We start from the raw sequence: 121896 nt of genomic DNA on the forward strand, positions 1-121896 counted from the left end.
TTGAAGAGAAGTGTTTGATGTCGTCGTTTGCTGCTGGCTCTAAGCTAGGGAGTGGCGAGAGTCATAGAGAGACATCCGGCTAGAGGCAGCGGGCTTATATAGATGTGCCTAGGGCTAACGAGAAACAGCCAACCGGTCATAAGAGCCCCAGCAACATTCTGAATACGTATGTGTGCACGGGTTCGTTTGCCTGGTCCACACTTCTACCCGCTGTGTGACTCCTTGCCTCACACATTTGGCGCATCATTTTTCTTCATTGCAATGGCCGAAAAAAAAGTTAGCTGACCCAGAAGTTAACAGCCCACTGGAGAGGTCGAGAGGTTCATATGAATCTCACGTGCCTCGCGCGTAAATTACAAACAAAATGTGTGTAGCTCTAACTTGACTCTTTGGCTACTCAGTTGATGATGATTTGTATAGCTCCCTCGATGCCATTTCGTTGAGATCTACATAAATTGTGAACAAAGGGCTAACAAATCTCTGTGCAGTTTGGGTATGACTGACGCATTGACTGGTTGTTTGGCAGACTGACTGATTGGTTGATTGACTGACTGAGTGATTAATTCACTAATTGACCAATAGACTTACCGACTGATTAATTGGCTGCTTGACTGACTGACTGACAGACTGACCGCTTAACATCCTGACTGGTTGACTCATTGATTGACTGACTGACGGGTTAATTGACTAATTGACCAATAGACTTTCAGATCGATTGATTGATTGACTGACTGACTGACCGCATAAATGCATGACTGATTGACAGATTAACTGACTGATTGATTGATGGACTGACTGATTGATGGACTGGCTGATTGATTGACTGATCGACCAATAGACTTACAGATGGATTGATTGACTGATTGTCTAAATGATCAAAAGACTTACAGACTGATTGATTGACTCATTGACTAACAGATTGGCATACTGACAGAATGAATGATTGACAGATTGATTGACTGATTGACCAATAGACTTACAGACTGATTGATTGACTGATTGACTGACTGGCAGATTGACAGACTGATAAATAATTGTTGTAACTATATAGATAATGGCCGTCCTTATGAACACCAACCAAATTTGACTTCCACGATACTCCTACTAAGCATGTGCCAAATCGTGTGGGCAGTTCAAGACTTAAAATATTTGATAGCTATATTTAGGTCCGTGAAAGGCATGGCATATCAGGTGAACGCGTTTCTTCCACAGTTTAAGAGCCACAAACTTCAAGCTTAAGTCACTGTTGTTCTGTTTTGATGCGCCAAATATAATTTTATATCTTCTTTTTACTGTGAGCAAGTATAAAATATACTTCAGATTTGAGTGGTTTATTTGCAATGTAAAGATGTTTGTGGGCGTGTAGTGTTATGTGGTCTTGCGTATACACTGACCGCTGGGGACTTCCGAAGCATTAGTGCGAAGCCAATTATTAGCAAATGTATGCCGAATCGAAGGTAGCCAATGAAAGTATGAGATAGACAGCGGAAGAGAGAAAGAGAAAAAGATAGAGTGAGACAGGGAAAGCGAGCGAGCAAGCTTAAACGCCAAAAAAAGCAGAAAAAACCACAGAAACCCAACAAAAAGAAAATGGAACAAGATTAAGGGGCCACAAACGACATTTTGACTGTCAGCTGCGTGCGTGCTGCGATTTGTGGCAGACACGTACGGGGCATGGCCATTAAGTGAAAGTTGGTATCCAAGTAGATTAAAATTGAATTAGGCGACCAGCAGCAGCAGCAGCAGCAATAGAGGCAGAAACTTTAATGTCCCCAGCATATGGAGGCCTCAAATGCTGACGTCCAACAGACACCGAGATCGGCTCGAATAACAATGGACTTCAACGGCCAGCGAAAAAAAGTTGACTGAACAAGGACAAAAGTTTGTCACTGAATAAGCTGGCTTTATGTGTGAGCGGGTGTGCGTGCGATAGTGTGTGTGTGTGTGTATGTGTTAATTGCAATTCTCTTCATCATGGCGAAATGAAGCGGTTTGTGGGTGGAGAAACTTGCTACCCGAAGTGGAGCCAAAAAAAAAGAAAAAAACGTGGCCTGATGTGATGAATGCAGCGCTATTTAAATACAAATCGCCCCGGCCACGCCCATGCGCACGCCCACTTTGGTTGTGGATGGTATTTCAAATTAAATTATAACGCACAAATTGATAAGTTTGAAAAGCGTAAAATTGGTAGTGGGAGCGGAGACTGAGGAAGGGCGGCTGGTACGCAGCAGCAGTAATAATCATGATTATTATAACTACGACGATAATGATGGTTAAATTCAATTATTTGCTATTGGGCGGGCGAAAAGTTGAAACAATGCAGTCAAAACTAGACACCCAGACAGAAATGGAAACAGGAGCAGCGGCAGCGGCACCACCCAGTTCCGCTTGCCCACAATTGCCTGAGGTTTAGCTGCAAATTAATTTTTAAGTGACCAAAAACAAAACAAGCCAAAAAGGAAAGGAAGAAAGTCAGAGCCAAAGTTGTCCACATAATGGAGAGAAATTGTGAGCTTGCTTCAAACTCTGACAATTCAATTTGGCCAAGAACTTTTATAGCTTGCGAGACGGGCGAGACTCAACAGACTCCAGGCCAGAGACACAACGCACAAGAGTCTTTAAGTGCTTTCACTGCAGTGCAATGACCGGCTAAATTAATCAATAGTCTTGCCGGAGAGTTGGAGGAGGCGCTTTACGACTCCAACAGATGATTGACGACAGCTGAAGTGTCAGCTTTAATAGTTTGTACTGCTTAGATTTTCAAGTTTAATATAAATTCAGCAAACTGGGTACTGAACACCCACAACGATAACAATCAAAGGATCACTTTTAATCTTAATCTATATAGAGCCAACCAGTACGAGCTTTGGAACGGGCTGCGCACACATTGTGCATGGATTGGTCTGATTAGAACTGGCCCATTTTATTCTCAGTGAGTGTTGGACAACTGACACAAAACGCAAATTGTGCCGCGAGGGCATAGTGGCCATTCCACGTCACAGAATGCAGATAAATCAGTTGGCAAACGACAGAAGACAGAGGACAGGAAGGCACATAAAGGACTCCATGCCCGTGGGTCGCTCAATAAATGCGACACGAACACCCAGCTCTGCTGACAGCATCAGCCTGGACAGCAAATTATCCGGTTTCCCTTTGATACAGGCAGCACACTGTGGCTTCAACATATTGGATGCTGGATGCCTGCTACCTGTCGCCACCCACTCCACCTGTTATCGCTGCGCTGCTATTCACGCTGCCATCACAGACGCGAACGAAGCTGTCGCCATTGTTGTCCGCGTGCTTGTTGTTGTCAATGCTGCTCCCCTTTGTTGGAGCCCATTGACTGTTGACTAACGACTAAGCTGCAATTACCAATACCAATACCAATATCAATTGCCGCACGGGTCCCTTCCATTAGACGTCGCACTTCTGCCAGCTGCCTTGCGTTGACACCTTAACGCGGGACGCTCAAATTAATGAAGCAAATTAAGCCACGAAGATGCCGACGAACCCAGATCAACATGAATATAAATATGAACATTAGTATTAATAGAAATATATAAATAAATATTTGAATGAAAATAAGAGTTCTAATAATATGTGTGCTGAATAGGAATAACTAAATTAATATTAGCAATAACTTGAGCATCTGCATAGAGATGAATGAGTAAATGAGTTAGTAAATATGAGTATGAATAGGTGAATGATTATGAATATGAAGATGAATATCAGTAACAAGATGAATATATGTACCAATATCAACTGAAGAGTGATTTTCTAAAGAAAAATATGGGAATGTGATTATGATCATGAATATAAATTTGAATATGGATATGAGTATGAATATATGAATATGAATATAAATTTGAATATGAATATGAATATGAATATGAATATGAATATGAATATGAATATGAATATGAATATGAATATGTATATGAATATGAATATGAATATGAATATGAATATGAATATGAATATGAATATGAATATGAATATGAATATGAATATGAATATGAATATGAATATGAATATGAATATGAATATGAATATGAATATGAATATGAATATGAATATGAATATGAATATGAATATGAATATGAATATGAATATGAATATGAATGTGAATATGAATATAAATATGAATATGAATATGAATATGAATATGAATATGAATATGAATATGAATACGAATATGAATATGAATGTGAATGTGAATGTGAATATGAATATGAAAATGAATGTGAATGTGAATATGAATATGAATATGAATATGTATATGAATATGAATATGTATATGAATATGAATATGAATATGTGGATATGAACATGAATATGAGTATGAATATGAATATGAATATGAATATGAATATGAATATGAATATGAATATGAATATGAATATAAATATGAATATGAATATGAATATGAATTTGTAAATATATGAATATGCATATGTATAAGATAACTAATTTTAATATAAGAAATATCTAAATATATATTGGATGGGTTTACAATTCGTATCAAAAATAGACTAAGATATATTGAAAATAAGTTAACATGACAAATGTAGCTAAATGGAGAAAGAAGCTTATCTAATATAAGCTGAATACTGTTGGTCCTTATTCCGCTTTGCTTACTTACTTTCTTTACTTACTTTCGGAACACTCACGAATTCCGTGTTGTTTATGGCCTGCATATAGAATCAGGCCAAACACATCTAAAATTGATTCTATTGGATAATCAAAGCTGGTGAATTTATTAAGCCACAATTTGCTGCTGGATGGACGACTGAGTGAGTGGGCTGCATATGCGGTCTGTGGGCGCATCTGGGTGACTTAACATACGACATTGCGATGGAAGTCACGAACTCATCATGAGCTTTCCTGGAATAAATTGTTTACAGTACTGGCTACAAAGTGCTTCAAATTTCACGCCCAATTTAATTGATATCAAAATGCGTCGCGGCTTTTCCAGCCATTGCGTGCTTGTGCTCGCCCCCAGTCGCAGCTTGTGGCATTTTGTGTAAAGAGTTCAAGTGCCCAAAGGTTTATTAGAGGGCGAACGCCAGCAGCTTGTGATGCCTTGATTTATATTAATTCATCCATTGCCGCTGGGCTGACTGGCTAGCTGACCTACGACAGGTCAGAGTTGGTGAACATATAAGCCAATTAAAGCTCTCTGTCCGAGGCACATTGAGCAAGTGCAAAAAGTCATACATAGGCCTGTATAAGAGAGCATATCTATAATGAACTAAACACATCAATAAACTCTATTAGGCAAGGATAATAATATTTTAATCTGAAGCAAAATCTGAGGTTCTGCTTAGGACAAACGCTTCATTCAGTCAAGCTTCACTTTATCTCAGTTAAGGTCCAGTCACCCTATGGCTGCTTGCGCTTACACTGAAAGAAAAAGCTCTTAACATTTATTATATTAAATATTGCAAATATTTATATCACTCCATGCGCTGAGGCCATAGCTGTGTGATAATCCTCAACCATTCAATCACATTAGGGAACTACCTCAATATTTTTCGCAGTGTACCTCTTTGCTGGCCCATAAAATGCTATCAGACGCTTGCTGTGATGTCTGTCTGTGTGTATGCGTTCAAAGGAAAATGCACACAAACAATTTAGACAACATGATTTCTTCTTTTTTTTTGATTAAGGCAAGCGACACAAGTCGCCGAGTGTTGGCAAAAAGTTTTGAACTTGTTCAAACGGTCGATGGCAGAAAGAACTTCTGTTACAACTAATTTAAACACTTAACTAGCCTTCGACTAATAGCTGCATCAATTAATTAAAAGCGCGCTTCAAAGCAGCGTAGAGAGAACTAGTTCACGCCAGTTCAATATGGTTATCATTGCCAGCTGGAGGCACTCAATCATTTGCTTGGCGGCACTGCCACCGAGTCTTTTGATGGAGCGTTCATTTTAATTGCTCATCATAAGTGAAGCAAAGTGGTTGCGGCGGTGCAAAGTGGTTGAAGGACTCACCCGCAGTGCCTCTACTTTTTCACTTCTTTTTTTCTGGTCAATGAACTTTGACGTGTCACCCAACGGCCCCAACTGTTTGAGTATTTCTTTTTTTTTGGATTTTTTTCTAATATGGAGGGCATACCAAGGTGATTATGCCGAGCCGTTCCATTACACACGCCCACACGCGCATACACACATGCAAATACACACACGCACGCACGCACACTCTATCATTGACATTTGTAATCTGCCATCATCGGACACGGAACACGATTATTGTGCGTTCATTTGTGGTTATGGTGTTGGTAACGTGCTTATGGGTTTTATTTCCTTACAACATGTACACACACAACTAATGACCAAATAGGGGCATCCTCAAGCAGAGAATGTGTATGCAACAGATAAACGAATGCAGATTGATGAAAGTAAATAAGTCAAGCTAGAGACTTAATGAGGCTTACCTAACCATAATTAGTTATTTAATTGACCTACCGATTCTAGAACTAGAAACTTTCAAGCGTAGCAAGCATCCAAATGAAATTACCAAATATCGTTTTAAGAACTGCAAAAGTCCATTACGAACGTTCTGGAAACTCTTTTTGAACATGTCCTTACACAATTCATAGATCTGTCAATCGGAAGTGAGTTTACAGAGTATTACCAATTCAACCAACTGTTTTGTGAAGGCTTCTTCGGTAGCTTTTGTTATGCTGGTGAGCCGTTAGCTAGCTAATATTATATCTGAATATATTAATTAATCGAGCATTCTGTCGAATCATTCGTCCGACGCATCCCATCGGGCAGCACAGTTGATGTGCTGGTAATTTGGCAATGGACAGAAAATCAATCTGGGTTACAACGAAATATATTGTGTTAGTAGCAATTAAAACGCATTTGGCATATCTTAATTGTATGACAGATATATGTATGTATATTGACTCTTACTGGTTCAGTTGGTCCCAAAATGGATAATAGGAATGGATCAAAACATGCTTCAAGAGCTTTGCATCAAATCAAACATTATTTTACTTATCTGTTTAATAACCTAAGTCTAATAATGGCGTAAAGCAATCGCAACTGACAAGCCCATGTATTATTTTTCAGGATTTTGCCTTTTTCATCTTTCGAACTTAAAACCTAGTTAAAGACTTAAGGCTTAAGGCTTAAGTTATCTGAGTTAAGTTATTGCACGTTAAGAGCTACAGTATATTGTGGAATGCATTAAACTGTTGGGTATCTGACAGTCAGGCACTCCCAGCTAAAGCCCATACTTACTTGTTTTTGCACGCAATGACGACTTTTACTCTGGGCCTGTTTCTGTGACAGAATACGTATTTTGCGTGCTCTTAACTATTTCAATTAATTTCTTGGCCAACAACCAGAAGTTCCGCAGTCGGCACTTGGCACAAATTGTGTTTACATACCTCAACATTTTCTTAGCGCTTTTTAGAACAAATCGGAGTAAACAAATGAAAGAACAAATTAATTATTTTCAGCCAAGAGCAAACCAAATAGTAGCAAACGAAAGAGAGTCAATTTCCAAGAACACATTTCAGCTCGATAGGTTTTCATTACTTAATTTTGAACAGAGTATTGCATATATAAACAACCCAAAGAGATCGGCTGTGTCCTGCCTACATTATATGAATGAATTCATTAGAAACGCATTTTAGGACAGCATATGAAAATAAATTTCCCTTAACTTAGCCGGAACGTTGTTAGAACAGCGATTGCTATATGTAAATTCATGCATTCATACATTCATGCATTCATACATTCATACATTCATACATTCATACATTCATACATTCATACATTCACACATTCATACATTCATACATTCATACATTCATACATTCATACATTCATACATTCATACATTCATACATTCATACATTCATACATTCATACATTCATACATTCATACATTCATACATTCATACATTCATACATTCATACATTCATACATTCATACATTCATACATTCATACATTCATACATTCATACATTCATACATTCATACATTCATACATTCATACATTCATACATTCATACATTCATACATTCATACATTCATTCATACATTCATACATTCATACATTCATACATTCATACATTCATACATTCATACATTCATACATTCATACATTCATACATTCATACATTCATACATTCATACATTCATACATTCATACATTCATACATTCATACATTCATACATTCATACATTCATACATTCATACATTCATACATTCATACATTCATACATTCATACATTCATACATTCATACATTCATACATTCATACATTCATACATTCATACATTCATACATTCGTACATTCATACATTCATACATTCATACATTCATGCATTCATACATTCATACATTCATACATTCATACATTCATACATTCATACATTCATACATTCATACATTCATACATTCATACATTCATACATTCATACATTCATACATTCATACATTCATACATTCATACATTCATACATTCATACATTCATACATTCATACATTCATACATTCATACATTCATACATTCATACATTCATACATTCATACATTCATACATTCATACATTCATACATTCATACATTCATACATTAAAACATTCATTACTACATTCATACGCTCATACAAACAGTTATACATTCATGCAGAAGGCCTTCTCACCACACTGATGTACAGACTGGTTGTTTCCGGGCGCGACCAGCTACATAGTACTTATTCTAAAGTCAAAATTGTTCATTGCTTCTATATAAACATTTATATAGTTTTTGAAGAAAATATAAAAAGTAAAAGAAAATACCCAAAATGCTAACAAAATAAATATAATAGAAAAATTGTAATGATATTAAATTATTCTTCCGCAAAATGAAGTGTGACTTATTGAAAAAAAGGATAGATATGTTCCATAGTGTATTTATAAACAGTCAATAACATGTAATTATGTAAAAAAATATTCATATTTTCAGGCAAATTTAATAGTATACAGAGCAGACACGCTGTCAAAAAATTACATTACAATGATATTGGCATTATTTAAATTCAATTTTACTGGAAGCAGACAGTTTTGATGATGTCGGTGATAGAATCTGACGAGCAGGGTACAACACATCTCATCCATGAACGCTTTTCAGTAATCTCACCTAAAATATATTGAAAGGTGGTAATGATTCTGTTGTGCTTGGAGAAGTAAATTGATTAGTTGTTGTGCTTCGAACAGTTGGCTTCGAGGTGCCTGGCTTCTTAGTGCTCGATCTGGTTGTTGTAGACCTTCGGACAGTCGGTTTTACAGTGGAAAACTCTTGTGTACTTGTCTTAGCTGTTGAAGTGCTTGCCCTAGTCGGCTTTGTCCTTGGTGTGCTTGGTTCAGAAGGCTTCACTGTGGTTGATGTTCTAATGCTTGGCTTGCTTGGTTTAAACGTCGATGGGATCTGAGTACTGGGTTTAGCAGTGGAGGTACTAGACATAGATGGCTTTCTAGTCGACGTCTTTCGAGTGCTTGGCTTAGCTGTTGAGGTGCTTCTGATAGTTGGCTTAGTAGTCGAAGGATTTTGGCTACTTGGCTTAGCTGTTGTGGTGCTCGACGAGCTTGGCTTTTCGGAGGATGGCTTTTGGGTGCTTGTCTTAGTTGTTGAAGTCCTTCCGGTAGTTGACTTCGGAGTCGAAGGCTTTTGAGTGCTTGGCTTGGCTGTTGAAGTCCTTCCGGTGGTTGGCTTAGTAGTTGAAGGTTTTTGGCTACTTGGCTTAGCTGTTGTGGAGCTCGGTCCGCTCGGCTTTACGGAGGATGGCTTTTGGGTGCTTGTCTTAGTTGTTGAAGTCCTTCCGGTAGTTGACTTCGGAGTCGAAGGCTTTTGAGTGCTTGGCTTGGCTGTTGAAGTCCTTCCGGTGGTTGGCTTAGTAGTTGAAGGTTTTTGGCTACTTGGCTTAGCTGTTGTGGAGCTCGGTCCACTCGGCTTTACGGAGGATGGCCTTTGGGTGCTTGTCTTAGTTGTTGAGATGTTTTCGGTAGTTGGTTTAGCCGTCGAAGGCCTTTGAGTGCTTGGCTTAGCTGTTGAAGTCCTTCCGGTGGTTGGTTTAGTAGTTGAAGGTTTTTGGCTACTTGGCTTAGCTGTTGTGGAGCTCGGTCCGCTCGGCTTTACGGAGGATGGCTTTTGAGTGCTTGTCTTAGTTGTTGAGGTGTTTTCGGTAGTTGGCTTAGCCGTCGAAGGTTTTTGGGTGCTTGGCCTGGCTGTTGAGGTCCTTCCGGTGGTTGGCTTAGTAGTTGAAGGTTTTTGGCTACTTGGCTTAGCTGTTGTGGAGCTCGGTCCACTCGGCTTTACGGAGGATGGCTTTTGGGTGCTTGTCTTAGTTGTTGAGGTGTTTTCAGTAGTTGGCTTAGCCGTCGAAGGTTTTTGGGTGCTTGGCCTGGCTGTTGAAGTCCTTTCGGTGGTTGGCTTAGTAGTTGACGGCTTTTGGCTACTTGGCTTAGCTGTTGTGGAGCTCGGTCCACTCGGCTTTACGGAGGATGGCTTTTGGGTGCTTGTCTTAGTTGTTGAGGTGTTTTCGGTAGTTGGCTTAGCCGTCGAAGGTTTTTGGGTGCTTGGCCTGGCTGTTGAAGTCCTTTCGGTGGTTGGCTTAGTAGTTGAAGGTTTTTGGCTACTTGGCTTAGCTGTTGTGGAGCTCGGTCCGCTCGGCTTTACGGAGGATGGCCTTTGGGTGCTTGTCTTAGTTGTTGAGGTCCTTCCGGTAGTTGACTTCGAAGTCGAAGGCTTTTGCGAGCTTGGCTTAGCTGTTGAAGTCCTTCCGGTCGTTGGCTTAGTAGTTGAAGGTTTTTGGCTACTTGGCTTAGCTGTTGTGGAGCTCGGTCTGCTCGGCTTTACGGAGGATGGCTTTTGGGTGCTTGTCTTCGTTGTTGAGGTCCTTCCGGTGGTTGGCTTAGTAGTTGAAGGTTTTTGGCTACTTGGCTTAGCTGTTGTGGAGCTCGGTCCGCTCGGCTTTACGGAGGATGGCCTTTGGGTGCTTGTCTTAGTTGTTGAGATGTTTTCGGTCGTTGGCTTAGCCGTCGAAGGTTTTTGGGTGCTTGGCCTGGCTGTTGAAGTCCTTTCGGTGGTTGGCTTAGTAGTTGAAGGTTTTTGGCTACTTGGCTTAGCTGTTGTGGAGCTCGGTCCGCTCGGCTTTACGGAGGATGGCCTTTGGGTGCTTGTCTTAGTTGTTGAGATGTTTTCGGTCGTTGGCTTAGCCGTCGAAGGTTTTTGGGTGCTTGGCCTGGCTGTTGAAGTCCTTTCGGTGGTTGGCTTAGTAGTTGAAGGTTTTTGGCTACTTGGCTTAGCTGTTGTGGAGCTCGGTCCGCTCGGCTTTACGGAGGATGGCCTTTGGGTGCTTGTCTTAGTTGTTGAGGTCCTTCCGGTAGTTGACTTCGGAGTCGAAGGCTTTTGCGAGCTTGGCTTAGCTGTTGAAGTCCTTCCGGTGGTTGGCTTAGTAGTTGAAGGTTTTTGGCTACTTGGCTTAGCTGTTGTGGAGCTCGGTCCGCTCGGCTTTACGGAGGATGGCTTTTGTGTGCTTGTCTTAGTTGTTGAGGTGTTTTCGGTGGTTGGCTTAGTAGTTGACGGCTTTTGGCTACTTGGCTTAGCTGTTGTGGAGCTCGGTCCGCTCGGCTTTACGGAGGATGGCTTTTGGGTGCATGTCTTCGTTGTTGAGGTCCTTCCGGTAGTTGACTTAGGAGTCGAAGGCTTTTGCGAGCTTGGCTTAGATGTTGAAGTCCTTCCGGTGGTTGGCTTAGTAGTTGAAGGCTTTTGGCTACTTGGTTTAGCTGTTGTGGAGCTCGGTCCGCTCGGCTTTACGGAGGATGGCCTTTGGGTGCTTGTCTTAGTTGTTGAGATGTTTTCGGTCGTTGGCTTAGCCGTCGAAGGTTTTTGGGTGCTTGGCCTGGCTGTTGAAGTCCTTTCGGTGGTTGGCTTAGTAGTTGAAGGTTTTTGGGTACTTGGCTTAGCTGTTGTGAACCTCGGTCCACTCGGCTTTACGGAGGATGGCCTTTGTGTGCTTGTCTTAGTTGTTGAGGTCCTTCCGGTGGTTGGCTTAGTAGTTGAAGGTTTTTGGGTACTTGGCTTAGCTGTTGTGGAGCTCGGTCCGCTCGGCTTTACGGAGGATGGCCTTTGGGTGCTTGTCTTAGTTGTTGAGATGTTTTCGGTCGTTGGCTTCGCCGTCGAAGGTTTTTGGGTGCTTGGCCTGGCTGTTGAAGTCCTTTCGGTGGTTGGCTTAGTAGTTGAAGGTTTTTGGCTACTTGGCTCAGCTGTTGTGGAACTCGGTCCGCTCGGCTTTACGGAGGATGGCCTTTGGGTGCTTGTCTTAGTTGTTGAGGTCCTTCCGGTGGTTGGCTTAGTAGTTGAAGGTTTTTGGCTACTTGGCTTAGCTGTTGTGGAGCTCGGTCCACTCGGCTTTACGGAGGATGGCTTTTGGGTGCTTGTCGCAGTTGTTGAGGTCCTTCCGGTAGTTGACTTCGGAGTCGAAGGCTTTTGCGAGCTTGGCTTAGCTGTTGAAGTCCTTCCGGTGGTTGGCTTAGAAGTTGAAGGTTTTTGGCTACTTGGCTTAGCTGTTGTGGAGCTCGGTCCACTCGGCTTTACGGAGGATGGCTTTTGGGTGCTTGTCGCAGTTGGTGAGGTCCTTCCGGTAGTTGACTTCGGAGTCGAAGGCTTTTGCGAGCTTGGCTTAGCTGTTGAAGTCCTTCCGGTGGTTGGCTTAGTAGTTGAAGGTTTTTGGCTACTTGGCTTAGCTGTTGTGGAGCTCGGTCCACTCGGCTTTACGGAGGATGGCCTTTGGGTGCTTGTCTTAGTTGTTGAGGTGTTTTCGGTAGTTGGTTTAGAAGTCGAAGGCCTTTGAGTGCTTGGCTTAGCTGTTGAATTCCTTCCGGTGGTTGGTTTAGTAGTTGAAGGTTTTTGGCTACTTGGCTTAGCTGTTGTGGAGCTCGGTAAACTCGGCTTTACGGAGGATGGCTTTTGGGTGCTTGTCGCAGTTGTTGAAGTCCTTCCGGTGGTTGGCTTAGTAGTTGAAGGTTTTTGGCTACTTGGCTTAGCTGTTGTGGAGCTCGGTCCACTCGGCTTTACGGAGGATGGCTTTTGGGTGCTTGTCGCAGTTGGTGAGGTCCTTCCGGTAGTTGACTTCGGAGTCGAAGGCTTTTGCGAGCTTGGCTTAGCTGTTGAAGTCCTTCCGGTGGTTGGCTTAGTAGTTGAAGGTTTTTGGCTACTTGGCTTAGCTGTTGTGGAGCTCGGTCCGCTCGGCTTTACGGAGGATGGCTTTTGAGTGCTTGTCGCAGTTGTTGAGGTCCTTCCGGTAGTTGACTTAGGAGTCGAAGGCTTTTGCGAGCTTGGCTTAGCTGTTGAAGTCCTTCCGGTGGTTGGCTTAGTAGTTGAAGGTTTTTGGCTACTTGGCTTAGCTGTTGTGGAGCTCGGTCCGCTCGGCTTTACGGAGGATGGCTTTTGAGTGCTTGTCTTAGTTGTTGAGGTCCTTCCGGTAGTTGACTTCGTAGTCGAAGGCTTTTGCGAGCTTGGTTTAGCTGTTGAAGTCCTTCCGGTGGTTGGCTTAGTAGTTGAAGGTTTTTGGCTACTTGGCTTAGCTGTTGTGGAGCTCGGTCCGCTCGGCTTTACGGAGGATGGCTTTTGGGTGCTTGTCCAAGTTGTTGAGGTCCTTCCGGTGGTTGGCTTAGTAGTTGAAGGTTTTTGGCTACTTGGCTTAGCTGTTGTGGAGCTCGGTCCGCTCGGCTTTACGGAGGATGGCTTTTGGGTGCTTGTCGCAGTTGTTGAGGTCCTTCCGGTAGTTGACTTCGAAGTCGAAGGCTTTTGCGAGCTTGGCTTAGCTGTTGAAGTCCTTCGGGTGGTTGGCTTAGTAGTTGAAGGTTTTTGGCTACTTGGCTTAGCTGTTGTGGAGCTCGGTCCACTCGGCTTTACGGAGGATGGCTTTTGGGTGCTTGTCGCAGTTGTTGAGGTTCTTCCGGTAGTTGACTTCGGAGTCGAAGGCTTTTGCGAGCTTGGCTTAGCTGTTGAAGTCCTTCCGGTGGTTGGCTTAGTAGTTGACGGCTTTTGGCTACTTGGCTTAGCTGTTGTGGAGCTCGGCCCACTCGGCTTTACGGAGGATGGCTTTTGGGTGCTTGTCGCAGTTGTTGAGGTTCTTCCGGTAGTTGACTTCGGAGTCGAAGGCTTTTGCGAGCTTGGCTTAGCTGTTGAAGTCCTTCCGGTGGTTGGCTTAGTAGTTGACGGCTTTTGGCTACTTGGCTTAGCTGTTGTGGAGCTCGGTCCACTCGGCTTTACGGAGGATGGCTTTTGGGTGCTTGTCGCAGTTGTTGAGGTCCTTCCGGTGGTTGGCTTAGTAGTTGAAGTTTTTTGGCTACTTGGCTTAGCTGTTGTGGAGCTCGGTCCGCTCGGCTTTACGGAGGATGGCTTTTGAGTGCTTGTCTTAGTTGTTGAGGTGTTTTCGGTAGTTGGCTTAGGAGTTGAAGGCTTTTGCGAGCTTGGCTTAGCTGTTGAAGTCCTTCCGGTGGTTGGCTTAGTAGTTGAAGGTTTTTGGCTACTTGGCTTAGCTGTTGTGGAGCTCGGTCCGCTCGGCTTTACGGAGGATGGCTTTTGGGTGCTTGTCGCAGTTGTTGAGGTCCTTCCGGTGGTTGGCTTAGTAGTTGAAGGTTTTTGGCTACTTGGCTTAGCTGTTGTGGAGCTCGGTCCACTCGGCTTTACGGAGGATGGCTTTTGGGTGCTTGTCGCAGTTGTTGAGGTTCTTCCGGTAGTTGACTTCGGAGTCGAAGGCTTTTGCGAGCTTGGCTTAGCTGTTGAAGTCCTTCCGGTGGTTGGCTTAGTAGTTGACGGCTTTTGGCTACTTGGCTTAGCTGTTGTGGAGCTCGGCCCACTCGGCTTTACGGAGGATGGCTTTTGGGTGCTTGTCGCAGTTGTTGAGGTCCTTCCGGTGGTTGGCTTAGTAGTTGAAGGCTTTTGGCTACTTGGCTTAGCTGTTGAGGTGCTCGGTCCGCTCGGCTTTACGGAGGATGGCCTTTGGGTGCTTGTCTTAGTTGTTGAGGTGTTTTCGGTAGTTGGCTTAGGAGTCGAAGGCTTTTGCGAGCTTGGCTTAGCTGTTGAAGTCCTTCCGGTGGTTGGCTTAGTAGTTGAAGGTTTTTGGCTACTTGGCTTAGCTGTTGTGGAGCTCGGTCCACTCGGCTTTACGGAGGATGGCCTTTGGGTGCTTGTCGCAGTTGTTGAGGTCCTTCCGGTAGTTGACTTAGGAGTCGAAGGCTTTTGCGAGCTTGGCTTGGCTGTTGAAGTCCTTCCGGTGGTTGGCTTAGTAGTTGAAGGTTTTTGGCTACTTGGCTTAGCTGTTGTGGAGCTCGGTCCGCTCGGCTTTACGGAGGATGGCTTTTGGGTGCTTGTCGCAGTTGTTGAGGTCCTTCCGGTAGTTGACTTCGAAGTCGAAGGCTTTTGCGAGCTTGGCTTAGCTGTTGAAGTCCTTCGGGTGGTTGGCTTAGTAGTTGAAGGTTTTTGGCTACTTGGCTTAGCTGTTGTGGAGCTCGGTCCACTCGGCTTTACGGAGGATGGCTTTTGGGTGCTTGTCGCAGTTGTTGAGGTTCTTCCGGTAGTTGACTTCGGAGTCGAAGGCTTTTGCGAGCTTGGCTTAGCTGTTGAAGTCCTTCCGGTGGTTGGCTTAGTAGTTGACGGCTTTTGGCTACTTGGCTTAGCTGTTGTGGAGCTCGGCCCACTCGGCTTTACGGAGGATGGCTTTTGGGTGCTTGTCGCAGTTGTTGAGGTTCTTCCGGTAGTTGACTTCGGAGTCGAAGGCTTTTGCGAGCTTGGCTTAGCTGTTGAAGTCCTTCCGGTGGTTGGCTTAGTAGTTGACGGCTTTTGGCTACTTGGCTTAGCTGTTGTGGAGCTCGGCCCACTCGGCTTTACGGAGGATGGCTTTTGGGTGCTTGTCGCAGTTGTTGAGGTCCTTCCGGTGGTTGGCTTAGTAGTTGAAGTTTTTTGGCTACTTGGCTTAGCTGTTGTGGAGCTCGGTCCGCTCGGCTTTACGGAGGATGGCTTTTGAGTGCTTGTCTTAGTTGTTGAGGTGTTTTCGGTAGTTGGCTTAGGAGTTGAAGGCTTTTGCGAGCTTGGCTTAGCTGTTGAAGTCCTTCCGGTGGTTGGCTTAGTAGTTGAAGGTTTTTGGCTACTTGGCTTAGCTGTTGTGGAGCTCGGTCCGCTCGGCTTTACGGAGGATGGCTTTTGGGTGCTTGTCGCAGTTGTTGAGGTCCTTCCGGTGGTTGGCTTAGTAGTTGAAGGTTTTTGGCTACTTGGCTTAGCTGTTGTGGAGCTCGGTCCACTCGGCTTTACGGAGGATGGCTTTTGAGTGCTTGTCTTAGTTGTTGAGGTGTTTTCGGTAGTTGGCTTAGGAGTTGAAGGCTTTTGCGAGCTTGGCTTAGCTGTTGAAGTCCTTCCGGTGGTTGGCTTAGTAGTTGAAGGTTTTTGGCTACTTGGCTTAGCTGTTGTGGAGCTCGGTCCACTCGGCTTTACGGAGGATGGCTTTTGGGTGCTTGTCGCAGTTGTTGAGGTTCTTCCGGTAGTTGACTTCGGAGTCGAAGGCTTTTGCGAGCTTGGCTTAGCTGTTGAAGTCCTTCCGGTGGTTGGCTTAGTAGTTGACGGCTTTTGGCTACTTGGCTTAGCTGTTGTGGAGCTCGGCCCACTCGGCTTTACGGAGGATGGCTTTTGGGTGCTTGTCGCAGTTGTTGAGGTCCTTCCGGTGGTTGGCTTAGTAGTTGAAGGTTTTTGGGTACTTGGCTTAGCTGTTGTGGAGCTCGGTCCACTCGGCTTTACGGAGGATGGCTTTTGGGTGCTTGTCGCAGTTGTTGAGGTTCTTCCGGTAGTTGACTTCGGAGTCGAAGGCTTTTGCGAGCTTGGCTTAGCTGTTGAAGTCCTTCCGGTGGTTGGCTTAGTAGTTGACGGCTTTTGGCTACTTGGCTTAGCTGTTGTGGAGCTCGGCCCACTCGGCTTTACGGAGGATGGCCTTTGGGTGCTTGTCTTAGTTGTTGAGGTGTTTTCGGTAGTTGGCTTAGGAGTCGAAGGCTTTTGCGAGCTTGGCTTGGCTGTTGAAGACCTTCCGGTTGTTGGCTTAGTAGTTGAAGGCTTTTGGCTACTTGGCTTAGCTGTTGAGGTGCTCGGTCCGCTCGGCTTTACGGAGGATGGCCTTTGGGTGCTTGTCTTAGTTGTTGAGGTGTTTTCGGTAGTTGGCTTAGGAGTCGAAGGCTTTTGCGAGCTTGGCTTGGCTGTTGAAGTCCTTCCGGTGGTTGGCTTAGTAGTTGACGGCCTTTGGCTACTTGGCTTAGCTGTTGAGCTGCTTCCGGTAGTTGGCTTGGCCGTCGAAGGCTTTTGGCTACTTGGCTTAGCTGTTGAGCTGCTTCCGGTAGTTGGCTTGGCCGTCGAAGGCTTTTGGCTACTTGGCTTAGCTGTTGTGGTGCTCGGTCCGCTCGGCTTTACGGAGGATGGCTTTTGGGTACTTGTCTTAATTGTTGAGGTGCTTCCGGTTGTTGGCTTGGCCGTCGAAGGCTTTTGGCTACTTGGCTTAGCTGTTGAGCTGCTTCCGGTAGTTGGCTTGGCCGTCGAAGGCTTTTGGCTACTTGGCTTAGCTGTTGAGCTGCTTCCGGTAGTTGGCTTAGCCGTCGAAGGCTTTTGGCTACTTGGCTTAGCTGTTGTGGTGCTCGGTCCGCTCGGCTTTACGGAGGATGGCTTTTGGGTGCTTGTCTTAGTTGTTGAGGTGTTTTCGGTGGTTGGCTTAATAGTTGACGGCTGTTGGGTACTTGGCTGAGCTGTTGAGGTCCTTCCGGTAGTTGGCTTGGCCGTCGAAGGCTTTTGGCTACTTGGCTTAGCTGTTGAGCTGCTTCCGGTAGTTGGCTTGGCCGTCGAAGGCTTTTGGCTACTTGGCTTAGCTGTTGAGCTGCTTCCGGTAGTTGGCTTGGCCGTCGAAGGCTTTTGGCTACTTGGCTTAGCTGTTGAGCTGCTTCCGGTAGTTGGCTTAGCCGTCGAAGGCTTTTGGCTACTTGGCTTAGCTGTTGTGGTGCTCGGTCCGCTCGGCTTTACGGAGGATGGCTTTTGGGTACTTGTCTTAATTGTTGAGGTGCTTCCGGTAGTTGGCTTATTAGTTGAAGGCTTTTGGCTACTTGGCTTAGCTGTTGAGCTGCTTCCGGTAGTTGGCTTGGCCGTCGAAGGCTTTTGGCTACTTGGCTTAGCTGTTGAGCTGCTTCCGGTAGTTGGCTTGGCCGTCGAAGGCTTTTGGCTACTTGGCTTAGCTGTTGTGGTGCTCGGTCCGCTCGGCTTTACGGAGGATGGCTTTTGGGTGCTTGTCTTAGTTGTTGAGGTGTTTTCGGTGGTTGGCTTAATAGTTGACGGCTGTTGGGTACTTGGCTGAGCTGTTGAGGTCCTTCCGGTAGTTGGCTTGGCCGTCGAAGGCTTTTGGCTACTTGGCTTAGCTGTTGAGCTGCTTCCGGTAGTTGGCTTGGCCGTCGAAGGCTTTTGGCTACTTGGCTTAGCTGTTGAGCTGCTTCCGGTAGTTGGCTTGGCCGTCGAAGGCTTTTGGCTACTTGGCTTAGCTGTTGAGCTGCTTCCGGTAGTTGGCTTAGCCGTCGAAGGCTTTTGGCTACTTGGCTTAGCTGTTGTGGTGCTCGGTCCGCTCGGCTTTACGGAGGATGGCTTTTGGGTACTTGTCTTAATTGTTGAGGTGCTTCCGGTAGTTGGCTTATTAGTTGAAGGCTTTTGGCTACTTGGCTTAGCTGTTGAGCTGCTTCCGGTAGTTGGCTTGGCCGTCGAAGGCTTTTGGCTACTTGGCTTAGCTGTTGAGCTGCTTCCGGTAGTTGGCTTGGCCGTCGAAGGCTTTTGGCTACTTGGCTTAGCTGTTGTGGTGCTCGGTCCGCTCGGCTTTACGGAGGATGGCTTTTGGGTACTTGTCTTAATTGTTGAGGTGCTTCTGGTAGTTGGCTTAGTAGTTGAAGGCTTTTGGCTACTTGGCTTAGCTGTTGAGCTGCTTCCGGTAGTTGGCTTGGCCGTCGAAGGCTTTTGGCTACTTGGCTTAGCTGTTGTGGTGCTCGGTCCGCTCGGCTTTACGGAGGATGGCTTTTGGGTACTTGGCTTAATTGTTGAGGTGCTTCCGGTAGTTGGCTTAGTAGTTGAAGGCTTTTGGCTACTTGGCTTAGCTGTTGAGCTGCTTCCGGTAGTTGGCTTGGCCGTCGAAGGCTTTTGGCTACTTGGCTTAGCTGTTGAGCTGCTTCCGGTAGTTGGCTTAGAAGTCGAAGGCTTTTGGCTACTTGGCTTAGAGGTGCTTCCGGTAGTTGGTTTAGCCGTCGAAGGCTTTTGGCTACTTGGCTTAGCTGTTGAGCTGCTTCCGGTAGTTGGCTTGGCCGTCGAAGGCTTTTGGCTACTTGGCTTAGCTGTTGAGGTCCTTCCGGTTGTTGGCTTGGCCGTCGAAGGCTTTTGGCTACTTGGCTTAGCTGTTGAGGTACTAGGTCCACTCGGCTTTACGGAGGATGGCTGCTGGCTACTTGGCCGAGCTGTTGTTGTGGTACCCTTGGTTGGCGTATGTGTTGAAGAAGCTTGTGTAGTTCTCCCTGTTGTTGTTGTACTTAAATCAACGGTTTCGGTTGTGTCTGTTAAAGTGCTGAGAGTCGTTCTATAGGTAGGTTTTAATGTGGTGGCTTTCGAAGAATATGAAGTTGGACTAGTTCCGTGATGTTCGCAATTCGGTGTGGTAGGATGGTACTTGCATTTCGTTGGTGGCGGCCTTAAAGTAGTGTAGCTCGTTTTGTTGTTACATGGATTGCGAAAATGCAATATTATTTCGTTCGGCTTGTACCCGGGAGCAATGCGAATATTTGGTCCAAAGAGTGTAAACGCTGCGCCTGTGGCGACTAACATGCAAAGTATAAGGAGTCTCATCGTATCAATGCTGAATGTCCGTCTTCTCCTCTAAGTAAGTCCTGTCGGGTCAAACAGCGTGCGAGCAGCTTGATGACACCCTGGATACTAACTAAAGCGGGCCTTAATGCTTAGTATTTAAGTTATCTCAAAAATTGCTTTAGCTTACTGGTATTGCAAAAATTGACATTTTAGTGTCTAAATTTATATTCCCATAAAAAATACGTATTACGGATGCATATGCTATTTTAAAGCACGCGCTTGTTCTATTGAACTCTGATCTGGCTTACGCAACGCGCAATGTATTGTAAGCGCAGGTCAGTGACGAGCTTTCGTTATTCCGATTATTAAAGGGCTAGCACGTAGCCATGGGAGCTCGTGTGAATAAACTGTTACTGGCACGAACCTAACTAACTGTTCTTTAAAATACGAGAATATATACATACATTGCTCTGCCTTTTTGTGGATTTGTATACCTCAAGTCCATTGAAAAGTCGAATTCAGGGTATAATGTTCTTTGTATGTAACAGGCAAAAGAAGGCGTGAATTACTCAAATGACTTGATATATTCTTGTTCAGGAACCCTAGCCATCTGGTATCTGTGTGCATGTATATATACGTCCAAATCGCAGCCTATCAGAGAAGGGGATATCAGAATGTATGTACATATGTGTATCCTTCTTGAACAGGCGCAGATATAGCTTTGGTTCAGGGTATATTTTAGTCGGGCCCTGCGACAATATGACTTGTTTTAAGATATCATATTGTTATGTTAGCTCAACAATGGTTTCTATTAAGGTGTTGGAACTTGGATTCTTGAAAGCGTCTGATGAGCTGACACAAGACTTGCGTTCGCGCGTGCCTATTGCTCCATAATCTTTATCGGCTGAAACAGAAACATTGCTCTTCGATTGAAGCACTTGTGTTAAATGAATCTGTACGCCCAAGACCTCGAGCTGTTGTTGAGCTAGAATATGTAATTTCTTGTATCTATATACATCTTGTATCTATCTATCTAGCCCGAAATCTCGGTTAAGCTAATTATCGCTGTAGTTTGACTGCGCTGTAGTCTGATTGCGATACTAGCCATTTCGTTCAGTACATATTGTTCCGGCAAGCCTGGCTTATTAGAGTTTTATCCAGCCTGCGTCTTAGTCGACATTGCAGATTTCTGACGGATTAGTGTAAGACACATCCCATATATTCTTTGCGTTGATGTTATTGTTTCAGCCACTAGCCTTGCCAACATATATATATATAGTATATCCCAATATGCCAAGCCCTTCATAGGCGTTCTCTAAGGCCAGATAGACATGACACACAGCCAATATACTCTTTCCACTTACATAAAGTATTTTACGTATTTTAAACGCTGATGACATTGAAAATAGGATAGGTTATGATAGCTTTGTGCAAATTTATGTAACTGGCAGAAGAAGACGTGGCAGATCCCATAAAGTAAATATGTTCTTGATCAGGACGACAAGCCGAGTCGATTGAGCCATGTCCGTCTGTCCATCACTCAACATCTATAAGAGCTAGAGACGTGCAATTTTTTCTTGTAGGTCCGATAACTGCTCCCATTTTATTGTTATCGATTAAAACCATGTTTGAAATGCAGTTATTAAATTATAACTCGTACAGCTTAAGAGCTAGAACCTCCTTTAGTTTCATGTATATTTTCAGCAATTTTGATGTTTGTTATATTTTGGATACCGGCCCCGAATTTCCGTAAATTCTTTAAATTTGAGTTCAGTTGGAAAGTTGTAAGAGAGTTTGCATTATTACTAAGCTGCAATAGAATATGTAGGTCATATGCTGATAATTGCATTCAAATCCGTTAAGTAAAATATAACGTTTTGTTTAATAGCACGTTTGGCCGATTTGCAAAAGCACGTGGCAAGCAGCACTAGCCCTGCTTGCCCTGCTGGGTGTATTCTTTACTATTTGAAGTATCGAAATTGCGATTAAATTGAGCTTGAATTGTCAGCTGCTACCTAAGTTAAGAATTGCAACTGCTTGCGCAAGCAGTGCCATGGCGAGGTTGGAAGAGGCGGCTCTCGGTTCGATCCCAGGCGACGAAATGTCTTTTCGTTTATTTTTTTATTGTTTTTTTTTTGTTTTTTTTTTTGTTTTATTTATTTTTTTTTTTTTTTGAGGTGTTGCTAGAGTTGATGCAGTCTTGGTGTTGTAATGTCAGTTTTTATTTGTTTTTTTTTTTTAATACTCGATACAAACTATTAAAAATATTAAAGAAACGCAGATAGGACTGGGATCAGGGTATCTCCTAGTCGAGCACCCCAAATAAAGCTATCTTGTTTTTGGATTCGGAAAATGTAATATTTTAGTATTCTATTAAATACTTTTTTTTATTTTATTATTAAGTGTAGAACCTGTATAATCAAATTTAGTACCTTAACAACACATGTATTTATATGGAATTAGAGCGAAACCACAGTCACATTGCGAGGAATTAAAAGTCTATTAAATACTGAAATACTTTATGCAAACAGCCGTAAAGTATGCAATATTTTATGGGACTAAAACAAGAAGCCAATATAAATGTGTAGCATAATTATATCTGTAATAGATATATATCTTAGGCTTTAGACCCGAGATGCATATCTGTAAAGGGTTCAGGATATCTCCAACAAAGCAATGAAAAAAGTATATGTATAAAACATCTAATCTGTGGCAGATCTGTGGGGATATTCTAAATGGCGAGGTCACCAAAGAGTATATATATATATATATATATATTATAATTAATGTATATATATTTCCTAGTCCATAGATGGACGGACAGCACAGCGGGTAGGTATCCAAAAATTGAGCAGGAAATGAGCTGGAAATAAAATAGTAAATATCAGACTGTGAAAGTGTGCGATATGTTGAAATAATATAAACATATATATATATTTATTCTCTTGTGGTAGATAACAGATATACAGCATATCCTGAGGCAGGCTCGACTAGACCGTTCTCGTTTCATTGTTTATTAATATAATATGTATCTGTATATATACTTAAACATTTAATTAAAGAAATATTACTAAAAGAGTATCTACTTACAGAAGTACATAAGCAACAACAAAGCCTAATGCCTACACACAAATATGGAATGCATTGTGCGTACGTCCGATTCGCAAAAGAGCGCGGCAATATTTACATTGGTTAGAATAAATATATAATTTTCTCTAGGCCACTAGTTGTAATTTGAACAGGCGACAAATCATTCGTTTCAGTAAGGCTCTAATGCATGGCATTGGCTAACTCCATGGCTATTGCCGAAATCAAACATAATTGGCTGAGGCATTCGCTCCCGCCTACACCTCCTCGTCACTGGCCTGCGAGCAGAGGACCTGCTCCTGCCACCAGTCGTGCACCTCGTAGACGGCGTTCGCCTGATTGTTGAACGAAAGCAGCTTGCCGCTGCCTCCAATCAACTGGCTGATCATGGCCGATGGACTGCTGAGAGGTCCGTGATGATGCTGATGGTGATCTCCATAGCTGTGCAGCGCGGCCGCCGTGGCAGCAGACGCGTTAATTGCCGGATAGTGAAACTGTCCAATCTCACTATTAAGTTGCGAAAAAAAACTTGACGTCTTGTTGGTGTCACGCTGCTTGCCCAACTGGCCCAGCTGGGCAGCATGTGGCAACGTGGTCATCGAGTTCTTCTTACGCTGCTGACTGCTAATGTGCAGTCGCTCCTTATCACTTAGTGTGGACCGCTGCTGTGGATCGCTCGAAGTGGGTGCCAAAAACTTTCGCCCCGCCGAGCTGCCCGTCGAATCGCTGCGATTGAGTGCGTACGCCCGCTTGCCGACTGCCATCACATAGCGGGCACTTGACACATGGGGCTCAGTGTGAGGCAAAACCACTGCGCTGCTGCTGGCATCCTTCTCATCGTTCTCCGTCGAGCTTAAGGTTGGCGAGAAAGCGTCGCTAGTGGGCGGGCAAGTGCCAGCTACCGCACCGCTTATTGTGCTTATAGCTGACTTGTCTATTATCCCGCCGGGTGCTTTGTCCTCCTGCACATTGGCACGCATCACTATCTGCTCGTTGGTGGCACGTAGTCCGGCAATTAGTGAGTTTTGCTGCTTCTGTTAGTGGGAAAATGCGATAGTTCAACAAATTGTCAGGATGCACATAAATCGATTGAAGCTTACACTGGCGTTTTGTGCTCGAATTTTCTTCAGACAGCCTTCGAGCCAGGTACGTATTGTCATCTTGGCCACTTCCTCTTCGACCAGGTATTCAAACTCCTCGCGTGCCAGCAGCTCTTCCAGCTGCAGCGCCTTTCGTATGTCAACCGAGCGATAGGACAACATGCTGAAGCACATCAATTTGTTAATTATAGCACAGAAATGGCCCTTGACTATTTGTTGGCTTACTTAATGACATCGTGGAACGTAACGTCCTCGCCATTGTGCAGCTTGTCCAGTTCGTAGCACATATACTTGAAAAGCAAGCGATCCTTTTGCGGATCACACTCGAGTCGGCCCTTCAGAAGCCTCAAAATGAATTTGACCCGTCGCACAGGTATGACGCCGCGCTGGTGTATGTCCACAATGTTCCAGGTGTTCTGGAAATTGCGGATATCTGCATAGGAGAGCAAAGCGTCCTCCTCGTTCGAGTAGAACAGCGAAAAGTTCTCCATGATAATAGCTGAAAGACACGTTTCATAAGCAACTAAATAAGGTACGGCAGTTCGCTGTGCACCCACCCACAAGCAGGTTGAGCACAATGTATGTAATGATGACGTAAAATGTGCAGAAGTAAATCAGGCTGGCCGTAAAGTTGCCGCAGTCCGTTTCCCAGTAGTTTTCACCTCGCGTGCAGTACGGAGGCTGCACCATGCAGTCGTGCATGATCTTATTCCAATCTTCGCCTGTGACAATACGGAACAGCATCGCAACGCCCGTCACTGGCGATCCGAAGTTTGCTCGGCGCCCAATGCCTTCGCCATACTTCACGGTGCCTAAAACCAAAAGTTCAGCAATCAACAAGAATATATATGCGTAAGAAGGTTAACAACTTGCCAAATAGAATGGTGCCGGCTAATGCATAAAAGAAGACGAGAAGAAACATTCCAAAGATGATAAAAAACGACTTGCAGACGGACACACCGACCGTTAACATCAACATCTTTAGTGTGGTATGCTTGCCAGTGATGGTAAAAAATCGCAGGATAACTACCATGAATCCAAAGAAGTACGATAAGTCGTTCTGCAAAACATGTCAAAAAGGTGAAAAGGTCATAAAATATATTTATAAAAAATAAAGAAATAATAATACATCTAAAAGTGACTTTGATTTTTATTATGCATTGCATTTAATATTTTATTTGAATTTAGCAATTCTAGCTAGATAACAGACGTTACTTATCGATGTTTATCGATGAACGATGGCAGTTAGACACGCATAGCTGAAGCTAGACTTCCTAGGGGCTTGACTAGGCTTTCTGCAGCCTGTTACATTAATTTCAGCAAAGTTGAATTCAAATGCCTTACCCTGAGAATAGTTTGCAGTATAATCCAGATAACACCTGCGACGGTTACCAGCAGGTCGTAGCGGTTACGCCTGGATTGCCAGTATCCACGAGGCGTAAATGCAATGTTCTTCATGACCACTTCGATGACAAAGACAAAGGTCAGGACAGCACTGACAATGACTAGGCGCTCCGTGTGCACTTCGCCTTTGATCCACTGGGAAGGGAGACGTTTAGTAGCTGCTATGCAAACCCATTATCCACTTCATATTACCGTTATGGACAGCAGCATGCTGTTGATGAGCACCACCACGGCAATGACCCTCTTGAAGATAATGTGCTGAGTGATATCGTAGGTAAAGGCACGAATCTTGCGTCCATCCGGCCGTGGAGGCAAGTGCAGCGGCTGAGCGATCTTGAGACGCTTCTTTAGGTCACACCAACGGCGCTGATCAACGGTGAGCAGAGCGGTGCCTTTATTCTCTGAATAGTTGGCAATGACCACGCCCACAAACAGAGTCAATCCGATCATGCAGCCCAAGAATATGTAGATATGGATGTAAATGGCATGAATCTGAAATGGAATGGGCCAGCATTAGATTAAGATAGCTATTGGCCATTGGCCATTGGTCTTGGCGTTACCGGTCCGACGGCCTTGATGAGTACATCGCGCACATCTAGCCAGCCTTTGAACGATAGCACCTCGAAGAGCGTGAGCATAGCATCGCCAATATTATCGAAGTTGAAGCGACGGGGATTGGCCCAGACTCGCGGCACCAGCATGGCGGGATAGGACTCGTCCGGGCCGGGCGTCAGCTTCATTTTGGTGACAAAGACGCGTCGCATGAAGACGCCAACACAATCCTCACGCCGCAGTATGGTCGGATCATTGCAGCGCGCTAATCGACCCCCGTAGAGCTGTACGCCGTAGCTGGCAAAGATGAACATGAGCAGAATCAGCAGCGTGGATACCAATAAGATTTCCTTAAAGCCTCGGCACAGCTCATAGACCACTTTGCGCATGTGCGGCACTAGCGTAAAGATTCTCAACGGACGCACGCAGCGCAGAATCATCAGCAGCTGGGCTGCCGAGTTGGTGGGAATGTTGTGCGGCATCCAGCACAGGAACGACGTTGAGACAACGTATATGAAGACGTCAAGCGCTGCAGCCACGTCCTTGATGTACGCTTTGGGCGTGAAGAACAAGCCATCAGCCAGAATTTTCATAGCTAGCTCCAGGCTCATGAATATAACGAAGCCATATTCAGCGATCTGCAGCGTGGGGTGATCCATTAGCCGATAGCTCGGCGTCTCGAACATCATGGAGATGCACGAGAGCGTGGTGGCAAAAATCATGACCCAGTCCAGATAGGTGACCAGGCCTAGGAAGTTACTATAAATGGCATGCAAATCGCATGCATTAGGAATGTGACTGGAGCACCGTGAAGGACTACTTACTGCAGACTCTTGTACTGCACCTTGCGCTCTTTGCCAGTTAGGGGATCCTTGAGACGCGCATCGTAGCGTGCGTGAACGATCTTTTGGCAAATCTTGCGGAAGCGACTCTCGCGCGGCACCAGAAAGAGCGGCGTGTCGAAGAACGGATGATTTTCACGCAGATCTTCCTCGCGCTGATTGCGTCGCATTTCAGCTTGTTGACGCTTCGCTTGCAGCAGTTTAATGTCGAGATCATGTGGTCTGGCCCGGCCGGAATTGGCTCGAGGTGCGGCCGCAATGTCGCCGTTCTCCATGAGGTGCTCATAGGTCTGCTTCAGCTTGATCGAGCCGGAACGGACGCTGCGACGTATCGAACGGGATCCGAATCTGCGAATTGGTAGCGTACACACATCAAACGAATCATGCCGCCTAGGGGCAAAGTTCACTTACTTTTTCTGGTCAACGCGCCACGGCTTCGAGTGCGTAATGGTCCCCTGGGACTTCAGCCCGCCTTTCGTACCCACCACTGGCAGCATGGCCGAGTCACCCAGCATTAGACGTTGATTGTTGCTGTCGCTGTGGTGGAGCAACGTTCAATATTATCAGCTTCCCTCATGCTTAGATCCCTGATACCTACTTGATAATATGTGTGATGGCCAGTTTCCGGAGGCTGCTGCCGGCAGCTCGCACTTTGGCCGTCTTGTTCATGATGCGCACGGGCTTTTGCTTGCGGAACACTACGTTGGACTCCCAGCACTCGGACATGGGACGCCTGCAGTTCTCCACAAGCGACGGATCATCCGTTTCCATTTCAATGACGAAATGTTTCATGAAACTCTCACGCACTTTGGGCAGTATGAAGTCATTGGGAATCCGATGCAGAATGGTCATTTGTGGTGAGTCCGGAAACTTTTCAAAGATGCGCAAGCGAAATGGTAGGGTTTCCTTGATTTCCGCGCTCTGCTCGCGAAACTTGAGCTGCTTTAGCTTCTTTATGTCCTCGTCCAGCTCCAAATTGTCCAAAATGACCGCCACGAAAAGACTGAGCACGATGAGCGTCACAAATAGATGGTAGAGTATGAAGTAAACTGCGACTAGCGGTGTCAGCGTCTTGCTAGTACGTATCATGGTCTCATCCATGACCTCCACCCACGCCTCCTGGGTCAGAATCTGAAACATGCTCATGAACGCCTCCGGGAACGACTCAAACTTGTTGAAGTCGCATAAGAAACAAAACAGTTGCATTGAAATGCTCGAGCTAATTATCAGCAAGCACATGGTGAAGATGATAAGTGAGCCCAGCTTCTTGCCGGGTCCGAAGATCTTGTACACAAAGCCCTCCAGCATGGGAGACGCTTTGATGAGTCGCACCACCCTCAGCACTTGAAAATACGTCAAGCCAGATAGATAAAATATGGGAACTATATGCAGTGTGGTGCCAGCTGCCAGCAGCAGCTCAAACTTGTGTATGGAGTGCTTGTAGTAGCCGCGCCAGCCCAGGCAGTAGATCTTAAACAGTGTCTCCAGGTCCAGCAGACACGTGAATATCACCTCGATGTAGTAATATCGCTCATAGAACACATGCCGAGGCCTGCCATCATGCTTGAAGGCCATCGTCGCTGTCACAATGCCATTGGCCAGGATCACGGTCATAACCAGCATGCGAAAGTATGGAGAGCGGAGAATGGCATGGCAGGTCTCTGGGGCTAGGCCGCCGTGCTTGTTGTCGTCGATCGTGACCAGGCGCCAGCCCGAGTCATTGCCGCTGAGTATCTGGGAGGCAGCCGTCTTCTGTATGTGGCCTCGGGCACCCCACATCTGCTGAAACTGGACGCGTATCTCGTTAAAGGTTTCCGTAATGACAGCGATGAACACGTTCTTGACCAGCCAGGCTAAGAAGAATATCATGGTGCTGAAGTAGAATGCGGCACGCCATGCCGGGAGCGAGTCAATGGCCCGGTACATAATGAAGACCCATCCCTCCTGCGAGGCGGCCTGATAAACCGTAAAAATACTTGTCGCAATATCCTCGAAGCCATTGAAGCCAATCACGTAGCTGCTTAGGAAGTCCATCTTCATGCAACGCATCCCAGGCGAGCATTGATAGCCGGAGTCCGGATCCATTGAGCAGAATGTATCAGGTATGGCCAGCGAATTGATTGTGAGCACCCTAATGAGATATGCGACGGCTTAGAGGAGCCCAATCAGAGTGAACTGTGTATACTTACGGCCTGCCCAGGAGATCATAGTTTGTATTATTCATAACGCAATGATTCTTCAGCTCTCCAAAGAACTGCACCCCGAGCAGTCCATATAGCGACATGAAGAACAAGAAGAAGAGCGTCACATTGTAGATTTGCTGACTCGAGCGCCTGAAAATAGAAGATCTCGCTGCCATCCACTGACTCCAAATTGAAAGCGTGTCACTTACTTGAAAATTTGATTGATGCGACTCTTGGGCATGCTGAATTTGAGAAACACTCGAAGGAAACGTATCATAATAAGCGGACGCGGCGCCCGCATAATTGATAGATACGAGAACCTGAAAGGAAACGCCAGCGAGATATGGAATTCGATTCAGCGAGCTGCAGGTTGGACAACTTACTTTGGCACGATCTCGAGCACCTCGAAGATCTGTAGTATGATCGAGACCCAGAGAAAGCTTACCATGGAGGCGTCGAACTGGCACCAGTGATCCTTCAGGTACGGCACCTCGCCCTGGAGTCGGAAGGAGGAAACATTGAATGTTCGTGTAGACCTCAACGGGAACGTGAAGGTAACTTACATTGAGGACCCCACGGATGTGCATTTTGGCAATCATTTCGGCTGTGAAGAGCACTGTCACCGCCGTGTCGGAGACAAAGGTGATGTACTGCAATGAGGGATGGCGCTCAAAGGTCTTGGGCGTATTTAGCGAAACGGACGCCAGCGAGACCAAGGCGCACAGGCGCATCAGGCGTCGCACCCACAGCTTGTTGACCCACTCAATGTCCGCGCTCTCGTTCAGCGATTCCTCCGGGCCGTAGTCAGCCAGAAATGGCTCGCCACCCTTGAGGCTTTGCTTTCTGCCGAGCATAATCTTATTTCCAATTCCCGTTGCGATGCCCAGTCCAATCGGAGGCACGCCCGTAATGGCGGCGCTGCCCACAGTGCTGCTGATGCCTCCGCAAATGCCCATGCCCGCGGCAGCGGCTCCGCCGCCCAGGCCGCCAATGCCGCCCAGCAGATTGAGGCCGCCGCCAACGCCGCCCACAGGACACACTGTGGCTCCAGCGCCATTGTTGTGCGCATTGCTCGTGGACTGGCCGCCAATGACCGTTGTCGCACCCGCGACTGCAGCTGTTGACAAGCCCCCAGCCTGCGGCTGCATCCCGCAGGCAGTGCTGCTGCCGCTGCCCGAGTTCACAATTGTGGTCGGACTGTTGAGCACGCTAGATGCATCTTGACGTGTGCCCAATCCGTTGCAAGGACTGCTACCCGGCGATGGATTCAAATTCAGATGACCGATTTGCTGCTGGGAGCTGCGCAGATGCGTGTGCTGATGCTGGTGCTGATGCTGGTGCTGGTGCTGATGCTGATGCTGGTGCTGATGCTGTTGCTGATGAGGATGCGGGTGCTGATGTTGCTGAGGTGTTAAGCTGTTGCCGCTGGAGGAGCTGGTGCTGGCCGTCGCTGGCGTTGTGATGCCGCTGGCGGAGTGAAAGCTGCCGCTGCCTCCCGTGCGTTTATTTCTAGCAGCTGCACCCAAGCGACGAATTTGTAAGCGGTCAATCATTCAAGCAGCGCATCTTGCTCCCGCCTGGGCCGTTATTTATTAAGATACCGTGCCGCCACTACAATGGCGCAAATGTCTTCAACTTGTCAGCGTTGCTGTGTGCGAAGACATCAGTTAGACACAATTGCCACTGTCAATAGAGCCATGTGTGTGTGTATGTGCTGCCCCCACCCCTGAGCCATTTGCAACCCCCAAAAGCAAGGCAAGGGAGCGTCCTACACAGGCATACACAATCGCTTGCCTCACTCAGCTATATATATGTACAGTGTGTGTGTGTGTGTGTGTGTGTGTGTACGTCTCCTACTTATGTAGTTGCCTTTGACATTACATTTTTCTTACCAAGAGTCTTTGCTTACATACCTTTGGTCTCAGTCGGAGTTTGCGCTTTTTTATCAGAAGCCTCCATCTCAAAGGCGCTCCATGGGCAGCCTGGAGTTTAAGTCTTTGGCAAGCGTAAATAGCAGTAAATAGTCTTCGACTGCTTTTCGCCAGTATAAAAAGAAAAGCAAAGGAATTATGAAAATTCAACTTCGAACTGCAGTTCAAGACTGACGGCAGCTCGCGCTGAACAGCAAACGGTTATGGCAAAGACAGATGCAGACTGGTCGGTCGGTCGGTCGGTCGGGCAGAGCCTTGGTCAACCGACTGGCTGCCTTCAAGCTGACATCCTGCCAAATAGAGATTGTGCGCTCTGGTCCGGCGCCTGCGCACTGCCAGCGGCAGAAACGGGTCGATGACAACAATGCGAGTCACAGTCGCATTGCCAAAGTGGAGAGCGACAGTTTGTGGGATAAACTGCATAAGCTGCATTAACTGAACATGGGCGCAACATCGTCGCGTAATAAATCACCTACTGTGGGCTATCCGGAGCACGATGATCCGGCGTATCGCAAATGCCAGGAGTTGAAGGCAAGTTCAATTATCTAATCGCGTGGGCTAGTTAACTAATGAAGTCAATGCAGATGGAGCGCTGGATCCAAATGCACTACCAAATCAAGCAGCGGGAACAGGCGCTGGCCATTGCCCAGCATCGGGAGCTTTTTTACTGGCTGAGCGGTTTCTATCTAAGCGCCCTATGCGGCTGTGCGAACTATTACCAGCGGGTCAAGCGCGCCTCGGCACTGGCGCCGCTGCTGCCTCTGACTTTTGTCATGGGATACTACACGGATTGGGCCTATGGCAGCAAGCTGCATCGCATTCAGGGTAAGTACTCGCCACTCGCCTTAACAGCTCCACATCATTCTGAACGCCTTTTACAGCCGAGGCGAATATAATCATGGAGCATGAGCAGGACCTGCTCCACTGGCCGGGAGGACTGCCAACGGTCGCCGGCATCGACGAGGCTCGCGTCGAGGTTCACATGGAAAAGAAAATGCATCCGCATCACATGTAGACAAGTGCCCACTGTCCACTGTCCACTGTCCACTGTCCACATCCAATTCCATTGGCTCATCTATTTTGCTCAAAGTCTAACGTCTTCTATACATCGACAGCGCAGAGTACATATGTGTATGTATGTACTATGTGTACATCACAAACTCTTGACCACAAACTCTTTTCTTCTCTACACCTAATATATATATATATATATATATATATATATAATATGTGTATATGTATGTGCACATCTCTCAAGGCTAAACCAGTGCATATTCAATTGACACTGTTGGGCAGCAGACGGAGTTCTGATGCATGTGCATCATACATATACATAGCGCTGTTTTTATGTATATTTATTCATTCACGTACATTTACATATGCTAAGAACAAAAAGGAGGCACACATTCATGCATTCACATCGTCATGTATGTCGATTTTCTTACAAGTTACCATTGGACTTAGGGACATACTTCCTTATGAGCAGACTAATGGAGTATGCGCGTCTGTGCGCTAAGTTCTGATGTTTTACGACAATACTTCTTATATTATACGTTTAGGTAATTATTGTTACACTAATGTATACCAAGCTAGAAACCTTAGCCTAGAGAGCATCTAATAAAGTGTGTGTATAGCAACGGTACCAACCCAAGAAAACTACTTCCATGTCGCGCATTCAGATTAGTAATGTATCTGACCATCCTCGAGCAGGCCGTCCTCTATCAGCGCCCGGTTGTCCTTCTTGTAGTGCGTGTCACAAAACTCGGCGATGCGAACGCACGCCTCCTCAAGCATCGTGTTCGGCACGGTCAGAACAATTCGTATATATCCCGGATAGGAGAAACAGCTGCCGGGCAGACAGAAGACGCTCTGCTCGTTGACCAGCTCCTGCACAAAGTGTGTGTCGTCTTTGAAGGCCAGAAAGCGCTCGATGCAGACACCAATCATCATGTACATGGCTCCGTTGGGCATGACCGGGTTCAGTCCGGGGACCGGCTTCAGCATTTTGTAAGCCAGCTGGGCATTGGCCTATGTTCAATATTAATACACATCAATGAAATTGAGTTATGTAACAGAATCTTTTCACTCACGTGGAGCACTTTGATGACGCCATCGAAGTAGCACTGCGGCGTCTTCGTCAGTATGTCGGGCAGTGCGCCCTGGATGATCGTGTTCGTGCCGAGAATGCGACCGCACATGTTCCTGAGACCCGTGACCGCGGTGCCCAGACGTTTGTAATGATCGTGCACGATTATCCAGCCCATGCGCCAGCCGGGCACAAGGAAGCGCTTGGTTAGCCCACCACAAGACAGCACTGGCACCTCGCGTGTGAGGCTGCTTATGGCCACGTGACGCGAGCCTGGGAACACAAAGTGCTCATAGATCTGAACAAAGGTGAAACGATGTGATGAACAATGAAAAATATCATGCAACGATCCAAGTCGCACTCACCTCATCGGCGATTATGGGCAGATAGTGGCGTTCGCAAATGGCAATCAGTTCGAGCAAGTGCGCCTCGTCGTAGACGCTGCCACAGGGATTGCTTGGATTGTTGATCAGCAGTGCGACTGTGTTCGCATCGATGAGGCTCTCCAGCTGCCGGAGATCGGCACGCCACTGTTGCTCCGGTAAGAGCTCATAGTAGCGCACCTCAATGTCCAGGCCTTCGGCAAGTGTGTGGTACAAGCAGAAGCCTGGCCGCGGCACCAGTATGTTCTGGCCACGTTCGGCCAACGCCAATATGCAATACTCCAGAGCTGACGAGCAGCCGCTGCAAAGGATTACATCGCTAGGATCGATTAGCCCGTCGGGGCGCTGATGTGCACTATACTTGGCCACCGCCTGGCGCGACGCCTCATGGCCCTGCGTGTGGGCATAGCCATTGAACTTGCCGCTCTCCAGGGATCGGAGCACAGCCTTCATAGTTTCATCGGCAGCCTTCAGGTTGCCGAACGTTGTGGGATCGCCTACAAATAAAATGAGCCAAATGCTTTAACCGCAACATCTCTCGAGAGTCTTTCTATTGAATCAACTAAGATCAGCCTCCTATTGAGTGCACAGATCCTCACATATTTTCCCTGGCCCGGCCTAAAACACGTTTGGCGTATTTTTGCATGTTTCCGCCTTGCCATGAGTCCCATGTGGGACAGCGAATAATATTCCACCTTCATCAAGCTTGACTCTAAGCAAATTCGATTCTTGATCTTGCTTCTTGATTCTCCAAACAGGTGAAACTACATTTTATGCAAATGCATCGAAAACGCGCGCGATGAAAAATATATATAAAAAAATAATAATAATAATAATGTGTAACAACAAACGTCCGTCCAGAGCTCGGGTTGTGAGGTATAGATAGAACAGCCCTATCTAGTAATTTCGAATAAATTAAGAAGCAACACGCAGTAAGCGGGCAGCATCCAAATGCATGTGAGCTTGAAGAAAGTTCTAAGAGGTTTTTCTCTGCTAATTACCTATGGCCAGAGCTTGGTATCAATATATATATATATGTATATATATATATATATCTATATATATATATGTATTGGAAATAATTATACACATATTTGATAAAAAGAAATGAATTCAGCTCGAGCGTTTCAAGAAACAAGTTTCAGTATAGCTGAAAATAATACGATTTGAGCTCGAAAGGTTGGAGCTGTGTCTCGAAAGGGCCACGAAAGCCAGCGACGGAGCCGCCCAGAGACAAGCGAGATTTGGCACAACTACATATATATATATACACATATATATATAATCGATTCAAATGTATGTATGTCTCCAATTTTATAGCATATAAAATGGATTTTTAAAATATTCTAAGCCGGTTGGGTATGGACTGTGCGAGCAAATATTAGACTAACTCACCTATGGACAGGGGTATCATGGGCTTCTGTGGATTGGGCTTAATCTGCAGAGCCTCGACAATGTTACGAATGCGATTGTGTGTGTTCAGGGACAGGGCAGAGCCTTTAATCTGCCAGGCAGTGCGATGCTGGACGGACTTAATCGCAGCATCGTCAATTTTTTGCGACTGCAGCTCCTGGGCGAGAGTCTCGCCGCCGCTGTTGGGAGTTGTTGCCGGGGAGTTGCTTTCAAACTTGTAGTCTTTGCTGGCAGCACTGCTAGGCATTATCACCAGGCAGAGTAGAAACAAATTTAGGCACGGAAAAGAAAAAAAAAAAACCTAAAAGAAAGTCCAAAAAAAAATCCAAATCCAATGAGGCAGTTGCCAATGCGCTCGGGACTTCTCGGAGTTCAGTATTCAAATGAAGGTAAAGTTGGAATCCTGATTTTCATTCCACACAAGCATTAGTGATACAATCTCGGCGAGGCTGTGGCTATAGCTGTGGATTGCGTTGGCGTGTTTATTAATGTATTAGGTCGGTGCGAATTCTGGGTTAAATCAAAACTGATTTACTCGGCTGATCTCTTGGTGCTTTTATCGGCTCTGGCTGCGCCGCTTGGCCGCTTTAATATATACGCGATATATATACGATTTTCTAAGACATACATAACTATACCGCACAACACGCGCTTCGGCAGGCGCCGAACCAAAGAACAACAACTACAGCAACTTCGGATCAAGCTCGGGCCTATCTCTGATTTGAATACTGTTGTCGCTCGAGACAAAAATAAGTAAATAAATATACATACGAACATACTTTTGCATATAAACAATATGTAGATTTCTTATAAAGCCTGATTCGACTTGGGACAAGATTTTTTAGTTAAAAAACAAAACAACAACAACAACAACAACAACAACAACAACAATGCTTCATTTGCAAAATTATCTTTGATAACCAGCAACAATTTGATTACAATATCGTTTAGAGGGCTCAAACGACAACTTAGCAATAGATTCATGAACTGTTCTTCGCTAACAAACATCATACATCATAGATCATACATCATACATCGAGGAATCATAAATCGGTCTATAGCAAAATAAAACGCAGTTCGCTAATCAGGCTACGGATATTCGCATAAATGCATATGCATGTAGTCTATTAGGCGTTATGACGCCTGCTGCCAATGGAAAATGGAAATCACGAAGACGACGCAATACCCGTGAGCTACACAAACAAACAGTTTACGGCTGGCCATTACGGCAAAACACAGACATACAAAATAAGAGAGAAACACTGCTATGGACCACTATTCCGGTATTGCCAGCGACTTACATATTTACATGTTATTTGTTGTTGCGCGCAGTTGGCTTAGTCACAGTTAACATGCTGCTACAATATTTAACCGTATGCTAAATTATGTCAGCAGGCCGTGGCATGTGAGAAAACGAATGGAATACTGGTTCGAGTCCGCTGCGAGCGAGCCTCCTGTTTGTCTTCTTCTTCTGCGAAACTCGTTTTGCTTTCGGTATCCTAAAAAGCAGTTGTTTTGGCCACAATTTCAATTAATAAATTTCAAATCAATTTCGTTTCTTTATTGATTTGATCGAATCATACACTTGACTACAGTTAACCCAGTCATTAACTTGCTAAAGATTAGAAACACAAGACTTTGAGTAGTTTTAATTTTTTATATAATAGTCGATCGATTTAGAATTAGAGGTGTTAAGTGTCTAGTTAAGTAAAGATATTGTTCTTACATAGAAATACATATCATAATATTTATAAATATATATATAGATATAAACTGGTATTTAAATGTATATTAATATGCGTTATTGATATTTGTTTGATGTATCTGGTGATCTCAAACCATTTATTGTTGCGTAAAAAGATCAATTGAAATCATTCATTCGTTTCGGCAAACACACATACACACACCCACACACACACATGCACACAAACATGATTATTAACATTAATATGCACGGCAAATATATTGTTTATCAGAGTTCATTAACATATTTTTATATAATACAACATAGTTAGTACTGAGTTGAGATTGACATAGAAAAGACCCAAAAAAAAAATATATATGTATTGACATTGAAGTAATTGGACTTATTTTACAAATAATTGACTTAAGCGAGAGGAAAAAAAATAGTTTTGCAGTAGTTTTCAATCTGCTGGCAATTTACATTTAACTGTACAAAAAAGGCCATGGTAGGATCAGCTCATCTGATATATATTGCAGTTAAACACATCTACTTGCGTTTGAACATGTTGCTGAGCCGTCGCTTGGGAGGCGAGTTCTGTAAAGGAACAACGGAAGTTTCTCATAAAATAAAAGAAATTAGATTGGAGTCTGTAATATTGATATAAATTCGCCTGCTGCCTGCTGTCGTAAATTTCCTCATCCTCATCCTCACTTTGAGCTACTTATTGCTAGATAAGCCAGCGCGAACAAGCCCACGGCTGCTGTGGCGATGAGAAAGCTAGAGAACGGCGTTAATACAATAAACAAGAGAATGCCGAGACCCAGTGACTTCTTAACGCCCATGCGACGCCACTGGCGATGCCACAGACGCATCAATATATTGCCTTGCTTGTGATTCGGTAAATGTTTCAAGTCGCTCAGGCGGTCCATGGTGGTCACGTTTATCTGGGGCAAGCGATGCGTGCGAATGTGACTCAACGAGTAGGTGGTCCACGATTGCAGCGACGAGCAGTTGGTAGTGCAGCTGACGGTTGAGGTGTTATCAGTTATGTTAGACGCGCTAAGCGGTTTCTTATGTTGCACAATTTCTACCAAACCAGGACTGTACTTCAGTGGCTGCAGTTCAAATGGCGCTGTAGACGCTGTCTGGCGGCAAAGTTCTTCGAAGTGAATGTCATGACTGAGATGGTTAACGGCGCCGACGCTGATGTTGGCACCGTCACTCAGCCATGCGCAAACGTGGTCCTCCTCAAATTGCTGTAGCGCAGTCAAGTTAGAGTCAAGGTCGTAATCGTATTTGGCGGCCAGCGCCTTCAGCAAAGCTGGGTGCTCCTCCTCTTCCCATTTGGTAAATGAACTATTAACAGTTGCCCGGTCCACATTGAACGTAGCTGCTTCTTCAGTACTTTGCTCAAGCTCCGATTCCATCTTGATGTTCATGCAATTCCAAGTTTGCTTATCCAACAGCATCGTGGCACCCATTACCATCATCGAATCATTGCGATTATGCACACAGTAATTGTTGTTTTCGTTGGGCTCGTCTAGCGCATACGTTCCATTACCAACCTGTAAAGTTTGTTTTGCATCTTCTTCTGTGACATCGATCTCAGCATCGCACAGATGCCTGCCTCGATCAAAGCATCCTATGCGTTGGTCTTTGATTTTGTTTCGCTGCTGCATGCGCTTTAGACTCATCTGCGACGTTGAGGACAGTCTGGCGCGTGACCTGCCCCTGTTGCCAAGCCGATGATAAGGTAAGCGTGCACTGGATTTACGCTGACGACCGCTCGAGCCACTTTGACAAGTTGATGCAAGACTGCCGCTTGAGCTGGTAGTTATTAGACGACGGCGACAGATACTTGGCCTGCCGCCCTGCCCATTAGCCACATCTAATGGCAAGGGCATAGCAGCATCAGCCAAATGCGGGGTCACGTCCTGCACTTGCTTTTGCAGCTCTTGGGCGTCTGGTGGCCCATCATAGAAAGAGCGGCTGCTGCGTGGTGTCGATGTACAAAATGCTGCTTGCAAATTGCGGCGATGCATAATACCCTTTAACAGATTCTGTTTACGTTGACGCCGCCTCTGTGAAGGAGCATATTAGGTTTTTAATGGGCCGTTGCGGTATCAACCACACAAAATCACGAGGACGACAACAGGCAGTAAACACAGGCTATATGCTATAAACAAAACACAAAAGAGACGAAACGAAACACAAATCTTCTTCGCATGCTTCTTACCTCGTCGCGTGGCAGACAATGTCCTCCACCACCTATGCCGCTGCTCCCAATGCTGAAGCGAGATGTGAAGATCTTAAAGCGGGCCGGCGTCTTGGCAGTACCGTTATTGTCGCAAGTCTCACGTAGTATTTCCCGGGGCGGCTCCGAGCCGCCAAATGACAGACGACCACCATTTTTACTGGGCGTCGGTGGACCCGGACGTTTATAGTGAGTGCCCATGGACTTCTTGCGTGTACCCAAACCGTTGTTATCTGTAGTGCTTAACAGCGCGCTCATGCTGTCATCCAGGCTGTGCGGACCATCCTATCGGAGATGCATTGCATTAAAACACATTAGCAATTAATCATTAGCAATTCAACCAACCAAGCGAAAAGCCTCAGCCCTCAACTCCTCCCTTCATCTTGGTAGTTATGCTTTTTGAATGCTTACTTTGATATCGTCCTCCTGGGTGCCCAGGTCATACTGCGCTGCATAAGCGCTCTTCAAATGCGGAGGTTGCAACGAATTTCGATATTGAAGTTCTTCGGCGCTTGAGGTAGAAGGAAATGATATAATAATAAAACGTTTGTTTGCATCGAAAGGAATCAACGTACGTCATGTTTGGCACAGTGCCCAGCTTTAGATCGGTCAGGTAGGTGTTATTGAACACCTCACCCTCTTCATCCTCCATTGCAAGATTACTGCCAAGATTGGCAGATGGCGCACATGGCCGCTTGAACGGCTGCCAGTCCTCTCCAGTCGCCAGAGCCGTCGATGGCTGCTCGGCTTCCTGCAGGTGCCGCAACTTGGTACTAAGAATGGCATATTTCTTCTGCTGCTCCAAAAGCTTTTCATTGAGCCGCACAATTTGATTAGCTAGCTTTCGCGTATGTTCCTCATACTTAGTGATCTAGAAAAAAGAGAATGAAGACATGATCAGTCAAGCACTTATGGATATAAGGAATGCCAGCTTACCTGCCCATTGAGCTTCTCCAGTTCAACTTTGTTGCTGGCCGCATCGCGCTCTTGCTTCTCCTTGATTCGGGTCACCTCCGCCGTGTACAACGTGCGCTATTGTTGTCAGATTGTGTGGTTTGGGTGTTAGTGGTGAGTGGTGTAGAGTAAGTGGAATGTGTGAGTGGCAAGTTAAAGCAAAGGGGGAAACAATATCGAAAGCGAAAAAAGAGACAAATATTTATAATACATTTATGATTAGCTTTTCACTTTGCAGAGAGAGAAAGAGAGAGAGAGAGAATCGATATTGTAATCGATCGATACTTTAGATATTTAGTTAACTCTAAATTAGCTTTGCTCGTAGCCAGTAATAAAACATTTATTAATGCTAAGTACATAATCAAAAACTCGAGACATTTACAGACATACATATATTACTTAAAATTCAGACGGATTTTTAAATTTTAAACTAACAACAACGTTGTTGGTTAAAAATATTACATATGTTGCACCTATGACCAAAACCAACGCAATTAAAATTTTAAGCGAGTGATTAGTTCTTAACTCTTTGCTTGTGTGTGCTTGCTTGACTTTCTTCGATTTGCCCAGCTGTTGAAAATCAAACGATACAAGACTCTTGAACTAGTTGTTTCATGAATTTCAGTGTGCGAAGTAAGGTAAGTGGTAAGTGGTGATAGTGAGTATTGTAGTCGGTGTCGGATTAGAAAGAGAAGAGGAAACAAAGAAAATTTATTTTAAATACCATGTGATTGATAATCGAATTAATCTACTTATTGGGTTTGTTTCTATGCGTATGATAAATGCCAAAATTAAGCAACAGCTGGTTGAATCGTCTCTCCTTCGATGATTGCTAGAAATTTTTAGTTAGTCCCAACCAACACACACACACTACGAGACTAAACAAGAACATTGATGCCTTAAGGCATTCATATTACATTAACATTTACATACTGAGTGGACTCGACTGACGCTGCAAACAATTGCAATTATTTCAAACTAGAGTGTCAAGTCGGCAGTGCCCGACTTGGAGATACCTAAACCCTGCGCACAGTTGCTATTCCAATCATTCTACGCTTCTTTTATACACAAACAAGACATACGCACACACATATATATGGGCTTTTCGGCTAAATTAATTAGTAAATGTTGAATGAGTTTTGTTCTAGATGAATATAGAAATACATAGGAATATAAATGGATTGAACTGTCCTCTAGTATTTTTTAGCATATGAGACATAACTAAATCAACTTGGTTCGTGCCGCGCCTGATTCTGCCAGGTCTCTTGTCTCTGGCATTTTCAAAAGACCGTTATAGCCTGAATCCTAATTTTTAACAGATTCAATGGCTGATTCTATGTCTATCTGTCGATCTATAAATTCCATGTTTTTAGTCATGACGTTGCATTTTTATGATCTCAAATCGGTTAAAAATGTCTATGAGATGATAGTAAAGAATGCCATATTTAAGTCATTCGCACATCGTAAGCTGTTAGTTCTTTCGGTCTGTAGACAAGTTCCAAGAGCTGACGTCTTTCAATAGAATGATATGAGACATAACTAAATCGACTTGGTAACTTTGATATAAGAGTAACTAACTTCCAGTGTCAATTGTTGATTTGCCCCAAAATATATAAGTTAACCATATGTTTTTGTGCAGCGTCAATTGAGCTAATGTTTTAGTGTGCGTACAAGGAAGAAGGATTTAGTGTGTGAAAGAGAATTTGTTTCAAGCGAAAATACTTTAGGGATAGCACATCAAACATAAAGGAAACACGAGTACATTTGGGCACAGCACGTTCACTTACCATTTTTGATTTCATCTTTTCTAGCTTGCCCTCCATCTCAAGGCGCTGATCCTTCAGCTTTTGCTCACAGCGAGCCATCTCCTCTTTCGTTTCCCGGTACTTTGCCTGCAATATCTGACAATCGAGCTCGCGCTGGTGTAGCTGGGCTCGCTGCTGTTGTAGTTGCTGCTGCGCTTCCAGCAATTCGGTGGAGGTACGAGACTCCTTCTCTAAGGTGTCCAAAAGCTTTTCATGGTTATTGCGTGCATCAGCAATTTCCTCATTGCACTTCTTTAGCTCATCGTTCAGGTTATTCAGCTTGCGCTGATAATGAGATTCGCGATCTTTTGACTTGCTGCGCTCCAGTTCCAGTTCCTTCATCTTGTCGCCTAGTTCACACTGCATGGATTCGTGCATGTGCTTCATTCCTTCTAGCTCCTGTCGAGCTTCCGCCAGCTGCGACTGCAGCTGCAGCACATTTGAACGTTCTTTGACTACCTGTTCAGCGGTGGCAGCATTGTTTTCATTTGCCAGAATAAGGCTGCTCATTGTCCCATTCGCCTGTTGCAGTTGGCCGCTCAAGTCTGCTATGCGTTTCTGCTGCTGCACAATCTCTGAATTGAGGCCGCCGACTTCCAGAACCAGGCTCACTTTTTCATTCTCAATATTTTTCATCTGCTGCTGCAGATCGCGAATGGAGCTGTTCGCTTTTTTGGAGTCTCGCTCGAGCTTCATTAACTGCTCGTGAGTTGCATCGCGATCTGCCTCTGCCGCAATGCGTTGCTGCTCCAAGCTGGCCTGCTTCTCCTCGGAACGATTCGCACGCTCCTTGTTCTTCCGCAACTCCAACTGCAAGCCGTCCTTCTCGTGTTGCAATACCGCAATAAGCTCTGCCTGTTCGCTCTGCTTCAGTTTGGCTTGAGCCATTTCCCGTTGTGTCTTAGATAAAATCGCTTGCTGTTCGCCAAGTTTAATGGCTATTTTCTCCAAGCGCTTGGTACTCGAGTCCAGCTGTGCTTTGCTCTTCTCCAGCTCGTCCTCCCTCTTTGCGAACAAGTATTGCATATCCGTTAGTTGCTTTTCGATAACGCGCTTCTGCTCCATCTGATGTATTTGCGCTTGTTCTAAGCTCAAGTTTTTGCTCTGTTCTACCTTTATCAAATCTTCCAATTCATTGACTTGTACCACAAGAGATTCTTCCTTTTGCAACTGTTGCAGCGCCGTCTCCAGCTGCTGTTGAGCCTCCTCCAGTTTTTGTTGTGTATTTTTAAGCTCGGCTTTGGACATGTCGGACTGCTGCGTTTGCACTACAATCTCTTCTTGCAACGCTTGGATCGTAGACTCGCTCTTTTGAACGAGCTCCGCTTTCTCCTTGAGCTCCTGTTCCAACTGTTTTTGCTTTTCATTGGATTCATTCAGCTCTTCTTTAATTTTAGCTTGCTCTAGTTGGCATTGGACTTCGATTTGGTTTCCATTCTGAACCGTTGCTTCTTCGGTTGTTGTTTCAGGTTCTCGCACAAGCTGAGATTGATTCATATTCGCATCAATCAGCTCTGTCTTCAACTCTTCCTCATGAAGCATCTGCTCGGCACTGTCTTTACCATTTACGTTTCCTAAATCCCCGTTAACCCTGGTAACGTCATTGCTATCAACTTTGTTTCTTAACTCTTTTTCGACTTGCAACTTTTCGCTCATTTCTTCGCATTCAGCATTTTTCTGTTGCAGTTCTTTCATTACTTTATCGCATTGCGATTGTAATTGGTTTAACTTATCTGTCAGCTTCAAAATAGTTTCCTTGTGTTCTTTCTGCAATGCGTCGTGTTCTTGTCTTTTTACTTCTACGGACTGTATTAAGCTCTGATTCAAAGCCTTGCATTTCTTGGTCAATTGGTCATATTCGGTGACAAACTGTGAGAGCTGGTTCTGTACAAAGACTAGTTTCTTGAGCAAAGGATCGTTGGAAATATTATTGTTCTCAATTGATGACTTCGTATGTGCATTTAGTGCGCTTAGTATATCAATAACGATGCGATCTACTGCAGTTAGGTATCTACTTTGGTTCAATATCTCTGATTCCGAATGTTTCAGCTTGATTTGCATTTGATCTTGCCAAGATATTAACATCTTTTCGACTTGTTTCAGGCTTTTATCGCTGATCCCTGCCGAACTTGAATGTAGGTCAAATCGAGAGCCTATCGTGTCGATGAAGCACTGCAATTGCTGTTGATTCTCGTTTATCTGCTGCTGCTGCTTATCAATTAGTTTTTCTTGAGAGTGAAGACGTATTTGCTGTGCTTTAAGCTCTTGGCCACGACTCAGTGCGCATTTCTCCTCTGTGCTGACACGCTCCTCTAAAATATGGTTTCTACTGCTAAGTTGAATTATTTCGCAGCCCAATTGTTCTAGTTCCTCATCCTTTTTTTCTATATCTGCAGAGATCTTAGCGAGGTATCTAATTTCATTGTCGCGTACCCGACACTTCTTAATGCCTTCCAGCAAAATTAGCTGACTCTGTTCTAGTGCCTGATCCAGCTTCTTTGCTCTACTCTCTTGTTGCCTTTGAATAATCTCTTCATTCTGTATATTTCGCTGATGTAGTGTGTCGTACTGAGCCTGCAGTTCCTTCACACGTAGCTGCTCTTTCTCAAAGCGGACGTTCAACTGGTCCATGCTACGCCCTACTAGGTCCAATATTTGTGAATCATCTGGGGCTGGCGGCATTTCCAGTTGGTAGTGTTGCACGATCGTTAACAGATTTTCCAAAATGCTCTTTTTTTCCTTCCAAATAGCTTCCAGCTGATCACGCAGCTCCACGTTTTCCAGCTCTTTTTCACGCAACTGCTTATCGATGACGGAACAAGCCAAAGTTTCGGGTGTGGTATTCATGCTAGCCGTCGACTGTGAAGTTTCAAGCAAATCCGAGGAAGCGTTGAGGACCTCGCGGCCATTATGCAGCTCGGCGCGAGCCTCCTGCAGACACTGCTGCAGCTCCAATTTATCACGCTGCAGACAAGCGATATCATCGTCCTTTTCTGTCAACAACAGCGTGGCGTTCTCCAAGCGCAGTTCCAGATCGTTTATTTTATCCATACACACGAGCATCTGCTTTTCGGACAGTTTCAGCTGTGGATAAAGTTAATCATTAGAGAAGAAATTCTAAGCAATCTTTCAACCAGTTCAAAAAATAAACAAAGTCAACGATCAGCAACGCAAACATAAGTTTGTATAATTTAAATTAATATTAATTAATTTGCTAAGTTAAATGTCAACATACTCATATTATAATATCTAGTATTTTCATTTTCAATGGGCTTGAAAGAACATTTAATTTTTTTGGTTTGTTTTGTTAGTCAGGAAATCGTTGATTTTACAACTAATTACTATGTACTAATTACAACTCAAAAACAGTGGGTAGGATATGTTGATATTGCTGGTCAGCTCAGTTTATCTGACTTAGTTTGCCTAAAAAATTTAGCAAAAATTACAGCTAATTTGGTACTTGAGACTTTTCATAATAAAATTCTATAATTAAATGTTCTATCATTACGGAATATTAAAAATATTAATATTTGCCAATATATATATATATATATATATATTGGCAATGATTAGGTTGCAAACAGTAAACCAATACATGTATATATGTATTCCTGACTTAGCTCTTAGTGTGTGAGCGTAAGATAACGTATATGATTTATTCGTACCTTATCCGCTAATTTATCATATTTGTTCTTCAACTCCTGCATTTCTTCTTTGCTTTCGGCGAGCATAGCATCCTTGTTGTTAATCTCTTTAAGCAGCTGTCTTTTCAACTGTTATTGCGGTAGAAAGGAATAGATATTAATAAAAGGTCTACGCAAGCACGGTCTACCTGCGCCCAGGTCAAGATTTAACATACATTCTCAAATTCGTTGGGCATAGAGTTCTGCATGTAATTGCACTCATCGTTTTCATATTCCAGGGAGGCCGTCAGCTTGGCCAGTTGCTTCTTTTTTACTTTGTTTTCTTTGAACGAGAGATTTAAAGTTGAATTAAATGTGTGCTTACAAGTCTAACAAATTTTTATGGTCCTTACCTTTACTTAGCGAATTGATTAGTTGCTCATTCTCCAAAATTTGGTCCTCTAAAACAGCCTTTTCATAACGTTCGGTTTCCAGCTGAGCCTGCAGAAGTTATTACATAGTTAGAGTATTGTAGTTGTATGATTGTTCATCGTTTCTTACACGTAATCCTAACAGCTCACGTGTACGCTGTTCGAGCAGCACTGTTTTTGGTGTCGACGGAGCTTGATTTTGGCTGACCTCTAGTAAGCTAGTCAGCTCCCGTTGCACTGGGATTGGCGTTGCAAAATTCGTACTCGCAGTCGCATCATTGTCGATTGTAGCCGAATCCTTGTTGTTGCTCTCTAACTCCGAGGATTTTACTTCGCAGCCATTGCGCTCGGACGAGAAGGAGGTACAGCCTCGCGACTTAGTCTGGATCGGAGTCAAGTCCGCAACATTGCTCTCAGCAATATCACTGATACTAGCAATGGTCTCGCGCAAGCAATTGCGAGTCAATTCTGGGTTTTTTATTGTCTGCTGGAAAAAATCCGCTATGCACTGCTGTGTGATGTCAGGTAAGTTTCTGCAAATATTATGAAAATATTCGTTCGGACTCTGAACGCAAGTGTAGTGCATCAGAAGTGTGTAGACGTAAATGTAATCAGTTGTCATTATACGGCCATTGCTCTCTAAAAGCGGCTTGAAATTTGGATATATATCTACAAAGCAAAAGTTTTAATTATTCACTTTTACAAATTGTATACTGTTATTATCGTCTAAATGCACCTCTTAGAAAAGTCAGTAGTTGTCCCGATGAAAATGTGAGGCTTAAGGGCGACAACGCCGGCTGCTCAGCTGTTAGCTCAACCTGAGAAAATTGTGCATAGTGTGTAAAAAATTCCTCAATATCGGAATCTTCAAGACATGTAACGTCTGCTATGAAATTGCATTTCCGCACCTAGTGGTAATAGACGTAAACAAATTAAGAGTCGTACGGCTTATACATCTCCGTTCAGTTAGATCTTTGAAACACTTACCCACTGCAAGAGTATCGCTTTCCAAACACGTAATTCCATATTTAACTCGAAACAAAAAAAAAAAAATAACAAAGTGAACTAGATACAATTTAACACTGCACGCTTGCGTCGGTTGTCTGCGAAAAACACATTTGAAAACTATATTACATATCTTGGCACATTTAATGAGTAATTGTTATGATTATTACAATCGTTATTAATATAAATCACACTGTTTTTACAACTCACACGTGTTTTGATTTCAATCCTGTTTAAATCGACGCTTGTTTGAAAGTGTGTAAAACCGACTCCAGACGCTAACAAAATGGGCGCGCTTGCTGCGAATTGCGATACTTTTTCTGATCGAATAGTTTGTATATTGTCTCGATTATTCATTTTGGCAACAGGGTTGCTGTTGCCTACTAAAAAATATTATTTTGTAGTTGCTCAGTGAAGCTCACGTAGGTAAACTGATTATAAATAAATGCGAGTTAAGGCTAAATTTAAATCGATGAAGTTTTTTATGTCAAACTCGTGTTCGTTGGCGAGAATTCATTTTACTGCCTACAATACCACATTAAAAAATAAGACATTTTAATGAATGTACAACATTAACGGGAATCGAAGATGATTCTTTTAACTCGACAGAATAAGAGAACAACCGTCAGTAAAAATATTTTTGATTAGTCTCTTTTATATTTCAATTCCCACTTTTAGTCGCATTTTTAACTTAGCGGACCAAATGAAACAATTAATAACCAAGACATTGTATACTAACAGTGCCAAAACGAGTAGAATATCGATATGAAAAATATACATATAGCATAGCTTGATAGATCGATAGATAAATTGATAAATTCAACGGAAATTTAATTCACATCCTCATATTTGTATTACAATAATTTAAATAGATTGGCCATTAAACTTGTTTTCGGCCAAAAATTTCAGAAATAAATACCAACCACATACATATACATAAAAAAATGTCAAGGATCTATATCAAGTTGATTTTCTTGAGTTATATTAAAATCAACATTTAAAATTGAGCTTTTGAGACATGTCGAGGTGACTATAGGACCTACAGACATGCAATTTTCAGAACTTGAATATTTCAAGTACATTGCACACCAAATTCAACAGAAACGCATTTAAAATAATATTGTCTGGGACTCAGGTACATAAAAATAAACAAATATATATCATCTACATGAAAAGTAAAAGACTCGAACATGAAAGCAGCATTTATTTTATAAATTTAGCGTGTGTGCATTTGTTTGTGTGTAAACGAATAGGTATGTTTGGACTCAACGTGTGCAAGAGCTCTTTGGCACGGGATTCTGGGCATCTCCTGTCAGGCCACTTCCGACTACAGCAGCTTTACGTATTCAACAAGTAAAGGTGCTATGGTCGGGAGTGCCTGACGAACAGATACCCAGATGCTTGCGCTCAGCTACTACGCTTCCTACTTCCAAACACACGCACACGCTCTGCTTACTGCGCAGTTCGCGCAGCGTCGACGTTTGGACTGGGCTTTATTATAGGGACCTAATTATTGAATAGCTTTTACTCGACATGCACATTCTGGAGAAGCGAAAAGTATACAAGATCTGAAATATTTCAAATCTGTTTAGCCCAGAAACTTATAGGGTAAAATTTGAAAAATATACCATTTGTAAGATTGAAATGATGGTTCGATTATTATCGATAAGCAGATGATGAGATGAGATACTGAAAAATAAAATTATAAGCACTCACTGCTCATAGTTAAAGGGAATATACATTCAGAATTGCAGGAACGATCAACTCAGCTCGTCGTTCCGATCTTGCATATATACTTTATACTCGCCCACTACACTGGTTTCACGATATAGAACATAGCTGCGGGGTATCCCATAGTCGTTCATACACTCGACTACAGCCACTATTCGCTTCGCTTTATCGCATACCTCACGTATGTGTGTTTATTTTGAAATGCAATAGCTAAACGACTTGCCCTATACTTCAGCCATATAGCCAGCATTATGTTTTAGATTTTTATCAACGTAAGCGCCTAGGAATCTATGCCGAATGCCTCGCACGAGCTAAGACCCATAAACTATAAGCCGCAAATGGGCGAAAGTGTATTAAAACTTCGGTTCTCTGAGTGCTCGTGCACATGCCTATAGATACAGATACGGATATATATATATATATATATATATATATATATATATATATATATATGTAAGTACGTATGTATGTATGGACATGTACACTTGCCATGTGCTCACCAGTTTTGATGTATGTAGGTATGTATGCATGTATTCGCACATATTCAGAATCATTTACTGTAATGTAAATAAACAAACGGTAAATATTGTGTGTGCCGTTGCTGGATTGGATACATACTTAAAAACAAATGCTCGGCCACAAAAATGTTCGTGCGGATGGAAAGATGGAGAGATGAAACTAAAGGCAACAATAACATTAAACGATGTCTGGATCGCTTTGATTTGCATCCGATCGGTTCGGTAGGCATTGTCGATTGTTCAACGCTCCGGGCCGTATGTAATTCTTCTGGTTCTGGTTCTGGTTCTGGTTTTGACGCGCGTTCTTTAGTCCAGTTAGCTGGCATCCATCTGCCCCTATATCCTGTCCCAAAGATAATACACAGTGAATCGACGAACTCAATGGCCACCGTCCATCATCCAGCGCATTCAGTGCGCTCCGCAGCAGCAGCCGCTGCGCTGGCCGTGCACATACCAAGCGTCACGGACTCGCTGGAGCGTGGCAAGAGCAGGACAAGTCTGGCGTCCATGTCGGACGAGGAAATTATACAACAGAATCTCAAGGAAATACTAGATATCAAATCGCGCGTAAGTCCCGTTATCACTAATACCAACCAGAAATTGCAACTGATTCATCGAAAGTTTAAGGGGCAGCCATATGTACGTGCCAGTGTGTGTGTGTGTGTGTGTGCCTGATGCCTGGTGCAAAAACCATATGAACGGCGCCATCAAATTTTTCATTCACATACAAATATACATACATACACATATATATATAAATATATATATATATGTATAATATATATGTCGATCGATGTGCATATCTGTATGCATATACACACATTTGCAGATGGTGAGGTCTTGTGCGATCGTAAGATTATAAACATTGTTAACATTGTTATGTGTGTGTGTGTGTGTGTATTTCGATCCATTCGCAGCGCTGACTTTTACAACTTTGCATATGAAACTCTTTTATTACAGCTTCAAAACGAGTTGCCATCAAATACAGCAAAACACATTTTTACTTAGAAAGGGTGATCTGGGTGGGAGTGCCCGACTACCAATTACTCAGAGCAGCTTTTGTAATCATTCTACGCTTCTTTAATACACACACAAACACACACACAAACACACACACACACACGCACACACACTCTATGATGAGAACTTAATTATGGATCGCAGTTAATTTGGGACCTACAGCTCTTAGAGTATTCAGGCTCTGGCGAAATGACATTCATATAGCTTGACGACGTTTTAAATCTCCTTTAAAGAAACCTACATTTATTCACATATTATTAAATTATATTTTTCCCCTGCAGGAAGAACGTAAAGCCAATGGACGTCTTGTGGCCGTGATTGTTGCCTTTCTAGGTAAGAAGAAACCAATAAAGTAATACCTTGTCTCAGATTCATTATATACTTGCCTGCACTTGTATCTAGATTAAGTAATAGTCAGAAGGAAGCGTGGTAGTTTTCCATAGTAAACCCTAAGCAGAGAGTGCTTATGTGTGCGTGAGAGCGTTGTTTGCATGCATAAAAGACGCGTAGAATGAGCCCCAAGCTGAATTCAGGGTATTTGCTAGTCACGCACTCCCAACCAAAAACTTCTTTCTAGTTCTTTTTCAAGCAGGACTTATATTTGCAGCTTCAGGTCTGTAGTTGAGTAAAGTTATAGTAGAAGCTATAGGAATTCTAATATGGCATATCCTTAAGACGACGAGCTTACGCACGACTACGTCCATTTTATTCTACAGACGGGAAGTCATACGGACGGACAGCACGACATTTGCAATGAAATCAATATACTCATACATTAGTATTACTGCTAAGTGAACTATTGGCCATAACGACGAACGACTCCTAAGTCTGAGCAATAAGTGCAACTATATCGGAGGCTCTGTCCTCTATGACACGGCATAGGACTGAGAGCCACGTTCCTTATACAATTGAAACAGTTTAAGCACTTAATTGTACCACTTGTCCCTTGCAGTGATCTTTATGGCTGTGTACCATGCCTGGATACGCAAGACAGCGGCATTGGCTGGGATGCTGGTACCGGCGGGCATTATGCTGTCCTATGGCGCTTGGGTGGTTGTCCTGGCTAAGCGCGATAAGCACAAGCGCGCCATGTTTGTAGGTGCCACAACTTGTACATTCTAAGCTCTTGTTCTTAAATGGCCCTTCCTCCGCTTTGTAGGAGCGGCATATTGAGGAGGTGGCTCTGAAAAACAAAAGCGAGCTGGAGGAGAAGCATTCCCGGATGAAGCATGCCAAGGCCGGCAATCAGAGCGGTGGCAGCAGTAGCGCCTCTAGCAGTCTGCAGTATACCAACGAGCTAGCAACGGGAGCCAAGCATCGAAATAGGCAGCGGCGACATAGACAGCGTCAACGGGAGTGCGAAGTGAACCTCACGGAACTGGGCCTGTCGGCCGACGTCAAGGTGCACCGAATAGAGGCCAAAAGGCCAAGTCTTAGACACAAGCTCTTCGGCCAAACAATTGCGCATGTCAAATTATTGGAGCTGCAGTGTGACAACGCTGATAAGACGAAGCCAGCGAATTCGAAATTGTCCACAGTCCCTAAGTTGGTTGAAAAAAAGGACAATGAACCAACATCCTGACACGTGCCACACATAGGCTCAACGCCGCGAGTGCAAGGACAAGGACAAGCCTAAAACGTCGTCCCAGATTTTTAATTTATTAGGTTTATTATCATCACGTCGTAAAGTAAATAAATGTACCGTTAAAATAAAAAAAACACATTGGATGCAGAAATTCTTTAACTGCAAGTGCAAAATATTTCTTTAAGTGTGAGCAAATATTGACAAACATATTGCATCAAGTTTATGTTGCATTGATTAAATTAATTGTTTAGCTCAGTTGCCACAGATAAAGAAGATTCAGTTAAATGTATGTAGTTTTAAAATAAATTGTGTTGCCTTATTTCTAACATGAGAAGAATATCGATAAGTATCTGAGATGACTATCATAAGTTAAACATTAATTCAAATATTTGAAAGACAATAATTGCTTAGCTTACTCGAAATAAAGCAAGGCTTCAGCAAACATTTTAAAGTTTTGCCCGCGGATTTATTTATGTTGGCGGGAATAGTTTTTATTGCATATAATTTATAAAATATTTTTAGTTCACAGTGCCAAAATGAGTAATGCATTGATTCAAATTAGAGATGATTCTTATAACATGATAAATTGATTTTAAGAAAACCACTAACGTAAATTTAATTCAAGCGCTTGCAGCTGAAACATAGAAGACAATTGTGGCTTTACCGTTAAGTATAGTTTGACTCATACTATTTGATAACATATGTGTTTATTTTTTCTAATACGTTTATGTTATAAATTATATTATTTGTATCCTAATATAATAATTACATGTCTAAAACTAAGAGTCAGAAGTAAGCTTCCAAGTTATTATCGACATCTCTGCCTCCAATCTTTTACCAATGGTTCAATTCGGATTATTATATATCTATGTATTTGAATTTCATGATCGTGGCGGTATTGGTAATATTTTAGACATAGAAAGAAAGGCCGCATGATACATAGAATGTTGAAAAAGAAAAAAAAACTTAAAGTTTACAAGCTTCAGAAATTTGCTTCAATCCGCAAGCATTTCAGTCAAACTAGCATGATTTTGCTATACTATATATATGATGATGCGATATCGATAGTCAGAATGGTGATGAGCTCATCTCAACTACTCACAATACTTGCCGTTTATTACTAAGAAATTACTCATTTGGTACCATTTGTCATGGAATACCACTTAGCTAAAAGAATTTCAAGATCTTAAGGCTTCTTATGGCAACGAAGTAAAATAATTACCGGAAAAACTTTAGCTTAGTTGCATGATTGCGGCAACTTTTACAGTATTTCTGTCCTCATGTGCTTACTTGAGTTCATGTCGCATTTGATTGAACTTAATTATTATTTGAATCAAGTAAATGTCGGCCTATCGATGTTTAAGAAAAAGTCCATGCTATCGATGTTTCTCCTGTTGTATCGTCTACAGCTCTATAAGATGCTCATTTCTAAGAAATTACTCATTTGGGAGTGTTAGCCAATATTTATAAAATATTTAAATAAATAAACTATAAAACTTGCTTTTGACAATGCAATTCGAATATTCCGACAAAAATAAATAGATTTATTCCAAAGCCTGTCTCATTTGGACTTTTTGTTTATCGACCGGAACTAAACTATACAATTGAAGCTCTGAATCGTTGTCGGCTCTTACTTTTACCAAATAAACGAGTTGATAATTGTAGTTGTATATATATATTTGCTTGTGTTTTTTAATTAAGTCACTAATAAACAAAATATTGTGCTAAAAGTTATTGACGACAGCTCAGGGTAAGCGTAATGTATAATTAAATAAACAATGTGCGCTGCGTTCTACAGGTAAGTCAAGAGCGGCTCTTGAGTGCACGTCATCAAGTCCGATTCCAGTTGCCAGTGAAAAGAAAGAAAGCAAGCAAACCAGCACAAGTTAAAGCAGTGCAAAATTACGCAGCAAGTGCCGTCTGTCGTGGCTTAATTACAATCAGTTGTGCATGTTTAATAAAAGAAAAATAGAAAATTATCGCGTAGTGCAACAAGTGAGTGCAATCTCGATCCCACTCACGGCCTGCATATAATTGCAAACAGTAAGAGGCGCGCGCGCCTGCGCCTACGTTTTTTTTTTGTATTGTTAGTGCTCTTATTTACGTTGCTTACGTGTCGCGTCGCAAAATGTACGCCTGCGCTTACGTAGTCGTGCTCGCATTTACGTGTCTTGCCGCTGCCAGTCCCGTTAACCCAACCATCGCGCATGTCGAAGTGATTGAGGAAACCGACAGCTTTCTCGATAATGCGCATTATCTGAACAACGAGCAGATCGCCGAACTCTTTGCCCGCCTCAGCCGCGACTATCCAGCGCTGGCCCAGGCCTACACGATAGGTCGCACCACACAGGGCCGTGAGCTGCATGCCCTGGCCCTGAATGCGCCCGCACCGAATGGCAATGGCGACGATCTGCTTCGTCCCATGGTCAAGCTGGTGGCCAACATCCAGGGCGACGAGGCACTGGGCCGCCAAATAGTGCTCTACATGGCCGAATATCTAGCCAGCAGCTATCAGCTGGACAGCCAAGTGCAGCGTCTCCTCAACACAACCGAAATACATTTTCTGCCCAGCTGTAATCCGGATGGCTTCGCTGCCGCAAAGGTGAGTCAGATGTTATTATTAACACGAACAATGACTAATATGGCATAGGTCGAAATTTCCATATAGCGTGGTGCTCTGAAACATATGCGAGATATTTTTGTCAGAAATGCATAACAGAAATGAATAAATCTATGTTCTTACCTTAACTTTCTGATGGTGAAGGTGTGGGTATGGTGCCGGGGGAAATGAAGAAATGAACCTGCAGGGAGGCGTGGCAAAACCCCCGTCCTCTGTCCGTTTCGTAAAGCTTGAGACTTGCAGTAATAAATGTTTCTTCTCGTTTATTATTAATTTAATTAATTTCCTCACTATCGATAAGAATCGATTTTTTGATTTGGGTTTTTAAGCGTAGCTTGCATGCTATGTAAGCTGGATATTTCAAATTTAATGTGTAGCTGATAAATACACCGAATTTAGATTTTTGCTCTTTCCTACACGTTGAAAGAAATAATTTCAAATAGTAGAGACTTGTACTTTAGCAAATAGATATATCTGGATGTTATTATTAAGCTCTCAATTTGATTAAGAAAGTCTAACTAGAACAAAAGTTATTCAATTACTAATTTTCATTAGCCTCATAAGTCTCGCAGCAAACAGAGATTGCGTGTGTGTGTGTGTGTGTATGCATGTATTGATTCTGAATTTGTGCGTATGAATGAAGCGTAGAACGATTAATAGAGCAGCTCTGCGCGCGATTCAGGGTAACTGCTAGTCGGGCACTTCCGACTAGAGCACCTTTACTTGTTTGATACAAAATAAATGGAATATAAAAAGTAATCTATATGAATCATATCATATACAGTAGATTATGGTTCGAGAAACAGACGCTTAACAGAAGACAAGCGCATCAAAAGAAAGAAAAGTTGTGTATGTATGTATGTATGTATGTATGTATGTATGTATGTATGTATGTATGTATGTATGCATGCATGTATTTGTGATTGTATGTAGCTTACATCGCCTGCTGTGACGCTCTGACGGACGATTAGAATTTGTTGTGCTGCGAACAAAAACCAGTGCTGAATAGAGTTGCTCCAGCTTTCGTTGGCCTCAATGCATATTGTGTCTGCATTCCTTTCGGGCACTGATCGCCCGCTCTCCTAATGGGAAAGCTATGCTCCCTTTCACAACTCAATCAACACTGAAACACTTCAAATTGGATCGGAGTGGAGCAGTATTTGGCCTAGTTTCGGTTTGTTGGTTTGAACTTGTGTGCGAGCTGGATTCAGCATGATTCGTTAATTAGCATCTGAGCTAAGTTTTTGGGTCTACAACACAGGTAATCCACTTTTATTCACTCTGTTGGATAGTTCAAATGAAGAGTTGAGCGATAATATATCGGTAACTATTAGAGCTAAGCTATGTGAACCTTGATCTTTTGAGCTGTGTGTGCCACAATGAATATTCGAATGCAATTTAATCGCATTGTGGTAACTTATCGATAACATCGATAACTATTAAGGTGCCTTGACATTTTTAGCTGTGGCTCGCCACAATGAATATTAGAATGAAATTTATATATGTCTAACAATCGAACGATACTGATCGATTTTATTTTTATAAAAATTGTTATCGATAATATGATAATAGTATGAACCTAAGCTCAACGCCTGCTGTGCTGCATAATAAACAGTTCGAATAAAAGTTTTTGAAAGCCCGGAATGAAATATCGATACTTATCGATTTTATATTGACCTGCCAAATTATATATTTGCTACAGATGTTATCGCTATTGCAAAAAAGTTAGTAATATATTTACAAACATTTTCATTGCCTATCCAGATAATAGCGACAATTCAATGGGTATGCAGTGCTCTGAAAATCGATACTAATCTGATTAATATAGATTGCATTTACATAATTATGAATATACCGTCGCATGTCAATGAAATTGATACCAGATATGTGCATTTATTCCTTCCGCATTTGAAACACTGGACAACAAAGTTCAAGTTGTTGGAAATATGTAAAAGAAAAGTAGCGATAAAGAGGCAAAAATTGAAATGTAAGGCGAAAATAATACGAAAATACGCCTCTAGATTATTACAAAAGTTTAATCGAATAATGCGATAAGCCCAGCGGCACGCGATAAGTCTGTGAGTGAAGCGGAATTTGCGGGACTCTGTGATAGATAACCGAAAGATTATATACATAAAAAATATATATATACGTATATATATGTAGGATATTTGAACCATGCATCCAAAGCACATTTCAACCTCGATGGCTCAACAAGTTTCTAGTCTATATACATCTGTATACGCATCTCTTCGTATAGTAGCTTATCGCTCGCTCGACGGGCCGCTCTTAATGGGGCCATTAACGCTTTGGGGGTGACTTTGAAATATTATCGCAATATCGACAGTGTAATTGAATGAAGCTTAACGGGAATTGTATCTGTCATGTGTGCCTTATGCGTGTGCCACAATCTGACACCTGTTGCAGGTAGAGACTTTCACCATGCAGTCAGTTTGATTCGGGCTGCGTCAGTGCTGATCTGCAGTATGACAGTCAGATCTATAAATAAAGCCATTACGGATTAACATTTCCAAGCAGATGACGTCACAAGTTGCAACTGCAACTGCAACTGCAACTGGAACAGCGTCAGCGACAGGAAACCCGTTTAGAAGGGGGACGTCAAAGATGACGATGTCGACTCTAGCCGAATCCGGCGACAAACTCTTAAACTTTAACCGGTTTGTTGTTCGCATGGTTGCTAAAGTTGTTGTTCATTTACCCAGTCGTGGTGGTAAAAGTCAATTCATCACATAGACTACTAAATACCCTACATCCACGTCGAATTCAGGTGGATAACTTCCTATGTAGACAAATTCGCAATGGAATCAAAAAGTTGCAACTACTCTACATGAAGTGGGTTTACTTGAGAGCGTAGTTGCCAACTAATACTTGATTCATGTGAAAAACTAAGGGACTGCTCGACTAGCACATACCCTGACCCCTCGCACAGAGCTGCTCTTTCAATGGTTCGACGCTTTGTTCATACGCACAAATGCAGAAAAAATACATGCATACACACACACCCACACACATACACATACACATACACACACACAAAGCATGAGGTCTGCGAGGCCTATGGGATTTACTAAGAGAAGTGAAATATTGAATAACTTTTATTTTGGTTAGAGTTTCTTAATCAAATTTGGAGAGCTTAATAATGAGATCCAGATATGTATATTTGCTAAAGTGCAAGTCTCTACTAATTGACTATTTCTACTATTTAATTTAAAGAGCAAATATCTAAATTCGGTATATTTATCAGCTACACACTAAATTTGAAATATTCAGCTTGAATTCAGACTACGCTTATAACTTCAAATAAAATAATCGATTTTTATCGATAGTAGGGAAATTAAATGAGTTATCTTACTAAACGATAAGCGCCAACTGCGTGGGGTATACAGGAGGATACTTTTAGAATTGGGAGTCTGCAGCTTTTCTGGCTTACGAGACAGACAGACGGACATGGCTTGACATGGATCAGAATTGCATATATATACTGTATGGGATCAGTCATTTGGACAAGACGAGTATACCCTGAGCTCAGAGTATAAAAAGTAATAAATGATTTGCACAGAGCAGCATTATAAAAGGCTCCGTATATGTATAACTAATTAGAAGCTATGAATAATAGGGGTATACCTAGTATACATGCTTTTTCGCGAATGGCTAAGCCTGCACTGGTCTTCAGGTTCATAATCTAGGCACTTTATCGGCTGAGTGTATGTTCGAAGCACATTTATGGTGTTGAGCAACATCAGCACAGAGTTACTTTGAAGGAAATATGCTCTTTTCACTTCCGAGAGCGTGCATAAAAAAACTCAAAGATCTTCAAGCATTTCTGACAGAACAGTTATAAAAGCAAGTTACTTTACGAGCCAATTGCATAAAAAAAAAACAAAAGAAAACGAAAAAGTAGGGTATTTTCTAGTTGGCTTTTTGCACTTAGCCACAAGAACCTGTAGACATTCTCCACTGTAAACTAAGTTTTTCTTTTGCTGTCATCTAAGTCATAACTACTTGGATATAAAGGTCATAAGTTTTTCTTCTTACTCTTCTGTAATCAACTTTGATATTTGTAAACAAAACTGTAAAAGTCAACAAATTGAAAGGAAAAAAAGCTTGTGTGAAAAAGTAATGGTTGCTCCGGCATAACGAAGGAGATAAATCTTTTGTTTATTATTGACTGAAGACAAGCTTTTTGGTTTCCTCTCGCCTGTCGTACAATTGTGAGCTTTGATTTATTGCAAGCTCCTTATTAATTTTTGGTTTTGGCCGAGCAATTGCTACGTGTCGACCGGCGTCAGCAGCGGCAGTGACAGCGTACTGATAAGAACCCAACACCCGATCACACTCTCAACTCGCGGCGTACGTGCGGTTTTCGCCCACGCAAAACCCTTAAAATGTATGTTTTTGTAAGCTGTGGCGTCACTGGGTAAAGTTATCGATTTTTTGTGTGTGTTTAAGCAAGTAGATATATTTATATCCTTTCAATTACGGTCCCCATGCGTTGGCGTTGGTGTTGCTGACGCCGAACATGACGTTCACAACGCTGCTAGCGTCAATGTGCTACCTCTCTCCTGCACACACACTCTCACAATCTTTCTCTCTATCGCTCGCTCTCTCTCTCTGTTGTTGCCGCCGCCGCTCTCCTTGACTAACTTGCGCAGGCGCCTGACTTGCATCTGGCAACGCCGCCCGCACTCCGCACACACCAAACAGCTGTGCAAAAAAACAATTCACACAATCAATATGGAAACCAAATGAAGTACAAAATAAGAAAAAAGAGAAACAAGACAAATGTAATGTTATATAAACTGAAAACTATTAATTTGTGTTTAAACGCAACGTTGTCTCAATAATGCGGCAATAACAACAAATTCGAGTACGAGTCGAGTCGAGTCGCTGCGACAGCAACAACACTCGTGACCGACTAGCGCAAAGCTTCGACGCGCTCTCTGCCGTGTAATTTCCCTACAATTATCGCACGTCGTCGCTCTCAACTGTGTCGGCAGCAGTGGCGACGTCGACAGCGGCTGCGGCAGCGGTGGGACAGCGGGCAGGCAGCACGGGCTTAAGGCCAATCAACGCAGCAAATTTTCAAACAGTACATTTTTGAAGCTGAGGCGAACCGAGTGGAACTGCTGCACAATAACAACAGCCACAACTTTGACCCAAACGAACGCCGAAGCACGCGGGCTTCGAGCTGTATCTAAAGCGGGCCGCTTCAATTTACAAGCCAGTGATAACTAGCAGCGAGCAGAGGCAGCTGAAACAGCAGCAGCAGTATCAGCAGCAGCAACAGCAGCAGCAACAGTTAAAGTAACGGTTAACAGCGCAACATATTGGCCAAAATGCAGTGGATATTGCTGATTGCATTAATACCGTTAGCCGCCCACGGCTACATTATCAAAGAGGACGAGAGCTTCCTACAGCCGCCGCAGTACACCAGCCAGGAGCAGCTGGAGGATATGTTCGCCCGCCTCGAAAAGGCCTATCCGGAGCAGGCGCGCGTCCACAGTCTCGGCCGTTCGCTGGAGGGCCGCAATCTATTAGCCCTGCAAATCTCGCGCAGCGCCCGCTCGCGTCCACTGCTGACGCCGCCCGTCAAATATGTCGCCAATATGCATGGAGATGAAACAGTGGGCAGACAGCTGCTTGTCTATTTGGCCCAATATCTGTTGGGCAACTACGAGCGTAGTCTGGAGATTGGCCAACTGGTAAACTCGACAGATATTTATCTGATGCCCACCATGAATCCCGATGGCTATGCCCTGTCCCAGGTATGTGTCAACGGTGAAGCTAGCCAAAAACTCAAAGCACAAAGCAGCCATTTCATTCGCATAGTGGAAAAATCAATATTTGTAAAATTTTATACATGGTTCGCTTTAGCGGCGTTTGCAGATTTTTTTTTGCCTCCCGGTGCCTGCGTTGCCATCGCGACGCGACGCCACGCAACGCGTCGCTGCTGTTGCGCACTTACGTTTCGATTGCGTTAGGGCACAATTCTCTCGCACACTCAATGGTTGTTGACATATTGCGAAAGCTTGTTGCTTTGTTGTTGTTTGTTTATAATAAAACGTTGGGCGGTTAGGCTCTAGTAAACACACGTACACCAATACAAATTGAAAAAGACAGCATTTGTATGTGTATAAACATATTGCGGTAGCTTTTCTATCGATATTCATGCTCAAATATTCCCTTATGCTCAAAGTAATTGATAATGGTATCGACGTCATGCCATGGCATTTGGCATCGCAATCTCTGCTAACGTCCACACCCACACATGTGTGTATATTGATTGCTTTTCTGCAATCGATATTCATTTCAATTTAATATTTGCCTTAGATAACCCTTCCACTCATATTTTGTTCTGTACCTGCAAAAATTTCCCCCTACTCCGACTATGTAGATTGCCAGTTACGTAGCATTGTGAATGCAAACGAGAAATTCCCCGACCATCACAGCAGGGATTTTTTGCGGTGTTTTGTTTTTTGTTTCCATCTTTTTCTTTCTTTGCTTTTTTTTGGTGGGGACAGAGTTAATTGCTAGTTGAGTACGGTACTTGGCGTGATCGAGTGACTAACCTACATATGGAAATGTATATACATTTATATAATATATGAATGTTTAAGCCTATATATATGCATAAGTACGTATACATATGTTTGCTTGCTTTATATTCTATATGTACACTTGTTATTTGCAATCGGGCTGTGCCAATTATCTCTGCCCGTCTCGCTCGCACACTCGGTCGCTCGTTCATTTGCTCATAGGTTAACTGTGCTTTTGCGATTAACTGACACTAGCTCCAATTAAAAGCTGCGCTAATGTGCTTCTGATTGGAGGATACAGCTGTTATCTTTATATTTTTGTTTTGCGTTATCGTAACCTGATTTCTCTCTCTACCTCTCGTTCGCTCTCACTGTCACCGATGGAGCATTTATTATGGAATATGTTGCAAGATCATTTGCGATCACCTGACTGTCATATTAAAGACTAGTTTGGTCAACTCTTTGCGTGGCGCGCGCGCGCGGCTTGAATTCCAAATTAGGCGCATGCTTCCATTAGTATAGTAGAGGCAGGTGCAAGGCGGTGAGGCGAGCGTTCAGACTTATAATAATTCACATAATCAACAAATTAATGAAGCAATATGCTGAATATTATTGTCTCACTCGCTCACACTAAGACTTTCTCTCTCCCTCTATCTCGCAGGAGGGCAACTGCGAATCACTGCCAAATTATGTGGGACGCGGCAATGCTGCCGGCGTCGATTTGAACCGCGACTTTCCCGATCGCTTGGACCAACATCATATCAATCTGCTGCGCACCCAGTCCCGGCAGCCGGAAACCGCCGCCTTGGCCGAGTGGATTTTGAAAAATCCATTTGTGCTCAGCGCCAATTTCCATGGAGGCGCCGTCGTAGCCAGCTATCCCTACGATAACTCAATGTAAGTGTTTTGTCGTTGCCCCGCATCTGCTTTTCAGTTTAAACCAACTAACTCACAACTAGCGCTCACAACGATTGCTGCGAGGAGAGCCTCACGCCGGACGATCGAGTGTTCAAGCAACTGGCGCACAGCTACTCGGACAATCATCCGATTATGCAGCGTGGCAACAATTGCAACGACAGCTTCGCCGGCGGCATCACCAACGGGGCCAACTGGTACGAGCTGTCGGGTGGCATGCAGGACTTTAACTATGCCTTCACCAACTGCTTTGAGCTGACCATTGAGCTCTCCTGTTGCAAATATCCACCAGCGAGCAGCCTGCCCGAGGAGTGGCAGCGCAACAAGCGTGCGCTGCTGCAACTGCTGAAGCAGGCACACATCGGCGTCAAGGGCCTGGTGCAGGACACCAGCGGCTATCCCATACCGGACGCCACCATCATTGTCTCCGGGCTGGAGGACAAGCCCATACGCACCTCGAAGCGTGGCGAATACTGGCGCCTGCTAACGCCTGGCATCTACAGCATCTATGCGGCAGCATTTGGGTAAATGTGCACACAGACCATGCCTCTTTCGATTCAGCTAAACACTAACTCGTGTCTCTCTTGTGTACCCCAATCCTCTCTATGCAGCTATCAATCGAGTGTGCCGCAGCAGGTGCAAATCACGAACGAGAACGCTGAGGCGCTGCGACTGGACTTCAAGCTGACGCCCGTTGAGAACAATTTTGATGGTATTAGCAGTTATTACAATCCATACTTTTTTAGGCATTAAACTGGGTGCCCAACTGTAACGGCGGCAACCAACGCAACAAACAACAACCTACAACAACAACCAAGAGCAACCAACAGCAACCTAATGATACCACCAAAAACGCACTGCACCAATCTGCATCGGGGTCTATTGCCTAATACTTAATAGAAGCATTGTTAATACTAACATTTGTAAAATTGCCAAGCAAGTGCACGCTTGCTATGCTCACCCACACCCACACCCACACACACGAGACGCACACATATATATACGCACAAACATTTTCCTTTTGTATATTTTTGCTGCATTCTCATAAAGTATTCGTTGTTGCTTTTCCGTTCTTTCAAACGCATAATCTCATTTCATAGGCACGCTCTCTCACTCACTGACTCACTCTCTCTATCCCGCTCTCTCTTTAAGTAAATATCAATTTGAACAACGCACCACATTTGATTGGCACATACATAATTATATATACGATTGTACACAGATCAGCATCGCCTGCTCAAACAGTGCGTGATAAAGTTACAAAATCAAACCCAGCCCAATCGAGCCTTACAATGGCCTAGAGCAATTTTAAATACCCAACTTCCCGCTCTTCTAACTTTATATCTCTTCTTCTTCTCTCTCTATATATAAATATATATTATACAAATATATATATACATATTCCTTAGCCGCTTTCTAGATGCAAGTAAAATGAATACGAACCCAATTATGTAACCGAATTAACCTTATATATACATATAGAAACTGACGATATATGATAGATATATATATAACCATATATAAACCTCAAATATCTCCTTATATATACAGACATATACACGTATATATATATATAGACAAGGCATATGTTAACGCAAGATTGTTAAATGTTTTTTTATTATTCAAGCAACAAAACGTCTGAAATATTGTTAACATACATATATATATTATATAAATATACATATATATATAGCAAACAAAGCACATGAAATCGAACAAACTAACTAAACAACAGTACTCAAGTATAGATCAAGAAAAACCAATCAAAAATCGAAGAGAAAATAAAATTTTTGATTTTTGCGTAGTGCGTGTTTTATTTTACCACTAACAGAAAAGAAAAGAGATATATATATATATATTTTATTATATTTAAACAATTTTAATCAAGAATTTATTATAAAGAATTGCATTAACTTTATATATAAATAATATAAATAGCGAGTAATTCCTTTTATTGCGTAACTAAGATCAATTTTAATAAAGTCCCATACACTATATAGACCCAGACCCGGACCTAGACCCAGTCCCAGACCCAGTCCCAGTCCCAGTCCCATACATGGTTCATAGCGGCCACTGTACTGTACTTTCGGAACGGAACCAGTTCAATGTACGCCAACAATTGTTCGCATATTATTTCAAAGTTTCACTACCTTTCGGTTTGTTCAAATAGAGCTAGATATAGTCAGATATATATCAAAGTGAACTCAGGGTTTTTGGTATTTGTGGCTGTTCGTGAACATTCAACTTAAGTACGATTTCGATTATCTCAAACAATTTAATGAAAATAAATAACAATTGCAAATCAAACTCGAAAACGAAATGTTTGCTGGCTTTATTTCAGTTTCAGTTTGATTTAATTTTAATTTTCATTTCAATTTCGATTCCATTTTAATTTGTTAAGTTTTTGCTTGGGCTGTGGACTAGAGTTAAGTTCTGTGGGCTGTGTTGGCTTTAATCCTCTGACCTCTCCCATTGTTTCTCCAGGCAACTTTCGCAGGCAAATTGTGGAGCGCGCCGAGCCGGCGGCGCAGCTGAAGCAGGAATACGATGGCTTCCTCACGCCCACAGAGTACAAGCATCACAATTTCGTGGCCATGGAGAGGTGAGTGCACTGGCCAGCCGAAGGAGTCTACTATATGTATGCCCATCTTATTGCAGCTATCTGCGCAACCTGAGCGCCAGCTATCCCTCGCTGACGCGCCTCTACAGCATTGGCAAGAGCGTGGAGAACAGAGATCTGTGGGTGCTGGAGATCTCCACAGCGCCGGGCAAGCATGTGCCAGGCGTGCCGGAGTTCAAGTACGTGGCCAACATGCACGGCAACGAGGTGGTCGGCAAAGAGATGCTGCTGCTGCTCACCAAGTACCTGTTGGAGCGCTACGAGAACGATGAGCGCGTCACTCGACTCGTGAATGGCACACGGATGCACTTCCTCTACAGCATGAACCCGGACGGCTATGAGGTGTCGCACGAAGGCGATCGTACCGGCGGACTGGGCCGGCCCAATGCCCACAATGTGGATCTAAATCGCAATTTCCCGGATCAGTATGGCACGGATAAATATAATAAGATCACAGAGCCGGAGGTGGCAGCCGTCATGAACTGGACGCTTTCGATACCGTTCGTTCTCTCCGCGAATCTGCATGGCGGCTCCCTGGTGGCCAACTATCCGTTCGATGACAATGAGAACGACTTCTATGATCCCTATGCGCGCCTGCGCGACGCCAGGATCAGCGGCCGCAAGCTTAACCCCACCGAGGACAACGAACTGTTCCGGCATCTGGCGCTTGTCTACTCGAAGGCGCACTCCACCATGCACCTGGGCCAGCCGTGCGCTCTGTTCCAGAACGAACTGTTCACCGATGGCATCACCAATGGCGCCCAATGGTACAGCGTGACGGGTGGCATGCAGGACTGGAACTATGTGCGCGCCGGCTGCATGGAGCTGACCATCGAGATGGGCTGCGACAAATATCCGCTGGCCAAGGAGCTGCCCCAGTATTGGCGCGACAATCGCGAGCCCATGCTGCAGCTGATCGAGCAGGTGCATCATGGCATCCATGGCTTCGTACGCAGCAGCATTGGCACCCCCATCGTCGGGGCAGCCATCGCCCTGGACGGCGCCAACCACAACACCTACAGCGGCACCTACGGCGACTACTGGAAGCTCACACTGCCTGGCCGTCACAATGTGACCGTCCTCTCCGATGGCTTTGCGCCGCTGCGCGTCGAGGTCGAGGTGCCCGACGCGGAGCCGTTTGGCATGCGCTTGGATGTCACCCTCATGCGCGACGATCCACAGCACTGGGCATCCGCCAACGATTTCCGCATCATCGAGAACGTCGTCAACACCAGATACCACACAAATGCCGAGCTGCGCAATCGCTTGGCCGAGTTCGAGAACCAGAACCCGCAGATCGCCAGCTTTGGCTATGCGGACAACGAGTTCAGTCGACACTTCAACTACCTCAAGTTGACTTCCAATGTGAGTAAGCCGTCTCCAATGACTGCGCCCTTTTCACACTTTCCCTCTCTCTATCTCGCTCTCTGAATCTGCAGATCGGCGAGCCGGAGGAGCACAAATACAAGCTGCTGGTGATTAGCTCGCTGTTTGATACCGCCGCACCTCTGGGCCGGGAGATAATGCTGAATCTGGTGCGACATCTGATCGAGGGACACAAGCTGCAGGAGGCATCTGTGGTGCAGCTGCTGCAGCGTAGCGTCATCTACTTTTTGCCCCAGATGGAGCATTTCGATCCGATCTTCGCCATGTACAATGCCAAGTGAGTGAATCGCTAACTGTTGCTGAAGCCAAATCCTTAATGCAAATCTTTGCAGCAACTCCGTGTGTGATCCTGTGCTGGCCGATGAGCTGGCCGAGCGCATACTCAGCCCGGAAACGGAGCAGGCTAGGGACGTGCTACTGCAGTTCCTGCGCAGCGAACGGTTCGACATGATGCTGACATTCAGTGCGGGCAACTCGGAGCTAATCTTTCCGCATGCCGACTCCATATTGGAGAAGTTCGCGAACAGCATCCGGCGCACAGAGTTCAACTATTCGCCACTTCAGTGCAGCAGCTCGGCCACGCGTCAGCTGCATCACGAGACCAGCGAACGGCTGACCAATCTGCTCTACAATATGTACAATATACCGATGTTTACCTTGGGTCTGTCCTGCTGTCGCATGCCCGCGCACAGTCACATTGCCTCGGTGTGGCGCACCAGCATCGAGAAGATTCGTAACTTCCTTGCACTGGTGCAGACCGGCATCACGGGTCTGGTGCAGAATGATAAGGGCCAGCCGCTGCGCGAGGCATTCGTCCGGCTATTGGAGCATCCTTCCATCCACAACGTGACACGCAATGCCGCACGGTTCCAGCTGATGCTGCCCAAGGGCCTCTACGGCCTCGAGGTGAGCGCGCCCAACTACGAGTCACAGATCGTGAAGACGGAGGTGCAGCAGGGCGTGTTCAGCGACTTGGGTATCATCAAGCTCAATGGCTTCAGCCTGATCAAGGGCGAGGTGACCGAACTAAGCTCGCCGAGCAAGACAACCACCAGTCTAACGGGCATTGTGCTCGACGACAACAATCATCCCATACGCAATGCCAAAGTCTCGCTCATCCAGCCAGCCGGCTGGAGCCACGTGCGCAATTTCACCAACAGCCTGGGCGAGTATCGTTTGTCGGCCGTGCCGATCGGCGGTATAACGATCAAGGTGGAGGCTCCTCGTCACTTCGAGGCCACGCGCGATCTTCGCGTGTCGCAGCCGGGCCAGGCCATCGAGAATGTGATCTTTCATCTGAAGTTCAATGCTCATGTCTTTGGCCTGCCCCGGTTTCTGTTCATCATTGTGGCTAGCGTGCTCATCATAGTGAGCGTGGTCATATGTGTGCTATGCGCCCAGTTCTGGTTCTATAGAAGGCATCGCGGCAAGATGCCATACTACAATTTTTCTCTACTCCCGCAAAAGGGCAAGGAACAGTTCGAGCTGGACGACGATGCTGGCGACGATGGCGAAACGGAGCTCTTCCGTTCGCCCATCAAACGTGAGTGCAACCAAATTTCATATCACTCGCAATTGCCACTGCTAATGCCAATGCTTTCCCCGTCTAGGTGGCATGACCATACAACCCTACTTCGATGAAGAGCAGCTGGAGCATATACTGCACACGGACGATGAGGATGAGGATGGCGACGAGCATGAGCTGGACGATGAGCGGGAGCTGCAGCTGGATGTGGCCGATGAAAGCGGCGATGAAATTGTCATGTTGCATCAGCACAATCGACGCAGGCAGTAGAAAGAGACAGCAACAACAGCACACAACATAACTGTGATTCCAAAGTTTTCAAAAACCAAGCGCTCTGCTTAAAGTACGCTTAACTAAAAATATTAATATTATTTTTTTTATATGCATAAATTATATATACGAATATATATCTCAAGACAAAACACACACTTTCCAAAATATGGACTATATATATATATATATCTATATATATGACGTCCAAGAACCTAACTATAACTGTACTTTTAAGACTGAGCCCAAGCGAAACACACAAGATATATATATATATATACATATATATATATATATATATATCTGAAGTTAAAGACACATATCAGATATAGCGAGTGCTATCTAAACAACATTCCACGACCAAGACAACTAACAGATCTGATAAGTAGCAGGCTATATATAAAGATATATGTGCTAAGTTGTACTAAACTTAATTATATAGAGTACAGCAGTAAATTGATGTATTTAGATATAGTTTTGCACGATTTTAAGAAAACTTTCCAGTTGACATGCATTGAAACTGTGTATGCATAAATATACCCAGCATATATATATATATATATCCAGATCTAAACATATATATATACATATATAATAAGTTCAGATTGCACTTTTTTCAAAATAAACAAAATAAAAAAGAAATTGAAATTGTTTTCCGTGAAAATGATTTTTGTGGCTTAACCTTGAACGCAGCTGTCAAAACAAGCGTAAATCTGGAGGGCCCCCAACCGAAAACCCACAACAAATAAAATAAGTAATGGACCGATATGCTAGGCTCAGATTAAAGCACTTTTTATGGAGCCGACGCTTAAATGCGCTAGCTCAAGTTGATGTCCGATTTTTCAGTTTTAGACTCTTCTATCTAATAAAGATTTCGAAACTTTCGACTGTATCTATCAGTTTAACGAGATAAGCCTATCAATTTCCATTTTAAGCTTAAGCTATGAATGAGTTGAGGTTCGATTCCGATTTGCAGCAGACATTGTTATACCCTATAAATACTTGGTAAAGCTCTCTCTCTCTCTCTCTCTCGCTCTCTCTCTCTCTCTCTCTCTCGCTCTCTCTCTCTCTCTCTCTAAATGTTTCGATACCAGGTTGCTCCTCCCAGGCAGTATCTATTTGAGCCTGTCCAGTAATACTTCTTTATGCTATGCTTCAGTTACATATAGTATGGCATATACCCTGTAAAAGTTATCTGTGCATTAAAATCAAGTTTGCCAATGAAACAAGCTTCGTACATAAACATACATACATACATATATATACATATATATATATATATATATATATATACGTGGGCAGGATCAAGGTTATCGCGCGCTATCAGTTACATGCGTGACGCTGGGGCGGCAGAGCGCGGCGCCGCGGAACTGCCATTAAGATGGAAGGTTTATCAGCTGTCATGTCGAAGCTATGTAGCTGCTGCTGCTGCTGCTTGTTGACAGCTGGCGAAAGTGAGCTTAGTTGTCAGTTGACAATTGTCACCGAGCGGACACTATTAACACATCGAGATCATGTGGTGCACGCGGCAACTAGCATCGGCCAGATTCCTGGGACGTTGTTTCAGCGCAGCGAGCGAACAAACGCGTCTGGGCATCATCGGCGTGCCCTTTGCCAAGGGACAGTCGAAGCAGGGCGTGGAGCTGGCGCCCGATCTGCTGCGCCAGAGCAACCTGCGCCAGGTGCTGCAGAGCAGCGACGGTGAGAGCGAGCAGCTAAAAAAAACCCAGGAAAAAGATAACCAAACCCAACAAAATGAAAAACAAATGAATTTTCATTTTCAACTGTCATTTATTGAATATCGACTGTTGTCGCTTATCGATTACAGAGCGCCTGCTCATCACTGACTATGGGAACCTGCATTACGCCGTCGACGAGACGTTGCTGCAGCAGCAGCGCCAGCATTACTACCACATACGCAACTATGCGGACTTTATGGCCTGCAATTTGGCCTTGATCGGCCAGGTGCAAGTGATGCTGCAGCAGAACGCGCAGTTTTTGACAATTGGCGGCGATCATGCCATCGGCTTTGGTGAGCCAACAGGCAGGCTGCAGGCTGCAGGCTGCAAGCTGGCGGCTGCCGGCGTTGCCAGACTATGCAATTGTTTATTGATTTACACATTTTTGGCCGGCAGGGTCCGTGGCGGGTCATTTGCAGCACACACCGAATCTGTCGCTGGTCTGGATCGATGCGCATGCGGATATCAATTTGCATAGCACCTCGCAGTCGGGCAATATACATGGCATGCCCGTTTCATTCCTGCTGCAGCAGCTGCGCGCCACCTGGCAGCACGCGGCTCTCGACCAGGTAGCGCCCAATTGGTGAGTGCTCACTTCCGCTTCTTCATCATCATTATCCTCTTAACATATCTTGTTCATAGTTTTCTGTGTTTACTTTTCTTTATTACGCTTATCAGCTGTCATTGTTATCGTTTTGGTTATCGATAGCACATGGCTTACAACTAAACACAACACATATGTATGTATGTATGTCTGCTTTGCTACTTCTTCTTCATCATCATCATCTACTTCGTCTCGATAGCTTAAATGTTAGTTTTTATTCTATCTTTAATTGCAACTGGAAGCCAGCTTTCGTATCACAGTTTTGTTCTTAACGTACTAGGTTTTTGATTTTTGTTTTCGATTTTTCGATTTTGCGATTTTGATTTGTTTGTTGTTTACGTTTTTAATTTTCTATCGTAAATGTATTTTCTAATTTCTATATTCATTTTTTTCTTTTTTATTGCATTCGCATTTGCGTTGAGCTGCGTTTGGGTCTCAGTCTTTGTTTTTATATACTTTAGTTTTCTAGTCTTTTCTTTTTGTGTTTCTCTTTCTCATGGTTTTGTCTTAAAACATTTCTTATAAAAAAAACGTTTGGCAGTTTTTGTTTCATTGACTTAGGAACCTAGCCATAGAAATATCTTAGATATTTACAAAAAAAAAAAAGAAAAAATCTGAGAATAAACGTAATTTCCAAGTGATAACGAATTTGTTTAACCAAGAGTTAAAAATAAATAATTAAAAATAATATAATCAGTAATTACATATATAAATATATATGTATTTATATAGATTTATATGACGTGTGTGTTAGAACTTAACGTTAATTTAAAAAAAAAAAAAACAAATGAAAACATAAACAAATTTACGTCAATCAAAATGGAATACGTAAAGTAATTCAGAACGCCAATATATATATATATATATATATATATATATATATATATATATATATATATATATATATATTTCTATATATATGGCAAATCAATCTACAAATCAACTCAAATCACAGCTCATCGTACCCACAAACCTGGCCTTAAACGAAAAGTGTTTTGAATGTTAACGGAAAAGCGTAAATCTTGATCTATTTTGGTGCAGAATTGCTGGGAGAGCGCATTGGATGGGTGACCTAGGCCCGATCTAAGAACCACAATAGAAAACGCAAAAGTTGAACAAAAAACTAGAAAAACTAAAGGATTCGAGTCCATGGATCACGCGGTTCGGATCGGTGCTGGTTCAACAGAAACAAATCAAATCAAATCCAAACCGAAAACCGTTAATTCAAAAATCTCTAGCTTAAAGTTAAAGTTAAGGTTGTGCTCTAACCACGTTCGTCGTCTCATTAGTCTCTCTTCTTTTCACATACATATATAGAGATAATAGATAATAGATAAGTCGTATGATTCGCTTGAAACTTAAAATTATTAGATCACAATAATCAATAATCGATAATCGAAATCGATAACCGATGAAAATATCAAAAACATAAAGATTTACCGTTAGACAGAGAAAGGGGGCGGGGTGGGGTGGGTGATAGCAGGTGTATGGTGTGTGGAAGAGAAACAAATAGAGAGCTTTACACTGAAAAAAATCAAGTGGTGTGTTTGGCCTTTTATACAATACTGAATACACAGAATACAACAATAGAGATCGAGATCATACTGGAATGTTAAACTTAAGTAAAGCTAAATTATATTATTATTTTTGTTAAGAGGATTTACGCAAATAAATATCGGTGGTTCGGTGGTTCAGTGGTTTTGGTGGTTTTGGTGGTGCTCAGCGAGACATCCTACACTTTGTTTATGATGTTTACTTTTTTGTTTTGTTTTGTTTTTGTTTTTGTTTTTCTTAAGATTTCTTCTAAATGAAAAAAAATTAAAATTTTGAAATAAATCTAAAATATCCTGAATATGCAAATGATATTAAGTGCCTCGACTTTTGTGGATTGTTTAAAACAAGAAGATTTTCTCTTTTTCTAGCAACAATAATTTAACATAAATAATATTTCTACTTTGTAATATAGGATATGTTTCGTTTTTGTTTACTTCTTAAAGTTCTTAAGATGGTGAGGTTTATTTTTGTTCTCTTCTTTTTTTTGAGAGGGGAATTGCCCTCGAAACTTATAAGATTTATTTGCTGCGTTTAACTGTAATGAAATGAAGGAAATTACAATAGATAAGTGTGGGAGTGTGTGTGGGTGGGTGTGCGTGTGTACAGATATATGTATGTGTGTGTGTGTGTGTGTGTGTGTGTAATGCATACATATGTATATAGCTGAGAGCGTATGTGTGGCTGATGGTGAATATAGGGATGCATATGCATATGTATAGAATGTATGTATGTGTGCATGTATTTATGTATGCATGGATAGATGACTGTGTGTGTTTTATGTATGTGTCGTATACATATGTATGCATTTGCGATCCGTGTGTATGTGTACTGTGCATGTGTATGTGTGTGTTATACATAGATGTATGTATGTGTGTGTTCTTCTATGTATGCACACAGGTTGTACGCTTGCATACATACAATATAAAAACACACACACACACATGTATATATATATATATAATGTATATGTTTTGATGAGTAAATAAGTATGTAATTACAATCAATATCGAATGAATCATATAATCATATACAATCAGTAATTATTGTGTTTTTTTTTTTCGTTTTCTGTTTTTTTTTTGTTTTTGTCTGTTTTTTTTGCAATTAATTAACTCATTGAAAGTTAAATGTGTAATTAATGTAAATGTTAAATGTCAAATTCAATTGAAAAATCGAACAACAACACACGCCTGAAAATAAATCAAGAGAAAGAAACAAATTAGAAATATGCATTCGGCTCGGTTAAAATATTATTTTCATTTGAATTTTTTTTGTTTGTTTTTTTTTTTTTTTTTTTTTTTTTGTATTTAGTTTTTAGGTTTTTAGTTCTTTTCGTGGTTAGCTACAATAGAAAAAAATAGAGAGTACAAAAAAACCATTGTTGAAGTCAAAACTCATCATGGGCGATGTTTATTATTGAGGAAAATCAAATATTCAAATATTCAAATATTCAACGCTGTACAGAGGAAAGCAAATCAAATTATATTATATTTAGCCTGGATAATGTAATTGTTTTTTTTTTTTTTTTTTGGTTTTTATATATTTTTGTTTTCGGTTTCGGGTTTTATAAATAAGTAAGTTTTAGCCGTGTTTTCAGTGTTTCTCTCAGTTTGCTGCTGCGGCTGCTGCATCAACTTAATTCTCGTTTTACTTACCGGGCAACAGAAAAGCACATAAAATGCATCTACAACAACAACAACAAACTGAAAAAATGGGCGTGATACCAACCAAGCAAAAGGAAACAGAAGGCAAAGTAAAAAACCAACAACAAAAAATTTAACTTTTTTTAAACTATTTTTTAATGATTTTGGGGCATCGAAGGAGGGGTCCACTGCGACAAACTGCGCTTGCCTTTGACTTACTTATGCACTAAAACATAAGGAAATCATATGAAACAGGCACGCTTCTTACATAACACGGAACACTTTGTGGTATATATATATTTTTTTTTGTTATTTTTGCTTGGAGTTTGTAGCACAACAACTGAAACAATTTGGAGAAAACGTGTGTGTGTGAGAGAGTGGAGTGTGTGTGTGTGTGTTGTGTGTGTGCGTGAGTATTAACACAAAGTACACTGCTAGAAAAACAAACCCAAAAACTAAGCAAAGTAAAACTGAGCGAAGTAGAAGAAAGACATGTAAAGTCAGAAAGAAAGAGCGAGAGTGAGAGAGAGAGAGAGAGAGAGAGGGGGTTAGCAGCTGACAGACAGCTACCAAAAGTACACTGCGCGAACTGAAATAAAAACCAAGTGAAACTGAAACGGAAACGGAAACTGAACTCAACTGAAGCAAGTTTTGTGTATTTGATATGCAAAGCAAGAAAAACTCATAATTATATATTTTGCAAATACATTTATAATATTAATTATTATTTTTGTTTGTTTTTTCCATTTGTTTAGTTTGAAATATCATTTGAAATGTTTGGATAAATATTATTTAGTAATTGATATAAATACGTTAATAAAAAACTAAATAGTTCATCATCATCGTCATTGTAATCATAATCATTTTGTATGTATAATATACATAATATATATATATATGTATATATGTATATACATATTTATATATATATATATATATATAAATGTATATATATATACATATATATATATATATCTGGCGTATTTGTATGTTATGCGATTCTAGTTTGGTTTTGGTATTTCCTTACACATATATATATATATATATATATATATACATATATATGTTTGTATAAATAAATAAATTATAAATATATATATATATATGTATATATATCTGTGTGTATGTGTATTCATATATATATATGTAAATAATAAGCGCATATTACTATAGATTATATGATAATTAAGCGTAAGACTAATTCTAACTAATCATAATTTATAATCAATTCAATTAAAATCAAATTATTCTCGTTTGCACACAAAACAAAAGTTTGTAATATCGCATTTGGTAAAAACAATTGCAACTCCTATTCGTAGAATGACAGAGAGAGAGAGAGAGAGAAAGAGAGGGAGGTGAGAGAGATCGAGTATTAGTTGCCCAATTTGAGCGGGAGTTGGACGCACTTGAAAATACTTTAAGAAAGTCTGCTCGCTTTTTGACTAGACACGCCCCCCTTTATGCTATGGAAAAGGGCGGCGAATGCAATTGGCAGCGGCAGGAAAGTTGTGTGCGGGAATGTTCCAAGCATTTGAGATCAATAAATTCTTGTCTTGACTAGGCTTTATGTGGACTGGAATGCAGTCTATAGAAATACAATATACATATATATATATATATATATATATATATATATATATATATATATATGTTATGATATATATAAATATGAGCAGCAGAGAGAGCGAGCGAGCGAGGGAAACAGAGACAGAAAAAGAGAGAAAAACATTAAACAAGTTAAAACTAAAATAAAAAAAACACTAAAAACAAACAAAAACTAAATAAGTTTATAAAAAGAAATCAAAAACCAAAAAAAAATGTTTTTTTATTGAAAAATAATTATTATTATTTTGCGTTGTTGTTGTTTGCTTTGCTTTGTGCTAAAGAAAAAACTAAAAATAAAATCATAAAATTAAACATAAATTTAATGAGTAATAAACATAAACAAATCAAATGGAAATTCTCGCAAGGGCCACAAAGGAAAAATAATATTTAAAAAAAAAAACACAATATGTATATTAGATACGCATACATATATATAGTGTGTGTGTGTTGAAAAAAATATATAAATTTAAATCAAAATAAAGAAATACAAAATAAAATATGAAAATTATTACATCGAAATTCAATTCAATTCAATTTCTTTCAATATATATATATATATATATATATATATATATATATATATTCATCTAAGTGTGTGAGAGTGAGAAAAAGAAATAAAGATAGAGAGAGAGAGAGAAATAGAGAGAGGTTCAACGCGCTCTCTGCTTTGTGTTACTTTGTTTCTCTTTTGTATGCTTTTTCGTGCGAATTGAAAAGAATTTTTTTTGTTTTGCTTTAGAATTTAAATGAATTATAAAATACAATAAATAATATTCATGTTTTTTCTTCGGTTTTCTTGTTGGTTTCACTTAAGTTTAAGAAAAAAATTATATATATATATATATATATATATATATATAGATAAAAGTTATATATAAATAGATATATGAAATTTACTTAAATACGAAAAATTACACGAAAAAATAATTGTTATATTGTTGAATAATATTAATATATATATATATATATATATATATATATATATATATATATATATATATATTTAAGTTACATAAACATAAATAATTCTTGCTCGCTTTCACTTCTTTTTCTTTTTTTTAAGTTTTTCTCTTCGTATTTCATAGTTTTTCACTTAAGGAAATTATAATTGTAATTTAGCTGAGATGCATGTTTTGTTGTTGTTGTTGCAGCTGCGGCTGCATTTTTAAAACTATTGCACAATATTAGAATTACATAATATTACAATGAGAAAAAAGAGAGAAGAAAGGAAAAATTAAATTATATTAAATTAATTTAAACAGAAATATATATAAATAAAGTTTTTAAGCTTTTGACAAATAAGTTAAACAAAATCAAGTACATCATTTCACTTAATAATTAATGTTTGTCTGTGTGTGTGTGAATCGCTTTCCTTTAACTGTGCACACACATTTATATATACACATACATATGCACGTGTGTCTGTGTAATTACAGTTGCATGCAAAAGGCAAAGAGCAAAAGCCCAAGTAACAGCAGCTCTCTCGCTCTCTCTCTTCGCTTGGATCTTTTGCCAACTTCGCTCTCTTTAGCGTCGTCAAAGCATTGCATTGGGTACAGTTGTGTCGTGGGGGACTGGGGTGGCGGGCGCCGGTTCAGTTTTTGTTTACATAATAAACATAAAGAGAAATAAATCTTTGGACATTTCGATATTACAAAAAAAAAAACCCAAAATCTATAATATATGAAAATAGAAAAAAACTATAATTTCGTTCAGTGTTCATAGGTATGTAAAAAAAAGTATTGAACATTTTCCAGAAATTTGAATTTCACTTTCAGTTTGAATTTTTTTCTTCCTTTTTTTGACAATTTTTTTATTTTGTTTTTTTTTTTTGGTTTTTTTCGGCAATTTTGCTATGCTTAAATTTTAGCTAGAATTTCATATGTTGTTAAATATTTAGTATTTTATAGTATTGGTGTTTCGTCAATTTTTACTGCCTGCTAAATGTACTTCTTCCGCTTCTTCTTCTACTACTTATATTTGAAATACATACGTATATATATATATATATTGGTGTATCCATATATATATATATTGAAAATATTTTTGTTTCGTCTGCCTCTGCGTCTACCTTAGTTTGCTGACTAGATTTCTTGTTGCAAATTTTGTTCAAACAAAAAAAAATTGCTTTTCTTCTGTTGCCCTATAATAATAATATATCTATATATATATATATATATATATAGGTGTATGTATGTGTATATATATAAAAAAAAATTTAAATAAAATAAAATAATTGATTAATAATATTTTTCTTTTATACATAAGCTGCCTTCCCCAGTTCGCTTTAAATATTTTCGTTTGCTAAGGATTTCTTCTTCTTAAGGTATTTCATTGTGTGTGTGCCTATGTGTGTTTTTGTGTGTGTTTGAACTTAAAATAATTGTTATAAATTAATTGTAACTAGACCTAGGTATATTGTAGCTACTATAAAGAAAGAAATCATTGACATTCAGATAAGTTTGCTTTTCGTGTGAAAATTAGAAACATTTTATACTTTTTCTTTTCCTTTTTTGTTCTTGTTAAATATACATTAAATAAATATGCATGGCTCTAATTAGCTATGAGCGCACTGTTGTTGTTGTTGTTGTAAATTGAAATAAACAAAGAAATCAAACAAAACGCAATTCGAATTAGATATCAAATTCAATTGAAACATAAACTCCGATACAGACAAAATCGTAATTCGCAAAACAAATAGAAAAAACAAAACTTGTTCGAACTGATAAAACGCAAAAGACAATCGGGATGTGATACGGGGGTGGGGGTGAGGTTGGGTGGGGGTGAGGTTGGGTGTGGGAGATTGTTTGGCGCAAGAGGTATGAAGTTTGAGTAGTTAGTTTTAAAGGTCATTCCTTCGTACGTACGGACCACATGGACACGGCTCTGAAGGAATCTCCATCATTTACCCATGCTAGTCGCCACTGTATACATTGCACGGCAAGCCACTGTACTCAATGCGCGTGTCTCTCTATGTGTGTGTGTGTTTGTGTGCTCTCTACTGCATGGCATGTCACTGTATACAGTGCTGTGCTACACTATTATGCACAGCGTGTGCCAGTGTCCTTACTGCTAGGCAACCATTGTTTGAAATGGATTTACTGCGTGCTTTCTTATTCTTTTTCTTTTTCCTTTCTTTTCATTTTAGTTTTCTCGTCTGCCTCTTCTTTTTATGAAGGTTTAACAAAAAGTTTTTACTTACATTGCTAGAAAAACGCTTTGCTAATGCTTATTTTTTTGTTTTCTCAAAGTTTTTGTCATATAAAAAATGTTCTTTTTTGTTTTGTTTTTCTTTTAGTTACTGAGTTTTTGTTTTGGTTTTGGTTTTTGTGCTAGGCTTTCTCTTGTTTTAACGCTAAAAATGTTAGCAAATTGTATTTATGCTGCTTACTCTCTGGCTTGAACTATACATTATATAAAGTATATAAGTTATATATGTATGTATGTATGTATGTGTATGTGTATGTGTGTGTGTGAGTGTGAGTGTGAGTGTGTCTGGCTATATGCTATACATGCATATACATAGATATACGTATGTATGCGTGTATAAATATTATAGTATAATATTCACTAACAATTATTTACTTTAGTAAAACGTTTCAAATTTGCGCATAAATTATTGTATTACTTTTGCGTTTTCTCTTTTGCTTTTTCATATTTATTCTGCTCCTCCTTTGCACACTTGTCCCTACATTTCTTGCTGTCTCAGTGTGTGAGTGTGTGTGTGTGTGTGTGTGCGTCGGCCGTTAGTTTTCGATTGTAGCTTTCGCTAGGCTTTCGTTTTATTAAAGTTATAAAAAAAAAAAAACAAACACAAAACATTAAAAATGTATATACCATAAATATATATATATATATATATATATATATATATATATATATATATATATATATATATATATATATATATATATATATATATATATATATATTTATATATAATATATATGTGTGTTTTTTGTTGTTTTTTTAATACTGTAGCAGCCTCCTTGTGTTAATGCTTAATGTTTTTTATTTCATTTATTTTTTTTTTATTTTTTAATACTTTTTCTTTGCAACCTCGCTTGGAAAGCTCAAAAACTAACGGCCCGAGTCTACACTGCGAGAAAAGCGAACTGTTTAGACGTTTTCGCCACACACAATTTTTTTTTGCTGTTTGAGTTTGTTTTTCTTTGAAAGTTTATATAGAAAATTTGAAGTGTAGTTAACACTTTTTTGGTTTGTTTGTTTTTTTTTTGTTTTTTTTTTGGTATTTTTTTGGTATTTTTTGTTTTTCATTTTGTTACTGGAAGATTTCATTGCTGCTTACTTAGTTATAATTTTAAAAAATGTTTATTTCCTTTTGCTAGGTTAATTTTGGTTAATTAAATCTTAGAATTGTTGTTTTGCTGATTTCTTTGTTTTTTTTTTGTTTTTGTTTTTGTTTTTGCGACTAATTTGCAGCTGCTTCGTCAGCTTTGTTTAATTTTTATATATTGCATTCGACACGTACTTCTTCTTCTTCCTCCTCCTCTTCTTTAGTTTAGTTTAGTTTAGATTTGTTTTTTGGTTTTCTTTTTACTTAAATGCTAAACAAGAATTTCTCTATTGCAACGGCCGGCGCTGTGGGCCGTCGTTTCGTTGTTTAGACGTGAAGCCGAAGGAGAGCCCCAAAAAATTGTTTTTTTTTATAGCTTTTGCTTTTGCTTTTTTGTTTCCTTTTCGCATGGTAGTTGTGTGTGTGTGCGTGAGTGTGTCTGTGTGTTATACACATTGTTGTTGCGCTTAGTTAGCCTTAAGACCATGCATATTTATATATGTATAAGTGAGTTCTTGTTGTGTGTGTGTGTGTGTATAAACTAGATAAGTATGTGTGTGTGTGTGTGTGTGTGTGTGTGTAGGTGTACTTGCACTCCTGTTTGCTTCTCCTTCTTGGTGAAATGGCAGGGTTTACTGTTGCTGCTGCTGCTGTTGCTGTTGTTGCTGCTGGAGAGAGAGAACAGTCTACTTGGCCTTGTTGGTCTTGAAGCTGACCTGCAGCACCCGATTACCCATGGTATAGCCGTTGAGGGCACGTATAGCCATTGCCGCCTCATCGTAGTTGGTCATGGAGACAAAGCCATAGCCTTTGCACTGATTCGTTGTGGGATCTTTAACAATCTTCACCGATTGGACAGCACCGAACGGGCCGAACAGCTGCCAAAGGGCCGCCTCCTCCGTTTCGGGTGCCAAATTGTAGATGAATATGGGATATGCACCGCCCGGTCCGCTGGCCAGCGTTGTGGCCGCCGCAGCGGCAGCGCCCAATCCATTGGGTAGCATCACATCCAGCATATCGCCGGCCATGGGCGAGAAGCGTGCGAGTCCCTTATTTACCGGCGTGTGCATGGCGCCGCCAATGCGTCGCACCAGCTGCGGATTGAGGAATGCGGGCAATTGTGGCTGAATGATCTTGCTGGTGCTGCCGGGCGTATTCGAGAATTTCACAACAATCGGATCGGTGCAGCTGCTGGGCGTGGTGCCATTTAATGCAATAATCGCACGCGTTGCCTCCTCCCGCTTATCGAAACGTATGAAGCCGACGCCCTTGGTCTGCGTGTCGTTGCCGGCGTTTTGCAGTATGCGCGACGTAATGATCGCGCCGAACGGCCCAAATATGGCCTCCAATTCCTGCTGGGTCATCGATTTGGGCAGACCCGAGACATAGAGATTGGCGCCCTTGATGGCATCCGAGGAGGGCCGCGCGAACGACACCTTGATCGTTTTATTCTGCAAACGCAGTCCGTTCAGCACATTCACCGCCTGCTCCGCATCCTGTGGCCGGACGTAGTTGACAAAGCCATAGCCTAGGCTCTGGCCCTTGCTGGGCGCTTGGGGATTGAGTGGATCGATATAAACCTGAGATTTGTCGCGTATCAGCTTCACCGACTCAATCTCGCCGACGCTGCTGAACAGCGATCGGATCTCGTCCTCCGTCATCGTCTGTGGCAAATAGTTCACGATCAGATTTGTGCGCGTCTCTGTGCTGCCGTTGCTGCCGTTCTGAGCGCCGCCCGAATTGCCGTTCGTGTTGGCCTGTTGCACCTGCTGCTGTACTTGTTGCTGCACCTGCTGCTGTTGCTGGACCTGCTGCTGTTGCTGCTGCTGCACGGCGACAACTGCTTGCTGAACTTGCTGCTGCTGCTGCTGTTGCTGCACCACTTGCTGCTGCTGTTGCTGCTGCTGCTGCTGCTGTACGACCGCTTGCTGCACGACTGCCTGCTGTTGCTGTTGCAATTGCTGGGTGACCGCTGCGGCTGCTGCGGCAACCGCTTGCTGTGTCTGCTGTTGCTGCACCTGTAATATGGCCTGCTGCACCTGTTGCTGCTGCTGCTGCAGTTGTGCGGCGGCGGCCACAGCCGCTGCGCTCTGCACCGGTGTAGCCGCATTTGTGGCAGCAACAGCGGCCGCCGCGGCAGCGCTCTGCATTAACTGCGCCTGTGTCTCCACGCCAGTGGCGCCCGTATTAGCCATCATAAAGTCCACTGCGAGTTTTGCAATCCAAGTTGATAGCGAGTTGTTTGTCGGCGCAGGCCAACGCAGGCGGAGCACATAGAAAATGAGAAGGATTAAATGTCAAGATTAAACCATTTGCCAAGTGTGTTAGTAGCGATTAATTCAACTTAAAGGACCCAATTGAAGCCATTCAACCCCCCCCCCCCCCCTACAGTGGGTGGCAACTCGTCTACGATTAGCCAGATCGAAACCCTTAACTTTTTTAACTAATTTTCATTCATATTTGTTAGCTCCCAATCTGGTAAGATATTATTTTGTTATTTTGTTAATATCTATTTCTAATTTTGCCAATTTTTCCCATTTCTTCCATGAACTTTATCAAAGAAACAAATTATAAAAGTCAACTCAGTCAACAGATTTAAAGTTTGATATTACAAATTAGTTACAAATAAAATTGATATGCATGATATTAGTATATTTAACTAGTTATTGTACTTAGCGTGCGACTACTGTAGCTACAATAGTATTTCAACTTCGACGAGCCGAAGCGGCCTTTTTTGTAAATTATTTCGGTTAGTTATTGACGACATGTTTAGTAGCGAGCTGGCGCCATCTAGCGGCCCATTTTAACGACAAACTTTCGTTCAAAACTTACTTTTGACTCACACACGCACAAACAAGCACACACAAAGAGAGAACGAGCGAGCGAGCGAGAGAGAAAGATAGAGAGAGTGGGAGACAGACAGTGAGAGTGACAGAGGTAGGCAGAGCTGGAGCAAGAGCAAGCAACTAGAGAGCGATTTTAATCTCAGGCACCCACAATAATTAACATTAACCGCACGCAGAAATAAGCTCACACACCTACAACTAAGTGTAAAAAAGGAGTTTTTCACAGATTGAGAGTATTTTTTTATTGCGTCGAGCTTTTTCGGAATTCCCGTTGCCGATGCCGATGTGAGACCCGCTGCGTCGCAAGCACGCGATGCTACTGAGCGCAGGTCCTTAGAAGGCATTCGTGTTATGCTGGCGTTAGCGTCTTTCGTCCTGTCACCGCTCCGGTTCCGGCTGCCGTTAACATCGTTGCTGCTGATGCTCTTGTTGTTGGTGTTGTTGTAAATTGTAACAAAGCACGTAACGTACCCGGCCAAACCCAGTTATGTAATACATACACACAAGCACACATACGCACACACGCACAGCGGCAGGCAACGAACTCTACACACAGTAGCAGGACATACCCCTTACGAAAAAGAAAAACCAAAAAGCACCAAAAAAAAATATATATTGAAAACTAAAAATGAGCATCCAATGTTGAACGTGCTCCCGTTCAACCCACCCGCCCTGCATATGCAACCCTTAAAACCAAAACCAGTGTAATATTGCTTTTGCAAATATTACTACCACTCATATATATATATATATATATATATACATATACATATATATATATATACATGCACAAAATGTAAGCTTGGCTCGCCTGAGGGTTAAATACAGCAGAACAATGCCACCCCCTTTGTCTGGAACAAACAAAACGGCATGTGCGTTGGTTTTTCATCCCAACTGTCTGGCAACGCCGTCGCAACGGCTGCTGTTGCATGATCTGTGAACTTGCATATTGGGTGGTTGTCGTGGATGCGTCTCTCGCACGTTACACATACAAGTCAAAAGGTCAAACAAAATCTAACACGCATACATACGCTCATTAACACACACACACACACACACACACACAAACACAATCACTCACGCCATCAATGATTTAAAACCGCTCATCCTTTACGCATGCTATATATACAGTTAGTTATATCTATGTACGTATGTATATACAGTTATATATTTAGCACATGTTTAAATACTCACTTGTTTCAGTTAAAATGTTGCTATTTTGTGTTTACCAAACAAATTTGATTTGATTTGATTTGTTGACGCGCACGCGCTCTACACGGCGCTACTCCTTTTGATTTCCTCTTTCTCACTAACTGCTGCTCACCTTTATTGTGTTTGGCAGTCGGCTAGACAATGCTCTCTATTTATCCAGGATATTTATTGTTGTTGTTGTCTTAAATTGCAGCTATTTTGTTGCTAATAATTAAACAAACGCTGCCGTTGTCGTTTACGTCGTCGTCGTCGTCGTCTAATGTTGTTGTATGAAAGAGAGTGTAGATAAAAACAAAAACAAAACAAACGGTAAATATAACTGCATATCGTCATTGGGCGTTGGTGTTATCGTATTTATCGATTTTATCGATTTTTCACAAACCCAAGCAGCCGCACATACAGCAGCAACAACGAGAAGAACAGCTAGGTATAAATTTTTGCCCAATTCTGCGCACATGCACATATACATACATACACATGCATGCGCATACATATATGAATGTGTGTTTATGTGCACATGTATAAATTCATATTTTACTATTTAAAACAATCGGCGCAAATGTTTTGTTACACAATTTCGGATTGTGCCGCTGCTGCCGTTGTTGTTATTGTAACTTTGCGTTTGTTTGTTGTTGTCTTTTTTTTAATACTGATGATTATAACAGTATCTCTCAGTTGCTGCTGCGGCTCTGCCACTGTGCTAATTTATGGCGAGCGCCATTGGGAAGAGAGCGAAGCGAGTCGAACGAGCGACCAACCGCCTCGCTCTTGCTCCATTTAGTCAGTCATACAATGTATATCATTTCCCTGCATTATTATTGTTGTTGTTGCCAGTGTTTTCTGTGTTGTTTATATGTACATACATATACATTATATGTAGCTAACGCACTTATTTTACATAAAAACATGCATACTGTCTTACATGTGTATGCATTAATGAATATGTTTGCAAACAAACATATACACACATACACTAGCATACACACACACAAACACGCGCGCACACTCACACCGACGCACTTAGTATCTATAAGTTTTTTGTTGTTGCTAGACGACGCGCTTATTAAATTAAAACACGCGCTGCTTTCGTTTTTATTTCCCCGATGTTTGTTGTTCTTGCTTAATTTAAAAACAACAAGTAAAATTAAAAACGAAATGCAAAGAAATATAGAAGAGCAGTGTATAGCTCTAGCGTTTGTTGTCGAATTGTTCTAATTTGTATTTCCGCGCAATTCTCTCTGTTCCTCGAACTACTATTTTTTGTTTAGCTCTGAGTGTTGCTGTGACAACAAAACAGTACGCTTTCTCACCAAATACTAATACTACTACTTACAGATAATAAAAAAAAACAGAAACTAACATTTTGTTTATAGTTATAGCTGCCGGCGTTCAGAAAACGTTCTTTACCACTACAGTAAAAAAAAGAGTTGAAAATGAACTGTGCTCCAAGTGTCTACTACTATTTGCCCCCGCCGTTGCAGTTGTAGTTGTAGTTGTCGGCGTACAATGCTTGCTTCTTCCTGCACATAAAATCGATATGCTAGCTGCGCCCTTTTTGCCACTCACACAGCTACTCAGACACACAGCAGCGTATACACACACTCACACTCGCATAGAGCAACCGTTTTACAGATACACAGCACAGAGACAGAGAGAGAAAGAACTATGCGATGGCAGTAGCAGCAGCAGCAGTGCGGCATTTAGCAGTAGATTTGAACACAGAACAACTTAAGCAAACTACTACTTTTACTACGACTGCTTTACTACTACTTTTTGTTCAGTTGCCTAGCACCGTCTCCAGCCCTCCCAGCAACGATCGTTTGTCTCTTTGCTACTCTTTTGAGTTTGTTGAACTGTTTGGCGCTGCCGTTTGTAGTCTGTGCGTCTTGCCTACATTTTTCCTCCATACCCATTGCATATTATAATTTTGCATTTTAGCATACATGTATCAAATTGTTCCACACACACACAACAAAAAATACATATATGTTTCTGCATGGGTATATAATTGCACAATTGTGCAGCGCGTAGTGGTCGTTTGGCAATTTTCGTAGCATTTTATTTTTTTTGGTACCGTTTTGTTGTTGTCGTTGATATACGTTACGCTTACGTTTGGTTGCGGCTGCTACTGTTGTGTTGTTGATGATGCGGATATCATTGGTGGTATTTTTGTTGTTTTTGTTCTTGCACTTCACGTAGTTTTCTATGGCAATGCGTATATTTTGCATAAACAATTGTATACTCTTGTCGGTATTTTCATTACTTTTTCAAAAAAAAAAATAAAAAATCAATTGCAAAATGAGCTGAGCACACGAGCTGAGGCAGCGCACACGAGCATTCAAACGTACTGCGGCGGACAACGTCTAGCGTAGAAATGAAAATTACGCGAATGAACTAAACGCGAATGCGAGCACAAACAACACAAAGCTTGCTACCCTCAGTGGCCGTACATTCATACGCACACACATACCATAGATATGTGCATGTGTTGATTTTTATGAAGCGAGAGTGAGAGAGCAATCAGAATTTGAGAACAAGGGAGAGCGAGAAGAAACATATTGATTGTGTTGACCAGCCGTTTTTGTTGTTGCTGCTGTTGTTATTTTTCTTGCTTTGTTTTCGTACTCTCAATACGAGTTTTTCTCTCCGAGTTATGCACTCTCTCAGGTAATCGGTTGCTGTCTCTGGAAAATCGACTCTAACTTCGTTAGCCCCATTGGTGGGTGATTGGCTACAGGGAATCTCCTTGCGATACAAATATTTCAGATTGGTCATGGTTGAATCAAAAATGATAAAACAACATATATTTTATGCAGAGCGGCATATTAATAAACATTTTAAATTTTAGCGCACTATCGAAGCATTGTTAGACAATAATAAAAAACCTATTTGTTCACAAATAAAATTCAAAATGGCCGTGTCTATGGAGCTGTCATTCCCACAGCCTGGAAATATCTGTGTATGTACATACATATGTATGCCAGCAAGCATGTCAAACATACGCCTACCATCTCCTACAAACTGTCAAAAAAGTGTTGCCAGAATGTTGCAAAGCAGACCATTGAGTGAATGGCAAAACTACGTTAGAATTTCAATTTCAAAATGAGATTAATATTCAAATATTATTACATTTCGCTTCTTTTTGGTTTTTTGTAAGAGAAAAAATGTACAATTCAATATGAGGTCGTCAACCGTTTTATGATGCAGCTTATGCTGGCTAACCTCTCTCTTTGCCAGCACATCCTTGCCAACCGCGAGGGCTGTTTGCCGTGTTGTATGTGTGAGTGTATATGCATGTTCGGCACTGCCACCACCAACGCTGGGGTTGTTTTCTGTAAAGCGTACACCCCCTAGTTCGAAGCCAGCGCCTGTCTACCGAGTGTTTCGACATGGGCTGGGTTTTTGGCAAGCGTGCGTGCGTGTGCTTAATTGCGCTTGTATTCATCATATCCTATGCATGTATGTATGTATGTTTGTATGTGTGTATGCTTCCTGTTCTGCTGCTGCTGTCGCCCACCGGTTACCATGTGCTGATTTGTATAGCACAACATTACAAATATGCCGCCGCCGCCGCCTGTCTGTTCTAATTTACACACAGTGAACACATTGTTATTCTTTTTGTCGTCGTTCGCGAAACATAAAAATGTAACTCAACTTTTTGAGCTGGGGTGGTTTTTGGTGTTTTTTTTTTTTTTGCTTTTGAGATTTAGGTTGCCAGACGGTCAGCCGGCGCCGTTGCCATTGCTAAAGGGGGGTGGCCAAACGAGACAGATCGGTGACGTGCAAGTGTTCGCCCGTTGCGATATCCTGTCCAAGATAAGCATAATTTATACACATACAGATGTACATACATAAAATAAAATATATGTATGTGCAGTATTATAATAGTTTATGTATATGTTATTAACATATGTATTATAACATTTTAAAATAGAAAACGCACAAAACAATTAAATTGCTATTTACTACTTATTCGTATCTAGTTTCACTAAATCTTTTGTTTTTACTTGACTAGGTTCATTCTGTGTACATATATAACTCAATAGTTACAAAAGAATCGTAATTTCTTATTACTTAAATATTTTTGTAAAATATTAAAGAACAAGTAAGTTGTATGCTCAATTCAATATGAATATATATTTATATATATATTTAGTATGGCATTTAAAATTGTACATGATCCAACAATTTATAAATATATATATAGATATATATAAATTTTTGGATTAAGTACAATTTTAATTGACATACTAAATACATACATACATACATACATATATATATATATATATATATTATTATTATTTGTTGAACGTATCCCATGTGACCTTTTACACATCACAATTCTATGTATATACATATATAAATATACACATAAATGGGTATTTACTTCCATGACGATACGTTTTTGTGATAACTAATTTGCGCCAATTTCTGCCATTCACTGTGTGTGTGTGTGTGCGAGTGTTCGCCGTGTGGACTGTGGCCACGTGCTTGGGTTTCAGTTTGTCTCTCTCACTCTCGCGCTCTCGCACATGGTCGGCGCCTCGCAGTATGCTGCAGTTTTCCAATGTTGCCAGATTTTACAAAATCCAAATGACAGCGGCTTTGCCCCGGGGAATTCAAAAAGGAAAAGGGGAGAGAAAGGATAGCGGGCATGAAAGTATGTCTAATCCTTTGGCTCTGGCGGCAACAGAGCGCATTGTGCCCAGCACCTTGGTCGCATTACAACAAAGCCGGATTAAAAAAGCAGCGGACGCAAGATGACAGAAACAAAGGACATCAACATTTTCTCTCGTTTTTTTTTTGGGGTTGCAGCACAAGAGGCGCACCCTTAACTGATTTTCGTTTTAAATAAACAACAACTTACGTACAAAAAACAAAATTAAAACAATAACAAGCATTGCCGCAGGCGCTGCATCAATATGTCTGCGGATCCGCGGGATCAAACTGTCCGAACGGGTCCCAGCTATTCCTTGATTCATCAGAACCACACACTCGCACACTCAGACACACTGCCCCCTCCCTTGCTTTGAAAGCGAGGTGAGTTGCCTTGGGCATATTTACATTTACATAAGGGTCCTTCAGGGTGTTTTCAACTTTGCACGTCTCGCTGCACAGAGCACGATCGACAGATGCAATTTTTCCCGAAACAAATAATAATAATAATAATCGTAAAAATTACCATAAGACACCGAGAATTCCCTCTCGCCGATCATCGAGGGTGAGACAGTGGCACGCAGCATACAGAGGGGTGCAGGCACCGCTGCAGTGCCATTTTGATTGTGGCATGTGTTTTTATTTCGGCTTTCCTTCTATTGGTCTCTCTTTCTCCGTCCTCTCTTCCATTCTGTTTCTCTTATTTTTTTTCGCTTTGGCTATACCAAGCGCAGTTTACATGAGATTACTAGCTTAGCTGGAATTAGATAAAAACTATTCAATTATATTAATTATTCTACGTATGAGACCACTCTCCTTCTCTCTCTCCTTGTCTGCTATCAGATATTCAGATCTCTCTATCTTTCTCCACTCGCCACTCTCTTTTTTTCCATTTCTTTTCTCCTCTTTCCTCTCCTCTCTCAGTCTGTCTGTCTCTCTCTCTCCACTTTCACTTTTACTTTCCCTCTCTCCTTACCTTAAATGTTTCCGAAATCAAAGTTTTCAACTTTATAAAAAGTTTTGAAGACTAAAAAACAACATAACCTCACAAATACCATGCTTACTTAAACATAACCTCTAAGCGCAGTGCTTGTTGGGCTTCAAGCGCATTTTAGCTGAGCTCCCCGTTTCGCCTTCTCCCATCTTACAATCACTCGCTCTCTCTCTTTTTCACACGCCTCTCTTTTCTTTGTGACTCATTTCAGTTTGCCGAAGGATCAATTGGTTTACATTGGCTTGAGGGACATTGACCCCTACGAGGCGTTCATATTGAATAAATTTGGAATACGCTACTATGCCATGGATGTAAGTAGAATGGATACATGCACGCAGAGTTTCGGGTCTGCTGTGCGTAAAGAAATTTAAAATTCCGGTTTGTCGGCAGCCAAAAGGATCAAATGACGATCGTGCGTGAGAGCCTCAACTGAATTACGCACACACCATATTCTGTCTCTAGTTCGCTCTGAGCATGCGTGCGTATGTGTGTGTGTGTGTGCGTTGTAAATGTAAGCTCGGCAGTTATAGGGGTTGTCGCTGGTAGGAAAAATTGAATCTAGCTGCACCCTTCTGCAGCCGGCAAAGTTACAGGACACTCCCTAGCTGCCCACCTACCCTCCAGCTGACTGGCAGTCCCTCCCTGCCTTTCCGTTACATGCGCGCTGTCAACTTCCGATCGGTGGTTGTTGCTACGTGCCCGGCCACATCCGCTCGCATCGTATCCGGCGTGTCCTTGTTGCCAGCCTTAATTTATGGCTCGTGCTAAATCGACGTCTGTTGAAAAATGGTTTAATGCTAAATGTACCCGAGCTGCAAATTTATTACAACTCATTAGTTCGACCCAAATATGCCAAAAGAAAAAAAAGAATAAAGAAACAAATCGTTGGCTGTACCTGGTTACTTGGCAAATGGCGTTCACATGATCGGCGCACCAATCGAAATTGAGCTAAGCTTTTAGCCCCGTTAGAAGCGAAGCTTTTGCGCACAGCTGACCTTGCGCATATTTCAGTTCTGTCATGAGCAATGCGACGCTTTGAAATGTTCCATTCGATTATTGATCATATGATCATTTTTATACATATATATATATATATATATATATACATACATATTATAAATATATATACATATACATATGTATAAACAGCTCATATACTATTTCAATGATCTATTGCTATAGGTTATTATAGGTTCGATAATCCAGCAGAAATGTGTATTTATGCTTGTCTTTCTCTTATGACAGTCGATCGATCGCATGGGCGTGCCAAAGATCATTGAGATGACGCTGGACGCGATGGATCCGCATAACAAAATCCATGTGAGCTTCGACATCGATGCGCTGGACAGCAACGTGGCCCCGAGCACGGGCACCGCCGTTCGCGGCGGACTAACGTTGCGCGAGGGCATCAGCATTGTGGAGGCGTTGCGCGACACCAAGCGTGTCCAGGGCATGGATCTGGTGGAGATCAATCCGAAACTGGGCACCGATCGAGACGTGCGCACAACTGTTGACTCGGCCCTCGAGATACTGAAGAGCATGTTCGGCTATAGACGATCGGGTGCGCGACACTACAGCAACCTGGACACGGGCATACTGGGACACGAGCAGTAAACGAAGATCTATATATATATATGTAATATTTAATATATATATATATGTATATATATATGTTTTTATAATATATATAACATGTATTTTTTATGTATGTACAATTGTAAAATTCACTTTTTTGCTTAATCTTATGAGAAAATAAATTTGTGGCATTTATCGTAGAAGAAAGAATTGAAAGTGTATTGAACGGAGATTACGAGCGGGCCAGTTGTGGCCCGGCTAGATGTCAGACTTGGGGGCCGCCATGGCCGTTGGCAAATAGGCGGATATATCCACATTGGCCATCAGATTGGCCGTGTTGAGCAGCTCGTTGGCAGGCGTCGACACGCTGCTGACTGGCGTTGCGGGCGGGGGCGGCGTCGATCCAGGTAATCGCAGATAGAGCTGAGGCGCAAACATCCGCAGCAGACGACGCTGGGTGGCCACTAGCATCGCATTGACAGCACCAGAAATGACAATAATCCCCGATATAATGGAGCAGAGGCGTATGACAAACGTCAGCAAATAGTCGCGATCGTGGCTAACCACAATTTTTAAGGCGGACCAATCGTACTTGAAGTAAATTCCCGGCGAGCCGTACGAATTGCGCTCAGCATCTGTAAATAGCAAACGAGTTAAGCTAGTTGAACGACAGGATGCACTGCATCATCACTTGCCTAGCTTGCGAACGTTCTCAGTGACAGCATATTGGAATGTGCTGATGGTGCTGAACGTGTGGCGTATCTCCGTCGGCACCACCTTGATGAAGTACTGCACCGTGGTGGCCTCCTCCCGTATGATCGTCTCGTCGCCCTCCAACGGCTGGACGATTCGACGCGAGTATTGGCCAAAGCTCAAGCGATTGATGCGGTGCGTAAAGTTCGCTGGCATGCGGCGGAACTCGATCATCCAGTGATCCTCGAACATGCCAACTACCGGCTGTGCACCACCCACTAAGTGGAGCACGCCGGCCACTTTATTGATGCCTAATGTGCCGTGCAGCCGGCATGCATCGTATTTGGACTCGTGCTGCGAGATTTGCTGCAGCTGCTGCAGTGCACCTGGTGGTGGAGGTGCAGCAGCGGCTGGTTGTGTTTCGCTCTCCTTGGGGAGTGACCGCTCGCGTAGTATATCCTTAAAGAGTATATCAGCCACAGAGTGATACTCCTCACGCAAATAGTGATTGGTCATCTGCATGGACTGGAAGTGACGACGATCTGAGTCCGACATTTGCCACCAGACGCCCTCGCGTTGCAATGTGCCGTAAGCAAACACATCCAGCTGCGTTTCATCCATCAGGTCGACGCCAGAGAGCGAGGCGCAGGGCATGGCCACCGTAATATCCACATGCATCTGCACCTGCTCGTCCAGCGCCATGTCCGGCTCAAATTGATAAATAATATCCGTCTCATTCCAATAATAACGCAGCTCCGTGTAAACGAGATAAACAATGAGCAGTCGGCTTAGCAAGGAAACTGGAAATAAATGTTAAACGAATTATGATCATAATAGATACCAGGCGAAGCTGCTTAATGCATTTTGCTCACGTGTGCCACCAATCTCTGTGGTCTCCGTATACTTCTCGGGCACCTTTTTGAAGGCATCCAAGTTCTTGGCGAACTCTAGCAAATTGCTCTTATCGCCGCGGTAACGTAGCGTGGCACTCATAGCTGCAACTGCGACACTTCGTAATTACTTTAATTAACTAATTATTATTTATTGTCAGCTATTTAGAACATCATCGTAATTGCCACGTACTCCCACGATTACTGTCCCTCAGCGTGAGTTCCCTCCACGCTGTCGCTTAAATTTAATTAGGGCTAATTAATTAGAAATCGTTTGTTGATCGCAATTGCTAATAAACGTATGCACTTCGGGCTTAATACGGATTAATATAAAAATATGTGGTTAAGCTATTGCCGTTGCCGGCTGGATTGTTGATATATCGTAGCGTAATATCGACTTGTACTAATTTTACAATCGGTATGTTATCGATGGTGCGCTGCCCCCTATAGCAGAGAATAACGATACGTTTATTGCAGAAGCACCAGAAGAGGAGCTATACAAAGTCTAATTCTGAAGTTGCATTTCAACCGAAAATGCACTACAGCTAACTTGATCCAACGAATTTCTACATATATAATTAGTTATGGGTATGTTAATTGCTATAAACTATTAAAAAAAATTAGAAAACAATTTTTGTATTTATAATATAAGTGATATTATAACATCTAATTACTCTCATTCATTCATTCATTAAATATTGTTTTACTGTGAGCAACAGGTGTTCTAAAACAAATCAATTTGAATCGCTTTGCCCGTTAAAAGTGCATCGATACTGCTGGAACTATCGGCTATTTGGCGCAGTTTCTAGCAAACGGATGGCAACGCCGACGGCGAGCGCATAGTATCGAATCGATAAATTGAATAACACTGTTGATTCGCTGTTGGCCTAGTTGAGTTTCGCATCATTTGTAAACCTCGCTTGACACTCGAAGCGCTGGTGAAAATCGCGGAATATCTGTGCATAAATAAACGTTGAGCAGAAAACAGCAACAAAAACAACTACAACAACAACAGCTGCTACTGAGCAGGCAAAACGAGTTTTGGTAATTATCATGCACATATATTGAATTTTATTGTTAACGTCTCGTATTTGATCGCATGATTGGCTGGTTGCAAGCTAAAATAATAATATTTTTGCCAAATTTACATGTTACTGTCATCGCCAGCATTGCCAGCTAGTATATAGCATATATACTATATAACAAAAATCGTTAAACGATGGCTTCTGCTTCCAAGTGCGCAATTGTCGCCGTAGCCTTATTTGCTTTGCTGCTGACGCACGGCTTCGATGTTGTGGATGCTCGCCGTAACCAAGGTAGCAACCAGCGTAAAACGTCATCCAGCAGCAGCAATTCGGGCCATGTAACTCAATCCTACAGTACTCATAGTAACAATGGTGGCAATTCCCACGCAGATGCCGCCAAATTAAGCTATCCCAATTACAATTCCCAACCGAATCGTCCACCCAACGGCCAACCGCCCGCGGCTGGCTGGAATGTGCCGCAAGGGGCACCACCTGCATACTCTGCCTCGAATCCGGCTGGAGGTGCACACTCTAACATCCATGAGCACCCACCAGCTTATCAGGCGCCCAACTATGGCAGCAATGTGCATCAGCCGATCACGCCCAACAATTACGGTCAGCAGCATGCAGGAGCACCGCCTAGCTATCCGGCTGCTGGCAATTATCCAGCCGGTGGCGGCTACCCAGGTGGCGGTTATATGAATGGAGCAAGTGGTGGCTATCCCGCTCCTGGCGGCTATGGCGGTTATCATCAGGGTGCTGCTGCACCACCAGGCGCTACGTACATACAGCCTGGCTCGGCCCTACCACCGGGCGCCATTTTGTACTCGCAGCCACCGCAGCAATCTTCCTCCGGCTTGGGCTTCGGTAAGCGAATGAGTGAACCAACGTTAAGCATCATTTACAATCCACTCTTTTAGGCACGGGTCTTCTGGCTGGTGGTTTGGGCGGCGCCTTGCTCGGCCACGCTCTGACTCCATCTGGTGGCAGCTCGTCGCAACCGGCGGCTGCTGCACCAGCTGCTGCTGCTGGCCAGGACCGCATCATAATCATCAACAATGGCGTGCCTGTGAATGCCAGCGATGGCACCACTGTCATCAATGCAGCGGGCACAGCTGCTGCCCCAATGAACGCCACCGTAGTGAGTGCTGATGCACAGCCCGCACAGTTGGCACCCATGGCACCTATGGCACCTATGGCCAATGGTACTGATGCAGCGCAACAATCGGCACCACCACCATCACCGGGCGGTATTATTTGTGTGCCCACCAAAGTCAACGAAACTGATCCGGCTGACAGCAGCAAAATGATTGAAGTCGAGAAAATTGCCTGCTATCCGGCTCCGCCGCCGCCAGCCGCCGCGCCCGGTGCTGAGCCCGTGCCGCTGGCACCAATGGCCACCAGCCAATCGCCGCCGGCAATGCTGCCACCCGACCAGGCAGCCGTCCGCTCTAACACCAGCGGCGGAGCACAGCTGCGCGTCTCCGGCTTTACCCTGTTTATTGGCCTCTTTGGTGCTCTGCTGCTCCGCTGGGTCAAGGCTGCAAATTAGAAATGAATTAGCTGCAAATCTTTCCAATAATTGCTTTTGCACCTATTCAATCCGCAGCCACGCCCACACAACCACACACCCACATAGAGACCCCTAGCTCGCACTATAGCAGCGTATTTTTGTATTCAATTATTATGCATTGTTAACTAGTATTTGTTCGTAGAGTATTCGTAACTTGTTATCTCTAGGTAACCTTGCCTGACGGCCTTCAAATGTGATGCAGACCAAGAAGATAATTATGATGATGATGATGATGATGATGATGACGATGACGATGATGAGGCAGCTAGTCCGCTCGAATCTGTGAATCTCCTTAAAACTTTTATTACATACGAAAAAGAATCTTTATCTAACCCCGCACCTGTAAAAGTATCTCACATATTCGAAAGTCAACTGTATTGTTAGTATTATTAGCTAGCTGCTTTTAATCACACTAATTAGTGTAATCCTTTTGTTTGTTTTTGTTCTTTTTAATGTACCTACGATGATTGTCTCTTGTTATTGGTAAAAAGTTTTCTTTATTCTGATTAATTGATACAATAAAAGCTTTAACAACACGCCGCACTCCAAGGTTCAAGCTGGTTTTTTTCTTCACCAATGATTCATCAATTAGCCTATGCTCTCTCTCTCTCTATATATATGTATGTATATATATATACATATATATATATCTATCTATCTATGCCACTAGTAAGCACAACTTTCACTCGATTAGCAATTAAAAGTCTGCCCACTCAAGCAATATTCCACACAATCCCAGGTACTTGGCTCATCATTTGTTTTCCAGGTAATTGTAACTGGTTTTCCGAGCATCTGGTTAGCTAATCGCACTAACCAGAGACGTTTTTCCTAGTTATACTATAGTATATTATGCTAATATATTGAGCGAATGATATTGCCTATTTCAGTGAAATCAGCGCCAGCTGCATATGAATGTCGGGCGGACTTTGGGTATTGGCCAAAACCAGTCTAAAGTAGAGTTTGTCCTAATCCTGCTTCAGCAACAGATCGAATCGAGTTGAGGCACGTGCTTCATATGCAGCCTGAGTAAAAGTCTGGCAAATTTTGGCTTTATTCACGCTAGATGATATCTAAATAGCTAAATAGCTAGATAGAGCTTTTTAGTTTCTAGCCGTGAAATTGTGGCAGCTAAATAATTATCTATTTTAATGGGCATACAGCAACGTAACTGCAGCTTCAGCTGCAAAAACGTTTGAAGGTTTAGGTTTTGTCTATTTGCCACGTCCCAAATGGGTCTATTTCTATTAGTGAATGTCAACAATAACTCAATTATGGAATTTTCAAGTTCTAGCTTGACAACTTTAGATTGTATTGGTTTTCACGACGTGTCTCGCCTCCTATGCAAGTAGACATACTATAAAATATATATTACTAGAAGCGGACGTTGCACATATAAGCATGTACTGAAAATTTCAAATACCAATAGAGCTCAAAACATGACAGAATCTGTACTAAACCAAATAGTTAGGTCAGATTTGCCACGCCCACTGGGCGTAAACACACATGTATTGTCGATATAAAGAGGATGTTACTAGTAATATATACTGTGGCAGCTACAGTTTTACCTGATTACCATACATTTACTATATATATTCCCGATATTTTCTGTTTTGTTCATTTTATATATTTTTTATACTATATTCAGATTTTGCCCGCACCCAGTGGGTATATCAGGAGAGTGTGAACGATTGTACATATGCACCAATTTTCAGTCTCTAACTTCGTATTGAACAAAGTCAATATACTCCATCCATATTCCATTTCGACTACTCTAATTCTAATAATTAAAATAAAATATTTTCTTCCCTCTAAGGACATTTGCTGCAGGCAATAAACATCTAAATTCCACATTGGAGGACCTGCGAAAAGTCACCATCTTATAGATAGATATAGATAACATTTACTCAATTGGCTGCATAATCTGAAAACTTTAAATAATAATAAAAGATACAACATTGCGAGTAAAGTTTACACAACTTCAGTGTTTTTTTTATAATTGGATAAACCACGTGTTTCGTTTCTCATCTATTAAAAACAGAGCTTGTAAAAAAGTTGATGTTTTGTTTTTGTTGTTGTTGCTGTTGGTTTGTTGCATCTTTACTCCGCGTCATCATCCTCATCATCGTTGGAGCTGATTCTGAAGTAACGTAGCTCATACGAGTCCTTCTCGTTGGCAACCACACGGATCCAATCACGCAGGCTGTTCTTCTTCAGGTACTTCTTGGTCAAGTACTTGAGGTAGGCCTTGGAGAAGTGAACATCGGAGCTAACGTGGAGCTTCATCTTTGAACGCTCGAAGGTGACATTGTTGCCCAGGTTGTTCACTTTGCCGTTCACCTTGAGGCGCGCCTTCACGTACTTCTCCTGCGAACCCAAACGAAAGTCAACACCGATTAGAACAGTGGGGCAAAAGCAAGCGTTTGCATAAATACATGCACACAGTGGTGCTGTCTCTTTCTTTGTTAAGGCCGAAAGTCAATATTGAATGCGAACAAAAGGCCCAAATAAAGAAGAGTGATCAGTTTTTTACTATGCCACTGAGTACACTGCCATCAGAGCGACTGTCCCGAAGGATTTCACTCTCTGACGGCAAATCGGCGTGGCCTAAATATAATATATATAACGATGTTCATATTGGAGCATTAGCGAACTGTATTACCTGTTTCTCATGGGCGGCGACACTAATAGCTGGCAGATTGGCTGTGCACCCTGCTAAATTAGGAATATGCGCGTTGAGCGCTTATATTGAGAGGTTTCCCCTTGACTTGGCTTTAGAATTCTATTCGATTTGCTTCGTGGAGAAACCTGCAGCGTGACAGAATACAAACTGTGTTTGTTGCACACGCCATTAGCAGGGCGCACTATGAATTTCGGCTCGACGTAACACGGATGTGGCACGTACAACCCAGGGCCCACCACGTGGCGGTACACATAGCACGACTTGACGCTGTTCACAGACGGTTGCACCAACTGGCCAGACCCGGTACTGGCGATCAGTGGCTACCCCGTTGTGCAGTGTCCAGAGCCCCTTTGTCAGAAAAGGTTTTGACAACAAAAAATAGTTTGCAAAAGCCATACTTGTGATAATTGATAAGCAGTTATCAATGATTGGCAGTTATGATTTGAAGTGTTCCAGCAGTTGTTAACCGTAATTGCCACTCTTTTGGCATGTTCAGTTTAATCGCTAGTGGAATACTTTACTATAACCACAACTTTTTATCCAGTGCCTCTGGCTGTTTGCGGCAATGAAAAGCTTGGTGTGGTATCACAGGCGTCGCTGTTGCCAATTGTCAAATGAGATCATGTTCACCAGCTCCATGGTGTTGTTGTGGGTTAGAATCTGTCACAGCGGCTTTGGGGGTACTTACGAAATCTGCAACATCCATGATGTTATCCTCGGCAATGTTGGTGCAGTCAATAGTGAAACGCAGCGATACCTTCTTCTTCTTCAGGCCCTTGCCGCGCAGCACACTCTTCTTCACAACCTTGCTGGGAGCTGCCGCAGGTGTGGCAGCCTTGGGCTTGGGCTTCGCCACAGCCGGCTTAGCAGCGGGCTTGGCAACAGCCGGAGCGGCGGCAGCAGCAGCTACTGGTGCAGCCTTAGCGACAGCGGGGGCTGCCTTCTTTGCTGGTGGCGCAGAAGCCGGAGCAGCAGCTGCCTTCTTGGTAGCAGCGGGTGCTGCCTTAGCGTCCTTCTTGGGCGCAGCAGCAGCTGCTGGTGCCTTCTTGGCGGCATCCTTGGCAGCAGCGGGCTTGGCGGCAGCTGGCTTAGCAGCAGCAGCGGGCTTGGCTGCTGCGGCTGCCTTCACGTCCTTAGCGGCTTCCGGCGCCTTCTTTACGTTCTTGGCTGCAGCCGCTGCTGGCTTGGCGGCCTCGGCGGCTTTAGGTTTCTCAACCTTGCCCTTAGCTGCGGCTGGAGCAGCCTTCTTTTCAGCTGGCTTGGCAGCCTTGGTATCACCCTTGTTGGTCTTGGCCTGTGGACATGTATTTAGAATTTGAATTATATTATTTACATAAGTGATTAATTTGCACCATTACAAATGAAGTTATTGGCAAATATCATTGTGTCTGCACGCAACACATCACAACATTTAATATTATGCATATATTAATTATATTTTACTTATGATGGTGCAACGTTTTTACGATTTTTACGAGCACTTACAGTTGGAGCCATCTTATTAGTCGAAAACCACGGAAGAAAAGAACAAGATATTCGAGATGTGCAAAACTTTTCGATTTTTCGGCCGATTGTTGATTGCTTTCGCTGTTTTCAAACACTATTTTGACATTCCATTGAATAACATTTGACAATAAACATTTTAGTATTTTGTTAGTATTCGTGCAGTAATTTGACATTAAAACTCTACGGGCACACTAAACGCTAAATTTAGCATTTGAATAATTTTTGGCCTTCTTGATTGCATTTAGATTGGTCATACTGAAGTGCGCAGCCAACATAAGTGAACCACAAACGAGAGCGATAGCTAGTTTTTTGTTGTTAGTGTAAAGAGTAAAGTGAAAACTGCGTTTCTTATACAATTATTTAACAAGTACAATCATGAAGTTCCAATATAAAGAGGAGCATGCATTTGAGAAGCGTCGCGCCGAAGGCGACAAGATCAGGCGTAAATATCCCGACCGTGTGCCCGTAAGTATAAAATTTTTTTTATTTATTCCTATATATACGTGTGTGTATATGTATTTCAATGTATAAAATGTGTGTGCGTTTGCGTGTATGCGAGCTGTTTGTATGTGTGTGATTGTTTTGCGTCGTTCTATTTGGTTGTGTGTTGTTTTTGTTGCTACACACACACACACATACGCGCAGCAGGGAAAATCAATAATGCGCATATTGGACATAGAAGAAATTGTTTTTAATTTTATGTCCATTTCCGTACATTTTACGACCAACAATAGTTTTTCGTATATACTACATAAAAAAAAATTCACTTGTCACAGTCAACACTTGCCAAATCTCAAGTGAAAATCAAACAAATTCATGCGCACACATACACACAAAAACGCTTTGTTCAGACTGTGTGTGTATGTGTATGTGCGGGAGAGCGAGCTGCTAGCTGACTCGCTTGCTCAGCTGTTGTGATTGTTGTTTTTCATTTGGCTGGTTTTTTTTTCTGTTCCCCCGTCACCCTGCCCACACAAACACAAACGCAAATAAACATCGTCAGCCCCTGTGTCAAAGCACACGGCCAACGAGCCTATCGTGTTTTTGATTTCATATAAAACTTATTTTTTGTTTTTGTTTGTTAACTTGCAAAAAGGCTGATCAGACAGCTTTCAAACTGCGCATAAAAAAGAAAAAAAAAAACAATCAAAAAACAACAACAATAACCATTCACACACGGACGCGTTTTTTCTAGATTTTGGCTAATTTCAGAATTTGTTGTTTTGTTTTTCCGCTTGCATTGAGTCCATAATTAGTCATAGCGACTTGCTCTCTTTGTTTGTGTGCCTATTTCACCATAGTTGTTTTTGCTCCGTAAACACATACTCAACACTGAAACCTCTTTCTCTCTTTATCCACCCTACCCTCCTCGCGTTATCACCAAGATTTCTCCCTCACCCTCGCTGCAGGTACTCTCTGTTCCTTTCGCCCTCATACGCGTCGCTTACAGTTTCGCTCGTTTCTTTTTCTATTTTATTCTATTATTCAACAGTTTTTGGTGCTTTGCTTGCCTTAGAATTTTGGCAAGCAGCACAACACAAATCGCTTAATAACATCTGACGACAAACCAAATGCAGGCAAGGCCAGCTGGTCGCTGTATAATTATGTATAGATATAGATACATATGTATGCATATAAAAATACATAAATAGATATATACATATATAGTTGGGCCACCTTCACCTTGAACACGGGCAGTGACTTGACCCCAGCAGTTTTTTTTTGGCAATATTGCTAAGCTTAAATTAACAGCAATGTTAAATTACATATATGTAACATTTGCTAATGTCAAATTGTTGCATTTTGTTCTTTTTTGTTCGCCTTGCTACACATAAAAATGCAATTACCGTTAATAAATATTTGATCATGAGTGTGCACACCGAAACACACAGATATATAATATTTATATATACATTGATACGTGTTGCTCGATTTATCGTTATGTCGTCACGTATTCACGTTTTGAAGACGAAGTTTGTTTTGTTTTTATAACTGTAACATTAAAGTCCTGCTAAAAGTAATACCCGATGTGAATTGTTTGCCTAGCTGTAAGTGTAAAGAGGATGCAGATATATCTTAGCAATGTCTTTCAATAATTTCGCTGTCACGCAGGGTAGTTACTAGTCGATCAGTGTCCACAATACCATCATTTGTTTTTATAGATTTCTGATTTGGTTTCTGTTTTTTTTTTTTTTTGTTTTGCAGGTGATTGTGGAGAAGGCACCAAAGGCGCGCATTGGTGATTTGGACAAAAAAAAGTATCTAGTACCATCCGATTTGACCGTAGGCCAGTTCTACTTCCTTATACGCAAGCGCATTCACCTGCGTCCCGAGGATGCACTCTTCTTCTTCGTCAATAATGTCATTCCACCAACATCAGCAACAATGGGCTCATTGTACCAGGTAAACTAAGACAACTTGCATCCAACTCATCAGTATCTAACCTTTCGATCTCTCTCTCTCTCTCTCTCTCCCTTTTGCTATTTGCGTGCTGCAGGAGCATCACGAGGAAGATTACTTCCTGTACATCGCCTACTCCGATGAGAACGTCTATGGCATGGAAAAGTAGACATGGACTGCATTCGTTAAAGCGGCAGGCGTTCTGAAATCAGGCAACAACCTATACAGAAAATTCTATAAAAATATATATATATATCTATATATATATATATAAACATACATATATATGTATTTATAATATATATTTGACGTTTAGCATGCAGTTGAAAAAAATGCAAAAAATCACACAAAAAAAGGAACGATAGCTAAACAAATTGTGCGGGTCTAAGGCGGTAAAAAATTGAAAGAAAGAAAAACAAAAACTAAAAAGCAAAGAAAAAAAAAACAAAAACAAATTAAAATGATCTATAATAAAAAAAAAAAAAACAAAAAACAAAGAAATGTAAGAGAAAAACAACAAATGTTATGTGAAAATTATTTTATATAAACATTTTCTATACGCGCTAGTATTTCAAATTTACCTATGCTTTAACAATTTATTTACTTGGCACCATTTTGTTGAGTTTTGCCCATATATTGTGTACCCTGCAATTTGTATGTTTTTGTATGGTACTTTAACTTCCTTTACCTACCTATATCTTTTTTTTTTGCTCTAATTGCTTTTGTGTAATAATAATACAAGAAAATTTTGTGCATATTTAGTGTGTATGGTTACGAATAGGACTCTCTTGGTTAAGCGTACAGTAATTAATCTACTATTAATTAAATAAATAAAAATATACAAAAATTACACACATTCTTGGCTAATTGTTTTTTGAACACGTCAGTTGCAGTTGCATCAGCTGTTGTTTTGTCTTTATCGGCCAGGCATTTGAGGGGGGAAAGAACAATGACTATTAAGGTCAGATATACTGCGTACTTGAATCATGCTTTCTATCTTTTTGTTCAAATGTTTTATTCGATTATTTTTATATGATTTGAATCCAGTGGAAACAGGTTACGACAGCCCTGTGCCCAAGTATGTTTGCAGCCCTGCTTTTTTGAATTTGCGTTAGCAGTCGTTATAGCTGAAATGTTATTTTAGCTAACAGCAGAGCGCTAACAGATGTTTTTGGCAATAACATCACATACCCATTTTGAGTACAACATTAACAGCGTCTGTTGTTTAACCGGAGTTTAGACGTGTGTTTTTTATGCAGGCGTAGGTAGGCTTTGCACAATTATTCTAAATTAAGTTATTGTTGTAATGTTAAACGAATCAAGTACTCCACTTCAAATAAGTCATTGACCAAGTAACAATCGTTTCCGTATCCACAATTCGAAAATATATACACAAATCAGGTAAATATGTAGAAGTTATAACGATGTTTTCCAGTTTACAAAGGGACGGCTTATTACAAAACAGGCGCCGCAGCGACCGCAGTGAAGAAGTGCTTAATTCAATTTTTTCCCGTGTTACTAGTGTTTGGAATGATTGTTATTGCTGTTGCTAAGTGCAGCTTCTAAAGAATAGTGCAGCTATGCAGCATTAGTACTATAATTATTATTGCTGCCGATGTCGCTGTTGTTATTATTATAGCAAATGGTTGCAGCGAATGCAATTGATTTTTGTTTAGTGCTTTTGTTTCTGTGACGCATTTATTCTTTGTCGTCGTTGCCCTGACTCTGTTCCTGTTGTTGTTGCTGCTATTGGCGTATTGGTTTCGACGTCTCTGCGCCATTTGCCACCCCAAAATATAAAATGAACAGCTACTAACGGCACAAATGCAACCGTGGTGACTTATGCAGTTGCGGGTCTTGCAAGTTAAGCTAAATTTTGCTCACACGACGTTAAAGAATTGGATGTATATGTGTGTAGATTTATGTTTGTGTGTGCGAGGTTGTAGGCAGACAGCAACAACAAAACCCAGACAAACAGCTGATTAAGCAGCAATCGTAAACGGCGACCCCTCGCACTTTTACCCGTTAATTGTATACACACAGATGAATACGTGTACATGCGTGTATGTGCATGTGTGTATGCGTGTCACATAATGAAGAGCAAAAATAAGTGTGTTAATGTCCACTCTTTGCTGCCGATCAGCACGCTTGTTGGTTTTTGTTGTTATGCTTTGAAGAACCTAAACACACAAATGTATGTGTGTGTGTTCCATTTTGTTTCGGACTATGTGGATTCGTTTTATTGGTGCTCAAGTATCGTATGATAATCTACTGTTGTTGTGCTTTTCCCGCGCACACTAGAGCACACACACATGCGTATTTATAGTTTCTGCGTTGCCAACTAATATAAAAAGTGTAACAGATAAATCTAGCAACAGTCGGCAGAATCATGACTGATCTTGCTTTCGTATTGAATTAAAGGTCAAGAAATTAAAAAAGGTTTACTGAACATTTGATACCACTAATGTGAAACTGGTTAAATTGGCTAATCCAGTAGAGTTTGTCATGCACGTTCGGTTTCACTGATCAGTTCGATCAGCAGTGTGGCAACGACTGGACAATAACACTAGCAACAATCTGGCAACCCTTGAAGCGCAACTGTCGCAGTTTTAAATCATTCAAGCTTACTTTATTAATTTTTTGCTTATTTAATTTGTTATTTTTTTTTCGCTTTTGTATCGTTCAGTAGCTGGTTAAGGATACATAAAATTGGTTCAATGTCACAACACAACAAAAAGGAGTCGGCTAGCCATGCGAGTAACACACGCCAGCGCAAACAGGAAGAGACCAGCGGCAGCAAGAGTCAAAAGAAACAGCAAACGCCCAATGGCAGCGTCAAAGGCAACAGCAGCAGTAGCAGTAGCAGCAACTCCAACAGCAACACCTCATTTACAATTAGCGGCAGCAGCAGCACCAGTTCTGTCAAAATGCAAACACACACAAAGCCAAACAATGGGGGCAACGGCAGCAAAACGCAGCTAAACAAGAAGGATAAGCAGCAGAAAGAGAAAGAGCGCTTGGAGCGTTCCCAGCTTGTTCTTTGGCGGCGTCCATTGCAGACGTCCAAATATTGTGCACTCGAACTGATTGAATTGCTGCGCTCCTGGAGCAGCAGGTGAGTTGCATAATTGATTAAATGAAAACAAATAAATATCAATTTTGAACTAAAACGCTCCAACGTCTATTTCAGTTTACTGCGACAACGAGGACTGCTGGCTGTTTTAATAGTATTAGGGCTTGTATTTAGCGTAATTTATAAAATCGAGGGCCCACATCAGCAGATCATTGAGCTGGTGCATAGAAACACCTGGTTCTTTGTATACTGGCTCGGACTGGGCGTTCTCTCATCTGTGGGCCTGGGCACCGGCCTGCACACATTTCTACTCTATCTGGGCCCTCACATAGCCAGCGTCACATTGGCTGGCTACGAATGTAACTCCCTCGAATTTCCGCAGCCACCATATCCCGACGAGTAAGTCGAACACCTAGATATATATGTAATGAAGAAATGTATTTATTTATAAATGTAAATGTATTTATGTGTAAAATTATATTATAAGTTATAAGTCTTATGTATATAATGCCTGAGATCACTTACAAGGAAAGAAAACCTTAATATGTGAATTGAGATATTATTTTCTTAGCTGCCTAAATGACCAAACTGCCTAGTTATATATTATATTTATATGTGGAGCAGCAGCTCAGCATGGGCTATATATCTATTAGAAATAGTTTTAGTTTAAGTTTTCAGAAGTGCGAACTTCTGCGAGAATATTGTTAAATTACATTTTCACTGTTGCACATTGTCTTTGCAGCATCATATGTCCGGAGGAGCCATATTTAAAGAATATGCCCAATATTTGGAGCATTATGTCAAAGGTGCGTCTGGAGGCGTTTCTTTGGGGCGCAGGTACTGCATTAGGCGAACTGCCGCCATATTTCATGGCCAAGGCTGCACGTATGTCCGGCTATGATCCGGATGATGCCGAGGAGCTGGCCGAATTTGAGGCGTTAAATGCGAAACGGAACCAGAAGAACCTCAGTCTCATGGACAGGGGCAAGCTGTTCATGGAACGCGTCGTCGAGCGTGTTGGTTTCTTTGGTATACTGGCCTGTGCAAGCGTATGTCCAACATAATTCAAATATTTTAGATATTATGAGTCTAATGTGCAATTCCGCAGATTCCCAACCCGTTGTTCGATTTGGCCGGCATCACGTGCGGCCATTTTCTGGTGCCATTCTGGACGTTCTTTGGAGCCACGCTGATTGGCAAGGCCATCATCAAGATGCATATACAGAAAATATTTGTGATTATTGCTTTTAATGAGACGCTCATCGAACGCGCTGTCGATCTGATTGCCACGGTGCCCATATTTGGGCGCAAGCTGCAACAGCCCTTCAAGGCGTTCCTCGAGAATCAGAAGCAGCGCTTGCACAGGCAGCAGCGCAGTCGCAATGCCACAGCCGGCGGAAGCGTTGGCAACGGCGGTGATTCCGGCAATCTGTTGTCAAAAATCTTTGAGACCTTTGTCATTGGCATGGTCTGCTATTTCGTCGTCTCCATTGTCAACTCACTCGCTCAGAGCTATCACAAGCGGCTGCACAAGAAGCCGCGCCACCTGCCACCAGCTGTTGCTGCTACCGCTGTCAGTGGCAGTCAGAAAAAGCATCTCAAGCAGAAAGCGCTGCGCGATTAGGCATGACTACGCCGCCCCCTAACTAAACCAATATTTGAAGGCTCCTATGCCACCTATGCAAAATTCTTCGTTAATCATATTTACCTCTGCTCTGACCTATAGTCGAGTGGATTTTATCTTTTTTTTAATAATTTTTTTTCTTAGTCAAATTCCATGGGAACTTTCCGAACTCCATTTTGTGTAAAAACTTGCAAGCTTTGCCTATGAAGTTTGAGAATTCAGAATTTGCCAAGTGGAATTCCGAGAATGTAACCGAAAACCAAACTAAATTATATTTTATACAAGTATATTTTGTATGAAGGAGTGAAAGAAATGGCAATGGGATGGAATCGCCCAAGTTGATACCCTAGACTAGACTAGTTCAAACAAAACAAAACAAAACGAAACGAAACATAAATAAAACGAAGTTAAAGAGAGGTGTAAAGCAAAGTAAGCCCCAACTAGTAAGTAACAGAACGCAACGCCACAAAATTGAGAGCATGTATTTCAAAAGTATAAAATATTTCTGCCCATTTGTATGCCCTTGTTTATACCTTATTTCCCTATTCGTGCGTTGCAATAACAAGCGCTAATTGTTGTGTAGAAACTTAGCTTCAAGATAAACATAAAGACATTTCAAAACAAAATAGAACAAAGTGAAAAAAAAAACAAAATACCTAAATGCTGAATAAAAGAGAAAACAACAACAAAACATACAAAATAAAAAATAAAAACAGAGCAAAATTACGAATATGAAAAGTAAACATTTAATATTTTGGTTGGTTTTGGGGATTTGTTTGCTTATGCCTAATGATGATGATGAATGACCCAAAAAGCCAACAGAAATATGAAATTGGGGCCTGTTGGGGTTGGCTTACAGTTATAATTGAATCACAGTGGAGCAAGCTTGAGCTATCCAGAAGAAGATATGAAATCGATGTGAACTAACTTAAAGCTATGTAGCTCTGGATCTGTTTGAGCTCTCGAGCTGAAATTCAGTATATGGAGCCTAATGATGTGGCAATAAATTAGACTTCTACTTGGCAGTGCGCCTTTTCTGGCCAACAGCTTTATTTAGAGTGCGGACGACTTGTTGCCCTTTGACTCATTTGCGTAACTGGCCTGAAGAGCAGCGCTGTCCAGTGGAGGGTTTTGAAGGACAATTGCTTTTGGCTTACAGTTAGACGCTGGCGTCCACTTGTCGTTACGTTTATGATGCGGATTGCGAGGCGAATGCGCGACGCGTTTCGCATGCCGAATCCAAAGGGCAACAACAGAAGGGACTAACAAGCCAGACAGCAAAATGAAGTGCAATGTCAACAATGAGCCGGTGGCAAACGGACATGGGACAGGACGTGCTAAATGTCAGTGTCCAAAAAATTGGCACGTACATAAAATATTTTCATTTAACTGTCAGCATTTATTTAAAATGTACAGAAACTCATCTGTCAAGGCATAACGTACCGTCTACCCTAACTATGTGCGTCAGACAGATTGCAAATGCCACAGGCTGGGCTGGCTGATAGTTTTCAGCGAAGGTGGGGATGCTGGGTGGTCATATAGACCTTGCTCATGAATTTCAGTTGAATGCACAGGAGGCGCGCAGTGGCCACACCCAAAGAGAGGCGCACAGCACAACGGCTGCTGCTGCTTTACAGCGGCCGCAGGCGCTACGTGTTTAGCAAGGCAAGCGTTGACGACAGAAACAACCAGCTATAAACGAGCCATGTCGCCAAACTAACCAAAGCTTCATACCTAATGCCCCGCCCAGCCGCAAAACTTAAGTGAAAAAAGCATGTTAAAAAGTTGGCATTTTTGTCGGCGCACAAAAGCATGCAATGAAATTATGTGGTATGTTCAGGCCATGCTGTCTATGTGTGTGTGTGTGAGCGAGAGAAGGCAGGTTGTAAGAATGAGTGTAGGTGCGAGAGTGGTCGTGGCTCAAGTGTTGTTCCCTAAGCGAGCTTTGCTTTTACTCGGCGCGTGCAAGTATGCGAAACTGGGGACTGAAACTGAAGCAGTTTGGTGACTTGGCCCCAAACAACCCCATCTAACCAACCAACCCACCACAGCAGCATTTCCCTTTTTGCATGTGGCTTGAGTTTTTGTTGGGGCTGACACTGAGGAAGGACTGATGTCTGTCGTGCCACTAAAGTGGGTATCGTGTGCATGCGATATGTTATCGATCGCACATTTTATAAGCGCTTTACGCAAAAGCTGACATATTAAACGCAATTAAATCAACTTCAAAGAAACTACTATAGTTAATACACTTAAATATATGTCAAATATAAAATTAGCAGCTATTTAAACATTCATTTATGCTCAATTTTGGTTGCGTTTGCTTTTTTTTTGGTTTATTAAATAGTTATTATCCCTTATTTATTTACTTTTTGAATTGCTAAGACACTGTCTGTAATCGATGTTTGTCACGCTTGTCGATAGTTTTTTCAACGTTCGGCCCATCGCTATCGGCCGTTGCGGCCTGCGAATGGGCCAATTTGGCGACTGTAGCTGTGGCTGCTGCATCAGAAATTACATTGACATAGACGCGCACCAGCTGCGTGCGAATTAAGACGTGTTTGAAGCAGGATTTTTCAGTATTTGTTTTGTTGTTGCTTGTTGCCTGCATCCGGTAAACAACAATTAAAATAAACAAGAAGAATAAGCGAGCTTGCTGTCAGGCAAGCTTACAGGCTGTTTATTTTTTTAAACAATATTTTTTTCGTGCATACGTGTAAAAAGCATAATGTTGCATTATCTATATAATATGTGAGATGGATTTCGCGAATCGCAATAATACGGCCAACAAGTTTGTCTGCCCCAGCGACAGGCAGCTGGCCCTGCGTGCCAAGTAAGTAAATTGCGCTCAAAAGTAGACAATCAAAAATGCAACAATTGGGCGCCTGCTTTTATTTCTTTGTTTGTGTGTGTGTGTGTGGAAATTAAACAATAGCGTTAACTTAGCTAAAGCAAAGCGCGTGTGACTTGCGTGTCTGTGTGTGTGTGTGTGTGTGTGTGTGTGTGTGTGAGTGTGTGTGATGTGCGCGTCATAAACAAAAGCTGGCTACATTGTGGTTGCTTGAGTTGTTTGTGTTGCTGACTGATAAGGCAACAAGCGGCGCGCAACAGTTAGTGCTGAGCATTACAACAACAACAACGACTACAAACGCCAACTGTCGCGTATGTGTCGACAAAAGCTTTAGTTATAATTTAATTAACTTTGACTGCGTCAGGCGTCGCAGTTTCACTTGCCCGCACTCTCGCTCCCTCTCTGCCTATAGACACATATACATAAGTAAGCGTGTGTGTGTGTGTGTGATTAGCTAAAAACGCGATATACTGTAGTTTAATCAAGCTCACACATACATATGCACGTGTGTGTGTGTGTGTGTGTGCTTGCGGCTCGGCCATGGAATTGGCAACGCATGCTGTCAAGGACCTAGCGCACACAGTCAAGAGGCCACATGGCGTCCTTCGTCCTTCGTCTAATCATAATTGCTAGCTGGGCCCGCTCGCTGAGCATTGCCGCCATCTCGCTGACAGATTAATTACATTTTAATAATGCTCTTTTTGATAAGTATGTATATATGTATGTATATATGTATTTATGTATGTATGCATAAGTGTATATAAATTCTTTTTTTTATTTTTTTGATCACAGTCGGAACACGCAATTATTTATTGCAATTGACGGCGACGAACTGACTGAACTGCTGGCAGGGGGGCTGAACAGTCACATTAACACTCCCACACACACACGCGCACACGCACACGCACACGCATGCATAGACACGCATACACATGCACGGCAACCAGCAACCAGCACATGGCGGCTAGCAGCATATGTTTGTGTCAACGCGAAAACGTGTAGCATACTGCGAGGCGCAATCCCAGCTGACTGAATATTTGAATTGGGGCTTTACGCAGAATTAACTACAAGTACAAAGCAACACACACACACACACACAGGCACACGCATATATATAACTGTATTAGAGCACATTTTATGCATAACGCCCAACCGCAAAAGACACGCACAGCATGCGCACCGGATGGCAGCTGTGTGGCTGGCAGCAGGCGGCATGCGGCATGCGGCAGGCGGCAGGCTTCAAGTGCTCAATTTACACTTCCGTTCGCTTATTTTGCACAACGAGTTTTACTGTGCATAAAAAAGCAAGAAGAAGCGAATCAAGCCCAGGCTGCGCGTGACGCATAGAAATCAAATGGGGCGTGGCAGGGGCCTGCAATGACAGGCGCTGTACTTGAAATTCAAATTACAACTCAAGGCAGCCGCATCAGCAACAGCAGCAGCAGCTTACGGCTGTCAGAGCCGCAATGTTGCGGTGCAAATGCCTCAAAGTGAAATGTTCATACCTTGAAACCATTGAAAATGGAAATTCACTCACGTTGCACGCAGTGGAAACGCACTCTGATTGCAACTGACAGCGCATGGCGTGGGTGGCGGTCAGTGCTAGTCAGGCACTCCCGCTACAGCTGCTGTGCCAGCTTGGGGCAGTGCATACTCGCTGCAACCGACTTGTCGCATGATCTATGGAAGCGTGCCACACTTAATTGCTGTCGCTGATGTTTTGTTATAGACTGTACGCAGTTGTTAAGTGACTTTAGCAATTGCGTTTTTAGTGCACCGCCGAATGGGGCCAACAAATTAGAAAACGCACGCGATATAAAATTAACTCATTTGGCCTGTTGCTGTCGCTGCTGCTGCTGCTGCTGCTGCTGCTGCTGCTGCATGCAAATACCGTTGCTCGATCCTGGCACGCCAGCAGCTGCTGCTGCTGAAATTGAAGCTGAAAGCCCTCAAGGCAACAGGCGAGGTTACGGCACACGAGGATACACGCATACATACATATAAATGAGCTTGCTAGCGTGTACAGTGAACACGCAATACAGTGCACCCCACTGTGCTGGCATGCGCGAAGTGGGCTCGCGTCTGTAGCAGCAGCGGAACTGCCAATAAAAGTCAGCTTCGATTGGCCATTCGGTGCCATATATTGAGGGCGTACTGTACATTGAAGTGGCCCGTGCAAGTCAACAAACCCGCGGCAAGGCAAAACGGCGGGCACAAAGCAAGCAACACGAATACGAACGCAAAGAGCAACAGAAAAACATTTTAACGAACACGTGTGTGTGTGTGTGTGTGTGTGTGTGTGTGTGTGTGTGTGTGTGTGTGTGTGTGTGTGTGTGTGTGTGTGTGTGTGTGTGTGTGTGTGTGTGTGTGTGTGTGTGCGGGTGTGCGGCTCTGTCTGTGGCTGTAGCGTGTGTTTCTATACCCTGAACCCATTGGAAATGCGGCTTAATGATTTTGTGAAAATGCATGTAACAGGCAGAGGGAGGCGTGGCAGAGTCCTTATATTTAATGAGGACCATATAGCCATGTCCAGCTGTCATCTCATAAGCCACATGCTGCATGCCACGACTTGGCATGTTGCTTGCATATTCCATAAGAGGCACGAGCTCATCTTGCGATAACTCTGCCTAGCTTGCAATCGATAATAATCGATTAAATAGCACAAAAGCTGCAGATCTTAAATTTCACTCTGTGATGCAAGCAATTTGATACCTTGCCCGCTGGCTAGGTGGCTCGATTGCTGGCTAGGGTATCTGCTAGTCAGGCACATTTATGAACAGAGCAATTTATATTTATTGGAAGTATGTGGCGACGCGTGAAGCGTGATGCCTGCGGGACGACTGCAAACACTGGCGTCACACTTATCCTAAGCCCTTCGTCTACCCCGCTCGATTCTGCAGCATTTAATGACTTCTAAGCTTCTCAGCTCAGCTCAGGAAGTGTCAGCTTGAGCGCATTTGCCGTTCACCTAATGAGCCAAGTTATAACTGATCTATTTTTATAGTCGTACGCATACAGCTATATATTTCAAGACTCTTCCGGCTCTGCGCTTTCAAGACTCTTCAAGCTCCGCCGCTGTCATTGCCACAGCTCGTTGCAAAGAGTTCTCCCTTCTTATGCTTTCACTTGAAGCAACGTTTAGCCTGGCCAATAGCCTACACTTCCTTTCGAATGCTGGATACCTCAATTAATGTTCCGGCAGTAGAGAGAGAGAGAGAGAGAGAGAGAGAGAGAGAGAGAGAGAGAGAGAGAGAGAGAGAGAGAGAGAGAGAGGTCAAAGCAATTTAGCTGTGTCGTGTTGCGCCTTTGACAGTCTTAAGGAGCTCTTCTTTTGTGGCCAGCTCACGGATTTCAATCTGTGCCACTGGAGATCACTCACCGAGTGGACATGGCCACTCGATTGCTTTAGAGTGGCGACACTTAAGAGTGCAGCCCGCCATCCCGCAGATTGTTCTGCGTTCTTTGACAGCTTGGCCTTTTGTCGACTCGAAGTTGAAGTCTTGGCCACTTTGCGAAAGTTTTGCATGCCTTGCTCAACTGCTGGTGCTGCCTCTTGGATAGATCAAGTGGAAACTATTGCCATTGACTCGCCTCTCCGTGGTCTGCAGTGTGGCGATTGCCCAGCCTCGTCAGTTAAAGCTCTGCAAGGACTGCACTTGGGCTTGGCTGCTACAGCCCTCTACTCAGTAGAGGGCAAGACGCGTGTGCCTCCTCTTGTCCAGCCCGCCAAGGCTCTACAGGAAATCATCCTGTCTAGCAGAACAATTCCTTGACCCGGCCTAAATGCCATTCAGTTGTGATGTCCGCCCGAAAGTATGCAAGGACACACGCTCGGAATGCTTGGCTGACAGCTGTGGATAGTGAGTGCCAGTGCAAGTCGGCTTAGCATTTCCATAATTATGCAGGAAATCTAAGTATTCAAATGAAGATGCCAGGGCCATGGAGACGCCGCCCCAGAAAATCTCCTGCGTTGGCTTAGCGGTTTCTCTGCTCAAGTCGAGCGCAGCTTGAAGCTTCTTATGTTGCCCAGGCCAGAGCCAGATCTTTCGTTCTTTCGTTTCTTCAAGCTGTTGCCTCGTCACTGCTTGCAGGGTATCTGCTAGTCCATGCCTTTCAGTATGCTACGAAAGCCATAAAGGGGCGATATGTCACAGGAAAGAAAGCAAAAAGAAATCGAAAAGCGAAGTTTTGTTAGGAATTCTGGGCTCATATTACTTATGTATATGGGGGTGTATAATATATTATATATATATATATATATTATATATGTATATCTGTCTGTCTGTCTAAGTATATGCATATTAACTGGCGCTTAGCAAAAGGCACAACTTCTACATTAAGTGCCACCCCAATTTGCATAAGCAAGTACTCACGCGCGCCTCTCTCTGTGTGTGTGTGTGTGTGTGTGTGTGCGCTACGTTTTTAATACCGTGTGTAAGTGATTCCAAAGTGGCCATAAAACGCGCAAGTCCGGACCCCAAAACACAAACACGACTGCAAACCCGGAGACGACACAGATGGCCCTGAGCCCTGAGCCCTGAGCCGAGCCCTGCCACGTTGACTTTGCCTCTTAATTAAATTTGAACTTGACATTTTGGCCCTGGACCTGAGCTGACGCTGAGCTGCCCCAACTGCAACAAGCAGTCAGTCGTCCACGCCTGCCACACTACACTATCTTAATCCAATTTAATGGAAGATGTGCAGAACCGAGCTGACAGTTCTCATGGGCAGTTCCCATCGAGGCTCAGACTCTAAGGAAAACTAAATATTCATAGAGATGGATCTCTCCATCTCTCTCTGTCTGCCTCTCTATCTATCCTCCACTTCTTTCTAACTGTCTCTCACTTCATTTCTCTATCTCTCTCTCTCACTTACACTCTCATTCTCACTCTCTCTCTCTCTATCTCTATCTCTATCTCTATCTCTATCTCTATCTCTATCTCTATCTCTATCTCTATCTCTATCTCTATCTCTATCTCTATCTCTATCTCTATCTCTATCTCTCTATCTCTATCTCTATCTCTATCTCTATCTCTATCTCTATCTCTATCTCTATCTCTATCTCTATCTCTATCTCTATCTCCTCTATCTCTATCTCTATCTCTATCTCTATCTCTATCTCTATCTCTATCTCTATCTCTATCTCTATCTCTATCTCTATCTCTATCTCTATCTCTATCTCTATCTCTATCTCTATCTCTATCTCTATCTCTATCTCTATCTCCTCTATCTCTATCTCTATCTCTATCTCTATCTCTATCTCTATCTCTATCTCTATCTCTATCTCTATCTCTATCTCTATCTCTATCTCTATCTCTATCTCTATCTCTATCTCTATCTCTATCTCTATCTCTATCTCTATCTCTATCTCTATCTCTATCTCTATCTCTATCTCTATCTCTATCTCTATCTCTATCTCTATCTCTATCTCTATCTCTATCTCTATCTCTATCTCTATCTCTATCTCTATCTCTATCTCTATCTCTATCTCTATCCCTATCTCTATCTCTATCTCTATCTCTCGCTCTCTATCTCTATCTCTATCTCTATCTCTATCTCTATCTCTATCTCAACTCTATCTCTATCTCTATCTCTATCTCTATCTCTATCTCTATCTCTATCTCTATCTCTATCTCCCTCTCCATCTCCCCCTCCCTCTCCCTCTGCCTATGCTTTACGCACTTCATAAGTCGCTTGAGCTGCCCTGAGTGAGAGCTTGAACAACACACTTACTGCATTAGGCAGCTCATAATAATGATGCTCATTAGGCGCACAGCGAGTCGGACACCCCACACACACCCACACACCCACACACCCACACACACACATAATTATAGACGTACTAAGTCTTGGCATTTTGTTTGCTCGCACAGATTGAAAGCCGGCTGGAGCAGCTCAAAGACCAATGAACCGCTGCGCCCGGAGGAGCAGGAGGCGATTATTTCCGTGATACGGCGGAATGAGGAAATCGAGATTGCGGAACGGCAGCGTGTGGGCCGGCTTGTGGAGCGCGTGGAGAAGATAAAGCTGCACGCCGTGGAGCGCGGCCCCAACTGCTGTCGCCTGTGCGGCGATGCGTTTGGCCTGCTGCGGCCGCAGCGCATCCTGTGCGAGGACTGCCGCAAGTCCGTGTGCACCAAGTGCAGCGTGGACATCAACATTAGGTACCACAACAGCGAGCGCACGCGCGAAATTTGGCTGTGTCGCATCTGCTCCGAGACGCGCGAGATGTGGAAGAAGTCGGGCGCCTGGTTCTTCAAGGGCTTGCCCAACTACGATATGCCGGTGCGCAGTGCCAGCGCCGCCAATACGCCCATGTCGACGCCCATGGCCGGGGGAGTGGGCGCCGGCGGTGTGGGCGCGTACGCTGGAGCCGGGGCAGGCAAGGGCGCCCGGGCCGTGCAGAGCTGCCATGGCACGCCGGCGCGTGGCGCACGCATCAAGAAGCTGACGATACGCGTCAACGATAGCAGCAGCAGCGCCAGCAACAGCAGCGCCAGCAACAGCAGCGCCAGCGGCCAGTCGGAGCCGGAGGAGGACCAGCTGGATGCGGCCAAGTCGAGCACAGCGGCCGGCGCCGCTGGCCAGCGACTGCAGCGGGATGAAAGCTTTCGACTGCGCGCCTACGGCTCCATACGCAGCTTCATCGATGGCGGCGAACGCAAGTTGTCCAACTCCTTCTTGTTCGGCCGCCAGACGAACTCCAGGCCAGCGGACGGCCAGGACTATGACAACATCTCGAATGCGTCCACAGTGGCGCAGCTGCGACGCGAGGGCAGCTTCATGCGTCGCAGCTCGGTCAGCTCCTCGTGGTCGTTCAGCGACAGCTCCGGCTCGGGCAATTCGGCAACGCAAAACACGCAAAACCCGCAGCAGCAAAAGCAACAACAACAACAACAACAACAACAACAACAACAGCAGCAGCAACACTGTCGCGATCCTTTGCTAGGCTGGCTGGAGCTGGCGATCAGCTATCGGGAGAGCTTCCACAGCTTGGACTGCACGATGGTGCGGGCCAGAGACTTGCCAGCGATGGATGCCAGCGGCCTCGCCGATCCCTACTGCAAGCTGAACATCGTAACGCCCGAGGGCCATACGAAATATACGCGCTGGCAGCGCACCAAAACGGTTCACAAGACCCGCAATCCCGACTTCAATGAGACCCTCCAGTTCGTGGGCGTTGAGCCCGAGGAGCTGGGCAACTCGCTGCTCTACGTGGCGCTCTTCGATGACGACAAGTATGGACACGACTTTCTGGGCGCCGCCAAAGTCTGCCTATCCACGGTGAGTGGTCGGTCGTCCAACGATCAGGCATATCGAGGCTATATCTTTATGTATATATCTATCGATGTGTAACTGTGGACACAATTTGCAGGTGCATAGCACAGCGCAGTACCGGATCTCCGTGCCGCTGGGTGTGGAGGATCAGTATAGCAACGAGGCGGAGCTGTCGCAGAGCTGGCCAAATGGCAAGATGCTCATCTCGCTGTGCTACAATACGAAGCGGCGGGCGCTGGTTGTCAACGTGAAGCAGTGCATCAATTTGCTGGCCATGGACAACAACGGCAGCTCGGATCCCTTTGTCAAGCTGTAAGTAGATCAGTTCACAAATTGCCATCCATTACTAATTGATTGATTCTGCAGGCAACTGAAGCCGGATGCGCATAAAAACAAGAAGCACAAGACGAGCGTCAAGTGGCGCACTTTGAATCCCGTTTACAACGAGGAATTCTATTTCGAGGCCAGTCCGCACGATCTGAACAAGGAGATGCTCATCCTCACCGTCTGGGACAAGGATCTGGGCAAGAGCAACGACTTTCTCGGCAGCCTCCAACTGGGCGCCCAAAGCAAAGGCGATCGCCTGCAGCAGTGGCTCGACTGCATCCGGCTGCCCGATCATTTCCATGAGAAATGGCATTCCCTGGCCAGCGATAATCCCACACATTAGCCAACCAATATAGCCCGCCCAGCTGGATTTTAAACTTAGTTTCACACATAAACATATATATATATATATATTTTTGATATGCCTACATGCATGTGTGTGTGTGTGTGTGTGCGTGTGTGTGTCTGTGCTTTGCCTTGCTTGCATTTTCCTTCAGCTCGACTTAATCTCAATTTGCTAAGCGCTCAAAGCTAAATTCCGCTTGCTGCTTCTTATGCACACACACACACGCACACACACCCACACTCACACACACACCCACACTCACACACACACCCACACTCACACACACACAAATATATAGCTCTGTTTAAGTGTCCTTAAAAAGGGGTTTATCAGCGTATGTCAAAAAAAAATTGTTCGAACTTTTCTTCAATTTTCTTTTCGCTTCGACTCGTTTCTCTTGCTGCACAAAAGTTTTGTACAATTTACAATTTTTTATCAATAATCTTTAGACAACACGAACGTAGCTAACAAATTTACTTATCAAATACGAAACTAAATAATATTTTTGATTCATATATTTACGATAATTATTCAATAACTTTTTTCGCCGAACACAAAATATATATTTATAATAACATAATCTTAACACACACACACACACAACAAATTAGTCGATATGTATATATATACGTACATGCATATATATATATATATATATAGATGTATAACTATGTACAAATAAATCAAAAATCAAAATTATTTATATTGAAAGATAAAGAAGGAAAACTGAAGAGGGAAACGTTTTCATTTGGGGGCAAAGTGTTAAGAACATATAATATTAGCGTATATATTTATAAAACAAACAAAATGATAAAATATATTTTCAAAAATCATATTTTCTTTATTTATTTGGGGGAATGAGGGGAATTATATAAACAATTATGTTTCGACTGCCTTAAAGCAAGAACAAAGCCCAAATTTCGCATAGAATAACTTTTGGCAAAGATCGTATACAATTAGTCTCGATATACATGCACATATGTATGTGTGTGTATATATAACAATAGAATAATTACAATAAAAATTTATAAATTTAGCTGGGGGAATGAACGCAGCAGAATTTTAAGGTTTTTTCTATTTTTTTTTTTTTTGTAATTTTTTGAATTTTTTTTTAGTAATTTCATATTTTTAATAGATTTGGCAAACACAACATTAGTATATTGGTATATAGATATAGTATGTGTGTGTATATATATATATATCTGTGTGAGTACATCGAAATTAAATATGTTGTACTACATATTGGGTTATGGTCAATTATTGCAAAAAGTTTGCAGATTTGCCAATATTCGAAATTTGTTTAATCCGTACGATTTTTGTACCTGCATCCATCTCTCGCGCTCTCGCTCGCTCTCCCTCTCTCTTTCTCTGTCTCTTTAAGTAGCTTAACAATTAAGTAAATCGTGGAAAAGGTTGGCAACTGCCATCGTGGGGCATATGACGCTTTAAACCAGCTCCTCGCTCGCTGCTCAGGACTCGCCCGAAGTCGTCTGCTGCGCGGTAAAGGAGACGTTGCTGTTGCTGCTGCTGCTGCTGCTGCTGTTGTTGTTGGTGTTGTTTATGTGTTGCTGTTGCTGAGGCGTGCTGCAGCTGCTGTTGATACTGACTGGCAACAGCGGGCGGCGCTGCAGCACTGTTTGTATGTTAGAAGAGACGCTTTTCATAGCTGAAAAGGCCGTGCACATTGCCCTCCAGCTGGGCCGAATGGGTGCGCTTCATGAAGCGCAGCTGCCCATTGTAGATCATCTCACTGGCATGGAAAAGACAGAGAAGGAGCAATGAGTACTAGAGTCAACACTTGCCAGTGGCCAGTGGACCAACTCACCGCAGCTTGCTAACGGAAATGGCGCCAATGTCCTGGCAGCTGTGCTGCAGGCCGCACTCCAAGTAGGGCAGATAGCGTAGCACGGAGCCCTTGTCGACGATGCTGCCGCTGACGCCTTGGGCCACCTTCATTTTGTCCATTTCGTTGTGATAGTAACGGGACATGGCCGCTCCTTTGGCATCGCCGCGCTCCATTGCCTCCAGGGAGCCCATGCCGCGATATTTCTTCAAGCGCACGCCATCTGAAAAGAAGTACTCACCGGGCGCCTCCGAGGTGCCCGCCAGCAGGGAGCCCATCATCACGGCGCTGGCGCCCAAAGCCAAGGCCTTCACAATGTGCCCAATCGATTGAATGCCGCCATCCGCAATCACCGGCACGCCGAACTGCTTGGCAAACGTCGACACCTGATGAACGGCCGTCGCCTGCGGGCAGCCACAGGCCATGACCTCCTGCGTGATGCATATCGAGCCGGAGCCCATGCCCACGCGCAGTCCATCCACTCCAGCATCAATCAGATTCTTGGCCTGGGCACGTGTTACCACTGTGGGCGTGTGTGGGGCAGTTGATTGGCCAATGGTTAGTAATTGAAAAGACAAAGCTTGTTAGCTACAGTGCGTGACAAAAGCATGCGACAGTCAAGCTGAATGAGTTTCCTATGCTACTTTCTTTGTCGAGAGAGAGAGAGAGAGAGAGAGAGAGGAGAGCGAGACAGAGATAGCAAGACAGACAGAGGGATAGAGAGAGATTACCTATGGGCTATATCGCCACATATATAGAAAACGCTGCAATGATAAACGCATATTTATCAACTGATAAATCAACCTAAAACTCACATTTAACTCAAGTCGATAAATATCGATTTTCAGTTTTGATTAAGGCCTTTCATGAATAATTATGCCGTTGTGACAAACTGATAATATCTAAACAAATTTTGCATTTCAGGAGCTCTGGAGCTGACTAGCATCATATCTGCGCTGAGTCGATAAATATCGATTTCTAGTTTTTTGTTGTATAGAGATTACTGGACTAGTCTGATTTCTGTTTTCTCTGCTCTTAAATCTAAAGATCAGCCTTGGCCTTGATCTCACTGAGAGTATGGACTTCCATCTATGATCTGTCTCTCGAAAAAACCTGGCAAATGACTTTCTTTTTAGGCTAGGCATGCATGAATGTGTGTGTGGGGAGGAGGAATGTTGGGGGTTTAATTACCGTTGCCGCCAATGACCTGAAGATCGGGATAGGTCTCCTTGATGAACTTGATCATCTCGACTTGATAAATGGAATTGCCCTGGGATGAGTCCAGTATGATGACATCGACGCCATTCGCCACGAGCAAATGTAGTCGGGCCTTGTCCTCGGGCCGCGTGCCAATGGCGGCGCCGACCAGTAGCTGCTTATTGGAATCCTTGGAGGCGTTCGGATACGAACGCGCCTTCTTCAGATCGGTGCGCGCGATCATGGCGACCAGCTCGCCAGCCTGATTCACAATGGGCAGCTTGCCCTTTTTGCTCTTCTCCAGAATGGCGTTCGCCATCGGCAGAGTGATGCCATTGGGTGCGGTTATCAGCTGCGTGGTCATAATGTCCGCCAGCAGAACGTCCGGCTGCTGTTCACGGAAGTCGATGTCCCGGGATGTGACCATGCCCAGCAGCTTGCCGCCAAGCTTGCCATTCTCGGTGACGGGATAGCCGGTGAAGCCGTTCTTGCGACGGGCCTCGAGCACATCGCCAACGGTATTGGTCGGCGACATCACCGACGGATCGCGCATAAAGCCATGTTTGTATTTCTTAACCTTGTGCACCTCCAACGCTTGGTACTCCGGCGTGCAGTTGTGATGGATGATTCCAATGCCACCACACAGCTGCGCGTGGTTCCCCCACCACAAATTAATTCCGAACGAAGCGGCGAAGAGCGTGAAGGGAAATATACATTCGTTTCTTGATTTAGCATAATAGAGGCGCATAAGAGTGTTCAATTACAACCACAACTGGAGCGAGGCCGATACCAAGATTCAGCACCAAATGGCGATGTGCATCGGTCGGCGTTCGTCGGTCGTCGGTCGTTGGTTTATCGGTTAACGTTTACCGTTCATCGATCACACCGCCAACGAACGGTGTGCGAACAAGGCTGCAAACCCAAAGCGCAATCTCTGCTCAACATTACGTTAACATACGTTTAACATAACCTTGCTAACATTCTGACATCTTATAAGAGATATGTTAACAAACGTTTCACTATCAATTAAAGTCAAAAAACTCAAACTAAATAAAGGCGAAAAGATTTGAAATCATAGCGTTAACAGCTAGGCAAACTGAGTTCTCTTTTCAGTCTAAAGGCAAAAGCCGTAGTTAAATACAATAAATAACATAAATATAATAATATATCAGAATAAGCTTTGTTCGAAATGGCAATAGAATTTCGCAAAGAAGCACTGATTTGCAGCCTTGTTTATCGTCGTCTAGCAGTAGATAAGAGTTTATATATACAACTGAGCGTGTGCATATATGTTTAGATAGTATCAAACACTTACCGCCATGGCTATGGCCATGTCAGATTCGGTTACCGTGTCCATGGGCGAGCTGACTAACGGGGCGCAGAGCGTGATGCCCTTGGTTAGCGGAGAGCTGAGATCGACTGCCTCAGCGGCGAAGTCTATGTAGCCCGGTAATATGAGAAAGTCGCTAAATGAAAATTGTGTGGAAAAGTGTTATACGCATATCTCACTCTATTGGGCGGGGGGCGAGGCAGACTTACTTGTAGGTGAGGCCCTCGCCATTTTGAAATAGTTCACTGCAGCTCAGTCCGTCCTGCAGTAGTTCCATTTGCTGCTCCGTAGTAGTTGTTGTTGTTGTTGTTGCTGTATCTGAGAATACAGCCGTGTCGCCGTTGCCTATTAAGCCATTAACTTTTGGCTTTAGATTGGCGCCGACGTCGACGTCGGCGGCTACAGTGCTCTTTGCCATGCGAGCGCTTACCTTAGTCAGATGTCAGCACAACAACAAGGAGAAACAATTATTAATGAATAGACAAAGCAGCAACCACTGTATATATATATATATGTATATATGTATGTATATTTATATATATGTTAATCGTCTTCGGCTGATTGCACTTGTCTCCGAGCCGCCTCAATTAATGTTCGAAACCATTAAATTGCAATCGAAAATTAAAGCGTTCCTAAAAACATAAAGACAGAAAGAATATTAAAGCAAGCTGGAAAACAAAGTTGAATTGAATTTTGCAAACGGCTCTAACCGACTGCCGCAATGCTCTGCCAAAGAAAAAACTAACAAGCTAAACTTTTGCGGAGCAAGCGATGCACATAAAAACAGAGTTTTGAAACACAAAAAAAATATATATATACGTATTATTTGGATAATATATTTATATATATTGAATTTCAATTAATTTCCTTTTGCTTCATTTGTAGAGTATAGGGCGAAGGGCTGAGCCGATTTCATGCAGGCCGAAAGGCAGATAAAATATCGAAAATCGGACATTGTTGCTGATCAGGAACATATGTAGTTGTTTTTTGTACTTACTTGCAGTTTTCAATAGACAAGCCAAAGAAAAAAAAACAACAACAAATTGAATGGGAAAAAGCAAGCAGGCAGGCAGACAGACAAACAGACAGCACACAGACAGTTAGCTGCGAAGGATATTACGTTGTGGGGTATCAAGCGTTGTCTGTTGTGTGTAAGGATTAGGTTAGGCGTGTCAATTAATG

At 42.8% G+C, this 121896-nt stretch overlaps 16 protein-coding genes across 30 annotated transcripts; 8 read left to right on the top strand and 8 right to left on the bottom strand.

Annotated features, from left to right (window-relative positions):
- Positions 1 to 8913: 8913 nt before the first annotated feature.
- LOC111593014 (mucin-2) lies at positions 8914 to 19923 on the bottom strand. Its single transcript, XM_030224151.1, has 3 exons — positions 18621 to 19923; positions 18021 to 18560; positions 8914 to 17960 (listed from the first exon to the last, which is right to left on the bottom strand). The coding sequence occupies exons 1-3, from the start codon at positions 19906 to 19908 to the stop codon at positions 9145 to 9147; spliced, it is 10644 nt and encodes a 3547-aa protein (XP_030080011.1). The 5' UTR covers positions 19909 to 19923; the 3' UTR covers positions 8914 to 9144.
- Positions 19924 to 22899: 2976 nt separating this feature from the next.
- Positions 22900 to 31164, bottom strand: LOC111593053 (sodium leak channel non-selective protein). The gene is made up of 16 exons (XM_023305626.2): positions 30951 to 31164; positions 29601 to 30685; positions 29421 to 29533; positions 29247 to 29357; positions 29044 to 29187; positions 27453 to 28985; positions 27266 to 27391; positions 26837 to 27202; positions 26021 to 26771; positions 25653 to 25952; positions 25401 to 25595; positions 24930 to 25116; positions 24614 to 24868; positions 24282 to 24555; positions 24057 to 24219; positions 22900 to 23990 (listed from the first exon to the last, which is right to left on the bottom strand). The coding sequence occupies exons 2-16, from the start codon at positions 30588 to 30590 to the stop codon at positions 23214 to 23216; spliced, it is 6285 nt and encodes a 2094-aa protein (XP_023161394.2). The 5' UTR covers positions 30591 to 30685; positions 30951 to 31164; the 3' UTR covers positions 22900 to 23213.
- Positions 31165 to 31358: 194 nt separating this feature from the next.
- LOC111593011 (plasminogen receptor (KT)) lies at positions 31359 to 32154 on the top strand. The gene is made up of 3 exons (XM_023305546.2): positions 31359 to 31499; positions 31553 to 31793; positions 31850 to 32154. The coding sequence occupies exons 1-3, from the start codon at positions 31410 to 31412 to the stop codon at positions 31981 to 31983; spliced, it is 465 nt and encodes a 154-aa protein (XP_023161314.2). The 5' UTR covers positions 31359 to 31409; the 3' UTR covers positions 31984 to 32154.
- Positions 32155 to 32255: 101 nt separating this feature from the next.
- On the bottom strand, positions 32256 to 35415 carry LOC111593010 (tyrosine aminotransferase). Its single transcript, XM_023305545.2, has 4 exons — positions 34833 to 35415; positions 33420 to 33934; positions 33059 to 33352; positions 32256 to 32996 (listed from the first exon to the last, which is right to left on the bottom strand). The coding sequence occupies exons 1-4, from the start codon at positions 35095 to 35097 to the stop codon at positions 32649 to 32651; spliced, it is 1422 nt and encodes a 473-aa protein (XP_023161313.1). The 5' UTR covers positions 35098 to 35415; the 3' UTR covers positions 32256 to 32648.
- A 1389-nt stretch (positions 35416 to 36804) lies between these two features.
- Positions 36805 to 47033, bottom strand: LOC111592999 (early endosome antigen 1). Of its 5 annotated transcripts, XM_023305518.2 has the most exons (14): positions 46817 to 47031; positions 46589 to 46704; positions 46338 to 46509; positions 45732 to 46270; positions 45584 to 45671; positions 45407 to 45513; positions 45213 to 45320; positions 41530 to 44631; positions 39725 to 39820; positions 39364 to 39659; positions 39200 to 39299; positions 38771 to 39073; positions 38100 to 38615; positions 36808 to 37128 (listed from the first exon to the last, which is right to left on the bottom strand). In XM_023305518.2, the coding sequence occupies exons 2-14, from the start codon at positions 46625 to 46627 to the stop codon at positions 37081 to 37083; spliced, it is 5514 nt and encodes a 1837-aa protein (XP_023161286.2). In that variant the 5' UTR covers positions 46628 to 46704; positions 46817 to 47031; the 3' UTR covers positions 36808 to 37080. The 5 variants fall into 5 exon arrangements, with proteins under 5 accessions (XP_023161285.2, XP_023161286.2, XP_023161287.2 ...); XM_023305517.2 differs by having other exon boundaries at positions 36805 to 38615; positions 46817 to 47033; XM_023305519.2 differs by lacking the exon at positions 38100 to 38615 and having other exon boundaries at positions 36811 to 37128; positions 46817 to 47029.
- A 1949-nt stretch (positions 47034 to 48982) lies between these two features.
- On the top strand, positions 48983 to 51573 carry LOC111593056. Its single transcript, XM_023305630.2, has 4 exons — positions 48983 to 49422; positions 50157 to 50208; positions 50828 to 50970; positions 51035 to 51573. The coding sequence occupies exons 1-4, from the start codon at positions 48994 to 48996 to the stop codon at positions 51455 to 51457; spliced, it is 1047 nt and encodes a 348-aa protein (XP_023161398.2). The 5' UTR covers positions 48983 to 48993; the 3' UTR covers positions 51458 to 51573.
- A 1334-nt stretch (positions 51574 to 52907) lies between these two features.
- Positions 52908 to 67621, top strand: LOC111593082 (carboxypeptidase D). 2 transcript variants are annotated; one of them, XM_023305669.2, is made up of 9 exons: positions 52908 to 54062; positions 61299 to 61534; positions 61597 to 62076; positions 62164 to 62264; positions 64037 to 64154; positions 64211 to 65537; positions 65612 to 65835; positions 65891 to 67101; positions 67169 to 67621. In XM_023305669.2, the coding sequence occupies exons 1-9, from the start codon at positions 53589 to 53591 to the stop codon at positions 67351 to 67353; spliced, it is 4356 nt and encodes a 1451-aa protein (XP_023161437.1). In that variant the 5' UTR covers positions 52908 to 53588; the 3' UTR covers positions 67354 to 67621. The 2 variants fall into 2 exon arrangements, with proteins under 2 accessions (XP_023161437.1, XP_023161438.1); XM_023305670.2 differs by lacking the exon at positions 52908 to 54062 and adding an exon at positions 59062 to 59866 and having other exon boundaries at positions 67169 to 67620.
- Positions 67622 to 68676: 1055 nt separating this feature from the next.
- On the top strand, positions 68677 to 90119 carry LOC111593073 (arginase-1). Of its 2 annotated transcripts, XM_030224120.1 has the most exons (5): positions 68681 to 69054; positions 69182 to 69385; positions 69489 to 69675; positions 88715 to 88814; positions 89749 to 90119. In XM_030224120.1, exons 1-5 carry the CDS (start codon positions 68868 to 68870, stop codon positions 90115 to 90117), a joined length of 1047 nt encoding a protein of 348 aa, XP_030079980.1. In that variant the 5' UTR covers positions 68681 to 68867; the 3' UTR covers positions 90118 to 90119. The 2 variants fall into 2 exon arrangements, with proteins under 2 accessions (XP_023161420.2, XP_030079980.1); XM_023305652.2 differs by lacking the exons at positions 88715 to 88814; positions 89749 to 90119 and adding an exon at positions 70652 to 70937 and having other exon boundaries at positions 68677 to 69054.
- LOC111593008 (protein elav) lies at positions 79314 to 85494 on the bottom strand. Of its 3 annotated transcripts, none has more exons than XM_030224118.1 (3): positions 85476 to 85494; positions 82833 to 83106; positions 79314 to 80998 (listed from the first exon to the last, which is right to left on the bottom strand). In XM_030224118.1, coding segments are annotated over exons 2-3 (1521 nt in total). In that variant the 5' UTR covers positions 82834 to 83106; positions 85476 to 85494; the 3' UTR covers positions 79314 to 79478. The 3 variants fall into 3 exon arrangements, with proteins under 3 accessions (XP_030079978.1, XP_030079977.1, XP_030079979.1); XM_030224117.1 differs by lacking the exon at positions 85476 to 85494 and adding an exon at positions 84961 to 85297; XM_030224119.1 differs by lacking the exons at positions 82833 to 83106; positions 85476 to 85494 and adding an exon at positions 81831 to 81848.
- Positions 90120 to 90200: 81 nt separating the features above from the next.
- On the bottom strand, positions 90201 to 92048 carry LOC111593039 (endoplasmic reticulum-Golgi intermediate compartment protein 2). The gene is made up of 3 exons (XM_023305606.2): positions 91644 to 92048; positions 90774 to 91571; positions 90201 to 90713 (listed from the first exon to the last, which is right to left on the bottom strand). Exons 1-3 carry the CDS (start codon positions 91762 to 91764, stop codon positions 90337 to 90339), a joined length of 1296 nt encoding a protein of 431 aa, XP_023161374.2. The 5' UTR covers positions 91765 to 92048; the 3' UTR covers positions 90201 to 90336.
- A 438-nt stretch (positions 92049 to 92486) lies between these two features.
- On the top strand, positions 92487 to 94811 carry LOC111604029 (translation initiation factor IF-2). The gene is made up of 3 exons (XM_030224125.1): positions 92487 to 92705; positions 92829 to 93553; positions 93607 to 94811. Exons 2-3 carry the CDS (start codon positions 92881 to 92883, stop codon positions 94236 to 94238), a joined length of 1305 nt encoding a protein of 434 aa, XP_030079985.1. The 5' UTR covers positions 92487 to 92705; positions 92829 to 92880; the 3' UTR covers positions 94239 to 94811.
- A 1506-nt stretch (positions 94812 to 96317) lies between these two features.
- Positions 96318 to 98521, bottom strand: LOC111604040 (60S ribosomal protein L22). The gene is made up of 3 exons (XM_023321895.2): positions 98425 to 98521; positions 97628 to 98233; positions 96318 to 96623 (listed from the first exon to the last, which is right to left on the bottom strand). The coding sequence occupies exons 1-3, from the start codon at positions 98434 to 98436 to the stop codon at positions 96357 to 96359; spliced, it is 885 nt and encodes a 294-aa protein (XP_023177663.1). The 5' UTR covers positions 98437 to 98521; the 3' UTR covers positions 96318 to 96356.
- A 158-nt stretch (positions 98522 to 98679) lies between these two features.
- Positions 98680 to 101086, top strand: LOC111604041 (gamma-aminobutyric acid receptor-associated protein). Its single transcript, XM_023321896.2, has 3 exons — positions 98680 to 98910; positions 100651 to 100848; positions 100943 to 101086. Exons 1-3 carry the CDS (start codon positions 98821 to 98823, stop codon positions 101012 to 101014), a joined length of 360 nt encoding a protein of 119 aa, XP_023177664.1. The 5' UTR covers positions 98680 to 98820; the 3' UTR covers positions 101015 to 101086.
- Positions 101087 to 102063: 977 nt separating this feature from the next.
- On the top strand, positions 102064 to 106155 carry LOC111604055 (vacuole membrane protein 1). Of its 7 annotated transcripts, none has more exons than XM_023321918.2 (5): positions 102064 to 102110; positions 103532 to 103960; positions 104036 to 104317; positions 104661 to 104967; positions 105027 to 106155. In XM_023321918.2, the coding sequence occupies exons 2-5, from the start codon at positions 103563 to 103565 to the stop codon at positions 105540 to 105542; spliced, it is 1503 nt and encodes a 500-aa protein (XP_023177686.2). In that variant the 5' UTR covers positions 102064 to 102110; positions 103532 to 103562; the 3' UTR covers positions 105543 to 106155. The 7 variants fall into 7 exon arrangements, with proteins under 7 accessions (XP_023177686.2, XP_023177687.2, XP_023177683.2 ...); XM_023321919.2 differs by having other exon boundaries at positions 102089 to 102110; positions 103535 to 103960; XM_023321915.2 differs by having other exon boundaries at positions 102090 to 102106.
- A 1970-nt stretch (positions 106156 to 108125) lies between these two features.
- Positions 108126 to 116355, top strand: LOC111604050 (rabphilin-3A). Its single transcript, XM_023321907.2, has 4 exons — positions 108126 to 108375; positions 114267 to 115677; positions 115769 to 115983; positions 116038 to 116355. The coding sequence occupies exons 1-4, from the start codon at positions 108299 to 108301 to the stop codon at positions 116339 to 116341; spliced, it is 2007 nt and encodes a 668-aa protein (XP_023177675.2). The 5' UTR covers positions 108126 to 108298; the 3' UTR covers positions 116342 to 116355.
- Positions 116356 to 117488: 1133 nt separating this feature from the next.
- LOC111604062 (inosine-5'-monophosphate dehydrogenase) lies at positions 117489 to 121179 on the bottom strand. Its single transcript, XM_030224132.1, has 5 exons — positions 120924 to 121179; positions 120700 to 120850; positions 119379 to 120030; positions 118170 to 118710; positions 117489 to 118094 (listed from the first exon to the last, which is right to left on the bottom strand). The coding sequence occupies exons 1-5, from the start codon at positions 121130 to 121132 to the stop codon at positions 117989 to 117991; spliced, it is 1659 nt and encodes a 552-aa protein (XP_030079992.1). The 5' UTR covers positions 121133 to 121179; the 3' UTR covers positions 117489 to 117988.
- Between the last annotated feature and the right edge of the window lie 717 nt (positions 121180 to 121896).

The sequence above is a fragment of the Drosophila hydei genome, unplaced genomic scaffold, assembly GCF_003285905.1.
Source record: "Drosophila hydei strain 15085-1641.00,03,60 unplaced genomic scaffold, DhydRS2 tig00000361-arrow-arrow-pilon, whole genome shotgun sequence".
Classification (NCBI taxonomy): Eukaryota; Metazoa; Arthropoda; class Insecta; order Diptera; family Drosophilidae; genus Drosophila; species Drosophila hydei.

What these genes read in the sequence shown, in the direction of transcription:
- LOC111592999 (XM_023305517.2), bottom strand. Translation starts at nt 46,627, where the DNA reads ATGGAATTACGTGTTTGGAAAGCGATACTCTTGCAGTGG. An exon ending in ACTACTGACTTTTCTAAGAG is followed by an intron (nt 46,271 to 46,337) that starts GTGCATTTAGAC and finishes TTTGCTTTGTAG; the next exon opens with ATATATATCCAAATTTCAAG. An exon ending in ATGATAAATTAGCGGATAAG is followed by an intron (nt 44,632 to 45,212) that starts GTACGAATAAAT and finishes CTTTATCCACAG; the next exon opens with CTGAAACTGTCCGAAAAGCA.
- LOC111604041 (XM_023321896.2), top strand. Translation starts at nt 98,821, where the DNA reads ATGAAGTTCCAATATAAAGAGGAGCATGCATTTGAGAAGCGTCGCGCC. An exon ending in AATATCCCGACCGTGTGCCC is followed by an intron (nt 98,911 to 100,650) that starts GTAAGTATAAAA and finishes TTTGTTTTGCAG; the next exon opens with GTGATTGTGGAGAAGGCACC. An exon ending in CAATGGGCTCATTGTACCAG is followed by an intron (nt 100,849 to 100,942) that starts GTAAACTAAGAC and finishes TGCGTGCTGCAG; the next exon opens with GAGCATCACGAGGAAGATTA.
- LOC111604055 (XM_023321915.2), top strand. An exon ending in CTGCGCTCCTGGAGCAGCAG is followed by an intron (nt 103,961 to 104,035) that starts GTGAGTTGCATA and finishes CGTCTATTTCAG; the next exon opens with TTTACTGCGACAACGAGGAC. An exon ending in GTATACTGGCCTGTGCAAGC is followed by an intron (nt 104,968 to 105,026) that starts GTATGTCCAACA and finishes GCAATTCCGCAG; the next exon opens with ATTCCCAACCCGTTGTTCGA.
- LOC111593056 (XM_023305630.2), top strand. Translation starts at nt 48,994, where the DNA reads ATGGAAAGATGGAGAGATGAAACTAAAGGCAACAATAACATTAAACGA. An exon ending in CGTGATTGTTGCCTTTCTAG is followed by an intron (nt 50,209 to 50,827) that starts GTAAGAAGAAAC and finishes TGTCCCTTGCAG; the next exon opens with TGATCTTTATGGCTGTGTAC. An exon ending in AGCACAAGCGCGCCATGTTT is followed by an intron (nt 50,971 to 51,034) that starts GTAGGTGCCACA and finishes TCCGCTTTGTAG; the next exon opens with GAGCGGCATATTGAGGAGGT.
- LOC111604062 (XM_030224132.1), bottom strand. Translation starts at nt 121,132, where the DNA reads ATGGCAAAGAGCACTGTAGCCGCCGACGTCGACGTCGGCGCCAATCTA. An exon ending in GGCGAGGGCCTCACCTACAA is followed by an intron (nt 120,851 to 120,923) that starts GTAAGTCTGCCT and finishes ATTTTCATTTAG; the next exon opens with CGACTTTCTCATATTACCGG. An exon ending in ATTTCCGTTAGCAAGCTGCG is followed by an intron (nt 118,095 to 118,169) that starts GTGAGTTGGTCC and finishes TTTCCATGCCAG; the next exon opens with TGAGATGATCTACAATGGGC.
- LOC111593082 (XM_023305669.2), top strand. Translation starts at nt 53,589, where the DNA reads ATGTACGCCTGCGCTTACGTAGTCGTGCTCGCATTTACGTGTCTTGCC. An exon ending in ATCTATGCGGCAGCATTTGG is followed by an intron (nt 62,077 to 62,163) that starts GTAAATGTGCAC and finishes CTCTCTATGCAG; the next exon opens with CTATCAATCGAGTGTGCCGC. An exon ending in TTCGCCATGTACAATGCCAA is followed by an intron (nt 65,836 to 65,890) that starts GTGAGTGAATCG and finishes AAATCTTTGCAG; the next exon opens with CAACTCCGTGTGTGATCCTG.
- LOC111593073 (XM_030224120.1), top strand. Translation starts at nt 68,868, where the DNA reads ATGTGGTGCACGCGGCAACTAGCATCGGCCAGATTCCTGGGACGTTGT. An exon ending in CGATCATGCCATCGGCTTTG is followed by an intron (nt 69,386 to 69,488) that starts GTGAGCCAACAG and finishes TTTGGCCGGCAG; the next exon opens with GGTCCGTGGCGGGTCATTTG. An exon ending in TACGCTACTATGCCATGGAT is followed by an intron (nt 88,815 to 89,748) that starts GTAAGTAGAATG and finishes CTCTTATGACAG; the next exon opens with TCGATCGATCGCATGGGCGT.
- LOC111604029 (XM_030224125.1), top strand. Translation starts at nt 92,881, where the DNA reads ATGGCTTCTGCTTCCAAGTGCGCAATTGTCGCCGTAGCCTTATTTGCT. An exon ending in TTCCTCCGGCTTGGGCTTCG is followed by an intron (nt 93,554 to 93,606) that starts GTAAGCGAATGA and finishes CCACTCTTTTAG; the next exon opens with GCACGGGTCTTCTGGCTGGT.
- LOC111593053 (XM_023305626.2), bottom strand. Translation starts at nt 30,590, where the DNA reads ATGATTGACCGCTTACAAATTCGTCGCTTGGGTGCAGCTGCTAGAAAT. An exon ending in TGGCGCGTTGACCAGAAAAA is followed by an intron (nt 27,203 to 27,265) that starts GTAAGTGAACTT and finishes ACCAATTCGCAG; the next exon opens with ATTCGGATCCCGTTCGATAC. An exon ending in TCATCAAGGCCGTCGGACCG is followed by an intron (nt 25,953 to 26,020) that starts GTAACGCCAAGA and finishes ATTCCATTTCAG; the next exon opens with ATTCATGCCATTTACATCCA.
- LOC111593039 (XM_023305606.2), bottom strand. Translation starts at nt 91,764, where the DNA reads ATGAGTGCCACGCTACGTTACCGCGGCGATAAGAGCAATTTGCTAGAG. An exon ending in CACAGAGATTGGTGGCACAC is followed by an intron (nt 91,572 to 91,643) that starts GTGAGCAAAATG and finishes ATTTATTTCCAG; the next exon opens with TTTCCTTGCTAAGCCGACTG. An exon ending in TGAGAACGTTCGCAAGCTAG is followed by an intron (nt 90,714 to 90,773) that starts GCAAGTGATGAT and finishes TGCTATTTACAG; the next exon opens with ATGCTGAGCGCAATTCGTAC.
- LOC111593010 (XM_023305545.2), bottom strand. Translation starts at nt 35,097, where the DNA reads ATGCCTAGCAGTGCTGCCAGCAAAGACTACAAGTTTGAAAGCAACTCC. An exon ending in TGCCCATAATCGCCGATGAG is followed by an intron (nt 33,353 to 33,419) that starts GTGAGTGCGACT and finishes ACCTTTGTTCAG; the next exon opens with ATCTATGAGCACTTTGTGTT. An exon ending in GCGTCATCAAAGTGCTCCAC is followed by an intron (nt 32,997 to 33,058) that starts GTGAGTGAAAAG and finishes TATTGAACATAG; the next exon opens with GCCAATGCCCAGCTGGCTTA.
- LOC111604050 (XM_023321907.2), top strand. Translation starts at nt 108,299, where the DNA reads ATGGATTTCGCGAATCGCAATAATACGGCCAACAAGTTTGTCTGCCCC. An exon ending in CCAAAGTCTGCCTATCCACG is followed by an intron (nt 115,678 to 115,768) that starts GTGAGTGGTCGG and finishes CACAATTTGCAG; the next exon opens with GTGCATAGCACAGCGCAGTA. An exon ending in TCGGATCCCTTTGTCAAGCT is followed by an intron (nt 115,984 to 116,037) that starts GTAAGTAGATCA and finishes TTGATTCTGCAG; the next exon opens with GCAACTGAAGCCGGATGCGC.
- LOC111604040 (XM_023321895.2), bottom strand. An exon ending in TCATGGATGTTGCAGATTTC is followed by an intron (nt 96,624 to 97,627) that starts GTAAGTACCCCC and finishes TTGGGTTCGCAG; the next exon opens with GAGAAGTACGTGAAGGCGCG.
- LOC111593011 (XM_023305546.2), top strand. Translation starts at nt 31,410, where the DNA reads ATGGGCGCAACATCGTCGCGTAATAAATCACCTACTGTGGGCTATCCG. An exon ending in GCAAATGCCAGGAGTTGAAG is followed by an intron (nt 31,500 to 31,552) that starts GCAAGTTCAATT and finishes AAGTCAATGCAG; the next exon opens with ATGGAGCGCTGGATCCAAAT. An exon ending in CAAGCTGCATCGCATTCAGG is followed by an intron (nt 31,794 to 31,849) that starts GTAAGTACTCGC and finishes CGCCTTTTACAG; the next exon opens with CCGAGGCGAATATAATCATG.
- LOC111593014 (XM_030224151.1), bottom strand. Translation starts at nt 19,908, where the DNA reads ATGAGACTCCTTATACTTTGCATGTTAGTCGCCACAGGCGCAGCGTTT. An exon ending in CACCACAACAGCTAAGCCAA is followed by an intron (nt 18,561 to 18,620) that starts GTAGCCAAAAGC and finishes CAGCTAAGCCAA; the next exon opens with GTAGCCAAAAGCCTTCGACG. An exon ending in CACCACAACAGCTAAGCCAA is followed by an intron (nt 17,961 to 18,020) that starts GTAGCCAAAAGC and finishes CAGCTAAGCCAA; the next exon opens with GTAGCCAAAAGCCTTCGACG.